Source organism: Heterodontus francisci, chromosome 17 (genome assembly GCF_036365525.1).
Source record: "Heterodontus francisci isolate sHetFra1 chromosome 17, sHetFra1.hap1, whole genome shotgun sequence".
NCBI lineage: Eukaryota > Metazoa > Chordata > Chondrichthyes > Heterodontiformes > Heterodontidae > Heterodontus > Heterodontus francisci.
In genome coordinates, this window is record NC_090387.1 from 22,454,110 (window position 1) to 22,598,288 (window position 144,179).

Sequence of the window (144,179 nt, forward strand, 5' to 3'; positions counted from 1 at the left end):
AAATCTTTAATAATATGCTGCGACCTGTGGAGTGATGGGACTGAATTGACGATACATTGCACCTGCCTCAGTCGTAACACGCATCCCTAATTATCCTTGAGAGGGGGGCAGTGGGCTACCTTTTTGAACCTCTGCAGTCCTTGGGTGTTGGTACAACGACAGTGCTATAACAGTGTTATGCAACAAGAGTAATGTATACTTGATAAAGATAGCTCCTCGCCTATGTAATATATTAGACTGGTTGTTTTTAATTTCTTTCTCTTAGGTTTAGCTAAAGATCTAACTAAAAAGTTTATATCAAATATATTTCCCATTGTAACCCTTGCAATATTTTATACTTTGTTTTTATAGCAATATCTGGGGAAGTGAGACTGTAACTTAAGTAGAGAATAACAGAATGAATCCAAGATACTAATCGTATCTAAGATTTTAGATGTTATGAACTGTGAGAGCACAGTGTATGATGTTGTTAGAAACCTAACATGAGATTACGATCTCAAATTCAATCTGGGGTGTATATTTTTTTGCTTGATGACAGATATTTCTGTGCCTAACACAAGGCATTCTTTGTTGCTGATAATATCCACACTAAAAGATTGTGATAAAATGACTGCAAATTTATTGAGAAATAAATTACAGTTGCTTTCTGGAAAATAGCAGGATCTGCGTATGTCATATTCCCTCTCTTTCGGAGCAACACAAAATTGGCTCTTCTGTGAAGGCTGCCTTTTAACTAGGCAATTCAATTTATGAATCAGGGAGGACTTTTCCTCCTTGTTTTTCCTGTATTATTTCTCTTTCTCCTTTTGCTGTCATCTTTTCTCTGTACTTCTTCCTGGAAGCTCTGACTTCTTGCTGAGGTACAGTTCCACAAACACTCTTCATTCTGCAATGAATTGCCTGACATTTTTCACCTGTGAGCCTTATCAGTGAGTGAAGCAAGGCGATTTGATCACAAGGTGCTCCTGGTGTATATGAGTATGTTACTCACATCCTTAAGTTGCTGACCCATCTAGACAGCCCAAGGAAGTCCTTAATGAAATTGTTAACTCTGTAATACAGTGCTATATCACTGGATGATACATGATTTATGTACAAAATGCTTTTTTGATTTTCATTGTAATTAGCAAATCACTGAAATATATTATTGATGATATTTAAAATTGCCAGAAATGCTGTGCAACTATTTATGTTGCACTGCCTTCAACCTACTGAGTCAGAGACAAACACAGTTGGGCAAACAGGCAATGTCAGTGACATGATACACAAAACTTTCTCTAAACAAATGATAGAAAACCTAAATTTTTAGATTTCCTAAACTGTACAGTATAATGGCCTGGAATTTATTCCATGGACACAATCCAGAAGTTAGACTGGAAAAGACGCCCATTCTGCCGATGCCAAGTTACAATCAAATTTCCTGCTGATCCCATTAAAAGACGCCCGATTATAAAAATGGGCATCAATCGGCGTAAACAATCAGGGCCCAAGGAAAGTGCAGAACTCAAACTATTGATTCCTTCCATGTATGAAAAATTAAAGTTTCAACTAATTTAAGCATCATTCATGCACATTAGGCATACATGTTCAGGAACCTGCAATTGGGGAAGTGTGTCAGTTTTTAATGTGGCATGCCATAAAAATATATCAAGAGAAACAAAAAATACAAAGCAGATCTCAGTGAGTTTTTAAAAAAATGCTCAAACAACTGTAATAAAACTTGAGGAAAATTAGTTTCCTGCTGTGCTTAAAAATCTAGTCGTAATTTTGAGAGAGCCTCTTGGCAAATGCAAATATAGAAAACTCCTATATGAGGCTCTTTAACTTGGGGACAGAGCCAGTTTTATGGACAGAAATGCATTCAAGTGGAGAGATCAAATGACAGCCATAACAATTGAGGAGATTTGGGCCCATTGTCGGTCTGAGCATAAATCACACCCAAACTTTTGTGATTTTTGATGCCACATAATTGGTTTGCGCCCAGATTGCATGTTTCTTTAGGGGCAAGTACAGAGGAAATTCAAGAAGAATAGTGAACCTATTCAATTTTGTTGCATACTTTTGACTTCTATACATATTACTGATACAAAGTAATATTAATGCCTGACTCTTGATCATTCTGTTCACAACCACAATATATGACAGCTCAAAACACACATTTCTATTTCACTTTGACATATTAAATGGCAGTCGTGTTTTGCAGAAGTGTTTGCAGTAAGTTTTTTTTGCACAGAGACATAGTGGAAATATATAATTATTTTACAATATTTCCTGCTTGGGAATGATGGTTTGAGGCAGCATACATGCAGAGGCAGTTTGGATTTGGGCAACAGGATGCTGTTTATATTCCTCATTTCCAGATCCAGAAGATGGGGATGAAAGTGGAGTCTCTGGTGATGCTGCAAGAAAAATGGAAATTTTCAAGTTACAGGGCTTTCTTAAACCTTGAAACCTACGAAACAGTTGACTACTTGCTCTAGTATAATTTAACTAAGAAAATTTCCTGCAAACTCAAAAAAGTGTTCCAGTATTGAAAACCTTTGATTCCCTGAGATGGTATCATTTGCCGCACACATAAACATATTAAAAATATCTGCCCCTAATTTTCAATAAAACTGGACTACAATAGCATTCAAAATATGCACTATTGCTACAGGAAAGAGCTTTAGGTACTTTAAAAAAATATGACTTTAAAAGCAGTTTTTTGTAAAGTGTAGTTTCAGCCAAACTCTGATTAGGAAACTTACAGATTTGAGCATGATGGATTGCTGAGGACATACCAGCTGGTATCACTGCATGGCCACCTAAAGAATTGTGAACTAAACCAGAATGTCCAGAATGCGGGTACTGTGTTACCTCGGTTGTGGATCCTGTGATGAGATGAAGATTGCATAGTGAAATTTTCATTACGGAAAGAAGCTAAGCTAGAATATAGACTTAGGTAACATAATGGGACACAATAAAAGTCACTATTAGGTGGTTGTTCCTAAGACATCAGTATGGTGACCACATTTGTTTTACTTTATTTTAAAATGACAAATTTAAGAAAAACAAATAATACGTCTATAGCCCTGAACGTAGACACAGTGCTTGAGCTTACCAGAGTGGACCAGTTTCAATAGATGATGGAAAACTTGTTAAAAGAGTGTGTGTAACTGAATCATACAGGTCAGAAATACCTTAGGTTGGATCTCCAGTCCATATTGAGTTAGTTTGATCACAGCTATGGTCGCTGAAGGAACGCAACAATTGGATTGAGTAGACCGGGGATGGGAAAGAGGAAAAATTGGGCAGGATTTATTGCTCCCTGGAAGCACCTGTTGGAAAGTGAGCGAGAGTGGATGTCAGGTGGATATTGGATCTAACTGGGCTGTAATATCCTCCATAGCTGATTAGCTTGCTGAAAATGTGTCGGCATCAATTTGGTGAGGTATCAGAAAGTGGCTAGTATCAAAGGAACTACACTGGTCAGTGAGGAGAGAAGAATTTGGAAAAAAAAAAGAGAAAAGAGAGGCGAAGGCAATAAACATAAGGAGAAGGATTCCAAAATCTGATATATACCCCAATAGTATCTCTGGGATCTGAAAGATATGGTCGCATAAACGACTTGGAATAACTTCAGCCACTGTTTAACACAACCGTTGCTCATATCTTTATTTATATCAAAATGAATCAGCTTATTGCAGGGAAAAATCAGATTTTAGAGGCAAGTTTCCAAGTTTGTGCTACAAGCAGTTGCTGGTCATATGCATCAGAAAACTATGACCAGCACTTCTGTCATATCCTGAAGCATGATCTCAGAAAATGCCTCAACAGCATGGCCGAGTAGATTGTATAATTTTAAATTTTTTCAGATGAATCCAAATTGGAATTACTTTCCAATAAACCTGGATTCAAACCAAGTAAATTTGTCTGCCTGAGCTTTCTCTTTGCCTTGAATTAGGAAGCTCTAAGCTCGGGACAAGAGTGACTATAGAATGTCTCTTCGAACAACATCTTTCTATATCTATCCAATAAGGAGGTAGGATAGTGGCTTAATGTCACTGCACTGATGTTATTCTTCTTATGTGCCTACATTGCTCAGCTCTTTACATCTACTACAAGTTCTTGGATTGATTAATGTAAGTATGGATTAACCAAATGGACATAATCTTCTTTACAATGCTTTACATGTACAAATAGATTGTTGGGTGATGAATTTGTGCTTGTCAAGTTTAAGGATGCCTGTGTTGAGAAGCGGAAGATTTGTTTTTACTTTCGTCGTGCAGACTTAGCACCATGCACAGACACATTAGGTGTGATGCAAAGAAACACATGTAGCAATCTGATGGATTGATTCGACCATCTGAACAGCTATAAATAAAAATATCTGAAAACAATTGCATTGAGATAATGTGATCAGCTGTGGAGGATAGTAAGTGGCCAACCAGGTGTCTGGAAAACTATAAAGCAAAATCTTTTCCCTAACCTTATAGATGTACAAACATCAGTTGTCATTTTAATTTCTAAATGTGCACGTCTTGTACATAAGTAAATCCATTTAGTTCCTAATGCTAGTGTTTTATTGACGACGTTGTGAATGGCAAATTCAAGAGGCCCAACATTGGCTTAAGGTAAGAAAATTTAAATCATAAAATAAATGTTACATGTATTTTTACCTAGAATTAGTAAATTAGTAAACTGAATCACTTACTTGAAAACTTGCATGCCCGAACATAATAATAAGTTAGACCAATAAAAAGTCTCAATTCTAAGCTGGCTCTCTTTTAAATACGTTCACAGTTTCAAACAATGAAAAAATAACATTACTTGATCTTCTCTGCAACTCTTGGGAGTTGAGACCAAGTGTCATCTTCAAGCAAAGTGGGGGATAATTGGACCAGAAAACACAGACACAATTCAGTCCCCATTTTAAAGTCATACATTCTGTCCTTATTTTGAAAGAAAGAGCAGGCATTTATATAGTAGCTTTGACATTCCCAGAATATTTCAAAGCACTCTACAGCAATGAGTTACATTTGTAGTGTAGTCACTATTGTTGTGTGGGCAAACATAATTGCCAATTTGCACACAGCACGATGCCACAAACAGGAATGAGATGAATGACCAGTTATTCTGTTTTCTGGCGGTTTTGTTTCAGGGATAAATGTTGGCTAGGACACCGGAACAACTCTTTTCAGAATAGTACCTTAGTATCTTTTACATCCACAAAAGGCAAATTTATAATGAAAACTGCCATTGTAAATTTGCCATAAACTTGGTAAACTGGCCCTACCTTAACACCTTGTCCAAAAGACAACTCTTTTAGTACTACAATAAAGCCTTATCTAGAATATGTGCTCTAAAATGGGGTTTGAACCCACAACCCATTACTTCAGAGGTAAAAGTACTACCACTGAGCCTAGGCTGGTACTTTAGATAACACTTTGATTTCATATGATTAAATAATAGTCAAATTACAAAACATGCAACTATATGGGAATCAAAGAAATAGTATTGGTTGGACCATATAGCCAGAAAGGCTAGGAGTTGCAAAACTGGGGTGTGGCAGCACCACCACTGATGAGAAGATGTAATTACAATGTGACAAGTTTACATAGGCAGTTTTCATTATAAATGTTGACATGCCATCTTCCTGATTGTATATTTTTAAAATTCATTCATGGAACTTAGGCATCACTGGCAAAGCCAGCATTCGTTGCTCATCCCTAATTTCCCTTGAGAAGCTGGTGGTGAGCTGACTTCTTGAACGCTGCAGTCTACATGGTGTAGCTACACCCACAGTGCTGTTAGGGAGGGAGTTCCCGGTTTTTGACCCAATGACAGAAAGTAAGGTTTTGTAGGCAGGGAGTGCATGCAGACATAAGATTGTTAATATATTACAGATATATACCTTTCAAATTAAAACAGAAGTTTTACTTTGTCTCCCAATTTGCCAAACCTTCACATTGTACAGCTATTGGATTCACTCAAACAAAAATACCAAAACTGTCATCGTTACTTGCGTTTGCAGTAAGTGTGTGCTGAGAATTCATGTTCTGGTGAATGCAGCAGATGTTGTTTATTTCACAATGTTAATAAGAAGTCTGACTTTAACCTTTATGATAGGAATCCTGCTTCAATATTCACTTGCTAAATAAGCAAGGCAACAAATGCTGTTACAAGCTAGAACTTAGCGAAGACTGGTAATTAGGAATCATTCCCAGCACTTTATATAACATAATTTTGATAGCACTATATAACACACACAAAAATAATTAGGTTTAGGCTACAAATCAATTTTTTTTTAAAAATACATATAACTTTGTCTGTTTAGATATTCAACTTGTATGAATAAGTGAAAGTAACCTCTATCATATAATTTAATTCAGAGGATCTTATTTTGTTCCTGAATTTCTGCTTTGCTTATTTTCATTTTGAGTTTTGGAACCGTACAATGCTGTATCTATGTGGAAGATATATACCACTTATTCACAGATTATCCTGTTGTATAGGAATTATTTTTCACTTTTGCTTTGATACTTTGCCCTATATAGTGTGACCAAAATAATTATATATGAAAGATCAGTTAATTGCACTGAGAAGTGTGTTAATATTAGGTGTGAAATTTGTTTAAAGGGACTTGAAATACATTTTACAACATTATCAGTGAAGTCATCTTTAAGATCTCACAAAGATCTCATAAAATCATATCCATTTTTAGAGAAATGTTCCAAGCTGTTCTGATTATAATTTTATTTCAATTATATCTAACAGATGGTGTTTGATCAAAATTCATCCTCATCTTGTACAGCAATCGGTGGCTATGATTTCCCCCAGAAATGTGGGTTACATTTAACAGAATCCAGTGTGATGGAATTTCTGGTTGCTAAGCTTGTTTTGTTTTAGATCCTAACTGAGAGGGAAACTAGAATTGAAACAGGAACCAGAACTGAAACAGAAATGGAAACCAAGTCTGGGGTTTTGTGTTAGAGGCAGGGCTTCCAGCATGGGGAAAGCCTGCCTCTGCCTTTTTGTGCCTCCCAGATCGATGCTCCAGTCTTTTTAAATTTAAATTTCATGAGCGGGGATCCCTGTCCCTTTAAAGGCAGGGATCCCACCGCGAAGAGCTGCTGGCCAATCAGAGGGCGGGCAGCTCAGCAGTATTGGCAGTGCCACCAGGAGCGGTGGCCACTGACGGTACTGCAGAGGCCTTGGACACAGGCCCAGCACTGGAATCCTGGACATCAGATAAGTGAGACCGAGTCACCAGGACCAGTCTGGAAGGCCCCGTTGAGGGGGTTTGGGGGTTGGTCATGCAGTCCAGGGGAAAGGGGGCTCCTGGAGGGTAAAGGGGCTCCTGGAGGGTAAATTGGTTCCTGATGGGGTTCCTCCATGGGCCACAGATCGCCCACGGAGGAGGGATACCCACCCCCAAACTTGCAGTGAGGGCATCTCATGTTGCAAAGCGTCCTCCCCGCACAGCAAGGCACCCCCCGCCACTGGTAAGATCCCAGTAGCTGCAGGAAGAGGCCCTTAATTGAACACTAATGGGCCACTTAAGGGCCTTAGTTGGCTACTGGGTGGAAAGGCAGTCATTGATCTATCCTGGCCCGGGTAAGATCGCTGGGCAAGAGGGAGGCGACTGGCCCTCTGCCCCCCCGACCCCCACCACGACTCTCTGTGCCCCCCACCACCTCAGGGGTGCCCATAAAATCCAGCCCCAAAATTGAAACAGAAGCTGGAAAAACAATTTGAGGTTTCGGGACTGACACTGGTTAGAACCAGATAAAAGAGACAGAGTCCTCCCCAGACTAGGCAGACGTGGCAAGCAGAAAAAGGTGAAGACTGAATCCAAGAACTGTTTCTGTCACTTAAAGTAGCCAACTAACCAAACCTGGCCATACAGTGCACAGTTTGTCACTGAAGGACTCGGATAAAGGGAAGACTGATAAATCTATGCCATTAAGACTGTCGTAAGCAGAGCTAAGGAGGTTCTGAAGAAATGCCCCTCGTGGTGAAGACCGCACTTGTGGAGTTCAGATGAAGAACAGCAGCTAAATCCTTGAAGAAAGGAGCTGAAAGTCTACCTGAGGAACTTCAGAATTGTGAAGAACTGTGTGACTGTAATTGTTGCCATATATGCTGGGTGGACTGCGCAGTGAGACTGATCTCTGTGGTACTTGACAGTTAAAGTATAATTTGTAATATATATTGACCATGATCTGTCTGTAGCTTCATGTTTAATTTATGTTAATTTTGGTTTGAGTGTTAAAGTAAAACTTATAAAAGTGAAATCTTGCCCATTTGGTTTGGTTTCCTAAATTGGAGTCAGTTGGTGGATTTGATACTTTTTGTTTGTTGGTGGTCTCCATGGGGATCATAACACTAGTAAATATCTATTTCAAGCCACCAGTAATCTTTAAAAATTGTAATTTTGAACTGTGTTTCTCTTAAAAGAATATTAGTGGAATTAAAATGATATATACATTTATTTGTCTGTGTAAGCACCTTTCCATTATAAAACCTTTGAAGACAGAGGAAGCTCTCATTCCATCAGTCCAGGTCAGATTTAAAGCTAGGTCTCAGAAGTGAAAAGTGTAATGTGTCAAGGCATCTGGACTCCATTAATCTCTTTGTAATATAATAGATAGTGATATGGCTAAAGCTCTTGTGCATGGACCCATTTCCTGTCCATAACTTCCTGTTGTCACAAATGTTGGTCATACTTTTTATATCAACATATAACATAAAAAAGGCCTATCCAATCAGTTATAATGGAAATTCCCTATGTAAACCCTTTAAACATGAGTCACAACCACTAGGTGGCACTGTAACCCCTCTAGCTAAAAGTGTGTAACTGAAAAGAAAACCTGTTTCGCACCTCCCAGGAGCATTTCCTGCAAAAGATTATCAATTCTTGCCATCCCAAAGAGTCTGGCAAACTGAATCTGCTCAATCATCTGCCACGTGATGCTCTGCAGCGATGGAAGAAGCAGTAGAATATCGCCGAATCGTCCACGTGAGTCATACTGCCGATCATTGATATAATCCTCCAGGTTGACCTGCACTTGGAATCGCATGTTTTTGATTTTTGCCGAATCACTTACACCTCTGCAATCTATAACAGAAAAGTCACAGTAAGTTAACGTTTCTGAATAAAACAGCATGTTAGAGGTATCTGCACCCTTTAATGGAAAAAAACAAAATGTGTTGATACAAACAAAATTAAATCAGATGAGATTCATAATCAAAGATCAGAAAAAGTCAATTGTCCCACTAGGTTCATCTTTCCACTACATTAATTCTCTTAGCCTAGAGTTCAGCTGCAGTATGAACCTAAACTTTATATCTCCATTACTGTGCCTGGCAGATGATTCTAGATTGATTGATGATTATGCATATTTTTGCATGAAGCAATTCATTTTGAATATCTGATTTAAATTTACTGGTGACAGTAAGGCATATTTTTGCGTTCAGACAGCAGGGTGTATTGCAGCTTGTAGAGTGAATAGATGAAAATTGGGTGGGGAGATTGAATGCCTGCAAGGGACCCAGCCTGGCTTTCCATCCATTAACTTAAATAAAGTAGAAAATCATGCTGACTTGCTACAGGTGTACAGTCCTCCCCCCTGCTTGCTGTGTGCAGGGGCTCCAGAATGTCCAATTGTCGGAACAGCTAAATTTGCCCCTGCATGATATTTCCAGTACAGAGCTTTGCACTGGAAATTTGGAACAAACAAAGATCCATTCCATTGAACTGAATGACTTGCTTAGCTGATGGGGCCCATGGATGACCTCAGGTGACTGCTTGTGAGGGCCTCCATCTACACAAGCTCTCGCAGTTTCATTGTTCACATTCTGAGTTTATCTCCATACTATCAGGGGCAGGTACCAAGCACAATCCAGAGGGTGAATAGTCAAAGGGTCAATTAATCTAACCCAATTTAGTGAATTCCTAAACATACGCAACATATGCAGGGAAATCCATGTTTAACCCTCTTGGGTTGGGAATGATTTTTGGTGCAGGGAGGTCTGAAAATGGGAAGTGGTGACAATCCAAAAATAATGAGCACAAGTACATGCATTTGTGCATAATCATCAATCCCATTAACATACAATATAATTTTCTAGAGTGCCCATTTAGTTCATTTTTAAAATGTTATACCATTAATTCTGTGCCTGTCCACATAACATGATTGCACTTCATATTACAGCTTGTTAAATATTGTAGATCATGAGGCAATAAATCAACAATCATTATATTGCTGGAACTTTTAGGAATAAAAATGACCATAGGCCTAATAAACCCTCTACTTTTCATAAATCAACCTTACCTACCAGCTTTCTCACCATGCCCTTCTGTCTGTTCTCTCTTCAGAAATAGTGAGCACAAGTAGATGCATTGTGCATGACCATCTTCAAATGTAAAGGACTCATTGTCACAGGATTGCTAGATACAAATTGTTTCTTGAGCCTTAGATTGTTTAATTGAAAGAAAATTCTGTCCGACTGGCCTTCTTACTCCTATTCCCCTCATTTTTCATTTGCTTCTCTGTGGAATCTGGAACTTTCACCATCAGTATTTTAAGTTTCAACCTTTCACGGGCATTGAGCTGTTTTGATATCTGAACAAACTGTACTCTAATCAACAAAGACACTCACCTGGATCAAAGAATACCACGGCTTTGAGGCAAGCAAATTCATTTTCATCTATCTGGAGGTCAAGTAATGGCTTCACCAGCTCATCCAGGATCCTGTTTGCAACACGCATAATCTCTAAATCTGGGCAGTGCCTGGGAATGATGAAATCATTTCCTGTTGAAAAAGAATGAATTTTGTCAGAGTTGTACCTCCAGTTCACAAAACTGATGCAGTTGAACATCTTCAAAAATCCATGAACATCATTAAAAACTCAAAATATAGGCTATATTAATATAAGGAAATATTCTAATTTAACATCAAACTTAATAATCTTTCCATTGTTCTGGAAATGTTAGGAAGTATTATTAATTACAAAGGGAAATGTAAGCGCAACAAGCAGGCAGTAATGCCAGGGTTTAAAATAGCATTGATAAACCATTGTGGCTTATGGTTACATATGTAAAGTAGTGATGACTTCAAGGTAATCCCTCTGGAATTTATATTCTTCCGTATAGAACAATATATTAAGCAAATGTACTTTTTAAAAATATAGGCTTATTGCCGACATATAAAATACTGTCTCCATTTTTCACAGCATATATCTCGAAAAGTCTAGATAAAACAGCATGTGGATTACATAGCTGCATTTTGTTTTATTTTGCACCATCAGGAGTGTTGTGTGTTTAAAATATTGTTTAGCATTGTGATGAGTCTATAATTAAAATTCTCAAGGAGAACATTAGTAACACCAGAATGTTTTTCTTTTTCTCTCTCACCAAACCCTTCTAGGCCTCTTTGCAGAATGTACCACAGCACCTTCATCTCTTCTCGAGTTTATTCAAGGACAATGATCATCAACAAGTCCTTGAAGTGCCTTATGTAGAAATAGATGAAAGACTTTGGCTCTGTGACATTGACTCTATGTTTACAGTTTGAAAACCAAGCATGCATTTTTGCATGTCCCATGCTCCTTCATTCCCACCAACTGAAATGTTGGCCCATTTCTGAAAGCCTTAAAATCCAGGGTTAGATCATCATGGACAAATGCACACAGACTCTTGGAATCTTGAACAATGTGTGGAGTGTCTCTGGCCAATCGTTAAGATACTCAGGGAAGACTTGTGAATTAGCAAGTTACAGTGCTTCTGCTTATATATAACCTTGAATTCAGGTGTAATGCAGATGGAAAGAGAAAACATTGTCAGCAAGCAAACAATCCACAGCTTAATTGCGTGAAAAGCTAAAATTTAAAATGTTTCAGGCCATCAGCTGAACCATCTTTAGCATTGAACTTTCAACTTATTGTGTTAGATAACAGCCGAAGGAAAAAATACACAGGGCATTAAAGCTCAGTGAGTAGAGGTATGCTTGTATGTTCAAGGAGGATCTCTGCTTTCCCTGATTAGAGTGCGATGTGAGTTTGTGCCCTATTTACACACTGTCCTCTCTCACTCTCTGAAAGTCGTGATTCTTTACAAATGGTCAAACAGTATAATTGTTCTACGAACTCATTCTTTCATGAATGGTCGATAGATAAAGCATCTCATCACAATGCCTGGAAACAACATTGGAATTAATGGTAAAATGAAAATCATGGAGTAAAAAATATACAAAGGCACTATCCAGGATAGTGACATGAGACTTCCAATTAAAAGGCCAACATTAATCATGTGTAATTAAAGTACAACAGATGCTAACTGCGATCCATCGCAACTTGCAAAAAAAAAGTCAATTCTGTTAGATTTTTTATTCTTTCATGGGATGAGGGCGTCGAAATGAGTATCATAAACCTAATGGGACACACATTGTCTGGGATATGTCTCCAGTTTTTGAGTGCTTGAATGAGGTCTAGCCATATCACAGATAAATTAATAAAGGTATATATGGGACAGCAGCCGGAAACTACAGTTGAATTAAATGATCATTTAACTTTTTTTTTTGAGATTTGCAGGTCATGAGGAGGATTTGCCCTAATTGGGTGGTCTTACATTGATAGCAAACAGCAAATCAAAACAATTTGAACACTGTTATGCCACTCACTACATTAAAGAAGACAGTTCTTACCCAGCAAGAGAATGTCTTTGTAAGGAATTGAACGTCTGGCCAGACCCAGCAGCAAGTGCTCCCCTGCATGAGCTCTAAGCAATGCAACCTATGGAGGGAGACAGACAGTGATAAGATCATAGGATTATGAATATGCCATTCAGCGCCATGAGCCTATTCTGACATCTGATTAGATTGTGGCTGAGCTGTACCTCAATTTATTCACCATTGCTTTATATCCTTTGATACCCTTACCTAATAAAAATATGTTAATCTCAGTTTTGACAAATTCAATTGATCCAGCATTCACAGTCTGTTGGGGAGGGAATTCATGATTTCCATTATCCTTTGCATGAAAAATTGCTTCCTGATTTCACGTTTAAATATCCTAGCTCTATTTTAAGATTGTGCCCCTTATTCTAGATTTCACCACCAGAAGAAATAATTTCCCTGTATCTACTCTATTAAATCATTTTGGAATAAATCATTAAATCTAAACAATTTTAAGATTATCCCTTAACCATCTAAACTCAAGAAAATACAAGCCAAGTTTATGCAACCTGTCTTCATATTTTAATCCTTTAAGCTCTGGTAGCATTTTGATGAATCTATGCTTTATCCCCTCCATGGTCAATATATCCCTCCTGAGGTGCAGTGTACAAAATTGAATGGGTTCTGATCAAGGCTCTGTAAAACCGAAGCATCACTTCGTCCCATTTGTATTCCAGCCGCCTTGTGCTAAATGCCAGCATTGCATTAGACTCCTTGATTACATTTTGTACTTGTGCACTAACTTTTATTGATTTATGTAACTGGACACCCAAACCTAGTTTCTCCAGCACAGTTTCCAGACTCGCGTCTGCCATTCAGAACATATTTTGATTTGTCTATCCAGGATCCAAAGTGGATTATCTCACATTAACTCCATCTGTCAGTTTTGCCTACTCGCTTAATTTCCCTATCTTCCTTTGTAACATCCTGCTGCCTTCTACACAACGTACATTGGGCTGGATTTTAAGACGCCTTCGATGTCGGGATCCATGGCAGGGGTGGGGGGGGATGGTGGTGGAGAGCCTGAAAATGGCTCCGGATGAGGCCTGCTATGGACCTCGACATTGGCAGGGCCTGGCCCGATCCTCCTGGCGGTGGCGAGGCTCTATGGCAGCCCCCCCCACCACTGGGCAACGGGGGAAGGTGATCGGGAATAGGTGGAAATGTGGAGTAATCAGTTCAGCCATGAACCTATTGAATGGCGGAGCAGTCTCGAGGCGTCGAGTGGCCTACTCCTGCTCCTAATTCGTATGTTTGTATGTTCGTACGTATGTTCGTATGTAACATATTCAAATCAATAAAGTTAATATATTTAAACACACTTACCTGAGATCTTGAGGGCCTGTCGCGATCTTTGGCGTGGTGGTCGGCGCTCCCGCGCCTTCAGATCTCCATCCAAGGAAACGAGGCGTGAGACTGGTGGGGAGGGGGAGAGGAGGTAATTTTATCAGTGCGGGGGGGGTGCGGGGTTGTGCAAACGGGGTCAAATAGGCATAATGAGTGTAGGGGATGGTGGGAAGAGCTGAAACATTAAACCTTGTGCGGTTTGAGGGGAAGAGCAGATGTAAAAAGCAAGTGTTTTATTGGGGAGGGGCAAATACTTATTGTAATTGGGGGGCAGCATAAGAAATCTATTTATTTACTTTTGGAAGGATCTTTTTTAAAAAAGTTAAATATGCCGGCAGGGTTGGCTGCTCTTTAAAAATGGTGCCAGTGCCTGCGCACAGGCAGCTGACGCCATTTCCAGCAACGGACAGCCCACCCGGGGTGGGGGAGGGCGCGGATCACCCCGGCTCTTTAAATGAGCCACCACGCTTAAGATCGCGGGGGCTCTCTGGTGTGCGGCCCGCCATTTTTGTGATTGCCACCAAGATCGACAGCGGGCTCATAAAATCCAGCCCAATGTCTCTAAATTGGTATCAACTGATGAAGTACTTGCTGCAACCCCACAGCATGCTATCAGAATGTCTAACAGCAATCATCTTTATTATGTTGAGTCAATGCACACATAATTTAAAATATTTCAAATGCATTGCTTAAAAGAACTCATACAAAATATCTTGTACTATCTGGCTCCTGGATAATCCTTTCTTACTTCAGGCCTGTGATGAATGGACTGTGATTGTCAAATATCAAAAATGAACAGGGAAATTATAGTGCAACAACATCAGCTCAACACACAACACAGAGTAATACAAAAATAACGTATCTGTGAATTTTTTACAAGAGCAATTTGCTTTCTGTTTCCTGTGCTTTTCACTGACCTGGTCATCCAGTAGCAATTCACAGAATGCCGGGATAGATTTTGCCCATTCTACCAACGCAAGCAGCTGCTGCTTCATGGATTCGCTGACATCATCGATGGTTGCTATCTTCTTCATTGCAATATCAGCATGATGCACAGGATTTAAAGCAGACATCTACCAATAGAGAACATTATTCAATTAAATGGAGTGATATACAGGCACTTGGGGAGTTGTGATAACCAGATTTGTTTCGTTTTGATTTGTCATGTATGAAAGTGGCATGACACAGTTTTATACCCCTAATATCCTTGGTGAGTTCATGATTTCAGCCTGGTTACTGAGGTGAAGTATCAAGAATAATAAGGCATTTCTCCACCATCAGGAGAGTTAACTAGGTCAGGTCATTGGCGAATTTTAAGTGGCAGGGGAGATTTTTATTTCAAGATTGAAATAGAACAAAATTAGAACTCAAGAATGCAGGCATTTAAATGGCACTGTCTGAATGGAATGATATTCAGAAATCCTTTGGGGGTGAAAAGAAAACATGTACAGTATTTCAGTTACTATAATGTTAAAACAATTGGTGCAATAATACATTTCAGCATGATTGGTGATTCTGAAGATCTAAAACAAATTGTAGCTGATGCCCCTTTAAGCAATTCAATTTGTTTAACACAGTGGGCTGAATTTTACTAGCCCTCCAACGTCTGGGTTGTGACGGGAGTGCTCGGAAAATTCTTCGGGAGAGGCCCACCACGACCCTTGCGCCGGGAAAGCCGCAACGCATTTTACTGGTGGTGGTGAGGCCTCGGCGCAGCCCCCCTGCCGCCAAGCGACAGAGTCTTCATTGTAATATGCAAATGCTATTACAATTAAAGGATAATTACCTACCTAGTAGCGATGGCTGTCCCACATTGATATTCTGGCCACTGGCCAGAACTCCCATGCCTTCAGAACTCCATTTGGAGTTCTTTTTGAGGCATGACACTGGTGGGAAGGGGAGAGGAGTGAAAATTTCTGGATGGAGGTGTGAAGGGGAGAAAACCGCTCCGATTGAGTGTGAGGATGGTGGGAAGGGATTGAGGGTCAAAGGTCCTCATTTAAAAAGTTGGTTTTCCGGGGTACAGGTTATGGGATGCGGAGGGGGATGGCGGTAGTGGTTTGAAATAGGATTGAAAGTATGACTACAATTTTATTTTCTATTTCAGGCGGCGGCACCTTTAAAAATTTAAATTAGCTGAAGGGCTTGAAGCCTTTTAAAAATGGCGCCGGTGCCTGCACAGTGGCACCGGATGCCATTGCCGGGGATGGAGTGGCTGCCCCCTCTACCTCATCGGGGTTGGTCGCTCCGCCCCCTCCATTTAAATGAGCCCCTGCGCAAAATATCGCGGGGGCTCAGCAATAGCGCATCAGCGCGGGAAGACCGGCGAAATCAGAGCGTGCCGCAGTGATTTGCGGCACGCTAATAAAATTCAGCCCAGTATCTCCTGAACAATTCCAGCAGGTGGCAACACAATAGTCACCAATAGTATGACCAATGTAGATATTAATAATCCTAAGTAATACATCTGCACTGGTCACTAGTCCAGTGACATTACCACTGCACAACCATCTCCTCTTGTTATTATTACTGGTGGTTTTTGTTTGCACTATTTTGTAGAGACAATTGTTATGAAACAGGTCAAAACAGAAATTTTATGAGACACATAAGCCTGGAAGATTAAAGCATACAGGGATAAGTGGAAAAATCTGTAACCAAGTTAATTGTCAACCAGTTATTTTACTAACTGAAATACATGACAAAGAGTCCTTAATAGCTGCAATCTTGTAAAGGATTTCTTTACTGCTGTCCTGTACTATGTGAGGGAGTGTGTGTACGGAGAGAGAGGGTGAGAAGTTGGGGAAGAACTGAGAGGTTCAGATAAACTAGGGCAGGGTAGGTAGGTAGAAACTGAAGAGGTGCCTCGATAACAATACTATGCTATGAACCAACTCAAGTTAATTATTATCATGTAGCTAATAAATTCCTGCTATTTGAACAAAAAGAAACACGGAGCTAATCAGAGAGAATACAGGAGAGTATCACTGTGTTATTATCAAAATACAGCCAGTTACTTGTGGCATTACGATATGACAAAGGTGATGTCTGTCATTTGGAAGTACCAGTATGTCCTATTTGCTAAATGAGGTGGTGTTGGAGGAGGTCAATTGTATTTATATGCTAAAATAAATGGAGAAAAGCTTTGCAGTTGTAAATGTTTTTTAGCTACAATATTTAGTATAAGTAGTTTATGTAAATATATTTAGCATAATTTTAGTACAATATTGTATTTAATTAACTGTAGGAAGCTGTTAATATTTTTAAGATTAATACTGTTAAGCATTGTTTGATTGCCCATGAACCTGCTACAAGCATCCAAAAGCAACCTCATAAACTAGTCACAAGCCATTATTTGCGAACGATGGCTCTGCCCCAGCAACAAATTAAAAACAAAAAGGTTTTTCAATCAGCATTTCATTCTTAATCCTGGTGAGCTGCAGTATGAAGCTTGTGTTACGTATATCATAATTAAATCCCAACTGACATGAAGAATGAAAGAACCGACTTTGGGCGAAATTTGCCTATCCAGGACTACATGCAATGTCCTCGTAACTTTTCATTTAATATTTGTATTCAATGCTCTTTGTTAAATTACTTTTGCACTTTGTATTTTCATCGAATCCTGAATATGTATTTTACTCACTTTATAATAAGAGGTCCATATTTAGCATTCTACTATTTCTGAAGAGTGTAGCATGAGGTAACGCGCAATGAGGATGAAAAGATAACTGAAAGTAGAAGAATTTCTAATGCTGGATGTCATTAGATTCTGCAAGGGCTAGTTGCTGGAAAATTAGAGATTACAAATCACAGGGGATTAGCCATATTTATGGAATGGCTGATCGAGGCCAAAGAGAAATTGCCCAAAATTGTAACAGAATTTATTGAAATGATGTTGGCATTGCCCAGATAAGAACATTGCAATTTCTAAAACTAACTTCTGCATCAGTGACACTCCTCATCCCATGACATGATTTACTCCATGCCTTTCACCATTATGACTATTGTACCTTCCATCATCCTGTCACACCATAGAAGAACTATCACCATCTTCAGCAATCCATTGAGACAGACTGTTGGTGACTAAATAACTCCATGGCTGCAGCAACCTTTACAGCATTGTAACCACTTGTAAATACAACCCATCAGCTAGATATATCATAAAAATAACAGTTGCGTGAGACTGAGTTAGAAAGTTGTGACATAATTTTAAGATTCAGAAGAAAAAGAAAGACTTGCATTTATATAGCGTCTTTCATGACTTCAGGATGCCCCAGTGATTTACAGCCAAGGAAGCACTTGTAAAGTGTAGTCACTGTTGTAGTATAGGAAACACAATAGTCAAATTGCACACCGCAATGTCCCACAAGCAGTAATATGATAATGACCCAATGATTTATTTCTTAGCAATGTTGACTGTGGGATAAGTATTGGTAAGGACACCAGGGATAATTCACATGTTCGTTTTTGTGAAATAGTGCCATGGGATCCTGAGAGAGCACTTACAGCCTTGGTTTAATGTTTCATCTGAAAAACAGCACCTCCAACAGTGCATCACTCCCTCAGTCCTGCACTGGAGTGTCAGCTTTGATATTTGTGCTCAAGTCTCTGGAGTGGGATTTGAATCCACAACCTTCTGACTTAGAGGTAAAATAATTTTCACAAACTGTTAGGCATCAATTGGCACAATTTTTGAAACCATGTGACCTAATTAAATTTGTCAAATACACTCAGCCAACTGTTTTTCCAGACATTATGTTATTGAAGATAATTACTGAATTACATTTTTCAAGGATAAATGAGTTGCATGATTTCATTAAACAGCATTGAGCATCACTATGTTCATTTGTTTTGGTAAAGTTACCTGCCTAGCCATTGCTTCTGCTTGTACCAGTGTAGCAATAGAAAGAAAGCCAACATCTTCATAGCTGGTTCTGCGAATGCTGATTCTGTCCCTTTCATTCTGTACAGCTTTGCAAAATATAAAATTAAATGTTAAATCCAATGCTGAAAATTTGAATTATACATCTCTTCCTGAAACCTTATATTTTCAGTAAGTTAGGAATTTATATAACACCTTCATGATCTCAGGAAGTCCCACCCCAAGGAAGTGCTTTTGAATTGTAGTCACTGTTGCAATGTAGAAATCACGGCAACCAATTCACATACAAGATCCCACAAATAGTAATGACCAGATGGTCTGTTCTTTGTAGTGTTGGTTGAGGGATAAATATGAGCCATGACACTAGGAGAACTCCCCTGCGCTTCTTTGAATAATGCCACAACCTCAGTTTAAAATCTCATCCAAAAGGCATTGGCTCGATGAATGCAGCATTCCCTCAGTATTGCACTGAAGTGTCAGCCTGAATTATGTGCTTAAATTTCTAGAGTGGTATTTGAAGGCATAAAGTTTAAGAATATTGGCTCTGGTTCACTGGATAGGACTCTTGCCTTTGTGTCATAAGGTTGTGGCTTCAAGCCCAACTGCAGATACTTAAACACAGAATCCAGGCCAACACTTCCGTTATAGTACAGAGGGAGTGCTGCACTGTTGAAAGTGCTGACTTTCAGATGAGGCAGTAAACCAAGGCCCCATCTGCCCTCACACCTGGCACTATTTTGAAGAACAGCAGGGGAGTTATCCCCAGTGTCTAGCCAATATTTATCCCTCAACATACATCATTAAAACAGATTATCTGGTCATTATCACATTGCTGTTTGTGAGGCCTTGCTGTGTGCAATTTAGCTGCTTTGTTTCCTTTATTATAGCAGTGACTACACTTCAAAAGTACTTCATTTGCTGTAAAGCTCTTTGGAATGTTCTTTGGATCATGAAGGTTGTTTATATAATTGCATGTACACCTGCCTCTGAGTTAGAAAGAAGCAAGAAGTAATACTGGCATTTATGTAGCACTTTTCACTGAGTCAAGGCTGTCACCTAGTTTCACTATATGCCAGTTGTACTTTTCCAAAGATAATGGGGGGAAAATCACAAGTTCGCAAGACACTCCTGGAGGACTAAACTTCCTACTATGAATGCAATTTTTATATTTAGCCCTTCAGTATTCTGGGCAGTACTATGCTATATGATTTTACCAGCAGATGGCAATCTGCTGTTACATTTTGTTTGATATAGTTATTACCAGCTCCCATTGCCAGAAAGAACAGACTTTGTCTTGCAATTAATATGAATCATAGTAAATATTATGTGTGCTTGATTTATTTATAGTATCTTCTATGTTTTTACTGGTTTAAATGAAATGAATTTCAATGTTATAACACGACTTGTACAAATTTGACAATAGTGATGCATCTTACAATAGAGGAAGGCTTTCTGTGTGTACTAACTGTATTAAAATCATAAACTTATTCTTTAGAAGCATCTAACAGTCACAGGAAATCTTTCATTTTTGGTATTTTTGATGGGGCCATACTGCAATTGTATGGCTCTCAGTAAATGCAAAAACTCCAGACTTGCAGAACATGTATTCATTATTTTAGCACAATAACTACTTATAACCTTCTATCTTTTTGTTCCAAGTCCAGGCATTCACAAAGATTATTTTCTCTGTGACTGTTCTAGAATTGTTTAGTATGTCAGGCTCTAAGTTGTGTACATATGATGACTTTCATTTTATTTAAATTTACCTATGCTAGGCAAGTAGAAAGAAGATGTACAAAACAGGTTGGAGTAGAAATTGGATCTTGTTGCACCCAGTTTATGGGTGCAAAATGGGTGCAATGACGCCCTATCTCCTGGACAACTGTCCTGACACCCCTCCCACCATCCAAGAATGGCAGCAAATCATTCAACCTTAAATTGGTTATGGAGTTTTTCAGGCATCTGGGATGGCCGCCTGCAACAGGTGTTAGGTCCCTTGCAGGTACTAATGAAGAGCCGAGTGCCTATTTTTGGGAAATTGGCCTGCATTGAGTTATCAAAGATGGAACACAAATATAAGAAGGGAATGAATGAGTGAAAGAGAAAAAGCTGGTGAGTGGCAAGCTTCTGTTAAATGCAATAGGTTCAGAATAACAAAGCTGGTTGACAGCTAGTGCTATGGAATCTGTCCATTTACTGTGGGATAGATTCCACAGCAGTGTTGCGTTTTGTGAATCACATGGACACCATTTGTGAATGTAAATGATGGGTTCTTTTACAGAAGATACAAACTATAGCAATACTAGGGAAGGTGATTTTTCATATCTGTTCCCGTGGCTGCTTCCAGCAAGTGCTAAGGGATCACATGCATCTGTGCATCACATCCTGTCTGGTGATGGACAGGCATTTCAGATATGCCCCTTAAAGCAATACACCAACACGCACAGCTAGAAACAGAAAAACTATTTTGAAAGTTGTTATTCCATCTTTGTTTTCTGCCTGCCGATTTAAAAAATTGTATCACTGACATTTTTTTTTAGATTAGATTAGAGATACAGCACTGAAACAGGCCCTTTGGCCCACCGAGTCTGTGCCGAACATCAACCACCCATTTATACTAATCCTACACTAATCCCATATTCCTACCAAACATCCCCACCTGTCCCTATATTTCCCTACCACCTACCTATACTAGTGACAATTTATAATGGCCAATTCACCTATCAACCTGCAAGTCTTTTGGCTTGTGGGAGGAAACCAGAGCACCCGGAGAAAACCCACGCAGACACAGGGAGAACTTGCAAACTCCACACAGACAGTACCCAGAATCGAACCCAGGTCCCTGGAGCTGTGAGGCTGCGGTGCTAACCACTGCGCCACTGTGCCGCCCCCATGTGTGGCTGGCCTGAACCAAGGCTGGAAAAATTGGTGCTATCTATGCAATGATACTACAATCTCTGAAGGTGCAGGTGAGCATGTCCAGAAGATGTCACTGGGTTGAAATCTTATGATGGTCAGGCCTATCGGTAGTGGTAGTGCTTTATTATAAAAGGATATTGAATCCCGCAATCTACTTGTCAGGGCTTTACAAAGTCAAACAAAAAGTCTTGTGAACATTTAATATTGGTAGTTTTAAAGGCCAACCTTCTGCTTATATCTGTCTCCAGAAAGGGACTGGCATTTTGAACTGTTTTGAAGCAGAAAGACGATGACTTCAATGGAAATAAAAATTGGGAGAAATGCAAAATGGGCTGTCAACTTGCTATCACTGGTTTGATGCAATCGTGTAAAATCAAGATCTACCCCAATGAGTTGCCAGTAGATTGGTTAGTAAGGTAGTAAGAGATGCAAATCTTCTGATGGCCTAGTGGCTAAATGTGCCTCTCAACGTAGCACTAAGCTACACAGACTAAAAAATTGAAGTTCAATACCCTGTGCTGAGCTATTCGATCCCTCCTTGGGAAGGAACACTAGAATTGCCCTCAGCATCTTTGGCCCGGAGAAGAGAAAATCAGCCAGGTTCTCTGCTCTTGATTGTTATTCAGTGATTTGTCCTGGACAGTTTGGACATCAGATAAGAGTAAAGATTTAGTTGGAAATAAAAATAGAAAATGTTGTTTCCTGTTTTTATTTCAGATTTCCAGCATCCACAGTGTTTTGTTGATGTAAAGATTTAGTTGGGTTGGCTGGAATGTCCTCCATGTTTGTCTAGGCCTACAAATGAAGACTGACCACTTGGGTAAGGTAGCAGAAATCTACTGTCCCATTGGAACTTTACCCCAGCTCTCCAGGAGATCAGGGGGAAGAGTAGTAAGTGATTCTAAAACCATTATATTATTTGCTGACCAGCTAAACTTCTTATGTATTTACATAAAGTTTATTTTTTTTAATCTTTCTCCTTTGTGCCTGCAAATGGCTTCATAACAGTGCAGTGTTTGCCTCATTTTAAATTGTGAGATTGCTGCAATGATGGAGTGAGGAGAATTACATTCTATAGGTTAACACTTGGGAATACATTTTCATCTTGCCTAAAGTTCATATTGGGAATTTGAAGATGCATTTCCCACAATCTTCAATGTGCAAAGCTCCATTCCTGGAGTGCAGAGTTTTCCCCATGATTTGCATTATGGAATATGGCTTGATGCCAATATATCAGCTGTTTGGCAACTATATCGAGTTTGTGCAACTATAATTCAATGATATAGATCTAACAATATCCAAAAGATCATGATAAAATATTTAAATATATTTTACGGACAGAATGGTATTTGGCTAATATAATCTAATTTAATCACTTTTTTGTAACAGGTCTTCCTTTACTATGTTTTCTTATTCTGTTTTATAGAATCATAGAATGGTTCAGCACAGAAGAAGACTATTTGTGCTGTCGTGTTTGTGCCAGCTCTCTGCAACTGCACCTTAGCTAGCCCCACTTGCTGTATAAAAAAGATTTTCCTCATGTTGCCTTTGCTTCTTTGCCAGTCACCTTCAATCTGGTTCTCAACCCTTCTGCCAATGGGAAAAGTTTCTTCCTATCTACTCTGCCCAGACCCCTCATGATTTTGAACACCTCTATCAAATCTTCTCTCAACCTTCTCTTCTCTAAAGAGAATAACCCCAGCTTCTCCAACCTACCCACATAGCTGAATTTCCTCATCCTTGGAACCATTCCTTTGAATCTTTTCTGCACCCTCTCTAATGCCTTCACATTCTTCTGAAAATATGGTGCCCAAAATTGGGCACAGTACTCCATTTGAGGTCTAGCCAGTGTTTTATAAAGGTTCGTCATAACTTCCTTGCTTTTGTACTCCATGCCTCTGTTTATAAAGCTCAGGGTTCCATATATCTTATGAACTTCTTTCTCAACCCGCCTTGCCACCTTTAACGATTTGTGCCAATATACCCTCAGGTCTCTCTGCTCCTGCACCCCTTTAAGAATTGTATTCTTTATTTTATATTGCCTCTCCATGTTCTTCCTACCAAAATGTATCACTTCATACTTCTCTACATTAAATTTCATCGGCCACATGTCCGTCCATTTCACCAGCATGTCTATGTCTTCTTGAAGTCTATTACTATCCTTCTCACAGTTCACAATACTTCCAAGTTTTGTGTCATCTACACCCAAGTCAAGGTCATTAATATAGATCAAAAAAAGCAGTGGTCCTAACACCAACCCCTAGGGATCCTCACCATATACCTTACTCCAGTCCAAAAAACAACCATTCACCACTACTCTCTGTTTCCTTTCACTCAACCAATTTTTTATCAACGCTGTCACTGTCCGTTTTATTCCATGGGCTTTAACTTTGCTGATAAGCCTGTTATGTGGCACTTTATCAAATGCCTTTTGGAAGTCCATGTACACCACGTCAACTGCATCACCCTCATCAAACCTCTGTTATCTCATTAGAAAACTCGGTCAAGTTAGTTAAACATGATGTATTTACCTTTAACAAATCCATGCTTGCTTTCCTTAATTAGTCCACATTTGTCCAAGTGAATGCTAATTTTGTGCCTGATTATTATTTCTAAAATATTTCCCACCACCAAGGTTAAACTAACTGATCTGTAGTTACTAGGTTTCTCCTTACACTCTTTTTTGAACAAGGGTGTAACATTTGCAATTCTCCAATCCTCTGGCACCACCCCTGTATCTAAGGAGGATTGGAAAATTATGGTCAGTGCCTCTGCAATTTCACCCTTACTTCCCTAGGTTTCCTCAGATGCATCTCATCAGGTCCTGGTGACTCATCAACTTTAAGTACAACCAGCCTTTCTAATTTCTCCTCTTTATCAATGTTTAGCTCATCCAATGTTTCAACTACCTCATCTTTCACTATGATTTTGGCAGCCTCTTCCTCCTTGGTAATGACAGAAGAAAAGTAGTCATTTAGTACTTCAGCTATACCCCTGCCTCCTTGCGTAAATCACCTTTTTTGTCCCTAATCGGTTCCACTCCTCCTTTTACTACCTTTTTACTATTCATATGCCTCTTTGCTTCTCTTATTTCTTTTTTGACTTCCCCTCTGAACTTTCTACATTTCGTCTGGTTCTCACTTGTATGGTCAACCTGACAACTAACGCGTGCACCCTTTTTGTGTTTCATCTTACTCTCTGTCTCTTTTGTCATCCAGGGAACCGTGGCTTCATGTGTCCTACCTTTCCCCCTCATGGCTGGTTTTGGTTGTATATTTTCCTCTAAATGGGTTTCACTGGCAGCCTTAATCCCAACTCTAGAAACCAGCATCAGTCACTCACAGGATTGATCAGAATATTCATGATCCAATCTGTTCCATTAATTTGGACTGACATCATCGTCATTCTCTAATTAACTATGTTCCTCAGCACAGACGATGGTGGCCTGACTTTTAAAACCCTGCCATCACTGTGTCAGACCTCTGTCCAAAGGCCCATATCAAGCTACGATTAGATATAATCCATCCAAATTCTCATTTGTATGTCCAGGTGAGAATTAAATGGCAGCCGTGTCACTAGCACTGTGCAATGCTCTGAGCACATAAGATGAAACTGACTAAATGATCAGCCTCAATAGAGGAACCGCCTGCCAATAGGTGGTTGGATGTTACTGTGTGTAGTTTGTGGTACTGAGGTGTTTAGATGGTGACCAGTCACAAAAGCTTGCTGGGAAAAGCTGATAGAATCATAGAATTTTACAGCATAGAAGGAAGCCATTCAGCCCATTGTGTCTGATCTTTAATAGATCAGTCCAATTTAGTGTCACATCCCAGCTCTTCCTCTATAGCCCTGCAAATCAACTTTGGAGCATTTACAAGTCATTATGGGCAATACAAATACACTGACATGAAAAATTTCCCAATGTAGACAGGATAAAAATATAGCAAGTGTAAGTTAAATTTCTACAAGGCTGCATGTGCGTTTCTGAAAGTGAGAGAGACTGAGAGAAGATGACTTTGAATTTATCCAATTTTCCTGTACTTAGCAAAATACCAGATGTATATGCTACAGTTCTTCTCAGTGCAGAATTAATTCATTAAACACTTTGAGCAAATCAGTGTTGTGCAGAACAACCAGATTTATAGATGAGTACAGGCGTGTTACCACATTTTTGTAACACCAAGCTTTGACAACAAGACACATGAGCAACGAAGTGGTAGCTAAGCTATAATGGTCAAGTTTGGAGTTCCCAGAAATATTTTACTGTGTCTTTTCAATAAAAGATTAACAGTGACACCTGTAATGTATGTAAGAATTGACCAGATGTGAGATTTACGTGGCAGGGTGCAGACTTAATGGAACCTTCTCATTAAAAACAATATTAGACAAAAATTAATTGTCATGACATTAATCCTTTATGAATGACAGTGGTGGTAATAATCTATCTGTAGTGTATGGTGTCCAATCCTACATACCAGAGCAGAAAAGTATCAACTTTACATAGACCTAACTGGTGAATGCAACAGAACAGAGGAATATCCTTACCTTCCTTTCTCATCCCAGCTCTGAAGCACTTCTTGAGTCTGCAGTACCTGCACTGATTCCTTTTGTCTTTGTCAACCACACACTGCCTGCTGAACCTTTGGACAAGAAAGATATTTTATTTGTCGAAATGACCATTTTCCAAACGTAGCAGACATTTTGAAATATCATCTCAGACTGCTAATGTGCTATACACACTATGAGAAATAAGGATTAAAATCCACAATATAATTTCTTGCAGGAAAGACCTACAGCCATCTCCACTTATGAATGAGTGCATGAGAACATCACTGGGGAATCTCAGGCCCATGATAGGCTGTATTTTAGAATAATTCTGAAAAAATGTATTACGATAAGAACAGCAAGTTGGGACTGTGTGATGCAGCAGTTTGAATGATCCACTGGGAGACTCTGCTTGTAACTGCCTTGAGGGGCTGAATGGCCTACTGTTCCTATGGACTTTTCCTCATATAAGTATCATGAAGGTCACATGGCACAAGTTGTTCATGTTCCTTTTCAAAATGATAGCAACATCATAAACATCACCATCGAGTATCCACACCTAGCCTCTTCTGGGTTCAACTGATTCATTGGATGATGTAAACATCAGCACGGAAGATGAGCATTGCTCTGATTTTTTTGTGATCATGTTGAGATAAGAAAATAAAACAAAAAGACACATAGGCTGGAATTTTACCCTCCCCCCAACCTCCCGCAGGAGCAGGCTGGTGGCGGGGGATTGTAAAATTGAATGGGAGGCGGGGCCGTTCTTCCCACCCCTGCTGCTATTTTACGAGGGGCGGTGGCGGCGAGAAACGGCCCGCCTGCCCCAGGCCAATCAAGGTCCTTAAGTGACTAATTAACTGCCACTTAAGGGCCTCATCTTGCCACCACTGGTTTTTTACCAGCAGTGGGAGAGCAGCTCAGCCCCTTCAGGAGGCCGCCAAATGAAACCTAGCAGCTTCCTTGTGGGCTGTGGGGTGGGGGGGGGGGCCCTCCTGATCAGGCACCCTGTGTTCCATGGAGGGGCCCCCCCATGACCCAACCGCCCCCACTGCACAACACTCCCCCACCCCCCACTTCCCAACCTACCCCCCTTGCCTCGCTGGGGCCCGGCTGATTGTCCCCGGAGAGGCCCCAGAGACTTACCTTTTTCCCAGGCCGACGTCCACGATCCTGCTCTGGGTTGGCTGCAGTCTCAGCAGTGGCCACCTCTCCCGGTGACGCTGCTGGGATTGAAAACTGCCAGCCCGTTGATTGGTTGGCAGTTCCATTAGGCGGGACTTTCTGCCTCAGAGGGGCGGAATTCCAGCACCAAGTCTTTAAGGGCTGGGGAGCATATTATCCTGGCGTGATTCCCCAGGCCCAGTGGAGGTGTGCTCGCCCTTGACTTTTTGGGTGGTGAGTGGGGCCTCCCACCCAATATAAAGTTCCAGCATGCTCACTGAAGAGCAAAAATAAAGAGGGTAAACACAAAAGGATTTTGAACAAACAAACCTATATTTATATCATGCTGTTCATAACCTGAGAACATCCCAAAGTGCTTCATAGTCAATGAAGCACTTTTGAAGTGTAGTTGCTGTTGTAATGTAGGAAAAATGGTAGCCATTTTGTGCACTGCAAGCTCCCACAGATAACAATGAAATAAAGGACCAGATAATCTGTTTTCGGTGGTGTTGCTTGAGAGATAAATGTTGTCCAGGCCACCAGGAGAACTGCTTTGTTTTACTTTGAACAGTGCAATATTACTTGTTCTTTTGATATGTGAACTATTGTAAGACTCACAGTACTACAAGTAACAGCCAAAGAAAACATGTTTCTTTATTGTACCTTAACTGGAACATATATATATATACAAGCAGTTACTGCACGAACCACATCTAAACACATCTCACTCTGTCAAGCTACACCCACAACTCCCTGGTCATCACTTCCTCTGGTGATCTTCACTTAATGCTTCTTAAGGTGGTCTGCTCCTAAGGTCGTCCCCACAACAAATAGTGCCATGGGATCTTTTACACCCAAATGAGGGGCAGATGTAAACGACCAGACAGCTTTCCTCTGTGCGGTATCTTTAATGCATGATTACCCAGTTCAAACTCTGTTGGCAACATTTTAAAAATAACATGGACAATTGATAGATTGATGGAAATGGAAAGAAAAGCAGGAGCGATGTAAACTGGGTCACTACGCACTATCATCCATTTTTCCCACAGTCAAAATCGACCCTAGGAGTGTAATAAGAAATTCAGGTGCATACCTCCCACACGTTTTCATCAACTTAAATTTAAATATACCCCATTAAACATTCCAAATTATTAAAATTGGTCCCACACCAGATGCAATGCTTATTCATCATTTCCTCAACTGTAAGGCTATTCATCCATTTGAAACAAGCATAGCAGTGAGTTGATGGCCTGGCCTGCACAAGTTGGTTTCTTAAAGGTGAGTATCATTTTCTATTATTGGTTGCAAATTTATACACACTTTTCTTGCCTTACTAAATTGCTATAGCTGCATTTTTGTTGATGCACTACATTTTGTTGCTATTTTCATTTTGTATCGCAAGGATTTGATTCCCAATTCTATCTCTTTCAACAGTCTTCCTTCCAGCTGCTAATTCACTTGCTGCAACCAGATTGGACAGGATAGGAATTCCTTTTTTGAGTTCTTATTGCACTCCTAAATTTGGAGGAGCAAAGTCATTTTTGAGGGGGCACTGGGTGCCTTCCCTTCCCCAGAACTAATACTCCTAACCTGGATGAGCACAAAATTATTTAAAAGAAAACTTATGTAGCAGGTGCAACAGGAATAATTTTGGTAAGTTCTGTGCCTGGCATGGAGCCTCTAGATGAGAATGCAGGTCGCAGAATCATTCCTATCGTAATAGTGATACAGCCCCATCTCCACCTTACACTTCAGGGTGCATACTTGGGGCCTCCTCACAAAATTACAACACTTTCACCTGTTACATTCGAACATACAAACAGGGAAAAACCCTCTAGTCCATCCAGCCTTTCCCACACAATTACGATACATTGTATTCAATCATAATCTGTAAACTCATAACCCAGCATATCCCCCACTCTACCATTACCATCAAGGCAAAGAATCAACCCTGGCTCAATGAAAAGTGCAGGAGGGCATGCCAGGAGAAGCACCAGGCATACCTCAAAATGAGGTGTCAGCCTGGTGAAGCTACAGTCCAGGAATACTTGCATGCTAAACTGCGTAAGCAGCAGGCAATAGACAGAGCTAAGTGATCCCACGACCAGCGGATCAGATGAAAGCTCTGCAGCCCTGCCACATCCAGTTGTGAATGCTGGTGGACAATTAAACAACTAACTGGAGGCGGAGAAATAGCCCCATCCTCAATGATGGAGGAGCCCAGCACATCAGCGCAAAAGAAAAGGCTGAAGCATTTGCAACCATCTTCAGCCAGAAGTGTCGAGTGGATGATCCAACTCGGTCTCCTCCTGAGGTCCCCAGCATCACAAATACCAGTTTTCAGCCAATCCGATTCACTCCGCGTGATATCAAGAAACAGCTGAAGGCACTGGATACTGCAAAGGAGAAGGGCTCTGACAACATTCCAACAATAGTACTGAAGACTTGTGCTCCAGAACTAGCCGCATCTCTAGCCAAGCTGTTCCAGTGCAGCTACAACAACACTGGCATCTATCCGGCAATGTAGAAAATTGCCCAGGTATGTCCTGTTCACAAAATCAGGACAAATTCAATCTGGCCAATTACTGTCCCATCAGTCTACTCTTGGTCATCAGCAAAGTGATGGAAGGGATCGTCGACAGTGCTATCAAGCGCCACTTAAACAGCAACAACCTGCTCACTGATGCTCAGTTTGGGTTCCATTGGGGCCACTCAGCTCCTGACCTCATTACAACCTTGGCCCAAACATGGTCAAAAGAGCTGAACACAAGAGGGGAGGTGAGAGTGATTACCCTTGACATCAAGGCAGCATTTGACCGAGTGTTGGATCAAGGAGCCCTAGTAAAATTGAAGTCAATGGAAATCTGGGGAAAACTTTCCACACGATGGAGTCATACCTAACACAAAGGATGATAGTTGTGGTTGTTGGAGGTCAATCTTCTCAGCCCCAGGACATCAATGCAGGAGTTCTCAGGGTAGTGTCCTAGACACAACCATTTTCAGTTGCTTCATCAATGACCTTCCCTCCATTAAAAAGTCATAAGTGGGGCTGCTCGCTGATGATTGTACAATGTTCAGTACCATTCACAACTCCTTAGATACTGTAGCAGTCCATGTAGTAATGCAGCATGAGCTGGACAACATTCAGGCTTGGGCTGATAAGTGGCAAAAAACATTCGCACCACACAAGTACCAGACAATGACGATCTCCAACAAGAGAGAATCTACTATCTCCCCTTGAAATTCAATGGCATTACCATCACTTAATTGCCCACTATCAACATCCTGGGGTTTACCATTGACCAGAAACTGAACTGGAGCAGCCACATAAATACTGTGGCTGCAAGAGCAGGTCAGAGGCTGGGTGCTCTGTGGCAAGTAACTCACCTCCTGACTTCCCAAAGCCTGTCCACCATTTACAAGGCACAAGTCAAGAGTGTGATGGAGTACTCTCCACTTGCCTGGATGAGTGCACCTCCAACAACACTCAAGAAGCTTAACACCATCCAGGACAAAGCAGCCCACATGATCGGCACCCTATCCATCACTTTAAACATTCACTCCCTCCATCACTGATGCACAATGACAGCAGTATGTACCATATACAGGATGCACTGCAATAACTCACCACGCCTCCTTCGATAGCACCTTCCAAACCCACGACCTCATCCACCTAGAAAGCAAGGGCAGCAGATGCATGGGAATACCACCACCTGCAAGTTCCCATCCAAGCCACACACCATCCTGACTTGGAAATATATCATCATTCCTTCACTGTTGCTGGGACAAATCCTGGAACTCCCTCCTTAACAGCACTATGGGTGTACCTGCACCAGCTGCGGTTCAAGAAGGCAGCTCACCACCACCTTCTCAAGGAAAATTAGGGATGGGCAACAAATGCTGGCCTTGCCAGCAATGCCCACAACCCATGAAACGAATAAAAAAAAAATTTGTATCACAATATATAAGTCCCCACCCCACCTGAAACGATGTGATCTTCCGGGAGAAGTGAAAAAGCAGGTAAAAACGCAGGCCAATTTAGGGGGAAAAAATATGGAAATTTCCTCTTCGGCCCATCTAAGTGGTCTGTTGTGGCATGATTTTTTATATTGAGTTTTTGGAAATTGTCTTGAAGTTTAAAACAGGTTGTCGCCACACATGCATTTTATGGCATGATGATGTCACCATGCTAATTATATCATTGCATAGGCTTTTGTTTGTGAGTCTAGTTGAGTCTTTGCAGGATGCAGATTTTACCAGGCAACAAAAACCTGTTTCTATATAGAAAGGATATTCCTTAAACATTTATCAAACACTTTTATAATTTTATAACCTGAATATATCTCTGTACAGGAATAATTATTAATGATGCTGTTACGACCAGTTGAGAAATGTGTCTAGGGATCTTTTGTTGTCTTTACCTGGTCTTATTCTAAAGGGTTTTATTTTTAAACACACTGTGTTTTGAACTCCCCCCTTTTGTGAATCCCTGTTCACAACTTTCCAATTATAAGGCAAAGAAACCAACACACCAGGTTTTCTCAGGTTTAAAGGAGAAAGATGAAATTTATTAAACATTAAGCTTAAACTCTAATATGGTTCATGCCTACAGATATACGATGTACCCACACTACCATGAACACACAATATACACATGCAGATAGGGGACAGAAAAGAGAAGAGGAAAATATACTAGAGAGGGGTTTGAGGCAATATCAGAAGAGTCTCTTGTTTACTGTGTTTCGAGCTCACTTGATGGTAGGTAGTCTTGCTGTTTGTTGGGGTCCAATGTTCTTCTTAAACCTTGTTCATGTAGGAGACTTTTCTCTCTTTGAGGTCCAGGTGTTTTCACAAGATTCAGTTCCGCGGGAAAGAGATGGAGACAGGAGAGGAGGTAATTCTTGCTTCAGTTCCAGGAGCACACAGCTTTCTGAGTTCAAATTCTGTTTTACCAATTTAAAACTCTCTTAGTTGGCCAACAGGAGGTCATGTGACCAACTGGTTTGACCAGGTCTCTTCTGTGTATTGGGGCAGGAATTGGTTCCTTTGTTTCAAAACTGTCTGGTACTATGCAAATGTCTTTCCAGTCAAGAGCTTGCAATATTAAGTTTTAATGTGTTCATGTGGCAAAATAATGTGTGCCTCAGTCTTGGCAGGTGGGGGATTTGCCTGATAGATGCCTTTAACTGATAATCCTGGTATGTAGCAATGGTAACTTCATTTGTATGAATCACAGCACTTTTATCATTACATGATCAGATTATGAAGTTATTGAAGTGCTAAGGGCTGAAATAGGTTAGAATGGAGCTCAGTCAGCTTGATTAAACAATGGTGGTTCCTAACATCCCTGTTCACATTAGCAGTCATGACAGGGGGCCATTGGGAACATCCAATTCTTTTGAAGTGATCAGAACATACACTTGTAATGAATCAACATAAAGAGTAGAGCATAGCTCCCCAATGGCTTATTGTGTTAATCTATGGCCCAGTGTGGTGCTAAGCCAAAGATACCAGTAAGCTCCAGCTTCAATTCCTAGTTTGTGCTGAGTTAGCTGATCTCAACTGGAGTAGTGCCAGCGATGCCAGAATTGGTCGCAACACTACTGGGCCAAGGAGAGAAAGGTTACCCCAGATTCCTGTCCCTGAACATTACCCAATGACTCCTATAGGAAAGTGCATGTATGGATATTTGGGGAGGACATAATCAGGCTTGTGATGCCTCCAGTGATCGAAAAGCCTCCCGACACTGAATGTACAGGTTCAGACATGAAGAATGTTCACATGGAAATGATATCAGAGAGGCAGCACAACCCAGCATGTTAAAACCATCAAGAAAGAAAAGAAAGCTAGGAAAATAAAAAAGCAGGACAAATATTAAGACTTATAGGTTAATGTGTCAGCTTGCCTCATTCGTAGACCTCTCTCCTCTACATCAGAAGATTGTGGGTTAGAGTCCCATTCAAGGACTGCAGCACATAAATTAGGCAGTACTAAGAAAGTACTGTATTGTTGAAGTTGCCATTTTTCAGATAAGATATTAAACCAAGTCCCCTGTTCAGGTAAAGATCCCATGGCAAAGATCAGGATGTTCTCCAAATGTTCTCACCAAAATTTGAACCACAATCAACACAGCCTGAAATAAATTAGCATGTCAGCTTTCTCACTCTTGTTTTGGGATCATATTGCTTGTAACTGGCTGTCAAATTTGTCTACAAAACAGCAGTGACTACACTTCAAAAATAAATGCTGTGAAGGGCTTTGGGATGCCCAGAGGTTGTGAAAGGCACTATTGAAATCAATGTTAAAATGGCTCCAATTCTGAATGATGTATGAATGATGCATGAATGACCTTCTGGTACAATCGATTCTTGAACCCATTCAAATGTTTGTCTTTTGGTCGTATACTTCAATATTTGTAATTTCCCCAGCTTCAAAACCATAGATCGTTCTCTGGCAAGTTATTGGATAGAGACATAAGTATATGGTTGATTAGGAACTGATAAACTGAAATGAGAGAAGCAAGCCTGAGCTGAAAGGCTCCTTTCAACTGTTTGCAATCTCATTTATATATATTATTTGGCTAACATTCTGAGAGTTATAATCCATAAAACCGTGCCTTGTTAAAACATCTACAATGAGTCCATTTGAACTCAACATCCTGGGAACTGATAACAGAGATGGAATAGACCAGCATGAAGTTCAAAGCTGATGCTTTCCTTTTCCTATTGTTCTATTTTCACTAACTCACTCATTCCCCCATTCATAGGCAATCCAGTACAATACCATAATGCACATTATTACCTCTGCATAAAGGCTTTTGAATTCTGGATTATTAATCTAGGCCTCTCGATTATTCGTCCAATAATATCCATAATATAACCACTGCACTACTGTATCTGTGAAAAAGCAGTCAAACATACCTCTCAGATGGTAAGAACTGGCCTCCATAGTTGGTGTAAAGGATAAGGTTGCTGAAGGTGCATTGAGTCGCTGATTTGTGCTCAAATGGAGAAGATTGCTAATGAAATGAGTGGATTTGGCACTTAGCTAAATGTCTCATCTACGAGATCCTGCCGTATGGTTCTTGTTGCCTGCAGTGGTAATCCAGGAAATGTGAGTTCAAATCCCACCATGGCAATTTCTGAATTTGAGTTTAAAAATATGTGGAAATTAAAAACTAGCATTAGTAAAAGTGACCATGAAGCAGTCAGATAGTTCTTAAAACCCAGCTGCTTCACTCATGCCTTTTAGGGAAGATAACCTGCTGTTCTTACCCAATCTGACCTATATATGAATCCAGTCCCCCAACAATGTGCTTGATCCTTAACTGTCCTCTGAAGTGGCTTAGCAAGCCTCTCAGTTATATCAAGCCACTATAAAGAATTCAGGGCAACAAGGGATGTGCAATAAATGCCAGCCTTGCTAATGATGCCCAGATCCTGAGAATGTTTTTTTTTAAAGTTGATGTATACAGGTACAGTTATGTAGGAGCAAAAAGGGTGGATTCACGGTTGAGGAGTTGTTCAAAATGGTCTTTCGAGCGTTTACGGATGGCATTGCCATCTTTAAGGAGACACCATCCTGTGAACGAAGGGGATTTTGTCCATTTGACTGTGGTGTATAGATGACCCTGGAAGCTTCAGAAAGGGTTTGCACATCATGGTGATCAGCATACTGTTGGATCTCTCAGGTTTTCTCTTCCCACCATATGTCCTTTATCTTCTGGATTTGTCTTTGGGTGTCAGCCTTGAGCTTTTGGTATGCTGCCTTCTTGAGTTGCGACCTTGGATTGTTCTGTCAGGCAATAAAGGCTGCTCGTTTTTGTTCCAGGAGATCACTCATTTGAGCATCATTTCCGTCAAACTAGTGTTTGTGACGGTGAAGTCCAAACCTAATGGCCTGGGCATAACTGTTTAGTGTAGCTGACTTTATTTGATCCGACTGATCAGAAATTGAGTTGGATGTGTAAACATTTTCCAGATTGGTCTTGAGCTGCACCTGGAATTCCTCTCATTGATCAGGCGTTTTTAGGACTGAGACATTGAGACACATTGATCATCTTCCTCCTGGACCTTTGGGCCTTGCGATGTCTTGGTGCTAAGTGGATGTTCATCACCAATCGAATAAGTCAGTGATGTGTCCAGCAGGCCTCGGTCCCCAGCAGTGATCCAGACATCTCTCATATCTTTGACCCAGCCAATGATACATTCCAGGAAGTTCCAATGCTTTGATCTAGGATGCCTCCATGTGGTTTTATATTTGTCCTGGTGGAAGAGGGTGTTTGTTATAATGAGGCCATGCTGAGCACACTTTGCCATTTGCACTGGCTTTTCCCATCCCATTTTTTCCAATGGTTCCGCTCCAGACTTTGGAGTCATAGCCAACCCTGGCACTAAAGTTCCCCAGAAGGATGATTTTTTTTTCTTTTGGGTTTGATGTGAGGACTTCATTAAGGTTGAAGTCGAACTTTTCCTTAACATTGTCATCAGAGTCAAAGGTTGAGGCATAAGTGCCGATGACGGTGACATATTGGTTATGGCTGAGCTGTAAGTGAAGTGTCATGAATCTTTCCTTTATGCAGCTGGGGAGGTCTGGCAGTGCATTCAAGATCCTATTCCAGATGGCAAAGCCAGCTTCGTGGACGCAAGGGTCACTGTCATCCTTTCATTTCCACTAGAATGTGCATCCTCTGGCTTGTTCCTTCAGCTGCCCCTCCCCAGGTAGGGCAGTGATGTCAATTTGGAGTCTTGATTGCTCATGTGATATGATTGCAGTTCTTCTTTCCAGCAGTCGCTCTTGAGTGTTCTAACATTCCAAGTTGCAAAATGTAGAGTTTTCTTTCTTTGACTTAAAAATTGGTGATCCCGCTGGGTGTGGTTCTCCAGCCAGGAGAAGGTGGGAGAGCCTATTTTTAGGGCACTTTTTCCAGCCTCCTCCCCATTGTGTGAACAAAGGGTATCTCGGAGAGGACTGTTCAGTGACAGATGCTGCTGCCCATGGACACCTCTGTCCCAACACATGTACCCAAAGACCTTCATGCATCTGCCGCCTGTGTGCAGATTCTTGCCTAGGGGCTCCCAGGCTCACAGCCCCGTCCCTGTACCAACCCTCCATCACCACAGGATTTGGCAGGATTTTAACCCTTCCCTTCCCCCCACCCCTGCACTAAAAGGACAAGAAAGGGCCAGGCGAGGAGTTAAAATTTGAAATTCAGAATCTCACCTCCAAACAACCCTGTGCCCGGCCACCATAACATTAATTGTGGCGATTCAGACCCTGGATGAGGCTCCCGCCTTAAGCAGGTGGGGGGCCTACTTAACATGCAGAGGCCACAGCCGGATTACATTTTCAAAGTGATTCCTGACAACGCAGTGACCCACTGATGTCATCAGACTGTGCTAAGTTGCACACGTGCAAATGGGCTCCTTATCTCTGCGCATGCACGGCGTTCCACCTTGCCAGGACTGGTTGGCGCATGCGCGGGGAATGTCATCGCGTAACGCGTACATCATCATGTAACGTGCCTGGTCGGCCTCTGCGCATGCGCTTTACTCGTACTGCAACGCCATTGGGTATTCATGCATGCGTCAACCTTCAGCGCGAGTTTCTGAAAGTGGAAGGAGGAGAGGTTTTGTTGCAGTCATAGTCATTGTATTTTCTGGCATTTTATTGGAAAGAGGAGCGTTTTCTTGTGATTTCATTGGAAAGAGGAGCGTTTTCTTGTGATTTCATTGGAAAGAGGAGCGTTTTCTTGCAGCCATAGTCGTTTTGGAGATTTCAGTTATCTTCATTTTTATTGGAAAGAGGAGATTGCTTGAAGTTAAGTTGATCTGCTGTTCTTTGCTCTGAGTTGCATCCCATTTCCAGGCCAGTGCACTGCATTAAAATCCCTTTCCATTGTCTGGGGCTGTGTGCAGGCAGTACATGTACTCCAGTCCAGCACATTGCACTAAAATCCCTTTCTTTATTTCTTTTTCATGTAAAACATGCCCTCAAGTGGTTAGCACCGCAGCCTCACAGCTCCAGCGACCCGGGTTCAATTCTGGGTACTGCCTGTGTGGAGTTTGCAACTTCTCCCTGTGTCTGCGTGGGTTTTCTCCGGATGCTCCGGTTTCCTCCCACAGCCAAAAGACTTGCAGGTTGATAGGTAAATTGGCCATTATAAATTGCCCCTAGTATAGGTAGGTGGTAGGGAAATATAGGGACAGGTGGGGATGTGGTAGGAATATGGGATTAGTGTAGGATTAGTATAAATGGGTGGTTGATGGTCGGCACAGACTCGGTGGGCCAAAGGGCCTGTTTCAGTGCTGTATCTCTAACTAACTAACTAACTTAAGGACGGCATTCAGGCAACAGAGGCAGTGCAGGACAAGACACAAGGATGTGCTGAGCAACCGGTTCATGCTGCAGAACTTGTTACGATGTGGAAAGGAACCTTGCATTTAAGGATGATGTGGACATTGGGATGCATCATCTGCAGCCCAGATTCTGGTGACTTTGCCTTCCTCACATGGACAATGCAGTAGTGGAATAGAGAGCCTAACGTTCATTCTCCGCAAGGGTCTCCAGGAACAATCTCTTCAGTTCTGCATAGCAGAGTCTCGGCCTGTCTGTTTCACAGGAATGCTGGTGACACAAAACTCATGTATCCATGCACAGCAGTGCCTGGAATGCCTCATGTACTTAATAAGATTGTTTAATAGTTAAACACGGAATTGTTGAGGTTACTTTGTTGATATTGTACCCTACTTTGCAACTGTACTTTAGATATTTCAACTTAAAATCAGAACTGCCTGAAGCGGTGTATGCAAAAGGCAGGGACCAGACACCTGGAATACCTGACGTACAGTTGCGAAGTAGGGGAGCGAGCGGCTGGATGGGGTGCTCAGAACCTGGAGGGAGCGACTGGATGGGGAGCTCTGAACCTGGAGGGAGCGGCCGGATGGGGAGCTCTGGACCTGGAGGGAGCGGCTGGATGGGGGGGCTCTGGACTTGGAGGGAGCGGCTGGATGGGGGGGCTCTGGACCTGGAGGGAGCGGCTGGATGGGGAGCTCTGGACCTGGAGGGAGCGGCTGGATGGGGGGGCTCTGAACCTGGAGGGAGCAGCTGGATGGGGGGCTCTGGACCTGGAGGGAGCAGCTGGATGGGGGGCTCTGGACCTGGAGGGAGCAGCTGGAAGGGGGCTCTGGACCTGGAGGGAGCAGCTGGATGGGGGGCTCTGGACCCGGAGGGAGCAGCTGGAAGGGGGGCTCTGGACCTGGAGGGAGCGGCTGGATGGGGAGCTCTGGACCTGGAGGGAGCGGCTGGATGGGGTGCTCTGAACCTGGAGGGAGCAGCTGGATGGGGGGCTCTGGACCTGGAGGGAGCAGCTGGATAGGGGGCTCTGGACCTGGAGGGAGCGGCTGGATGGGGAGCTCTGGAACTGGAGGGAGCGGCTGGGGGTGGTGCTCAGAACCTGAAGGGAGCGGCTGGATGGGGGGCTCTGGACCTGGAGGGAGCGGCTGGATGGGGGGCTCTGGACCTGAAGGGAGCGGCTGGATGGGGGGCTCTGGACCTGGAGGGAGCGGCTGGATGGGGGGCTCTGGACCTGGAGGGAGCGGGTGGATGGGGGGCTCTCGACCTGGAAGGAGCGGCTGGATGGAGGGCTCTGGACCTGGAGGGAGCGGGTGGATGGAGGGCTCTCGACCTGGAAGGAGCGGCTGGATGGAGGGCTCTGGACCTGGAGGGAGTGGCTGGATGGGGGGCTCTGGACCTGGAGGGAGTGGCTGGATGGGGGGCTCTGGACCTGGAGGGAGCGGGTGGATGGAGGGCTCTCGACCTGGAAGGAGCGGCTGGATGGAGGGCTCTGGACCTGGAGGGAGTGGCTGGATGGGGGGCTCTGGACCTGGAGGGAGTGGCTGGAGGAGGGCTCTGGACCTGGAGGGAGCGGCTGGATGGGGGGCTCTGGACCTGGAGGGAGTGGCTGGATGGGGGGCTCTGGACCTGGAGGGAGCGGCTGGATGGGGAGGGCTCTGGACCTGGAGGGAGCGGCTGGATGGGGGGGGGGCTCTGGACCTGGAGGGAGTGGCTGGATGGGGGGCTCTGGACCTGGAGGGAGCTGCTGGATGAGGGGCTCTGAACCTGGAGAGAGCGGCTGGATGGGGGACTCAGAACCTGGAGGGAGCGGCTGGATGGGGGGCTCTGGACCTGGAGGGAGCGGCTGGATGGGGGGCTCTCGACCTGGAGGGAGCGGGTGGATGGGGGGCTCTGAACCTGGAGGGAGTGGCTTGCTGGGAAGCTCTGAACCTGGAGGGAGCGGCTGGATGGGGGGCTCTGGACCTGGAGGGAGCGACTGGATGGGGGGCTCTGGACCTGGAGGGAGTGGCTGGATGGGGGGCTCTGAACCTGGAGGGAGCAGATTGCTGGGAAGCTCGGAACCTGGAGGGAGCGGCTGGATGGGGGGCTCTGGACCTGGAGGGAGCCGTTGGATGGGGGGCTCTGAATCTGAAGGGAGCGGCTGGATGGGGGGCTCTGAACCTGGAGGGAGCGGCTGGATGGGGGGCTCTGAACCTGGAGGGAGCGGCTGGATGGGGGGCTCTGGACCTGGAGGGAGCGGCTTGCTGGGGAGCTCGGAACCTGGAGGGAGCGGCTGGATGGGGGGCTCGGGACCTGGAGGGAACGGCTGGATAGGGGGCTCTGGACCTGGAGGGAGCGGCTGGATGGGGGGCTGTGGACCTGGAGGGAGCGGCTAGATGGTGGGGGCTGGAAGTGAGAGGCTGGAGAGCGGTGCAGGGGCTGGAAGCGGAGAGCGAACGGCTGGAGATAGCGTGGGGGGGTGGGGAGCGGGGGGCGAGTGGCCGAAGTCCACGGTGGCGGTGGGTGTGGGGAGCGGCTGGAGAGCGGTACGTCTTGCCGTGATAGGACTAACTGGTGCATGCGCAAGAAAACGCTCTCCTCCTCCCTCATGGTTCTTAGGCATATCAATGAAAATGAAAGGGACCAAATGAAATACTGAATGTACTTTGTGGGAAAAATTCCTTAAGCATGATATTTTTCAAGTGATCTATTTTGAAAATAGTGCAAAAGTTAGTTCAGTGCCTTAACCATCTGCAAACATCATTTTGCCATACAGAAAATGTCAAGGACAAGAAAAGGCGATTAAGCCAATTAGGTGATCCCTCCAGAATTCTAACTTACCTAAACTAGTATTCCTCCAGTCGTCCAATTCACCCCATTCCAGCATCTATCCAATACTCCAACTCACCCATTCCTGCATCTATCCAGTACTCCAAGTCACCCATTCCAGCATCTATCCAATACTCCAACTCACCCATTCCTGCATCTATCCAGTACACCAAGTCACCCATTCCAGCATCTATCCAACACTCCAAGTCACCCATTCCAGCATCTATCCAATACTCCAACTCACCCATTCCAGCATCTATCCAATACTCCAACTCATCCGTTCCAGCATCTATCCAATACTCCAAGTCACCCATTCCAGCATCTATCCAATACTCCAACTCACCCATTCCTGCATCTATCCAGTACTCCAAGTCACCCATTCCAGCATCTATCCAATACTCCAACTCACCCATTCCTGCATCTATCCAATACTCCAAGTCACCCATTCCAGCATCTATCCAATACTTCAACTAATCCAGTCTAGCATCCATCCAATACTCCAACTCACCCATTCCAGCATCTATCCAATACTCCAACTCACCCATTCCAGCATCTATCCAATACTCCAACTCACCCATTCCAGCATCTATCCAATACTCCAACTCATCCGTTCCAGCATCTATCCAATACTCCAAGTCACCCATTCCAGCATCTATCCAATACTCCAACTCACCCATTCCAGCATCTATCCAATACTCCAACTCACCCATTCCAGCATCTATCCAATACTCCAACTCATCCGTTCCAGCATCTATCCAATACTCCAACTCACCCATTCCTGCATCTATCCAGTACTCCAACTCACCCATTCCTGCATCTATCCAATACTCCAACTCACCCATTCCAGCATCTATCCAATACTCCAACTCATCCGTTCCAGCATCTATCCAATACTCCAAGTCACCCATTCCAGCATCTATCCAATACTCCAACTCACCCATTCCAGCATCTATCCAATACTCCAACTCACCCATTCCAGCATCTATCCAATACTCCAACTCATCCGTTCCCGCATCTATCCAATACTCCAACTCACCCATTCCTGCATCTATCCAATACTCCAACTCACCCATTCCTGCATCTATCCAGTACTCCAAGTCACCCATTCCAGCATCTATCCAATACTCCAACTCACCCATTCCAGCATCAATGCAATACTCCAACTCATCCATTCCAGCATCTATCCAATACTCCAACTCATCCGTTCCAGCATCTATCCAATACTCCAAGTCACCCATTCCAGCATCTATCCAATACTCCAACTCACCCATTCCTGCATCTATCCAATACTCCAACTCATCCGTTCCAGCATCTATCCAATACTCCAAGTCACCCATTCCAGCATCTATCCAATACTCCAAGTCACCCATTCCAGCATCTATCCAGTACTCCAAGTCACCCATTCCAGCATCTATCCAATACTCCAACTCACCCATTCCTGCATCTATCCAATACTCCAAGTCACCCATTCCAGCATCTATCCAATACTCCAAGTCACCCATTCCAGCATCTATCCAATACTTCAACTAATCCAGTCTAGCATCTATCCAATACTCCAAGTCACCCATTCCAGCATCTATCCAATACTCCAAGTCACCCATTCCTGCATCTATCCAATACTCCAACTCACCCATTCCTGCATCTATCCAATACTCCAACTCACCCATTCCTGCATCTATCCAATACTCCAAGTCACCCATTCCAGCATCTATCCAATACTCCAAGTCACCCATTCCAGCATCTATCCAATACTTCAACTAATCCAGTCTAGCATCTATCCAATACTCCAAGTCACCCATTCCAGCATCTATCCAATACTCCAAGTCACCCATTCCTGCATCTATCCAATACTCCAACTCACCCATTCCTGCATCTATCCAGTACTCCAAGTCACCCATTCCAGCATCTATCCAATACTCCAAGTCACCCATTCCAGCATCTATCCAATACTCCAACTCAACCAGTCCAGCATCTATCCAATACTCCGTCACCCATTCCTGCATCTATCCAATACTCCAAGTCACCCATTCCAGCATCTATCCAATACTCCAAGTCACCCATTCCAGCATCTATCCAATACTCCAAGTCACCCATTCCAGCATCTATCCAATACTCCAAGTCACCCAGTCCAGCATCAATCCAATACTCCGTCACCCATTCCTGCATCTATCCAATACTCCAAGTCACCCATTCCAGCATCTATCCAATACTCCAAGTCACCCATTCCAGCATCTATCCAATACTCCAAGTCACCCATTCCTGCATCTATCCAATACTCCAAGTCACCCATTCCTGCATCTATCCAATACTCCAACTCACCCATTCCAGCATCTATCCAATACTCTAAGTCACCCATTCCAGCATCTATCTAATACTTCAACTAATCCAGTCCAGCATCTATCCAATACTCCAACTTACCCATTCCAGCCTCTATCCAATACTCCAAGTCACTCATTCCTGCATCTATCCAATACTCCAAGTCACCCATTCCAGCATCTATCCAATACTCCAACTCACCCATTCCTGCATCTATCCAATACTCCAACTCACCCATTCCTGCATCTATCCAATACTCCAACTCACCCATTCCAGCATCTATCCAATACTCCAAGTCACTCATTCCAGCATCTATCCAATACTCCAACTCACCCATTCCTGCATCTATCCAATACTCCAAGTCACCCATTCCAGCATCTATCCAATACTCCAACTCACCCATTCCTGCATCTTTCCAATACTCCAAGTCACCCATTCCAGCATCTATCCAATACTCCAACTCACCCATTCCTGCATCTTTCCAATACTCCAAGTCACCCATTCCAGCCTCTATCCAATACTCCAACTCACCCATTCCTGCATCTATCCAGTACTCCAAGTCACCCATTCCAGCCTCTATCCAATACTCCAACTCACCCATTCCTGCATCTATCCAGTACTCCAAGTCACCCATTCCAACATCTATCCAATACTCCAACTCACCCATTCCAGCATCTATCCAATACTCCAACTCACCCATTCCAGCATCTATCCAATACTCCAACTCACCCATTCCAGCATCTATCCAATACTCCAATTGACCCATTCCTGCATCTATCCAATACTCCAACTCACCCATTCCTGCATCTATCCAATACTCCAACTCACCCATTCCAGCATCTATCCAATACTCCAACTCACCCATTCCAGCATCTATCCAATACTCCAATTGACCCATTCCTGCATCTATCCAATACTCCAACTCACCCATTCCAGCATCTATCCAATACTCCAACTCACCCATTCCTGCATCTATCCAATACTCCAACTCACCCATTCCTGCATCTATCCAATACTCCAACTCACCCATTCCTGCATCTATCCAATACTCCAATTGACCCATTCCTGCATCTATCCAATACTCCAACTCACCCATTCCTGCATCTATCCAATACTCCAACTCACCCATTCCTGCATCTATCCAATACTCCAACTCACCCATTCCTGCATCTATCCAATACTCCAACTCACCCATTCCTGCATCTATCCAATACACCAACTCACCCATTCCAGCATCTATCCAATACTCCAACTCACCCATTCCTGCATCTATCCAATACTCCAACTCACCCATTCCAGCATCTATCCAATAGTCCAAGTCACTCATTCCAGCATCTATCCAATACTCCAACTCACCCATTCCTGCATCTATCCAATACTCCAAGTCACCCATTCCAGCATCTATCCAATACTCCAACTCACCCATTCCTGCATCTTTCCAATACTCCAAGTCACCCATTCCAGCATCTATCCAATACTCCAACTCACCCATTCCTGCATCTTTCCAATACTCCAAGTCACCCATTCCAGCCTCTATCCAATACTCCAACTCACCCATTCCTGCATCTATCCAGTACTCCAAGTCACCCATTCCAGCCTCTATCCAATACTCCAACTCACCCATTCCTGCATCTATCCAGTACTCCAAGTCACCCATTCCAACATCTATCCAATACTCCAACTCACCTATTCCAGCATCTATCCAATACTCCAACTCACCCATTCCAGCATCTATCCAATACTCCAACTCACCCATTCCAGCATCTATCCAATACTCCAATTGACCCATTCCTGCATCTATCCAATACTCCAACTCACCCATTCCTGCATCTATCCAATACTCCAACTCACCCATTCCAGCATCTATCCAATACTCCAACTCACCCATTCCAGCATCTATCCAATACTCCAATTGACCCATTCCTGCATCTATCCAATACTCCAACTCACCCATTCCAGCATCTATCCAATACTCCAACTCACCCATTCCTGCATCTATCCAATACTCCAACTCACCCATTCCTGCATCTATCCAATACTCCAACTCACCCATTCCTGCATCTATCCAATACTCCAATTGACCCATTCCTGCATCTATCCAATACTCCAACTCACCCATTCCAGCATCTATCCAATACTCCAACTCACCCATTCCAGCATCTATCCAATACTCCAACTCACCCATTCCTGCATCTATCCAATACTCCAACTCACCCATTCCAGCATCTATCCAATACTCCAACTCACCCATTCCAGCATCTATCCAATACTCCAACTCACCCATTCCAGCATCTATCAACTACCCGGGGACGACAGTGGGATAGTGGTAATGTCACTGAAATAGTAATCTAGAGGCCCAGGCTAATGCCCTGGTGGCACAGATTCAAATCCCACCACAGCAGCTGGTAGAAAATAAATTCAATTAATAAATAAAATTCTATAATGATGCCATGAAACTATCATCGATTGTCATAAAAACCCATCTGTTTCACTGATGTCCCCTCATGGAAGGAAATCTGTTGTCCTTACCTGGTTTGGCCTACATGTGACTCCAGACCCACAGCAATGTGGTTGACTCTTCATCATCCTCTGAAATAGCCTAGCAAGCCATTTAGTTGCCAAGGGCGATTAGGGATGGGCAATAAATACTGGCATTGCCAGTGATGCCCACGTCCCATGAAAGAATAATAATAAAACTCCAACTCTCCCTTTCCAGAATCCAGTAGCATTTAGAATTCCTCTACTATCATTCCATGCACTATCTTACTGGTAAACTGCTTCAAATATTTAGCAACCTTTTGAGTGAGGCCTTTTTATTCTCAGATCTGACTTAATTTAATTTAAATTTATATCTTCTGGCCTTATTGATGTTGAGGTAGTATTCTGGGTTAATTTACACTAAAGTACTATCTGGATTTATCTTATCCATGCAACTTAATCCTTTATATACAGTAATAAGCTTCTGCTCAGTCTTAGCTCTGAACTATCCACCTTAATCATGGCTGAAACCACTCAAAGCCTAATGTGAAGCCTACCTGCATGTGTAGACATGATTTTTCCGAACACTTCTCCTGAAGAAACCTTTGCATCCATCACAGCTGGAAGCACCGTAGTGTTTCCCTGTTGCACGATCACCACAGATTGAGCACATGGCGGTCACAACATTGTTCATCAACACATTAATATTACTAGCTTCTGATGGAATGGTCTCTATGAAACAAAACATCAATGCAATAGAAACATTAGATTTTCAACACTAAAACATTTTTTGCACAGTTTGGAGGCCTGCCCCATGTCAGAGACCTTCTCCAATAATGGGGAGCTCTCACCAGACTACCATTTCTCTACAAGATTAGTCTAGAGTAGCATCACAACATTTCCTCACAATTAAGCCCACGTGTTTACGGCCAGAAAACAAGACATGTTACAGCTAGATCTGAATGTTCTGTATCAATCCAGTAAAGTTGGCACAGACACTGAATTTTCTTAGTGTGTGCCAGGACAAGGAACCTCGCACACTGCCAGCACATGTGTTAATTGTGAGAATAAGGTCTCACAATTGATTTTTTGACTTTAGACAAAGTCTCACTCACACAAAGCTGCTTATCCATATAAAATGGCTGTATCTATTTGAAAGTAAAGAAGAAAACAGAACCTTGCACAACCACAGGATGTCCCCAACACTTTACAGCCAATTAAGTACTTTTAAAGTATAGTTACTGTTGTAATGTAGGAATCGCAGCAGCCAATTTGTGCACAGTAAGATCCCACAAATAGCAATGAAATAATGGCCAGGTAATCTGTTTAGTGATGTTGGGTGAGGAATAAATATTGGCAGGACAATGAGAAAAACTCCCTAACTCTTCTCCAAAATACTGTCATGGGATGTTTTTTTTACATTCATCTGAAAGGGCAGGTGGGCTTTGGTCTAACATCTGATCTGAAAGATGACACTTCTGACAGTGTAGAATATTGGACATGTTGCACACTTGTGAAGCCTCTATTCAGGTACTGAGAGCTGCACCGTTAACCTTGCTCATACATTCTCTCATGAATAGCCCCATCAATTCAGTTAATCACTTAATCACTTCACACATTGTTTTTATTATATTTTTACAACTCTTTTCCCTTATATTTATTTTCATACAATAATACATCTCTCCTAATTTCTCATTTCACAGTCCTATTTCTACTCTTCATTAATATATTTTATCATTCTTCCAATTTCAGAAACTCTTTAATAAGAGGAATCTGGTGGTGAGAAGAGTGTTCTATCAACATTATACCAGTCTTATTTGCCCCGGGACACATGCCAAAAATGGTTATTGGGTCTGTTACGACCAGGTGAGCAATGTGTCCAGGGGTCTTTGGCTGTCTTCACCTGGTCTTATTGTAACAGGGTTTAATTTTAAACACATTGTTTAAAGCTCCCCTTTTTGTGAATCCGTGTTCACAGTTTCCAATTAGAAGGCAAAGAACTGAGCACAAACAGGCTTTCATTGGTTTAAAGCAGAAAGAAGAAATTTATTAAAACCTTAAACTCAAACTATAATACGGTGCACGCCTACAGATATACGACAGGCTCACGCTAGCATGCATGTGCAATATAAAAATGCAAAACAAGGACAGAAAAGAGCAGAAGAAAAGATAAGGAAAACAGTTTGAGGCAATATCTTGAGACTGTTTCTCGAGCTCGCTGAAGTCCTTGATTTGAAGTTATAGTCTTGCATTTTGTTGGGGCCCAGTAATCTTCTTAAAACTTTGTTCATGTGGCAAACCTTTCTCCCTTTGAGTTTCTCATGTCTTCAATGGTTTCAGTTCCCTGAGAGATGAACAGGCAGAGGAGATGTTCTTAGTTCCAGGAGAGCACATGGCATTCTCTCTGGCAATTCCTTTATTTGGGAGTTCAAATTCAAAAAGCTCCCAGAGTGCTCAGCAGGTTAGTTATATGACTACCTCCTTATATGGAACAGTCTCTTCAACATCCTTGGTTGCAGATTCAAATTTCTCTGTCACAGCCAGACAGCCATGTGACCAAAACTGCTCCTACCACTGTATTGGAGGAACAGGGATTGGCTCTCTTTGGAACGGGAGGCTCCAGGAGGCTTTCCAGACGCTCTCCCACCTCCGCTCCCCCCCTTTTACGTAGGGTAGTGGGGGGTGGGCTGAAAAATGGCCCGCCCACCCCAGGCCAATCAAGGCCCTTAAGTGGCCACTTAACAGCCACTTAAGGGCCTTTGCCCGCCTCCACACGCGGATTATACGCATAGCAAGCGGGCGTCCTGGAGCCGGGAAAAACCACCAGTGAAAAGCAGGCGGCTTTTGATCGTCTCAGGGGATGGGGGGTGGCCTTGCTTATCGGGCATAGGGTTCCCGATGGAGGGCTACCCCCACTACCCCAACCAGCCCCAAGAACCAACATGCCCCCCTCTGCCTCTCTGCACTAACGCTCTCTTTCACCACACCATTAACATACCGTTTGCCTTTGCTCCATGACCTTCTGAACAGTTATTCTCTGTGACCTCGTCCTATCAACACCTTCTCTTTGGTTATCTCTTGCCCCACCCCCGCTTTACTTGCTTAAAACCTATTACATTTCTAATATTTGCCAGCTCTGATGAAGGGTCACTGACCTGAAACATTAACTCTGCTTCTTTCTCCACAGATGCTGCCAGACCTGCTTAGTATTTGCAGCATTTCTTGTTTTTTTATTGGAACAATTGAAGCCTGGTGTCCCGTAAAATGCGGGTCAGATCCCCAGATGAGGCTGAAGCGGGTTCGCCACCAACTTTTCAGTCGGTGGCTGACTCCTGTCCGCCCAACGTGAAATCTTGGCCCAAGTTAAAAATCAGTGGAAACACAGAAAAATCAAATTTGGCACACTGTAGTTCTGGTTAATGCACACTGCAGCTTTCCTTGTTGGGCACAGGGAGCATTTAATTTCTCCCTACACCAATAGGCAGCCTTGATAAGGAGATGTTGGGATAAGGTTAATGGTGCGCACAAGTTCCTTTTGTTACACATTGTGAAGACAAACCGAAGTCTATTGCTCACTTAGTCCAGCACCTGTTCCCTCAAATTTGTTTTGCTCATTAAATCTGACTTTAACTCCAAATTTTCTGACTAAAAATATTTTGTTTTGTTTTATTTTTGATTTGAAGAGCGCACATTTGTTTGCAGCTGATTTCAATTGGGTTTTCTGACCGATATTCTGAAAAATAATCCTGAAATCAGAAGTCCAATGCACTTGTAGTTATTTTTTAACACAACTGGAAGTAGATGAGAAATTAATTTACGACTCTGCATCAATGTACTAGAATCAATCTACTACAGAGGGTTCATTGCACATTCCTTTAAAATTATGGCTTTAATTAGTTTAAAAACTTCAAGCTAATATGGAAACGATCATCTCAACACAGAAATAAGTATGCATTTGGAAAAATCCAGTTTTCATAGAGTACGTGCATATTCTATGAATGGTGTTGAAATAGCTAAGAATTACATAGAATGCACAGGACAGGAACTGACTAGCTAAGCTGTCACGGAACTGTATTTTTTCTCCTCTGTTTGAAACAGTGTGCCTTTAAGACTTTGTTAAAAAACAGTGTACCTTTAGGACAGAGAGAGAAGATCTATATTTCTGAGAACAGTGTGCCACAGCTGCATTTGTTACCTAGGCAACAGCAGGAGAGTGAAGAGGTCACATGGTATAATGTTTCAATTTAATTGTGTGTAAAAACCAGCTAAAACCACTTTAGAAAGACACCAGCAAAGTGTGCTTACTGAAGGAAAGGAGCTGTATATTTCTCTCAACAGAAATTCTACAATGAGCTGTTGGCCATGTTAATTGCCTAAGGAGGAAAAAACTCTTTAAAGAGACCATTTGTATTGCCGGAGGTAGCAAAATTAATTTTCTTTGCTTTACTACAAGAAGTCTTTGCTTCAAGGTTGAATCTCTCTAGACTGATTGTGTTTTCTGGAATTCGCAATAAAGTTTCGACTAACAGACTGTCGGTTTTAAAACTCGAGCGGACCTATTACTATACTCCTTGTTTAAAGAACTGTGTGATGCCTGCTGCAGCCAAAGTGTATGAATTCCTATCTATTGAAGGAATGTTTCATCAAATCCATGTGGAGACTTTGAATGACATTTCATTATTTTTACACTAGGAAACCTCACCCATCAGGAACATAACCCACAAAGACTATCAATCCAGTTATTTATTTATACTTAGAAACAGCTAATTTTTAAAACACATTTTTTAAAAGAAACCAGTTAACCGTGATTTTTGAGTGTATGTGTGTGAATGGGGAGATAGGCTAAAATAAGAAGCCATAAGGTCTTTCGACATAGATTTAGCTTAATAACATTTAAGATTTAGTTTTAATAGTTAATTTGTTGTTGCATAAAGATACCTGGTTTGGTCTGTTTAATTCTGGGCATTACTAGAGTATTTAATTTGACTGTTTTCCAGTTGGATGAGAAAACTTTAGAGTCATAGAGTCATACAGCATAGAAACAGGCCCTTCGGCCCACCGCGTCCATGTCGACCATAATGCCGATCTATCCTAATCCCACCTGCCTGCATTAATTCCATATCCCTCTCTGCCTTGCTCATTCAAGTACCTGTCCAGATGCCTCTTAAATGTTGCTACTGTTCCTGCCTCCACCACCTCCTCTGGCAGCACATTCCAGATACCCACTATTCTTTGTGTGAAAAATTTCCTCCTTTGATCCCCTTTAAACCTCCTTCCTCTCACCTTAAATCTATGCCGTCTAGTTTTAGTCACCCCTACCATGGGAAACAGACTCTGGCTATCTACCCTATCTATGCCTCTCATAATTTTATATAGCTCTATCATGTCACCTCTCAGCCTCCTTCACTCCAGGGAAAACAGACCCAGCCTATCCAATCTCTCTTTATAACTCAAGCCCTCCAAACCAGGCAACATCCTTGTGAATCTTTTCTGCACTCTCTCTAGCTTAATCACATCTTTCCTGTAGTGCAGCGACCAGAACTGCACACAGTACTCCAAATGCGGCCTAACCAACATCATGTGCAACTGTAACATGATGTCCCAACTCTTGTACTCAATGCCTCAGCCAATGAAGGCAAGCATGCCACACGCCTTCTTCACCACCCTGTCTACCTGTATTGCCACTTTCGGGGATCTATGTACTTGCACCCAAGGTCTCTCTGCTCAACAACACTCCGCAGGGCCCTGCCATTCACTGTATATGTCCTGCCCTGGTTTAACTTCCCAAAATGCATCACTTTGCACTTGTCTGCGTTAAATTCCATTTGCCAATCCCTTTCCCACTTTCCCAGTTTATCTATATCCTGTTGTAACCTTAGACAACCTTCTTCACTGTCCACTATACCACCAATTTTGGTGCAATCTGCAAACTTACTAATCATGCCCCCTACATTCACATCCAAGTCATTAATATATATGACAAACAACAGAGGGCCCAGCACCGATCCCTGCACACCACTGATCACTGGCCTCCAGTCTGAAAAACAACCCTCCACTACCACCCTCTGCCTCCTATCACCAAGCCAATTTTGTATCCAATTTGCTAGCTCACCCTGGATCCCATATGTTCGAACCTTCTGGACCAGCCTACCATGCGGGACCCTGTGAAAGGCCTTGCTAAAGTCCATGTAGACAACGTCCATCACCCTGCCCTCGTCAATCCTCTTGGTCACCTCCTCAAAAAACTCAATCAAATTCGTGAGACATGATTTCCCATGCACAAAGCCATGCTGACTATCCCTAATCAGACCATGCCTTTCCAAATGCATATAAATCCTGTCTCTCAGAATCCCTTCCAATAACTTTCCCACCACTGATGTAAGGCTCATCAGCCTGTAGTTCCCTGGCTTATCTCTGCTGCCCTTCTTAAATAAAGGCACAACGTTAGCTATCCTCCAGTCTTCCGGTACCTCACCCATGGCTAACGATGATACAAAAATCTCTGCCAGGGCCCCAGCAATCTCCTCCCTTGCTTCCCATAGAATTCTAGGACACACCTGGTCAGGCCTTGGGGATTTATCCACCTTAATGCACTTCAAAACCTCCAACACCTCCTCCTTTGTAATGTTGATATGCTCCAGGATATCGCTATTCCCTCCCTTGAACTCACTAGCTTCCATGACCTTCTCCACGGTAAATACAGATGAGAAGTATTCATTTAAGACCTCGCCTATTTCCCGTGGCTCCACACATAGATTACCACACTGATCCTTAAGGGGACCTACTCTCTCCCTAGTTATCCTTTTACTCTTAATATACTTAAAGAATCTTTTAGGATTCTCCTTTATCGTATCTGCCAGGGAAATCTCATGGCACCTTTTCGCCCTCCTAACTTCCTTCTTAAGTGTACTCCTACACTCCCTATACTCCTTGAGGGACTCGCTTGATCCCAGCTGCCTATACCTGACATATGCCTCCTTCTTTGTCCTGATCAGACCCTCAATATGCTTCGTCAACCAAGGTTCCCTAAACTTTCCAGCCTTGCCCTTCCATCCAGCAGGAACATGTCGACCCTGAACTCTTCCTATCTCACTTTTAAAGCCTCCCACTTGCCAGATGTCCCTTTACCTGTAAACAGCCTCTCGCATTCAACTTTTGAGAGTTCCTGGCTGATGCTATCGTTATTAGCCTTCCCCAAATTTAGGACTTCAACCTGAGGACCAGTCCTATCCTTTTCCATAACTATCTTGAAGCTAATAGAGTTATGGTCACTGGTCCCAAAGTGGTCCCCCACTGACACATCAACCACCCGCCCAGCCTCATTTCCTAAGAGGAGGTCAAGTGTAGCCCCTTCTCTAGTAGGGCCATCCACATACTGCTTCAGAAAACTAACCTAGACACATTTAACAAATTCTTCCCCATTTGATCCCTTAATAATATGCTGTGACCTGTGGAGAGATGGGATTGAATTGACAGTGCATTGCCCCCACCTTGGTCATAACAAACCCAATAGGACTATGCCCTGCAATAGGTCTGTATATGTTTATGCTCCACATCCAGCCTCCTCCCGCCCCTCTTCTATCCCTTTAACCCTATCAGCATAACCCTTCAATGAAGTTGAAGGAGACCTAGGAGTCTCAGTAGATTTGATGTTAAATATGTCCAACCAATGCAGAGCAACAATCAACAAAGCTAATAGGATGAATTAAATGGACAAGACAATAGGATACAAGTCAGAGGAGGCAATAATCAAACTGTACACACTGTGGCCAGATGCCACATTGAATACTGGTTGCCAATAAACGAGAGAGCCAGTCTCCAAGTTATAAGGATAGATTGGGGCATTTTAGCTTGGAAAAAAGGCATTTGTGGGGGATCTTATAGAGATAGATAAGATTTGTTAAAATATTGAAAGAGTTAACCAGGAGTATTGCTTTAAATTAGATTGTATGAGTAGAACTCGGGTACAAAGATTCAAACTAATAAAAGGTAATTTTAGGACTATCATCAGAAAATTCTTCACACAAAGATTGATTGATAGGTGGAATAAACTTGAAAATAGAGTAGTGCAGGCAAAAAGCCTGGAATCATTTAAGAAACAATGTGATGTTATAATGGCCAGATCTCTCTGAACTGATGCATTGAGATGGGCTGAATGGCCTTCCTCATCTCTAATTATCTTGTGATCTTGTAATCGGCTAAATGCTTTGCATTGTTGTTTTTGCCCTTTTCCTTTCTTTCAATAACATTCGCTTTGCATCCTCTCCCTGCTGAGAAGCTGGGCTGCCAATGAGCTTCCAGGGCTCACTTAATGTCATTCTTGGGGCAATGATAAGGAATTTGAGAGAGTGGGCTGGGGTGACACTCTCTTTGCCAATTCTCCCTTCTCACTGTTGGGCAATTCCTGACCTCTCCAGCAAAGCACACAATGACGTGGGTGAGATTGAGAATGCTAGGTGCAAACCTGGACCTCAGCCATCCATGACATGGCGAAGTTCAGCACCACTGCATCCTGGCAGCCTCAAGGTGCCTATATATGCGTGTTGGTATGAAAATATATTTCATTAAATGCTGGTAAACACTGTTATTCTGCTATTGCGGAAGAATATAATATTACAGAGGCTCCATCAGTTTGGATTGTGCGTTTTTGATACTTATTGTGCATATTCAAATAATGGGCTGAATTTTCTGGAGATGGCAGAAACCCTGCTGCTGGGGCCAAAAGTGTGAGGCAACCTGCTTCAGCGGGTGGTGGGACCCGTGGCGGCATATTGCCAGTGGCTGCCAATTAAGAGGCCGCCGTCGGGGCTGCTTTCCAATTAAGGATGGTGACCCACCCTCAAGAGCTGCTGACCCAATCAGAGGGCCGGAAGCTCAGCAGCCTCAGCAGCACCACCACTAGTGGTGGCAATTGCTGAGGCTGCAAATGCAGGGAGAGGGCGCCTCAATGGCTGAACAGTCTTGGAGCAAGGTAAGTTGGGTTGGGGATAGCTGGATCCTGGCAGCTAGAACAAGGTAATTGAGGATATGAGAGGGAGCCATGAAGCACCAGCAGCGTCACTGCTACAAGGGCGGCATTGGCCCCAGGGAGTCCCTCCATGGGCCATGGAATGCCCATAATGGAGGACTCCCCTGCCCCCACAGAGCCTGCTGGGAGGCTGCCAGGTTCCACGGACCCTCCCAAATGACTGCAGTGGTGGGAAGTGGCCCTTAATTGACCACCTTAAGTGGCTCAATTGACCTCCCAGTGGGTGTCCAAGCTGCCAACTTTCCCGCCGCTGACAAAATAGCATGGCGGCTGGAAGATGTCAGGCACCCCCTCCACACCTTCCCGTGCCATTTTGCCAGCCCTTCCCGCCTCTCAGCCTGTCCGCAAAGGGCCCAAAAAATTCTGGCCAATGATTTTATAGAAAAACATAAATCTTTGCGGCTGTGTTAAGAAGTTAAACCTGTAATTTAATAGGCTTGGCTCTAAAAAAAGTGCAGGAAAATGACACTTCTCTGCATAACACATATCAAATTAGTGTTTTATTGATAACACATGGCTCTAAATAATGGCAGATGACACTTCAATGTCAGCTACATCTTCATACTTAATCAGCACTGCCAAAAGTGGTCTGTTTATGCAGGGAACAAAACAGGGAACAAAATATTATTTCATGGTACAAAGTGTGGAAAAACACAGAACATTTTCCAAACTACAGAAAACTTTTACAAACATTGCAAAATCGGAGGCAAAACAGCTTAATTTAAGAACCAATCAAAATTATGACCTTTTTGTTTGGCTTTTTATGACTGCATTATATTGATAGTATCGGGTCTAGCATCCTGCAGAGCCTCCTGACCTCAGCATCCAATTTCTCAATATGTACTCTTGGTTTTGCAAATATAAATCAGATACCACAGTGTAGAAATTGCTGTTCACGTGACATTTGGGCTTTGGCTCAGTTAATGCAGAAGGTTATGGGTTCGAGTCCTATTCCATACCAATAACATAGCAAACTGGGCTCACTTTTCAGTGTCGCATTGTTGGAGGTACCATCAATCTGATCAGACATTGTCTACCTGTTCCCGTGTTTCAGGTGAATATTAAAGATCTTGTGACACTATTTGAAGAATAGAGATATTCTGCCCAAAATTTCGTTCTTCAATCTAAAACAGATTAACTAGTCTTTCATTTAAAAAAAAGAATGTACTTTTATACAAACTCCTTTCACATCCTCAGGACAGTCAAAGCACTTCATAGTCAATTATGTATTTTTCTGGTCTAATAACCATTGCAATGTAGGTAAACATGACTGCCAATTTTCACACATCAATGAGATAATGATGAGATAATCTGTTTCAGTGGGGTTGATTGTGGGATATGTGTTGGCCAGGGCATCTCTCGTACCCTTTTCTTTGTCAACTTTCATCTGGGAGGTCAGATGGAAGCTCAATTTAACATCTCATCCAAAAGACAGGATCTCTGACAGTGTAACACTTACTCAAGGCTTTACTGAAGTATCAACCTAGATCATGGCTGAATTTTTCAAGGCCTTTGGCGACAGGATGGGAGGTGGGAAGGCTGGAAATATGACAGGGGGAAGGCGTCAGGAGAGAAGCCAGTGGCAGGAACCTCAGCAGCATGGCCACCCACCAGGCAGACAATGAGCCACGTAAGTAGCCAATTAAGGGCCACCCTAACCCCGCCAGCATTTTGCCTGTGTTGGGAGGGCCAACCGCTGCTTGGGGAAACCACCAGGTAGACCCTGGCAGCCTTCCAATGGGTTCCCAAAAGGGGGGGCCCTCCTTAATGGCTGCTCCATGGTTCACAGAGGGGCCACCAGTGGCAATGGCTGCACCCACAGCTAAGGCACCACCACTGGAATATGACCCCACCTCCCGATTGCCAGGGCCTGCCTGCCTGGCCCGGCATGGTTGAAGACACTTACCTTCTCTTAAAGAGTGCTTGGCATTGAGGCGCCCTCTCCTTCATGCTGCAACCTCAGCAGTGGCCACCTATAATGGTGCTGCTACTGAGGCAGCTGAGCTGCTGGCCCTCTGATTGGGCCGGCAACACTGAGAGGCGGGCCGCTATCCTTATTGGATGGAGGTCCCGGAGACGACTTCTTAATTGACCGCCACAATTTAAATGTCACCCCCAGGTCCCGCCACCCACCAGCACGGGGTCGGCTTCTGCTTTTAGTCCTGGCAGCTAGACTTTTCGCCATCTGAAAAAATTCAGCCCCATGTGTTTGAGTCTTGAGTCAGAACCCAAAACCTTCTTATTCAAAAGCCATAGTTTTTTCTCGAGGCCTACAGTTTCAGATTTAAATCTATGGTTGTTTATTTCTAAACCAAACTAAGCTTACTGCTCTTTTCCACACTTTTTTAGTACTTACCAAAGAACTCAAATAAATTTTCTGTTTTTATTTCAGCAGATGATGAAAGCTTTGTTTGATCAATGTTAATGTACAATACTCCAAAGACACGTATGCTGCTCATTTTGCTCCACATAGGATCTCAAAGAGATTAAAAGGACAGTGTGCACAGTCACATAATGCCATGCATGAGTAGTCCATCTTAATCCTGATAAATATTTAATAGTTTACCAACAAATGTTATACACAGATCAGCAGTTCTGTACATTGCAAATAATATTAAGTGATTTTCTACCACAGTGCATATAATTGTTCAATGGTTCAATTCTATTAAGCAGGAAAAAAACAGATACCACTAAACAGAAACATGCATCTGACACCACAATGATTAGATTATCAAAATGCCTTTGCTTCTGCGGTTTAGATTGAGAGTGGATTTCAATTTAGAAAGTTGAACACTGAAATTAATCATTGGGGAACACTTTATATTTGGATCAGAATATCATAATTAATTGTTTTGCTTGGATGAGTAGTTCCAGATAATTGGAGTGGAGGTATGTATTTATTTGGACCCAAATGTCTCAGAACTGGCACCGTGAGCTTGGAGCAGAGAAAAATGACAATATAATTTTGACTTGTCACTGTATTTTCCATCTGAAGTGTTTTCTTACTATTGGAATAGTTCTTTAAAGCCATCTCAGCCTTCATGACAGAAGATGCAAATTATATAACAGAAATAGAGGGTAACCAAGGGGCTAATAAGTATGAGGAACTTAAAGTAATTAATATCAGCAGAGAAAAACTATGGAGAAACTTAAGGGTCAAAAGCTGACCTGATGGCCGACATCCTGGTGTTCTAAAAGAGGTAGCTGCAGAGATAGTGGATGCACTGGTTATGATTTTCCAAAATTCTCAAGATTGTAGAACGGTCCCAGTGGAATGTAGCAGTGGCATTCAAGAAAGGGAGACAGTAAGACTGCTGGACAGATGTGAATGATTTGTTGGTGGTAAGAATGTATCCATTCAAGGATGCGTCTTCAATGGAAATGTTCTCACAGGCAGCTCAAAGTGAGTTCCCGACCATGCTGTCCTGGCTTAGAAGGCCTCAGCTGAAACGTGCCTGGATCAGATGTTCCCTGTTGTTGACAGCATCCTGACGAGACCCTCAAGTCCTGCATCGGCCCTGGCCACTTCTGTGCACAGTCTAGGCACTTCTCTACTCTGCATCTTCCTCTTCCTCCTCCTTTTCCACCTCCTCTTCCATCTCCTACTCCTCCTCTTTCTCCAATGAGCTGCATTGTTGCAGGGTTTCACTGTCTTTGAAGGTCCTCTCTGGAGGGCCATGTTATGAAGATTGCAGCAGACCACCACGATGTGCAAGACCCTTGCAAGAGTGTACTGCACCACCTGACACGCCCAAGCTCTGGAGGCGCATCTTCAGAAGCCCAATAGCCTGCTCAATGGTGGTCCTTGTGAGCAGATGGCTATAGATGCAGCATCTCTGTGGTTCTGCCTCGGGGATTCGTAAAGGGGTGAATAGCCATCTCTTCAAGGGATAAACCTTGTCCCCTAGAACTCATCCATGGAGTTTAGGGATGGAATGAAGAGCTGCAGCACCCTAGACTGCCGGAGGATGAAGGCATAATGGCAGCTGCCAGGATAGTGAGCACACACATGCATGAAGCTCTTGTTGCTGCTAAGAAATCGCTTGTATGCTGAGGGAGTGGAAGCCCATTCCTGTTGATGAATATCATTGGCCACTCACTCAGGTGCACTTAACCTTTGATCTGCTGGTATGCTTGAGGCCTTCTGCGACCAGTGGGCACTGCAGGGGCTGGAGTGCATCATTGATGCCAAAAATGGAATTTTAATTTAAGTTTTGTTTAAAAAAAAAACTCAGGTGCACTTGATGGCCACAGGGATGCCCTGTACCTGTGGGAATCCAGCAGTGGAGGTGAATCCCACTCTGTTTTGTGCCTGTGAGGCCCCATCTGTTTGAAATTGTATGTACTGCTCAGCTCTTGCAAGTAGGGCATCAGTGACCTGCGAGATTCCATGGTGTGCAGCCGCTTTAGAGACACCAACAAGCTCTGCTGCTGATCCTTGGAAGGAGGCAGAGGTGAAAAAGTTCAAGGCCACAGTGACTTTGACAGTTACTGGCAGGGAATTGTGAGCAATGCTGCAAGGTGCGAGGTCTTCCGCTACAAGGGTACAAATCTCAGAGACCATCTGCCTGGATATGTGCAGACTCCTATAGCACTGGTTCTCCAACATGTTCAGGTAGCTTCATCTTCTGTGGTACACTCTATGCTGAGGGTATGGCCTCTGTTGCCTTCCTGCCCCTCATTGCTCTCCATTGCCCTCCTCTCGTTTGGGGCTCTGCCTCTGCTGTGGAGGATGTTGACCCTCATCGCCACTCGACCCAATACCTGAGAACCAAAATCCCATCACCAGCTGTTGCCTTACTTGCGCTCAGCTGCACTCACAATAATATCTGGAATCCTCATCCTCTCCTCTTATGTATCAGAGGGTCATGACCCCCTTCACTTCCCAAGGTCATACGGACCACTCTCCCTGAATCCTCTACAGACCTGATGCCACCTGTGAGCCAATGACAGAGTGCCCCTCTCAGCCATGCTCCCTTTTTATGAGCCCACCTAATTTCATGGTGTGACCATGACTGCCTTCCCGCTGTGTTGCAGCCTCCATGTACCTGGATAATCTCGAATCCAGCATGCAACAGCTCACACCAAATTCCAAACGGGCCTGTAATGAGCAGACAATGAGCTTGTTAATAAGATTAATTGGCCTCATTTCCAAATTGGGCATGTTTTCGGGGCCCACCTTCCCCCATCCTCAGGAAAATCGCTGGAGGCAAGAACAACAAAGTAAAACTGGCACGTCAGCTGGCAGCGCTAATTTTCATGTCCGCTCACCACTGTGCCTGCGCGTTAACTCTGTTTCTCGCTCCAGGAATTCTGCCAGACCTGCTGAGTATTTCCAGCATTTTCTGTTTTTATTATTATTATTAATGAAGGAAAATGTTGGCAGGAAAATTCCCAAAAGAATGTATAAATGGTGGACTATTCAGAGAAAAGGACAAAATTAGGAAAACAAATGCAGAAAAATGAACCAGAAATGTAAAAAAACGAATGACTGTGGATCAATAATCTCCACTTAAGAAGCCTACTTGAGAAGTTCAGCTCCCAAGGTTACTGTTACAACCATTTTGTATATGAGGTTGTATATAAGTTGTAATATAAGTTATGGTCAGGGAGATAAACGCCCCTGAAAACACATGTGTGTGGGGTGTGGTGGGGGGGGTGGCGGGGGGGGTGGAAACTGGATAATTGGATCATCCTTGTTTTCAAGCATGGGGGTCACAATACGCAATTACCCTGTGCCTGGTCTTGTTGAAGCAGGAAGCAAACAAACTTCATGCTGCCTCCTTATCTAAATGAATTCAGTGTGTAACCCAGCATGAAACACGCTGCTGACTGGCTGCATACTCAACAGAGGGCACAGCAGTGTGCATGGCTAGCACAATGTACAGCTAGTCAGAATCTCTTAAAGGTAGCCTTCTCCACTTTAAGGAGAACTGCAGTCACGCAACAGGAGCTGCTGCGGACTGTCTCTGGAAAGCTTGACTGGAAGGAAAAGCAGAGCCAATGGAGCAACAGGCAGGAGAGAGGGCTGCCAGATTTTCTGATGCAGCGTTGGAGGCATTAATAATGGATGCGGGAAGGAGGAAAGATGCCATGTTCCTGAGGGGGTTCAGGAGGCCCTTAAGACCCACCCAGAGAAGGAAATGGGAACAGGTGGCCTTAGAAGTCAATTGCCAGAGTATGACCCTAAGGGCCTGGCTGAAGTGCAGGAAAACATTCAAAGACTTCACACGGGTGATGAAAGTCAATGAATGCATCTTCACATGACATCTCCTACTGCTTAATGCACCACGCCCCCATTACTCGCTCATTAGCATTCGAGACTCATGCCTGGTATTCAGGTACTCCACCTCACCCTCACACACTTACCAATGCTGCCACACCCACCTCTCACTGTTTCCATGTACCTACAAATATTCAGCTATGATATCACCCAAACATATTGCAACACACTCACTGACATTCTTCCCTCTTGCAGAACAAGATAGTCTATAACCATAGGGAGCAGCAGAAACCACACCTGCTTCAACTGAGCCCTCTGAAGGAGACGGTGCTCCGCATCATGGGGCCAGATGTTACTGAGGCCATTACATTCAGGATGATGGTATGTTCTAGTGTTATGCCCCTACTCAAATCCCACTTCACCTTCATCCTGCTAGCTGAAGTGTAAGCTGCAGATGGTGTGACTATGGAACTATTGCTATCCAACCCACCCCACTTTCCTCACCCCAACACTCTTCCTTTACATTTCTACTTTCAGATACCCAAGAACTGCTGCCTGGCCAGCCACTGCAGCCTCAACATAAAGGGCGAGAGCTAAACCAGAGCTCTGATGAAGAAGCACCATCACTTGATCTGATAATCGCAACCACAAGCTCAGATACTGGCACTGCGCGAACTTTAGAAGTATAGAGGCGGGATCACCACATGGTGAGTCAGCAGGCGTGACTGGGCTACAGCTAGGCCAGGGGAAAGGATAGATCGTGGGCCAGTTTACCGAAGGGCAAGCTTGCAGATGAGTTCTGCTGCAGAGAACTTAGATGTGGTCTTCAATGGGATGGTGTTCTGGAGAATGCTGATGTGCATGCACACCAAGATGCTTGGTGCATTAGCAGGCCTGCAACAGAGCCTGTTGTCACTGTCAAGAAGCATGAAAGAGTCTGGCTGCAACTTGGCACAGGGCTCCGTCAGAGCTTGGAGCCCATTCTTTCACGCGTGGAACTGGTGGCAACTTTGTGATTGCATTTGTGAATCTAGCTGTGATGCAGCATCTGATGCCTGATGTCTCAGCTTCCTCTGCAGCATAGGTAGAAGCTACCCAGCCACTCAGAGCTGCAGTGGAAGCTCAGACTGAGGTCATGAGAGCCATGTGTACTGACGTGCAGGCTCAGACTGTTGCCATCATTGTTGCAGATACCTGTCCTCAAAGGGTCTTGCTGTGGCTCACAGCAGTCCAGCAATCAGTCCTCCAACAGATTGGTAGGATTGCTGAGGTGCTGCGCCAGTGGAGTGCAGTGACTTGATGGAGCATGAACTTGGATCCTCTCTCAGGACGACAGTATTCTCTGCCTCATTTTATGTGGCACTACCACTGTACTAAATGGCATAGATTCAGAACATATCTAGCAGCTCAAAACTGGGCATCCATGAGACACTGTGGGCCATCAGCAGCAGCAAAATTGTATTCAACCACAATCTGTAACCTCATGGCCCGGCATATTCCTCACTCTACCACTGCCGTCAAGCCAGAGGACCAACCCTGGTTCAATGAGGAGTGGAGGAGAGCATGCCAGGTGCAGCCAGTGCCCTTGCTGTTGCCACTCAGCCAGCCCTGACTGCTGCTGTTCATGCCGAGGTGATGCAGTCCGAAGATGGACCCACAATACCCAGAGTCATCCTCCAAGGCCATCTGCAGTCTACCCCAGTGAAAATCACAGCCTTCCACCAGCCATGCTACAGCCACTGGGATAGCACTCCACAGGAGCAAAGGCCCTTGTAAGACAGGCAGTAAGGCTGTGCACTAAGGTGGACTGTTCAGTTTTGTGTGTATTGGAAGTGGTTTTATTTCAGGAATTTGGTGAAGAGGATGCTGTGATGGTCCATAGCAGATATATTGAAAGCTGGGGAATTGTGGAGCAACTGCAATGTGGGAATGACATCTCAGGGGTACTGGAGTCTCAGCCTCCACTCACAGACATGTCATCCAGAGTGTAGGGGTCCAAATACCTCCTCCCCTCCTCCTCTGCCTCATTTTATGTGGCACTACCACTGTACTAAATGGCATAGATTCAGAACATATCTAGCAGCTCAAAACTGGGCATCCATGAGACACTGTGGGCCATCAGCAGCAGCAAAATTGTATTCAACCACAATCTGTAACCTCATGGCCCGGCATATTCCTCACTCTACCACTGCCGTCAAGCCAGAGGACCAACCCTGGTTCAATGAGGAATGGAGGAGAGCATGCCAGGTGCAGCACCAGGCATACCTAACAATGAGGTGCCAACTTGGTGAAGCTATAACACAGGCCTATGTGCATGCTAAGTGATAGACTGAGCTAAGAGATCCCACAACCAACGGATCATACAATAGGAACATAGGAAATAGGAGCAGGAGTAGGCTATTCAGCCCCACGAGTCTGCACTGTCATTCAACTGAATGATGGGTGATCTTCTACCTCAATGCCATTTTCCTGCACTATCCCCATATCCCTTGATATCTTTAATATCTAGAAACCTATTGATCTCTGTCTTGAATATACTCAATGACTGAGCCTCCACAACCCTCTGAGGTAGAGAATTCCAAAGATTCACCACAGTCCTAAATGGCCTATCTCTTATTCTGAGACTGTGTCCCCTGGTTCTGGACCTGCCCCCCTTTCCCCCCCCCCCCTCCCCGACGCCAGGGGAAACATCCTTCCTGCATCTACCCTGTCGAGCCCTGTAAGAATTTTGTATGTTTCAATGAGATTACCTCTCATTATTCTAAACTCTAGAAAATAAAGGCCCAGTCTCCTCAATCTCTCCTCTTACGATAATCCCGCCATCGCAGGGATCAGTCTGGTAAACCTTCGTTGCATTCCCTCTATGGCAAGTATATCCTTCCTCAGATAAGGATACCAAAACTTACACAATTCTCCAGGTGCAGTCTCACCAAGGCTCCATACAACTGCAGCAAGACCTCTTTACTCCTGTACTCAAATCCTCTTGCAATAAAGGTCAACATACCATTTGCCTTCCTAATTGCTTTTTGTCATGCATCTGCATGTTAGCTTTCAGTGACTTATGAATAAGGACACCCAGGTCCTTTTGGACATCAACATTTCCTAATCTCTCACTATTTAAGAAATACTCTGCATTTCTGTTTTTCCTACAAAGTGGATAACTTCACATTTTTCCACATTATATTCCATTGCCATGTTCTTGCCCACTCATTTAGTCCGTCTAAATCCTCTTGAAGCCTCTTTGTATCCTCTTCACAACTCACATTCTCAACTATTTTTGTGTCATCAGAAAACTTGGAAATATTACATTTGGTCCCCACATCCAAATGATTGACATAGATTGTGGACAACTGGGGCGTAAGCACTGATCCTGGTGGTACCTCACTAATCACTGCCTGCCAACCTGAGAATGACCTGCTCTGTAGTCCTGCCACACCCAGTCATGAATGGCAGTGGACAATTAAACAACTAATCAGAGGAGGAAAACATTCCCTTCCTCAGTGATGACAGAGCCTAGCATGTCAGTGCAAAAGACAAGGCTGAGGCATTTGCAACCATCTTCAGCCAGAAGTGCCGTGGATTATCCATCTTGGCCTCCTCCTGAGGTCCCCAGCGTCACAGATGCCAGTCTTCAGCCAATCCAATTCACTCCATGTGATATCAAGAAACAGCTGAAAGCACTGGATGCAGCAAAGGCAATGGACCCTGACAACATCCCAGCCATAGTACTGAAGACTTGTCTTCCAGAATTAGCAGCTCACCGAGCCAAACTGTTCCAGTACAGCTATAACACTGGCATCTACCTGACAATGTAGAAAATTGCCCAGGTATGTCCTGAACACAAAAAGCAGGACAAACCCAATCTAGCCAATTACTGCCCCATCAGTCTGCTCTCAATCATCAGAAAAGTGAATGGACGGGGTTGTTGACAGTGCTATCAAGTGGCACTTACTCATCAATAACCTGCTCAATCACTGATACTCAGTTTGGTTTCTACCAGGACCACTCAGCTTCAGAAGTCATTATAGCCTTGGTCCAAACATGAACAAAAGAGATGAATTCCTGAGGTGAGGTGAGAATGACTGCCCTTGACATCAAGACAGCATTTGACTGAGTGTGGCATCAAGGAGCACTAGCAAAATTGAAGTCAATGGGAATGCAGGGAATAAAACTCTCCATTGGTTGGAGTCATATCTTGCACAAAAAAAGATTGTTGTGATTTTTGGAGGTCAATCTCAGTCCCTGGATAGCTTCAGGAGTTCCTCAGGGTAGTGTCCTAGACCCAACCATCTTCAGCTGCTTCATCAATCACCTTCCCGCCACCAAAAGGCCAGAAGTGGGGGTGTTCACAGATGATTGCACAGTATTCAGTACCAGTTGCAGCTGCTCAGATACTGAAGCAGCCTGTGCCCGCATGAAGCAAGAACTGGACAACATTCAGGCATGTTGGGCCTTGCATCATTAAGAATTCCACCTGTCTTGCAAATCCATGTGTTCGATCTTACTGCTTCTCTCTGGTCACTGAGAAGATGACAAAGTTCCTGCTCTTTCTGTACTGGGACTCTTACCTCCCTGATGCAGTGATAGTGAACTGCAAGATGCTGCTAATGTTACCCGCCCCTGCGTGGAAGGATCCACTGGCATAGAAACTGAGGACAGCAGTGACCTACACAGCCACTGGCATCGCCATCTCATGCTGCTGTGAGGCTTCAGATCAGGTTGTAGGAGGTGGCACAGTTCAGTCACCATTTCCATGGTGAAGCGTAGAAGCCTCAGACACTGTTCTTGGCTGAGGTGGAGGTAGAAAAAGTGCTCCCAAAAGACCCTTGCTATTTGTGGAAGAGAGTTCTAAACTTTTTTTATGCCTTCATGGGATGTGGGTGTCATTGGCTAGTCCAGCGTTTATTGCCCATCCCTAATTGCCCTTGAGAAGGTGGTGGTGAGCTGCCTTCTTGAACCGCTGCAGTCCATGTGGGGTAGGTACACCCACAGTGCTGTGAGGAAGAGAGTTCCAAAATTTTGACCCAGTGACAGTGAATGAACAGTGATATCGTTCCAAGTCAGGATGTTGTGTGGCTTGGAGGGGAACTTGCAGGTGGTGATGTTCCCATGGAACTGCTGCCCTTGTCCTTCTAGCTGGTAGAGGTAATGGGTTTGGAAGGTGCTGTCGAAGGAGCCTTGGTGAGTTGCTGCAGTGCATCTTGTAGATGGTGGACAGGCATTGGGGAGTCAGAAGGTGAGTTACTTGCCGCAGAATTCCCAGCCTCTGACCTCTACCACCCACTTTGTGAAGAAATGTTTCCCAACTTCTCTCCTGAATGGCCTGGCTCTGATTTTAAGGTTATGTCCTCTTGTTGTAGACTCCCCCACTAGTGGAAAATGTTTATCTCTATCTGTTCCTTATGAAATCCTGAAAACCTCAACCAAATTAACCATTAACCCTCTATATTTCGTGGACTGCTAGTGCAGTTTATTTAATCTCTCCTCATAATTTTATCCATGGAGCCCTGTTAACCTCCTAGTGATATTCTGGAACTGAACTCCTTCCAAGCCTGTAAAAATTATCCTATACCTCCAGCAATCTCCCAATGCCACAGGCTTCAAAGTAAAGCATTTCTACTCGCATTAGCTGATACTGGCAACAGGTACACCTCATTTATTTCATTCTAAGTTACCCTTGAATTTGCAAAAGTTTAGCATGCAGGTACAGCAACTAATTAGGAAAGCTAATAGAATGTTATCATTTATTGCGAGGGGAATTGAATACAAAAGTAGGGAGGTTATGCTACAGTTATACAGGGCATTGGTGAGACCACATCTGGAGTACTGTGTACAGTATTTGTCTCCTTATTTAAGAAAGGATGCAAATGCATTGGAAGCAGTTCAGATAAGGTTTACTTGACTAATGCCTGGAATGGGCGGGTTGTCTTATGAGGAAAGGTTGGACAGGCTAGGCTGGTGTTTAGAAAAGAAAGAGGCAATTTGATTGAAATATATAAGATCCTGAGGGGTCTTGACAAGGTGGATGTGGAAAGGATGTTTCCTCTTGTAGGAGAATCTAGAACTAGGGGTCACTATTTAAAAATAAGGGGTCGCCCATTTAAGACAGAGATGAGAATTTTTTTCTCTCAGAGGGTCATATGTTTTTGGAACTCTCTTCCTCAAAAGGTGGTGGAAGCAGAGTCTTTAAATATTTTTAGATAGATCCTTGATAAGCAAGGAGGTGAAAGGTTATCGGGGTTAGGTGGAAATGTGTAGCCGAGGTTACAATCTGATCAGCCATGATCTTGCTGAATGGCGGAGCAGGCTCGAGGGTCAGTGTGGCCTACTCCTGCTCCTAATTCATATGTTTAAAATAACAAGTCAGAGGATCTGGCGGCTCTGTTGCCATTGTTGCTAATTTTTAATAAATGCTAATGATCTTGCAGCTGCATTGTTAAGTGCACACAAACAAGGACCCAGATTGCTTTGGAAACTGCAGCAGCCATTGTAGGTCAGAAATCCATCCAAAATGGGCTCTGCTCCTATATCTACCTACATAAATTGCTGGTTATACTCACTTTAAAGAAGAATCTTGCTAGAAACAGCAAGATCATTTGAGACTATTAAATCCAGCAGTCCTCTCATTTGGTTAATTTTCAAGTATGCTCTGCCTGGTTGAGTATACCAAGGGCCTGGAACTGTGTTAACCCCTCTGGCTGTATGCATTAGAAAATGATTGACTTGTAATGTAAATGTACATTGCAAATATTGTTATGACCTCAGTGAGACCATTAATATTACAGCAAGAGATATTAACTCCCCAGACCAATTTAAAGAAGTACAGAAAAGATTTCATGTTTTAAGACTTTTACTACAACAACTAAACAAAAAAATCAACATTAACTAAACAGTACTTTATGTCATGCAGGCCCCCATCTGCCAAGAATGAGGCACACATTATTTCGCCACAGCAACATTAAAACTTAAAATTGCAGTTGGAAAGAAAAGCGGGCCTCTCACAAGGAATTGCCAGGCCCCTCGCCGGAAAGATCTTTTTTGCATACTGGCAGACAGTGTTGGAACAAAGGAACCAGTCCCTGCTTCTCCAATACACAGAAGACCTGAACAGACCAGTTTAGTCACATGACTAACTGGCTGTTTGAATCTGTACTGGCCACAGAGTGTTTGAAACTCAGAAAGCTCTTTGCTCCTGGACTGAGACCATCTCTCTCCTGTCTGCTCCCATCTCTTTCTCAAGGAACTGAAGATCCATTCCAGACACATGAACCCCAAGAGAGAAATGTCCCCTACAGTGAAAAAGGTTTAAGAAGAATACTGGGCCCCAAGACTACTTACAATCAAGGACTACAGCGAGCTCAAAGAACAGTAAAAACCCCTCTTCAGAGATTGCCTCAAATTTTTTAAACTTTATTTTTCTTCTGCTCTTTTCTGTCCCTATTTGCATGTGCGTATCACGTATACATGCTAATGTGGGGCGTGGCATGTATCCATAAGCGGTTACTGTATTAGAGTTTAAGTTTAAGGTTTCATAAATGTCACTTTTCTTCTTTAAACGTAAGAAAGCCTGTTTATGCTCATTTCTTTGCCTTATAATTGGAAAGTGGTGAACAAGGATTCACCAAGGGGGAGCTCAAAACACCATGTGTTTAAAACAGAAGCCCTGTTACAATAAGACCAGGTGAAGCCAGTAAAAGACCCCTAGACACCTTTCTCACCTGGTTGTAACATTTATAAGTAGCTAATACACTAAATTATAGAGAAAGGTATTTCCCCTTAATTTATTAAAACACTTGAAAACCCCACACCACATTTGTTACATTACACTGTGTCCTCATTGAAGCAATGTCTTAGCAGTTAAAATTCCCAACACCTCCCAGTTGCAATGGGTAGAATCTCCCAGTCCTTCTCAAAGTCAATGTCCTGTTCAGCAGCTTCTTCCGAGAACCTTTGACCTGGACCTCCATGAATAAGGTGATCTCTGGTGACCCCATTGGTCTTTTTCCCTCTGCAACTCTCAGCTTTTGAATTGGGTTCAAGACTTCGCAACATTTTGCCATATCAGTGCTCTGAGAGCAGATGTTCTTTCTCTCCCTCTCTTCTGAGGCTGCCACTGCTGTTCTTTGTGTCTTCTGATCTTCCTTAAAGCCTGTCGAATTTATCCAGAATCAAAAGTCAATCATCATTTGCCTTTTCAATACGCTGAGCCCATAAGCCAGGCCACAGCAGAATCACCCAGGCCTTCCTTTGTTTCCAGATGTTAAAAATTTCAACTTGTGTTTGCACCTTCGGAGCCCCTGGCTCCCTGGTTACAATCTGAGAGTCTGGGAGTGTGAAACTTATTCTTCTTCAGGTGTTACAACCTTGGATTCTGCTTTTAAAATGGTCTTTGATCTGGGTTCTTTGTTTGCATGGTAACCCTGTCTTGTCTCTAAGTCGCGTTGGTTTGAGGTTACATGTCTCCTCTGAATCCGTCTTACACTACATTAAAAATCATCATTTTTAAAAACACCATCATACTACAAAGTCCAGCATCCAAAGCAAATTAACCTGAAATGGCAAATGTAGTGAGGCTCCTCACGTACTGTATTGAAAAACTGATCGGTATTGCATTTGAACTGCTATTTAGTGTACTTTAACAAATTTTATGAATAAAGTATATTTTTAGAGAACAAAGTGCTTTGCCTGGTTGAGCAAGACGTTGAGCTATCTAACCAGTGATCCTTAAAGGGACTGCTGGAGGGCGCTCAAAAATGGTCCACCTAGGATCATCTCTTCTCCCTTCCCCTCCCTCCTTACTCAACCTCCTGACTGACTCAGTGTAGAAACTGGCCAATTTCCCTCCCTTTCCATCCAGTGAACTGCAATGGGGCACCCATTTTGTGCCTACAACTCGCTGATTGAATATAAATGAGGCCTGAAGCCAAATTTCACTCAAGCCTCAGATAATCTCCCCTCTGATTTTTCTTTGTTGTGCGCAGCTTGTTTATTGCACTGTGCAGTACATTCCAGATTGCTGTGCGCCCACACACCCGTGCAGCTTAGCAGGAGCATTAGCGTCAAGCCAACATGGACCAACGTGCAGAAACATCACTCTGCTAATGACATGCCACTTTGAATTGCTTGGCATTTATGACCAAGCAAGTCTTGTTAATATGATTAGGATACGCTCATTGTATAAGGCTCCTTTGTATTTTCAATTTATGACAGTTTTTTTCTCAAATACAAAATAGTACTTTAAGAATCAATCTCAAAATTTTCCATAAATAGCCTATAGATCAGACCAGACTGGAGCAGAAAGTCATATAAAGAATTAAGCAATTCGATTGCTCAGATTTTATGGTGCACTTTACACAAGGGTTATGTTCTTTTATGATAATGGCAATCACTGGAGCCACAGTTATAGGGTTGAGATTTGGCAACAGTATACTGCACACTAGGAAATGAAAATGGATTTGAAGAGCCTATCAGATTTACTTGTTACAGTTAAAACGTGTGGTATACTAAAGTTCAGTTTAGAATAATATTTAGCACTGAGTGGCACAAAAATAAAATCCATTAAATTTAGGGGAAAGGGTGGTGCAGTGGTATTGTCTCCGGGCCAGTAATCCAGAGGCTCAGACTATTGCCCTGGGGACACGGGTTCAAGTCCCACCATAGCAGCTGGTGGAATTTAAATCCACTTAATTAACAAATTCAATAATTAATAAAAACCTGGAATTGAATGTTAGTCTCAGTAATGATGCCATGAAACTATCATTGATTGTTGTTAAAACCCATCTAGTTCACTCATGCCCTTAAGGGAAGGAAATCTGCTGTCCTTACTTGATCTGGCCTACATATGACTCCAGACCCAGAGCAATGTAGTTGACTCTTAACTGCCCTCTAAACTGGCCCAGCAAGCCACTCAGTTCAAGGGCAATTAGGGAGGGGCAACAATTGCTAGCCTGCCAGCAATGCCCACATCCGATGAAAGAATAAAAAACAAGCCTCGTGCAAATGTTTGTTAACAAATTTAAAATAAAACAAATCTTAACGATAATTTGTTTAGTGTCAGCAAATAATTTTTTAAATCAACCACAGCAATTAGATTTATACAGTACCATTAATGTATTAAAGTATCCCAAGGCACTTTACAGTATAAAACAAAATATGACTCCAGCCACATAAAAAGATATCAAAACAAAAGCTTGGTCAAATAGGTGGGTTTTAAGGAATTTCAAAGGAGGAAAGTGAGGTACAGAGACAGAAAGGTTCAGGGAGGGAATTCCAGAGCTTAGAACCCAGGCAGCAAAAGACATGGCTAGTAATGGTGGAGTGACTAAAATCAAGAGACATAGAGGCATAGAGGCATAGAGTTATACAGCACAGAGGCATAGAGTTATACAGCACAGAAACAGGCCCATCGGCCCACTGTGTCCGTGCCGGCCACCAAGCCTATCTATTCTAATCCCGTTCTCTAGCACTTGGCCCATAGCCCAGTAGGCTATGGCATTTTAAGTGCTCATCTAAATACTTTTTAAATGTTAGAGTCATAGCATCATACAGCAGAGAAACAGGTCCTTCGGCCCATCATGTCCATGCCAGCCATCAAGTACCAATCTATTCAAATCCCATTTTCCAGCATCTGCCCCATAGCCTTGTATGCTATGGCATTTCAAGTGCTCATCTAGATACTTCTTAAATGTTGTGAGGGTTCATACCTCTACCACCCCTTCAGGCAGTGTGTGTCAGATTCCAACCACCCTCTGGGTGAAAAAAGTTTTCCTCAAATCCCCTCTAAACCTCCTGCCCCTTACCTTAAATCTATGCCCCCTGGTTATTGACACCTCCACTAAGGGAAAAAGTTTCTTCCTATCTACCCTATCTATGCCCCTCATAACTTTGTCTACCTCTATCAGGTCTCCCCTCAGCCTTCTCTGTTCTAAGGAAAACAACTGTAGCCAATCCAGTCTCTCTTCATAGCTGAAATACTCCAGCCCAGGCAACATCCTGGCGAATCTCCTCTGCACCCTCTCCAGTGCAATCACATCATTCCTATAGTGTGGCGACCAGAACTGTACACAGTACTCCAGCTATGGCCTAACTAGCGTTTTATACAGCTCCATCATAACCTCCCTGCTCTTATATTCTATACCTCGGCTAATAAAGGCAAGTATCCCATATGCCTTCCTAACCACCTTATCTACCTGTGCTGCTGCTTTCAGTGATATATGGACCCTCTGTACTTCCTAGGGTCTTACCACCCATTGTATATTCCCTTGCCTTGTTAGTCCTCAAAAATGCATCACCTCACACTTCTCAGGATTAAATTCCATTTGCCACTGCTCTGCCCATCTTACCAGCCCATCGATATTGTCCTGTAATCTAAGGCTTCCCTCCTCACTATTTACGACACCACCAATTTTCATGTCATCTGTGAACTTACTGATCATACCTCCTATATTCACATCTAAATCATTAATGTACACTACAAACAGCAAGGGTTCCAGCATCGATCCCTGTGGTACACTGCTGGTCACAGGCTTCCAATCGCAAAAACAACCCTTAACCATCACCCTCTGCCTCCTGCCACTAAACCAATTTTGGATCCAATTTGCCAAATTGCCCTGGATCCCATTGACTCTTACCTTCTTGACCAATCTCCCATGCGGGACCTTATCAAAAGCCTTACTGAAGTCCATGTAGACTACATCAACTGCTTTACCCTCATCTACACATCTAGTCACCTCCTCGAAACATTCAATCAAGTTTGTGAAACATGATCTCCTCCTGACAAAGCCATGCTGACTATCCTTGATTAGTCCCTGCTTCTCCAAATGGAGATTAATCCTGTCCCTCAGAATTTTTTCCAATCGTTTCCCTACCACTGATGTTAAACTCACCGGCCTGTAATTACCTGGTTTATCCCTGCTACCCTTCTTGAATAATGGTACCACATTCGCTGTCCTCCAATTCTCTGGCACCTCTCCTGTGGCCAGAGAGGATATGAAAATTTGTGTCAGAGTTCCTGCTATCTCCTCCCTTGCCTCACGTAACAGCCTGGGATACATCTCATCTGGGCCTGGGTATTTATTCACTTTTAAGCCTGTTAAAACTGCTAATACCTCCTCCCTTTCAATGCTAATTTGTTTGAGTATATCACAATCCCCCTCCCTGATCTCTATACCTACATAGTCCTTCTCCATAGTGAACACAGACGAAAAGTAATCATTTAAAACATCACCTACGTCCTCCGGCTCCACACACAGATTGCCACTTTGGTCCCTAATGGACTGTACTCTTTCCCTGGATATTCTCTGGCCTTTAATATACATATAAAATGCCTTGGGATTTTGCTTTATCTTGCCCGCCAGTGTTTTTTCATGTGCCCTCTTCGTTCTTCTAATTACTTTTTTAAGTACCCCCCTACACTTTCTATACTCCTCTAGTGCCTCTGCTGTTTTCAGCCCCCTGAATCTGCCATAAGCCTCCTTTTTTTTCCTTATCCAATCCTCTATATCCCTTAACATCCAGGATTCCTTGGACTTGTTGGTCCTACCCTTCACCTTTACGGGAACATGTTGGGCCTGAACTCTCATTATTTCCGTTTTGAATGACTCCCACTGGTCTGCTGTAGTCTTTCCTACAAGTAGCTGCTCCCAGTCCAAACCAGAATTAGATGAGCGCAGATATCAGGGAGGGTAGTGGAGCTGGAAGAGATTACAGAGATAAGGAAGGGCAAGGCCATGCAAAACAAGGTTGAGAATTTTAAAATGGATGTGTTGCTTAACTGGGAGCCAATGCAGGTAGCGAGCATGGGGGTGATGGGTGAACAGGACCTGGTGCAAGTGGGCAGCAGAGTTTTGGAAGGCATCGAGTTTATGGAGGGTAGAATGTGGGAGGCTGGCCAGCAGTGTGTTGGAATAGTAGCAAAGACATCGATGAAGGTTTCAGCAGCAAATGAGCTGAGACGGGGAGGAGTTGGGCGATGATATGGTGGTGGAAATAGGCAGTTTTATAGGCACAGATATGTGGTCAGAGGTCAAATATAACACCGAGGTTGTGAACAGTCTGGTTCAGCCTCAGTTGCCAGGGAGACAGATGGAATCGGTGGCTTGGTAACGGAGTTTGTTATGGGGACCAAAGACAATGATTTTGTTTTGCCCAACATTTAGTTGGAGGAAATTTCTGCTCATCCAGTAGTGAATGTTGGACAAGCAGTCTGGCAATTTAGCAATAGTGGAGGGGTCTAGGTGAGGTATAGCCGGGTGTCATCAGTGTACATGAGGAAACTGACGTGTTTTCAAATGATACCGCCAAAGGGTAAATGAGAAATAAGAGGAGACCAAGGATAGATCTTTGGAGGTCACCCGAGATAACACTTGGGGAGTAGGAAGATAAGCCATTGCAAGTGATTCTCTGGCTATGGTTAGATAAGAATGGAAACTTATTTCTTTCTTAATGCAGTCCCATCCAGCTGGACAATGGTGGAGAGGTGTTGGAGGATGATGGTGTGGTCAACCGTATCAAAGGCTGCAACAGGTTGAGAAGGTCAAGGAGGGAAAGTTTACATTTGCTGCAGTCACGTAGGATGTAATTTGTGACTTGGATGAGAGCCGTTTCGTTACTGTGGCAGGGGATGAAACCTGATTGGAGGGATTCAAACATGGGGTTCTGGGAAAGATGAGCACTGATTTTGGAGGTGAATATACATTCACAGACTTTGAAGAGGAAAGAGAGGTTGGAGATGGGATGGTAGTTTGCAAGGACACTGGGGTCAAGGGTCATTTTTTGAGGAACGGTGTTATAATAGATTATAAAGGGAAAACACTTGAGTAGAAAATGTTCCTTTACAATCTTCCAGTTATTCATAGCCATGGTATGATGTTAGAGTATGACATGATACATTTAACAATCTGATTTCAACACAGGCACTATAGCTGAAACCTGGTTAAACTTTAACTACAAATCAAATAGTCTTCTAGTGACCCAGATACCATTAGCCTTTAAAGCGAGGCACATTCCTATAAATTTAATACTTTATTCAAAATGCTTAAATTTTTTAATGTTTCCATTGTTTTACACTGTAAAGCAAATGCAGAAATCAAACATGTTTTTGGTAAACATGTGTTTTAACACAATCTTTTTTTACTGTGTAGTTTTTCTGTTATCTCAAATTCAATAGACGGACAAAAGTGCAAAGCTTATGACAATTCGATGACAGCTAAAAGTTTATTAACGGTTTATATTAAGTACTTTTTTAATACACAAAATGAAAAGTTTTTCATATGCTCTATGTAAATTGAATTATGAATTTTAAATTTACTTATGGAGTTGCAAATTTAAATTCTCAGAGTTTCATAATTCAGTTTTAATTTTGTTGCTGTCTTTCCATTTGGAATTTGGATTTGTGACCAATAGGCAGCATGGTTTTCCTAATATTTTGTGATTTATTTTAAAGCAGAAGAATTATTAGAGCTAAGTTGTTGTTCTGGTTAAAACACAACCTTAAAAGCATCAGAACTCTCCCATTAGACAAACAAATTCACTTGCCCATCAAAACTCACCGTTATTTGGTGGCAGTACTCTCAGGCTGTCAAATTCAAGCATGGTATAGGATGAATCCAGTGATTCAGTGTAATTAGGCATGTTCATATCCATCATGGGTTCACAAAGCTTCATTATTATGAGCCGACAACAAAGTAATAGGCCAGCTGTTACAGCTCCAAATAATTACGGACGGAATGACAAGTGCTCCGCCTGTCTACTTCTCGCCAACCACAGAAGACTCCCCAAAAAAACCCCTACATGTTCAGGTTAAATATAAAAGTTCTGGAAGCCTAACCCTAGTTCTGTACCGGCACTCCCGATACCGTCTTTCTCATAATGTGATCATATGACACTGATAAGGCCTTGAATGTATCTAGATACCCAACATCCCTGTTTTCATGCAATCCGCTTATCTGTGCTACTGTGTACACAATATAAAAAGATATAATACCTTATTGGTTTTTGTGGAGCCACCCAAGCAATTTATCCCTAAACAACCACTAACATTATGGCATAAGGCAATTGAACATACATATTTACAAGTACAAGTACACTCATTTGAAATGTTGTGTCCTTTGATGTAATCAAATAATAACAGGGCAGGATATTCTGCACAGTGAATTTTAGGTCTTGAAGGAGCCATTTGAATGAGGTACAGATCAGAATGTAGGATAAGGTACATTCACCATGAGGAGCAAAGTAAATCAGACAGTACACCCCATTTGAGTGTGATGCTCTGTTGGTTCAAGTGCCAGTCATATGAAAAACTGCCAGTTCTGTCAGTCAGAAGATCCTTACCATTCAAAAAGATTCCACTCCTTCAATGTACGCTGGTTTGCAACCACAGGCAGCGCATCATACAGGTTTATGCTTAATATCCTGGCAGCAGTCACGGTTCCTTGATCTTGCACCAGCCTTCTGTATCACCCTTATTCCAGTCAGGCCATCAAGTTACAGGCTGACTACTGGGCAACAAGCGTCATCCTCTTCTAACATGGCTCATGATTCCCGCCAGGAACAGCTGTAGAGCTGGCCTACAATGAGAGCCATGTTACAATAAGATACATTATCAAACATAGAACTGGCATGTCCAAGCTACATTTCTGCTCTCTGGATCATTGCAGAGGAACTTTGCAGCACATCCCCGAGTGGGTATCCAGATTTATAGTCATCTGCTGAAATCTACACTGAGTGGTGATTTGGCAAAAGTGGACTGGAAACAGGTATTTGTAGATAAATCATTGTCAGAGCAGTGGGAGGCACACATGGAGGAGATAAAGAGATTTTAGAACAAATATGTTCCCACAAGAAAAAGGATATGACTCCCAAATCTAGACTTCCCTGGAAATCAAAGAGCATATGGGGTAGGCTAAGGCATAAAAGGAAAACTTCTGTCAGATACCAAGTGCACAATATTACAGAAAGCCAAGAGGAGTGTAGAAAGTGTAGGCTAAAATTAAAAAGCAAATTAGGAAAGCAACGAGGAGGGCATGAAAAAATATTGGCAAGTAAAGTCAAGGAAAAAACAAAGATTTGTTATAAATACATAATGAGCAAGAGGATAATGTGCATAATGAGCAAGAGGGCCTATTGGAGATCAAAATGTAATCCTATAGATGGAGGTGGAAGACATCGGCATGGTTTTCAATGAATACTTTGCATTGACCTTCACACATTGGTAAAGGAGGAGGAGTGTTTATGTATTTATACGGCTGGTCCAGTTCCATTTCTGGTCAATGGTAACCCCCAGAATGTTGATGGCAATGCAGTTGAATGTCAAGGGGAGATGGTTAGATTCTTTCTTGTTAGCAATAATCGTTGCCTGGCACTTGTGTCGTGCGAATATTACCTGCCACTTATCAGCCCAAAACTGAATGTTGTCCAGGTATTGCTTCATGCAGGCACGGACTGCTTCAGTATCTGAGGAGTTGCAAATAGTAATGAACACTGTGCAATCAGTGACCTTATTTGCAGGAAGCTTATTGATGAAGCAGCTGAAGATGGTTGGGCCTAGAACACTGCCCTGAGGAACTCCCGCAACAATGTCTTGGGGCTGAGGTGATTGGCCTCCAACAACCACAATCATCTTCCGTTGTACTAGGTATGACTACAGCAATTGGAGAGTTTTCCCCCTGATTCCCACTGACTTCAATTTTACTAGGGCTCCTTGATGCCACACTTGGTCAAATGCTGCCTTGATGTCAATAGCAGTCACTCTCACCTCACCTCTGGAATTCACCACTTTTGTCCATGTTTAGACAAAGGCTATAATGAGGTCTGGAGCTGAGTGGTCCTGACAGAACCCGAACTGAGCATCGGTGAGCAGGTTATTGGTGAATTGTTGTTGAATTTCAACCCCAATGCATTAGAGAAAGAAACTGTGTAATGAATCATAATTTCAACATTGTGAGGATGCAGGGGAGAGGAATAGGATGGTGGATTGCGAGCTCAGGAGAAACAAGAGAGGAAAGTTCAGAGAAAGCGGTTTGATAAAATGAAGACAAGAAAGGTTAGATTGAACTAGATAGATTTTAGAGACTGCACATGAGAGATAATAATGATCATAAACTTCTTTTTGCATCCTGAATAGTGAAGACGTTAAGCCCTGAAGCTTCAGAATTCTTTAGAGTGCGATCCTGTTCTTACACTGGAATCGCAGCTCATGGTGCCTTCTAGCGCTGACTCCATGAAAGTTTGTCTGAGGGGCGCTCAATTAAAGAGCATCTCATTAGCATGAGACAAAAAGGTACAAGCGCTACTATGGCCATATCTCTGGTCAATGCCTAAGGAAACTCCAGTTTTGCTAATCCATTATAGGTGTGGGTGGAAATGGCATTGTCTAGGCCCCCTCCAACCCTTGCAATGTTTCTTTTGAACTCCTGAAGAAGGGGGCTGATCTGCTTGTTTCTTTCAAAATAAATGGCACTCTTTGGGTTCGTAAGGAGGCTGATTACCTGGCCTGGGCCCAACTGGTGGGCTGCACATATGCCTTTGTGGAGGTCTCACTTAAGATACTGATCACCACTATAATGCCAGAATCCAAGTGAAGTTCAGGAGAGAGAACCTTTGGTTTAGGGAGTCCATATCACTAGCTCTGCCGCCTGCTTTGCTTATATTTGCTTTGTAATGGGCAGGTGGAGACTCTGTCCCTTACAAATACTCTAGGAAACAGTGGTAACCTGGAACAGCTGATTTTCCTAGCTGCTCCATCATTTTCCATTGAAGCTACAGCAGGAGATAAGTGGAACCTTCACAAAATTTCAGGCTAGACTGTTTACCAGACAGGCAATATTTAAATACAATATTCCTTATCTGTGCCTTATTTGCCGAGCAAACATTTGTACTCTTTTTGTTTTACACTTGGTGACAAATTTTGTTATAAAATTGAATAGTATAGTACAATTTGTAAAGTAAATAAAAGCTTTTTAAGCTGATTATTTATTTGTGCAGCCATGCCTTCTTTATTTATTTCGAGATACAGCACTGAAACAGGCCCTTCAGCCCACTGAGTCTGTGCCGACCAACAACCACCCATTTTATACTAATCCTACGTTAATCCCGTATTCCCTACCACATCCCCACCATTCTCCTACCTACACTAGGGGCAATTTACAATGGCCAATTTACTTATCAACCTGCAAGTCTTTGGCTGTGGGAGGAAACCAGAGAACCTGGCGGAAACCCACACGGTCACAGGGAGAACTTGCAAACTTGCAGCAGCTTTTTCGGGAGCAGAGAGTGCGGGCGAGTGAGCAGCTGGGAAGGTCAGTTTGAAAGTAAACTTAATTTCCTTTTGTTTTCAGCGGAGGCCAGGGGGCTGCTGGGTAAGTAAAACACTATATATTTGGGCGGTTTAAAATAACTTTCCTTTCATTGCAGCAGCTTTTTCGGGAGCAGAGAGTGCGGGCGAGTGAGCAGCTGGGAAGGTCAGTTTGAAAGTAAACTTAATTTGCTTTTGTTTTCGGCGGAGACCAGGGGGCTGCTGGGTAAGTAAAACACTATATATTTGGGCGGTTTCTGAATTTGAGACACCACACTTGTAGTGTCTCCCACCCGCCCTCCTACTCTAACCAAAAAAAAGGACTCGGTGGGGTGTATATAAGGTAAGGCTTTTTCAATCTCTCTGGTTTTATCGTGATTGGTAAAAACTTTTCGTTCCTTTTTCATTTAACTAAGTTAAGCTTAAGATTAAAAATGGCAGGAGATCTCAGACCCGTGTCATGCTCCTCTTGCTCAATGTGGGAGCTCAGGGACACGGCTGATGTCCCTGACTCCTTCACGTGCAGGAAGTGTGTCCAACTGCAGCTCTTGTTAGACCGCATGATGGCTCTCGAGCTGCGGATGGACTCACTTTGGAGCATGCGCGATGCTGAGGAGGTCGTGGATAGCACGTTTAGTGAATTGGTCACACCGAAGATTAGGATTGCTGAGGGAGAAAGGGAATGGGTGATCAAAAGGCAGAGAAAGAGCAGGAAGGCAGCGCAGGAGTCCCCTGCGGTCATCTCCCTCCAAAACAAGTATACCATTTTGGATACTGTTGAGGGAGATGGCTCACCAGGGGAAGGCAGCAGTAGCCAGGTTCATGGCACCGTGGCTGGCTCTCCTGTTCAGAAGGGTGGGAAAAAGAGTGGAAGGGCTATAGTCATAGAGGATTCGATTGTAAGGGGAGTAGATAGGCGGTTCTGTGGTCGAAAACGAGGCTCCCGAATGGTATGTTGCCTCCCAGGTGCACGGGTCAGGGATGTCTCAGATCGGCTGCAGAACATTCTAAAGGGGGAGGGTGAACAGCCAGTTGTCGTTGTGCACATAGGCACCAATGATATAGGTAAAAAACGGGATGAGGTCCTACAAGCAGAGTTTAGGGAGTTAGGAGCCAAGTTAAAAAGTAGGACCTCAGAGGTAGTAATCTCAGGATTGCTACCAGTGCCACGTGATAGTCAGAGTAAAAATGAAAGAATAGTCAGGATGAATGCGTGGCTTGAGAGATGGTGCAGGAAGGAGGGGTTCAGATTTTTGGGACATTGGGACCTGTTCTGGGGGAGGTGGGACTATTACAAATTGAACGGTCTACACCTGGGCCGGACTGGAACCAATGTCCTTGGGGGTGCTTTTGCTAACGCTGTTGGGGAGGGTTTAAACTAATGTGGCAGGGGGATGGGAACCAATTGAGGAGGTCAGTTGACAGTAAGGAGGTAGTAACAAAAGCCTGTAAGGAACTAGATAATGAAGTCAGTGTGACTAAGGGGAAGAGCAGGCAGGGAGCAGATGATGAATGTAAAGGGACTGGTGGTCTGAGGTGCATTTGTTTTAATGCAAGAAGTGTACTTAGGGTTTGGATTAGTACCTGGGAGTATGATGTTATTGCTATTACTGAGACTTGGTTGAGGGAAGGGCATGATTGGCAACTAAATATCCCAGGATATCGATGCTTCAGGCGGGATAGAGAGGGAGGTAAAAGGGGTGGAGGAGTTGCATTACTGGTCAAAGAGGATATCACAGCTGTGCTGAAGAAGGGCACTATGGAGGACTCGAGCAGTGAGGCAATATGGACAGAACTCAGAAATAGGAAGGGTGCGGTAACAATGTTGGGGCTGTACTACAGGCCTCCCAACAGCGAGCGTGAGATAGAGGTACAAATATGTAAACAGATTATGGAAAGATGTAGGAGCAACAGGGTGGTGGTGATAGGAGGTTTTCATTTTCCCAACATTGACTGGGATTCACTTAGTGTTAGGGGTCTAGATGGAGCAGAATTTGTAAGGAGCATCCAGGAGGGTTTTCTAGAGCAGTATGTAAATAGTCCAACTCGGGAAGGGGCCATACTGGACCTGGTGTTGGGGAATGAGCCCGGCCAGGTGTTTGAAGTTTCAGTAGGGGACTACTTTGGGAATAGTGATCACAATTCCGTAAGCTTTAAAATACTCATGGACAAAGACGAGAGTGGTCCTAAAGGAAGAGTGCTAAATTGGGGGAAGGCCAACTATACCAAAATTCGGCAGGAGCTGGGGAATGTAGATTGGGAGCAGCTGTTTGAAGGTAATTCCACATGTGATATGTGGGAGGCTTTTAAAGAGAGGTTGATTAGCGTGCAGGAGAGTCATGTTCCTGTGAAAATGAGGGATAGAAATGGCAAGATTAGGGAACCGTGGATGACAGGTGAAATTGTGAGACTAGCTAAGAGGGAAAAGGAAGCATACATAAGGTCTAGGCGGCTGATGAAAGACGAAGCTTTGAAAGAATATCGGGAATGTAGGACCAATCTGAAACGAGGAATTAAGAGGGCTAAAAGGGGTCATGAAATATCTATAGCAAACAGGGTTAAAGAAAGTCCCAAAGCCTTTTATTCATATATAAGGAGAAAGAGGGTAACTAGAGAAAGGATTGGCCCACTAAAGGACAAAGGAGGAATGTTATGCTTGGAGTCAGAGAAAATGGGTGAGATTCTAAACGAGTACTTTGCATTCACCGAGGAGAGGGACATGACAGATGTTGAGGTTAGGAACAGATGTTTGATTACTCTAGGTCAAGTCGGCATAAGGAGGGAGGAAGTGTTGGGTATTCTAAAGGGCATTAAGGTGGACAAGTCCCCAGGTCCGGATGGGATCTATCCCAGGTTACTGAGGGAAGTGAGAGAGGAAATAGCTGGGGCCTTAACAGATATCTTTGCAGCATCCTTAAACATGGGTGAGGTCCCGGAGGACTGGAGAATTGCTAATGTTGTCCCCTTGTTTAAGAAGGGTTAGCAGGGATAATCCAGGTAATTATAGACCGGTGAGCCTAACGTCAGTGGTAGGGAAGCTGCTGGAGAAGATACTGAGGGATAGGATCTATTCCCATTTGGAAGAAAATGGGCTTATCAGTGATAGGCAACATGGTTTTGTGCAGGGAAGGTCATGTCTTAACAACTTAATAGAATTCTTTGAGGAAGTGACAAAGTTGATTGATGAGGGAAGGGCTGTCGATGTCATATACATGGACTTCAGTAAGGCGTTTGATAAGGTTCCCCATGGCAGGCTGATGGAGAAAGTGAAGGCGCATGGGGTCCAAGGTGTACTAGCTAGATGGATAAAGAACTGGCTGGGCAACAGGAGACAGAGAGTAGCAGTAGAAGGGAGTTTCTCAAAATGGAGACGTGTGACCAGTGGTGTTCCACAGGGATCCGTGCTGGGACCACTGTTGTTTGTGATATACATTAATGATTTGGAGGAAAGTATAGGTGGACTGATTAGCAAGTTTGCAGACGACACTAAGATTGGTGGAGTAGCAGATAGTGAAGGGGACTGTCAGAGAATACAGCAGAATATAGATAGATTGGAGAGTTGGGCAGAGAAATGGCAGATGGAGTTCAATCAGGGCATATGCGAGGTGATGCATTTTGGAAGATCCAATTCAAGAGTGAACTATACAGTAAATGGAAAAGTCCTGGGGAAAATTGATGTCCAGAGAGATTTGGGTGTTCAGGTCCACTGTTCCCTGAAGGTGGCAACGCAGGTAAATAGAGTGGTCAAGAAGGCATACGGCATGCTTTCCTTCATCGGACGGGGTATTGAGTACAAGAGTTGGCAGGTCATGTTACAGTTGTATAGGACTTTGGTTCGGCCACATTTGGAATACTGCGTGCAGTTCTGGTCGCCACATTACCAAAAGGATGTGGATGCTTTGGAGAGGGTGCAGAGGAGGTTCACCAGGATGTTGCCTTGTATGGAGGGTGCTAGCTATGAAGAGAGGTTGAGTAGATTGGGATTATTTTCATTAGAAAGACGGAGGTTAAGGGGGGGACCTGATTGAGGTGTACAAAATCATGAGAGGTATAGACAGGGTGGATAGCAAGAGGCTTTTTCCCAGAGTGGGGGATTCAATTACTAGAGGACACGAGTTCAAAGTGAAAGGGGAAAAGTTTAGGGGGGATATGCGTGGAAAGTTCTTTTCGCAGAGGGTGGTGGGTGCCTGGAACGCGTTGCCAGCGGAGGTGGTAGATGCGGGCACGATGGCGTCTTTTAAGATGTATCTAGACAGATACATGAATGGGCAGGAAGAAAAGAGATACAGACCCTTAGAAAATAGGCGACATGTTTAGATAGAGGATCTGGATCGGCGCAGGCTTGGAGGGCCGAAGGGCCTGTTCCTGTGCTGTAATTTTCTTTGTTTGTTCTCCTCACGGGCAGTACCCAGAACTGAACCCAGGTTGCTGGAGCTGTGAGGCTGCAGTGTTAACCACTGCGCCACTGTGCCACAGAAACATGGACATCCCATTATTATCTTACCTGCGGTTTCTATTAGCTATCATATTGGCAGGCTTGGAAGGTAGGAGCCATATACTGCGTCAATGATAAGGAGTAGGAATGTGCAATGAGATTGTGTACAGTATTATTCTTCAAATATATAGGCATTGGACATTCTTCAAATCCAGTTCATCTCAAAGGACTTTGGGAGAAAGTTAAATAACCTCCATTTTTGCTTCACAATAACCCAGGGATGCTGGCACGTTACAACGACTGGTTCTAGCCCAAGAGTTAATTACAAACAATGATCTCTGGAGGAAGAAACTATTAGCGAGTACAAATCTCAAATCATTAAGCCTACATCTTCTGTTTTGTATAGCTTGTTGTCTTAGAGAATTCTGTAAAGTTCTTTTTCAGTGTTAAAGCTGAGGATCTCAAGTTTAAAACCACTTTTTCCATGACTCATTGCTTTGAGTTAAGAGATCAAGGTGGTGAATTTAGTTAGTACCAGTCTGCCAATCCCTGATCGACCCCTGGACCAAAAGGTGTGGGTTCAAGGCAGACTCAATATTGGACCTTGGGCCTCATTTTAAATTTTGGGTCTCAAGTACATCCTGGAAGGGAGAGGAGGAGATCAGGAGGGGCCAGGCAATGGTCTTCGGGACTGCTGTGGAACCAGGGGGAATTGGACAGAGCACTCCTGTGTTTTAAAGCAACATCAATTTCGGAACAGCTTCCAGTGGTTCCTTTAACCATCGCTGGTTAGGTTGCATATACATTTGGTTATCCTAAAGGCAGACGTCGGCTATGTTCAGGGCAGCCTAATTTCTGGAAGGGGGCCTCCTACTTGCATATGAAAAGGATCTAACTCCTGTTTCAGGCATCAGCCATATACACCTATACTTTAGTCTTTACCATTATTGCAGACAGCGCGCTTCTGGTGCTTGTTGCACGCGCAAATGTCATCCGTCCATATTGGATGCTTAGGCAACCATTTTATGCCTATAAAATGGGTGTGGAGTCAACACATTTCTAAGCCCATGACTCTTCTCTGCAATGTCTTCAGTACCTGATTGTCTGCTTTGTGTCACAATGATCAAAACTGAGCACAGTACCAAAGTCACTGTTACAATTTCAGGTTTGCAATTGATGTTCTCTTTGGTTCATTGCACTTTTCATTCCTTTAAGCTGACCCCATATCCCTTAGGATTAGAAGATTACCTTTACTGCCCAATATCTAATAGTACACAGCATGACCAGGGGACTGATAAATACTCTCGTAAGGCAAGCCCAATAATAATAAATTAGAAGGTTAATTCATTTTACATAGAATATGCATCTGGCTGTGCTATTAGTCCTTGAGCAGATACTGATACTGGGTAATCAAGAAGAGTTCTATTTCCCAACATTAATACCCCTCATCTTGATAAGCCCAAAGAGAAAGCAATTACTTGTTAGGATAAATTTTAACCTTTGGGTGGCCGGTCACTCCAGGGACTGGTCATTTTCCAGATCCTTCTGGTGAGAGGCATGGTCCTTATGGAGGGCTGGGCCTCTTCAACATTCCACCAGTGAACTGCACACCCGAATGAGCATCTTGCTGCAGTTTGCTAGTTCTGTAACTGGTAGAATATTGAGTGGCCTGTCATAGGGCTGCAGTTTGCATAGATTAATGAAGCTCCTTTCTGCTTCAGGCAGTCGCGTGGGCCACCCAGTGGAAGGCCCCAAGAAAATTGATGGCAGAACAGTAAAGGGGCAGTATGTCAACCCCCTTTATTTTAACTCCAGTACCTCCCTAATTTACGGCAGTTAAAATCTCCCCTGAAAAGTTAACAATTGAGTCTGGTAATACCCCAAGATCTTATCCAGCCTTTATCTCTGCTACTTTTTGACCCATTCACCCCAATCTTTCTTCCACTGTCCAACTTCATTTACTTATTAACATTGGATTCAACTGCAACTGTTCTGCCCATTCTCTGAGTTTGATAACTTTTCCATTTGCTAATTGGACCCACTGAGCTACATGACTGAAGAAATCAGCAATGTTATTAAAGATTTTGAGTTTGGTTTCAGCTTTGCTCAGTGAATGTGGTTGACTTTTAAATGCCCTCTGAAATGGCCTAGCAAGCCACTCAGTTTAAGGGCAATTAGGGATGGGCAATAAATGCTGGCATTGCCAGCGACGCCCACATCCCACGAACAAATGAGAAGATGAAATCCCATTCTCACACTCCCAACCTCTAGCTATAAACTGCACATAATACCAATGAGATTAATGTGGGGCATTATAATAGTCACTTGAACGGCACATGCTAATTATTGTCATTTGTGTAATACATTTTAGAAAAGGATTTTTTTCCCAGCATGACCTCACCAATTGATATCAGTTCAAAGCGTATCAGGGCAAAAACAAACTCTACTGAAGTTCCAGCTATCTTATCACAAGCTCAATTTCAGTGCACACTATTGCCTTTACACAAGAACTTAGTAGAAGTTTTACAGTGACGATATGATGCACATCAACTTGAAGATAAACTTTAAATCACAATGTTACCTTGAGATCCTGATGAGGAAAGCAAACTGGTAGTGAATATCTTAAAATGTGTTTAATGTAGGTGTTTTATCACTACTGGGATTAGACTTCAAATAGATGTGAAAATAATGTGTACTTATAGAAAATTTTCTTGTGTGTATCCAGCATTTAAAAAGGCTAATGGATTTTAATGTGACAGAGTTCAAGTTTAAGCTTTCTGTCTGAACCTGTTTTCAGTTTGTTATGAAACCCCAGTGATTTTCTTTCCTGGCTTTCTAAATTTTACCATCTAAATCCAAACTGTCAATTTTAAGTGCCAGTTTGCAAATGAAAATGACAGCAATTACTTACTCATAGAATCATTTCAGAAGTTTATAAATAATCTATATTATAGACATGAGTAAGTAACTGGGCTTTCACTAAAGTTCTGCCGATCAACTGGAATAAAAGTCCGAAGAAATTTCTGGCGAATATTTTGACTTTGACTCGTGCTTTGGGCAATTATATCATCACCACAAAGCACTCCAGTTTCCATGACACTATACGACTAGGGCTCAGTTATGGACTGCCACTAGCCTCTTCAGCCTCTCCAGACAAAGCTGAAAAGCAATACCACTGCTCCAACAGCTCCTTCTTATGGAAGTTGTGCCCATTCTTTAAGGTTGCATTCAAGTGCCCAGTTCAGACCTTCCTCCTCATGCAAGGATTGATTAAATTTATACAAAAGCAAAACACTGCGGATGCTGGAAAACTGAAATAAAAACTGAAAATTCTGGAAATACTCAGCAGGTTAGGAACCATCTGTGGTGAGATGGCGCTCTTGTCAGAGTGGCTGAAAAAAAGTTCTGATGGGAGGTCATTGACCTGAAACTCTGTTTCTCTCTCCACAGTTGCTGCCAGACCTGCTGAGTATTTCCAGCATTTTCTGTTGATTGGATTTATTCCTGTCACAAAAATGAATGTTGTCCGACCTGTTATTTTCTTCATTAAAGGGTCTACTTTCTGATCAATAAACCTGAGCTTCCTCAATATTTCTCCCTCCAGTTGTCATTTTTTTTAAAATCTGCTCTGCTATGGTATTGTTACTGATGGGGCTTATACTTCTTGCTTTTGATTTGTTCAGGTTTTTAACTTTTACTGATATTCAATGATTGGGAGACTTATTGTACCAATGCAGGTAAGAAACTACAGATTAGAATATGTGTGCACTCTTAGCACAGCAGTAATTGAATGCATTTAATGCTGACTCCCCCTCCTGCTCTCCTCACTGACTCTAGGATCACCTGAGTGTCACAACCTCCGTCCAAGGCAGACATAATTTGAGCTGTGCCCGAGTATTTGATCGGCATGCCTCTGCTGCATGCCCATGGATTATGCCAAATCCTGGGCACTAGTCAATTTAGGTCCCTATGATTCAAATCACTGTATTGTTTCATTTATTAAAGCAGCTACCCAGGATTTGAACAGCTTTTAATAACTAGTGGCATTTATCTTTAATATTTGATGTTTAGATGTTTGTCATTGTGATACCATAACGATAGTATGTATTGAGAAAGACCATTTCCTCTGGTTGGTAGTTGGTAATGAGGGTAAGGTAAGTTGTTAATGTGGGTAGAGTAATGTGCTTATAATTTCTGAAAGTGAGTCTATGAATCTTGAAATAATTTCACCAGGACATGGAGAGCCAATGGAGATGGAACAGCAGGAAGTGATAAGAATGTGGAACACTGGGAATGGTGAGGACATGAGCTGCAGCATTTTGGGTGAATTGGAATTTATAGATGGTTGAATTCTGGCTAGCAGGGAAGAGTATTCAAAAAGGCAAGCCTGGAGGTGATGAAACCATGGACCAGGATTGGGGAAAAGATTGGGATGGAGATGAGCAGTGCTGCAAAGCTAAAAGAAAGTCGTCTTGGTAACAGATGTAGTGAAGAAAGCTCAGCTCAGTGGTGAAGCAGCACACTGAGGGGGCATATGGAAGGTAAATGGAATCAAGGCCAGAGGTAACCTTGATAAGAGCTAAAGAGGATGGTTTCAATATTATCAATATGAGACAAGGATATATTGGCTTATCCAGGTCTTAATTTTGAGTGTAGCAACAATTTTAGATTCTTCCGTCACCTTCACCTCTGGGCTAACTTCTATGACCAGGAGTCTTCCCTCTGACCAGCAGACCCATTCACCCACCTCCAGCATTCTCCCTCCACCTGGACCCCTCCCTCTGGCTGATTACCCACTCTTGATCTTTTCATTGAAAACTGTCGGTGAGACATCAGCCTTCTGAATTTCTCTGTCCCCCTCACTCACTCTAATCTGTCTCCCTCTGAGCTTGTTGCACTCTGTTCTCTCAGACCTAACCCCGACATTGTTATCAAACCTGCAGACAAGGGTGGTGCTGTTGTTGTCTGGCGTACTGACCTCTACCTTACAGAGGCTCAGCATCAACTCTCAGACACTTATTCTTACCTCCCCCGGACCATGATCCCACCACCGAACATTAAGCTACTGTCCACAGGACTGTCACTGACCTCAGCTCCTCTGGAGATCTTCCCTCTACAGCTTCCAACTTCATAGTGCCACAACCCCAGACAGCCCGCTTCTACCTCCTTCCTAAAATCCACAAACAGGATTGTCCTGGCAGACCCACTGTTTCAGCCTGTTCCTGCCCCACTGAACTTATTTCTTCCTATCTTGATTCTATCTTTTCTCCTCTGGTCCAGTCTCTTCCCACCTAGATCTGTAACTCTTCTGACGCCCTACTTCATTTTGACAATTTCCAGTTTCCTGGCCCTAACCGCCTCCTCTTCACTATGGACGTCCAATCTCTCTACACCTCCATCCCCCACCAGGACGGTTTGAGGGCTCTCCGCTTCTTCCTTGAACAGAGGCCCAACCAGACCCCACCCACCACCACCCTCCTTGCTTGGCTTAACTTGTTCTCACATTGAACAACTTCTCGTTCAGCTTCGCTCACTTCCTTCAAGTAAAAGGGGTTGCTATGGGTACCTGCATGGGTCCAAGTTATACTTGTCTTTTTGTGGGATACGTCGAACATTCCTTGTTCCAGCCCTACTCAGGCTTCCTCCCCCAACTCTTGACTGTATCGGTGCCGTTTCCTGCTCCTGCCCCGAACTGGAAAACTTTATCAACTTTGCTTCCAATTTCCACACTTCTCTCACCTTTACATGATTTATCTCTGACACTTCCCTTCCCTTCCTCGACTTCTCTGTCTCTATCTTTGGGGATAGGCTGTCTACTAATATTCATTATAAGCCCACAGACTCCCACAACTACCTCGATTACACTTCTTCACACCCTACCTCCTGTAAGGACTCCATTCCATTCTCCCAGTTTCTCCGTCTCCGTCGCATCTGCTCTGATGATGCTACCTTCCATGACTGTGCTTCTGATATGTCTTCCTTTTTCCTCAACCGAGGATTCCCCCCCACTGTGATTGACAGGGCCCTCAACCATGTCCGGCCCATTTCCCAAACCACTACCCTCACTCCTTCCCCCTCCCTCCCAGAACCGTGAGAGGGTTCCCCTTGTCCTCACTTTCCACCCCACCAGCCTCCACATCCAAAGGATCATCCTCCACCATTTCCACCACCTCCAGCATGATGTCACTACCAAACTCATCTTTCCCTTCCCTCCAATGTCAGCATTACAAAGGGATTGTTCCCTCTGCAACATCCTAGTCCACTCCTCCATTACCCCCAACACCTCATCCCCTTCCCACGGCACCTTCCAATGCAATTGCAGGAGGTGTAATGGCTGCACTTATACCTCTCCTCTCCTCACTATCCAAGGCCCCAAACACTCCTTTTTAGGTGAAGCAGTGATTTACTTGTACAGCTTTCAATTTAGTATACTGAATTCTCTGCTCACAATGTAGTCCCCTCTACATTGGGGAGACCAAACGCAGATTGGGTGACCGCTTTGCGGAACACCTCCGCTGTGTTCGAAAACATGACCCCGAGCTTCCGGTTGCCAGCCATTTCAACATTCCCCCCTGCTCTCATGCTCACATCTCTGTCCTGGGATTGCTGCAGTGTTTCAGTGAACATCAACGCAAGCTCGAGGAACAGCATCTCATTTACCGATTAGGCACACTACAGCCTGCCGGACTGAACATTGAGTTCAATAATTTCAGAGCATGACAGCAGCCCCCCACCACCCCCCCACCCCCACCACCCCCCACCCCTCTTTTTATTTTCACTTTTTTTTTGTTATTTAATTTTTAAAAAATTTTATTTCAGTTTGTTTCATCATTCAATTTTCTTAACATGTGCCTGCTCAGTGTTTTTTTCATGTTTGTGCTTTGGGCCAGGGCTGTTCATTTTTCTGTCCATTAACACCCTCTCTGCACTAACGCTTTGTATTTCAACACACCATTAACCAACTGCATACCGTTTGCCTTTGCTCCATGACCTTCTGGTCAGTTATTCTCTGTGACCCTGTCCTATCAACACCTTTACTTTTGTTATCTCTTGCCCCACTCCCACTTTATTTGCTTAAAACCTATTACATTTCTAACCTTTGTCAGTTCTGATGAAGTGTCACTGACCTGAAATGTTAACTCTGCTTCTCTCTCCACAGGTGCTGCCAGACCTGCTGAGTATTTCCAGCATTTCTTGTTTTTATTTAGATTAATGGAGTTGACACAGTGGTAGAGCTGGGTGTCATCAACATACTCACTTTATACTTCTGGGTGATAGAACCAAGAGTTAGCATATAAACGATAAAGAGGAGGCAACAATAATTGAGACCTTGGGTATAGTGAACATGCAGGCAGAGGAGGAGAAGCTGTGAGAAGAAATGCAGGGGCAAAGTTTCCTCTTCCTACACTTGGATTTAAAGGATAACCTAAGCACAGCAAAGGAAAATCAGACAGAGAAGGTTCTGTGCCTGTCATTGAGTCTGTCTTAGTTCAATCTCTTCTGTGTGCCCAGGCGATCTTTTTACACTCAACTACCAGAAGAGTAAATTCTGCCCCTTAATATCTTCATATAAAAAATAATATAAGCAAACTGATAGGGTGAGGGCAGAGGAGAGGCATTGCTGGAGATTGATATACCTGGCACTGATGAATAATAGGCTAATCTCAGGGGACTTGCTCATAGAAAAAGAATTATTGACTAAGTACAGCAACAGTCTTTGTTTATGACAGTGATGCATGAAACCATCCTGAGTGTAAGGAGAAAATTCCAAGATTTGTCTTTTTTATTTTTGTACTTCAACCATTGGATTAAGTCAATAGTTTTGATTCTTCAGCTTTTGGCACTCGTTACTTGAATTTGGTCCACGGTGACAAGTGAATTGATAATCCTTCACTTTTACACAGCATTCCAACAAATATGTCACAATCTCAGGACATACCATATGTGGCATATTTGATTCAAATTTCCATGCTCCATTCTGTTCAAAGTAAAGCCCGCTATAGTAGGCCGACTTCTGTGTTGTTTTGATTGATTCCAGGATGTTTTATTGGACTGGCATGTGGCCTGTGTGTGAGGCTGCTCTCAATGATCACCTCCTTTTCTTGTAAAAACTGCCTTTATTTGTATCCAAGTGTGACTTGGACTCCATCCCTGGAAATGTACAAAAACTGAGAGAACATACAATAAATTACATGACCCATACCAGTGCAAACACAGTGTTATTTTTACAGTGCATTAAATTAGTGCATTGAATACATTGTATTCGTAGTCCTATGGGCTCATTTGAGAACAATTCAAATATTCCATTGTTTTGTCCAAAGGTAGCTGAGTATTTGTCCCTTTATTGAAAATTGCCAATATAAATACATGACTGGTTCCTTGTGAGTGTCATGACCCAAGAAAATCATAACCTTGGACTCTGCTCAGCTTCTAATTGCAATGTCAACCTCAGCGAGATCTCTATCTGATAGCCATAATTTCTTACACAATCAGGTTGTTAGATTGTGATTTTGTACAGGTAGATGCTCCTGATCAAATGTGGAAGTGGGCTAAGGCTATATAGAATCATAGAAAGTTTCAGGCACAGAAAGAGGCCACTTGGCCCATCATGTCTGTGCCGGCCAATAAACAATCCACCTATTCTAATCACACTTTCCAGCATTTGGTCCGTAACCCTGCAGGTTAAGGCACTTGAAGTGCATATCCAGACTCCTTTTAAATGAGTTGAGGGTTTCTGCCTCAACTATCCTTTCAGGTGGTGAGATCCAGATCCCCACCATCCTCTGGGTGACAATGTTTTTCCTCAGTTCCCCTCTAATTTTTCGACCAATCACTTTAAATTTATCCCCCTCATCATTGACCTCTCTGCTAAGGTGAATAGACCTTTCACCTCCACTCTATCCAGGCCTCTTAAAATTCTGTACATTTCAATCAGATCTCCCCTCAGCCTTCTCTGTTCCAAGAAGAACAACCTCAGCCTGTCCAATCTTTCCTCATAGCTGCATTTTTCCAGTCCCGGCAACATCCTCGTAAATCTCCTCTGTACCCTCTCTAGTGCAATTACATCCTTTATGTAATGAGGTGAACAGAACTGCAAACAGTACTCAAGTTGTGACCTAACCAATGAGTTATACAGTTCCAGCATAACCCCCTGCCCTTATATTCTATACCTTGGCTAATAAAGTAAAGGATTCCATATGCCTTCTTAATCCCCTTATCAACCTGTCCTGCTACCTTCAGGGATCTGTGGACATTCACTCCAAGGTCCCTCATTTCCTCTGCACTTCTCAGTATTTTCCCATTAATCGTGTATTCCTTTGCCTTGTTTGACCTCCCCAAATGCTCACACTTCTCCAGGTTGAATTCCATTTGCTACTTTTCTGCCTATTTGACCAGACCATCAATATCTTCCTGCAGCCTACAGCTATCCTCCTCGCTACCTCCCACACAGCCAATCTTTGTGTCGTCTGCAAACTTCTTGATCATGCCCCCTACATTCACGTCCAAATCGTTAATATATACCACAAAAAGCAGGGGACCCAGTACTGAGCCCTGAGGAATGCCACTGGAAACAGCCTTCCGGCTGCTAAAACACCTGTCAACAATTACCCTTTGTTTCCTGCCACTGAGCCAATTTTGTATCCACCTTGCTGCATTTCCCTGGATCCCATGGGATTTTATTTTTTTAACCAGTCTGCCATGTGGGACCTTGTCAAAAGCCTTGCTAAAACCGATGTAGACCACATCAACTGCACAACCCTCATCTATCTTTCTTGTTACTTCTTCAAAAAATTCGATCAAGTTGGTCAAACAAGTGACAGTTTATCCTATCTCTCAGAATAGATTCCAATAATTTGCCCACGACTGAGGTTAAGACTGACTGGCCTGTAATTATTTGGTCTATCCTTTGCTCCCTTTTTAAACAGGTACAACGTTAGCAGTTCTCCAATCCTCCGGCACCACACCTGTATCGAGTGAGGACTGGAAAATGATGGTCAGACCTTCTGCTATTTCCTCTCTTACTTTTTTTAACAGCCTAGAATACATTTCATCTGGCCCTGGTGATTTATCAACTTTCAAGGATGCTAATCCCATTAATATTTCCTCTCTCCCTATGTTTATCACATCCAATATTTCACACTTCTCCTCCTTAACTACAATATCTGCATTGTCCCCCTCTTTTATGACGACAGATGCAAAGTATTCATTAAGAGCCATACCAACATCTTCCGCCCCTACACATAGTTTACCTTTTCGGTCTTTTATGAGCCCTACTCTCTCCTTAGTTATACTCTTACTCGTAATGTATAGATAAAACATCTTTGGGTTCACCTTGATTTTACTTGCCAATATTCTTTCATGCCCTCTCTTTACTTTCCTAATTTCCTTTCTGATTTCACCCCTCCACCTTCCATACTCCTTTCGCCTTTCTGTAGTATTGAGTTCTCAATGTCAGGCATAAGCTTTCCTTTTCTGCCTTATCTTACCCTGTAGGCTCCTTGACATCCATGGGGCTCTAGATTTGGCCATCTCACCCTTTTTCTTTGTGGAAACATGTTTACTCTGAACCACTTGAATCTCCCCTTTGAATGCCTCCCACTGTCCTAACACTGATTTACCATCAAGTACCTGTTTCCAGTCCACTTTAACTAAATCACTCTTCAGTTTAGTAAAATTGTCCCTGCCCCAATTGAGAACTCTAACTCCTGTTCTATCTCTGTCCTTTTCCATAATTATGGTAAAACTGACTGAATTATGATCACCACCACAAATTGCTCTCCCACTGCCACACCTTCCAACTGCCCATCTTCATTTCCTAAAACTAAGTCTAAAACTGCACCCTCTCTTGTTGGACTTGCTACATACTGGGCAAAGAAGTTCTCCTGAATGCACCTCAAGATTCTTCTCCCTCAGTTCCTTTCACATTAAAACTATCCCAGTTAATAATGGGGTAGTTAAAATCCCTTAGTATTACTGCCCTATCATTCTTGCACTTCTCAGAGATTTGCCTACATATCTGCTCTTCTATCTCCCTCTGATTGTTTGGGGGTCTCTAGTACACTCCCAGAAGTGTGATTGCCCCTTTTTTGTTCCTTAGCTCAATCCATATGGCCTCATTTGATGAACCTTCCAACATATCATCCCTCCTCACAGCTGTAATAGTTTCCTTGACCAAAATTGCCACTCCCACTCCTTTACTATCCCGCCCCCTATCACGTCTGAAAACCCTGTAACCAGGAACATTGAACTGCTAGACCTGTCCCTCCTTAAGCCATATTTATGTAATAGCTATGATATCATACTGCCACTTGTCTATCTGTGCCCTCAGCTCATCTGCATTATTTGCTATACTCCTTGCGTTGAAATAGATACCCTTGAGCACTGCCAAACTCTTTTTTATTTTCGAACCTTTGTTTCCTCTGTCTTCCAGACTCATCCATTAATTTTCTGCCTTTGATTTTAATTTCTGATTTTGTCGCAGCTGAGTCTACCCTCAGGTCCCCATCCCCCTGCCAAACTAGTTTAAACCCTCCCCAACAGCACTAGCAAAACGTCCTGCAAGGAACTCAGTCTCAGCTCTGTTCAGGTGCAACCTGTCCAGCCTGTACAGGTCCCATCCTCCTCAGAGTCAGTCCCAATGTCCCAGGAATCTAAACCCCTCCATCCTGCACCATCGTTCCAGCCACGCATTTATCTGTCTTACCCTTCTATTTCTATATTCACTCGCGCGTGGCAGTAATTCTGAGATTACTACTTTTGAGGTTCTGCTTGCTAATTTCTTACCAGCTCCCTAAATTCTGACTGCAGGACCACATCCCTCTTTCTACCTATGTCGTTGGTTCCGATGTGGACCACGACTGCTGGCTATTCACCCTCCCACTTCAGGATGCTCTGCAGCTGCTCAGTGACATCCTTGACCCTGGCACCTGGGAGGCAACACACCATCCTGGATTTATGTCTGTAGCCATATATGGAACATGTCAGAGTAACTCATCTTGGACTGAATCTGCAGTGCCTCAGCATATCGCTAGGTCAATGGTCGGTTCACATTGTGTGAAACAGGTTCTTTGAAAGCAGGATTGAATCCAGTCAAATTAGAAATCATCAGACAGTATAGCAACAGTATTTCATCAGTACAATTGCATGAATGGAATGCCGGTTTTTATCTCAAAGAGGTTGGAATATCAAGGAATGGAAATTACATTATGGTGACATAAAGCTCTGGTAAGACCCCTTAGAGGGCTGTGTTCAGTTCTGGGCATCACACCTTGGAAAGGATATAATGGCCTTGGAAAGGGTGCAGCACAGATTTACCAGGATGATACTGCAGCGAACAGAGTTGCATTATGAGGACAGTTTGTATAGACTAGGCTTGGATTCCCTTGAGTAAAGAAGACTAAGGGCTGATCTAATTGAGATGTTTTAGATGAATGAAGGGATTGATTAGATAGAGAAAAACTATTTCCTCTGCTGGGGGAGTCCAGAACAAGGGGGCATCACCTCAAAATTAGAGCGAGGCCATTCAGGGGTGATGTCAGGAAGCACTTCTTTACACAAAGGCTCGTGGAAATCTGGAACTCACCCCACAAAAGCTGTTGAGGTTGGGGGTCAATTGAAAATTTCAAAACTGTGGATTAATAGATTTTTGTTAAGCAAAGGTATTAAGGGTTATGGAACCAAGGCAGGTAGATGGAGTTAAGATACAAACCAGCCATGATCTAATTGAATGGTCGGAACAGGCTGGAGGGGCTGAATGGCCTACTCCTGTTTTTATGCTCCTATTATCCAATAATAGATCCTCTTAAATGGGAACCGTGATCATGAATATAAACACAAAATGCTGGAAATATGCATCTGTGGAGAGAGAAAAAGAGAGTTAATGGCCAGAATTTTAACATTTAGGACCGATTGCAGTGGCAGAGGCTGGCAGCGGTTTGGGAACTCAAAAGTTGCTGGTACCTTGCTGTTGCTTTTTAACTCAGCAATGGTATTAACATCCCACTTTCAGGTTTCTCAACTGATTGGAGTGGGTGGGCATGATGACCTGCACTGACAGTTAAGACTCTCTATGTAAAGGCACTCCAACAGGAGACAGAATTGATCGATTAGAGAACTGTTATGACAGATAGCAAGTACAATGTTGGAGGCTCAAAGTAGGAAGGCTGCCCCTCAGTTCGCGGAGGCATCCCTGGAGGTCATCCTGTGGGATGTAAGAGCCCACAATCTTCCCAGCAGATGGGAGGAAGAGGCCAGTCTCTGAAGCCAAGCAGGTGTTGCTCAAAGTGGCTCAGGAGATCAGCAGCAGGAGTGTGGTACCTTGCAGATGCACACAGTGTTGAAAGAGGTTCAATGATCTCATCAGGGAAAGAAAGTCAAGCGGCATCCCACATTAAAGTGGCAACGGCCACATTCTGAATTCCCCAGCATTCTCCTGCACAGCACACCTCAGACCAACACACATTACAGTTCCACTCATTCCTCTCTCTCTAGGTGTACCCTTGTATCCCCATCTGAACAGCAATCACTGACACTCACCTTCATCTTTTTGCCATTTTACATCCATTCCTCACAGTCACACTCCACAAATGTTGTCTTTCCATCCTCTTAAAACATTTCTCACACTCATAACTCTCTGATTTCTCTCCTTGCCGGAGAAGGGAGCACGGAACTCCAGAGACAGACAAAGAATCGTGGTGGCCCTTCAGTGAGAGAAGGAGACTATGGAGATTAGTAGAGTGGCAGAGTGCCTGACCATTGGAGATGGAGAGATGGGATCACCCAGATACCGTGATACACAACATTCACTCATGTTAAATTGATGTCAGTAGTAACTGACATATGATTATCTTCACAATGATGACTTTGAACCCTTTCCCCTTGTCAGTTCTAATTCATGTCTTGCATCTCCCATTGGTCCTTCAAGAGTGATGCAAGAGCTGGTGCAGGGAGACAGGGGACCAATGTGTTCTCAGAGTAGGACATGCACTCTGAGGAAGCACGGGCGCAAGAATCATGCGCACCTTCCACCAGCTCAGATACACACATTTGTAGTCTTCCAAAGCAGGTTGATACTTTGTCACATGGTGAGCCACACATCACAAGTTAGTTGCAGCAGGTGTTGGAGACAGGTACAGCAGTGAAGAGTCCCCTCAGATGCTGAGCCTCGGGTGTTATCACAAGAAGATTATTCTGGTGCAGTAGCAGAAAATGTATGAGGTTCCATCAGCATTTCTAGAGGCGCTGAGCACAATGGGAGAGTGATTGGAGGAGTCCATCTCTAGCATGAATGCCATAATATCTCAGGTCTTTGCACTGATGTCCACCTCCATGGAAAGAGTGGCCACCTGCAGAGAATGTCAGACGCAGCAGGCAACCGAGTGCATGGTTGCCTTGACCAATAGCCTGCACATTCAGTCTGCCAATTTAAATAAGGTGGATGAAAGCCTCACCCTGGCCATTCAGCACCTCACAGAAGTGCAGCAAAGTGCTCTCCAGCTCTTGGCTAGTAGGAAAGTGTAAGTGGGACATTATCCCATCCACTTTTGTCCAGCACCATGGTTCTTTTTGTCATTTAATCTCTCCTGCCTTCCACCCTATTAAAGCCTGCCCCTTTCATTCTTTCCTCCCCTCCGCCTGACTTTCCATGGCAGGAATTTAGCGGTGAGGCAGTGGCCCACCCACTGGCTAGAAAGCTAGGGTGCGAGCCTGCCTCCGCCGGGCCTGGAAGCCACGTTGCTATTTTGCATAGTTCAGGCCCTTAATTGGCTTCAGTAGGGGCTTATGCCCCTCTGAGGCAGGCAATCCTGCCTCCAAGAGCTGCTGGCCAATCAGGGGGCCGGCAGCTCTTCAGTCCCAGCAGCTCCACTGGGAGTGGTGGCCACTGGGAGTGGTGGCCACTGGTGGGATTGCACCTAGCAAGAAGATGACCATGGACCCTGGCCTCCAAAAAAGGTAAGTGGGGGTCAGGCCTCACTGGGGACAATCAGCTGAGCCCCAGCGAGCGGGTGGGTGTCGGAGTGTGGGGTGGGGGGTGTTGTTTTAGCGGGGCCAGCCAATGCTGCTGGGGGGGCCCTCTGTGGGACACAGGGTGCCTGATCAGGATGCAACCCCCACCTCCCCTCCCCCAGCCTGCAAGGAAACTGTCATGTATTCCTGGGCAGCCTCTTCAGGTGCTGAAATGCCATCAGCCACTGGTAAAATACCAGTTAATATCAATTAATTGGCCCACGGCACCACCCACCCAATTATACAACCCTCCCCAGCCTCCCCCTGCCCCGGCACCTCCTAGCCCGCTCCTGGGCGGGGTCATTAAATTCTGGCCCCTGTCTCTGTACTTGCTTAAAAGCTGTTACATCTGTAACATTTTTCAATTCTAATGAAAGGTCATTGACTGGAAACTCTTGCTCTCACCACAGATGCTGCCTGGCCTGTGGAGTATTTCTAGCATTTCCTGTTCATATTTCAGATTTCCAGCATCTGGAGTTTCTCTCTTTTCTATTCATGCTCATAAATGTTTGGCAAATCCAAAGCAATCTAATTCAAATTGGATTTACTTGCATCATTGCATCATTTGTAGGTGACATCACAAAGATTAAGAAGTATTCTGAACTTTCTCACAACCTTTACCTCACCAACCAGCACCCCACCCATCCAGAAATAAAAGCATTTCAGCCTGGGAATAGAATGAAACTCTTTCTGATAGTGCCTGAATATAAATAGATCATTTGTTCTTAGGATATCGGTGACTTCCTTTATAGCAGTTTCTTGCACAACTGAATAGCTTGCTAGGCCTCTTCAGAGGGGATTAATAGACAGTCACAAGTTGACTAGAGTCCTATGTAGGGTCAATCACTGGTTCTTTACAATAATGCAGCAGTTTTAAAAGTAATTTCTTTCTGCTGCCAGCCCACAAATTACTAAATTTATTGAATTCAACATCACAACTTGCCATGGTGAGATTTGAACTCCCGAGGAATGACATAGTGTTTCAGGTCAGGGAGGCAGTGGGTGGGGCATCCTCTCTGCCAATCTGATGATGTCATGGCAAGACCCAATTGATTTTGCTGCTTAAGTGGTGAGCTGGCACTGCTAATTGTGACACTTATAAGCAGCTTGCCATTTGGAAGGGTGGGAAATATGGAGATCTTGCCACTTCTTGCACCCCTTATAAAGGGGAGTTGTAGCTTTCAATAGTAGTATGTGGAGAGTGCATGGTGAAGCAGCAGGCACAATGTTGATGGCCATGTCACACTGATTTTCTGGTCCTGGAGCTGCTTACTGAAGAATGCAGGGCCACCTTGATTTCCCTCAGATGTCAGCCAAATAAATTATCATGTGTGGGGAGAGGATGCTGAAGTGGTTCGTGCTAGTCGCTGCAATCCCACTAATCACAGTGTCATTCACAGTCTTTCCTTGGCCACGTAGTGGAAGGAGTATCAGGCTGTTCAACAGTCTGAGGAATACTCCTTCTGTGGCCATTGCCATCTTCATATTAGCTGATAGGGTGGATAGTCATATATAGCAGGAAGGTGTACAGACTCCTACAACCCATATGATAAAGTTGGGATCACCCACACCCACCAGATAAAAGCACTCCACTAGATGGAAATCTGGCCTTCATTTGTCGGAACTGTCTATAGTGGAGTTAAATCCTCCACCTTCTGACTCAGGTGGTGCTGTTAAATCCAAACATTCCTTTCATCTGTGGTAATTACATCCACTCGCCAGGATTATTTATTTAGTTAATTATAGGATGGGAAAACTCTAAAATCAGATCATGATCAGATTACACCATCCACGTATATATGCAGAAGGTTGAACAAGTCCCTATTTTAGAAAAAGAGTATTATCTAGATCTTTAGTCATGCTTGTAAAATTAAAAGTATTGAAAAGTACTACTGTTACAGTCAGGTGGGAAATGGTGTGGGTGGCCTCCAATTTTCGTCTCTCAACTGTCTGCAGGTAGTGTTTTCAAAAAGTGTTTTAGTCCCTGAGTGTTTAAGTGTCAACTAACAAACAACATGTTTACTTGTAGGTTTAAAAAGGAAAATTACTATTTATTAAAACAAGACCCAAAAACGTTTGCAACCTCACCCACTCACGCATTCACACAAATGCACGCACACAAGAAAAGATAGAGAATAGAGGATAGCATGCAATTAGAGTTCAAATGTTGTAAAGAGAGTTCACTTTGAAACCTTCTTGGTTTTCCATGAGGAATTTTTAACAGCGTTGCAGGCTTGAATTTTCCTTGTCTTGGAATTGATGAAATGTTGCAGACTCCTTTGGTTAAAACTCAGTCTGAAATTGGTGGTGGAAGTACTGGTTCAATTTCTCAGATGGGATGTTTTCAAGGTCACCTTGCAATCTATCCGCCTCAGTAGTTTAAAATTGGTACTGGCAGATCTCCTTGCTTAGCTGGAATGACTTTCTGTTTCACTCTCTCTGAGAAATCTCTTTTTTAAGAAAAATGTTTACCAGGCTGGGTTTCGGTCAGGTGACTCAAGACACTCTCCCCTGGGGTGTTCATATAATGTTCCAGGATTTGAGGCCATTATTACATAATGGCATATGAATGTGGTCCATTTTGATAATTAGGTGTTATTTCACACCCATTATCTTGGCCTTGACTTCAGAGTATGTCTGCAAACGCCTTTGCTAGCCCAATTTCTGTTGATAGGAGTTGTTAGCATGGAATGGGCTCTTTTACATGTCAATGTGCCCTCTCAAGGTGATTCCAGATGTTAGTAATGGTCCTGGCTTCAAAAGACAAACATGTTGATTGGCAATACAGTAGAGGATCATCTGACGTCTCCTTCCATGTTGCTGTGTAGCAAAGTGTCCATTTTTGTGTAGCTTAGTTCAACATGTCAAGAAAACATGCTATGCCAAATGAGGAATTTTAATTCATTGGTGGGAAACATATGTTAAACATAAAAAATGAAAAGCTGGAATATTACAGACAACTTTTACAAAGACTTGGCAACAGCTAAAATTGGCCACCACCATTTGCATTTAAACACCTTGCACATTCCAAGGCATCAAAGTGGAGACACATGTCTGATTAGCCTGTACCCAAAACAATGGCTTGCTCTATTGATTGAACTACCTGTGATTGCTTTCATTAGCAAGACAGTAAAAGCCATCCTGGGACATTAACATTGAAAGGGTGAACCTCTCCAAGCGTAAACATTGACATCCTGAGGCCTGAGAAACTGAACCTCCTAAACTTGAATCTCGTTAGAAGGTACCAGGGAATACACTGAGGCAGTCATGTAACCATCTGTCCATCTCTGTGAAAGCTGGGAGTTTCCCTTGGACAAGGCAGATAAGCCAGGGACTCAAACTGTGTGGAAGCCAGAAGGTCTCTCTCTCTCTCTCTTTCTAGAAGGCCTGGTAGGGCATGCGAAGCCTAGCTGCCAGTTGCTAGATCCAAGACAAAGACACCGAGAAGGAAGCCCTCTGCTCAACTGCCTCCAAGGACAGCAAGCAACGCAGAACTTCAGGACCATGAATTCACCCAGAAGACCACTAAAGCTATCAGACACCACAGACTGTGAATAATTTTTTATTTGTTCTGGACTGTACTCCAACCCAAAATCTTGAGTTTAAAATCAAGAAAACCTGTCCAATTGGTTCTTTTGCGATCACAACAAAGGAAAAAGGTAAAAAGCTCACTGAAGTGGTAAGCACATCCATTATTTAAAAAGGAATAAACCCTGTTGTGGTCAAACAGGAGGAAGGACAAGAGGGGAGCCTTGTGACCCCCCTCCTCGCCTGGCCATAACAAACAGTTTACTTTTATTTCATAATTCCTCCAGTTGATTTCATATTTCATCACTGTTTCCTCCATGAGAGTGACAATACCTTTTAATATTTCTTGTAGAAAGATGTAAATGTCTATCTTTTGATGATTAAAATGTGGTTTCAGTCTTTTCAGCATAAGGAAAGAATAAAGTAACTATTGATATCAATGGTAAAAGCCAAGGCTGTGAGAGACATTTCAGTGAAAGACATTGATAGATAGTATAATGTCTGAGCTCTGCCCAATTAAATCCTTTTAATAATATTTAGAGTAATTTATATAAGTCATAACATAATCCATCAAGAAAATAGAAATTTGATGGGCAAACATTTCTTGTACTTGATAGAACAGATGGCAAAGAAAGCTACCAAATACTGCTGGTGTTTTGAAATATGCATCATGTGATTCGGCGGACAAGGGGACTGCTGGGTAAGTAAACCTATATATTCAGGCAGTTTAAAATAACTTACCTTTTGTTGCAGCAGCTTTTTCTGAAGCAGCGATAGTGCGAGCGAGGTGTCAGCTGGGAAGGTGAGTTTCAGTTTAAAATAACTTACTTTTGTGTTTCGGCGGACAAGGGGACTGCTGGGTAAATAAACCTATATATTCGGGCAGTTTAAAATAACTTACCTTTTGTTGCAGCAGCTTTTTCTGAAGCAGCGATAGTGCGAGCGAGGTGTCAGCTGGGAAGGTGAGTTTCAGTTTAAAATAACTTACCTTTTGTTTCGGCGGACAAGGGGACTGCTGGGTAAGTAAACCTATATATTCGGGCAGTGGCTAAACCCGAAACACTACACGTGTAGTGTCTCCCACCCATCCTCCTCCTCTAACCAAAAAAAAAAGGACTCTTGTGTGGAGGGTTTGGTAAGGTAAGGTTTTCCTTTTTTTTTAAATCTCTGTTGTCAATTTAGAGCAGAGGGGATGGAAGCTAGGACAGTTGCATGCTCCTCTTGCAGGATGTGGGAGGTGAGGGTCACCACTTGTGTCCCTGCTGACTTCACCTGTGAGAAGTGCACCCAACTCCAGCTCTTCGCAGACCGCGTTAGGGAACTGGAGCTGGAACTGGATGAACTTCGGATCATTCAGGATACTGAGAGGGTGATAGCGAGCAGTTATAGGGAAGTAGTGACACCTAAGTTACAGGATAAAGGTAGCTGGGTGACCATCAGGGGAGGGAAAGGGAATAGGCGCACAGTGCAGGGATCCCCTGTGGCCGTTCCCCTCAATAATACGTATACCGTTTTGGATACGGTTGGGGGGGGACGACCTACCAGAGGAAAGCCACAGTGGCCAGGTCTCTGGCACTGAGCCTGGCTCAGTGGCTCAGAAGGGAAGGGGGGAGAATAGGAGAGCGATAGTGATAGGAGATTCAATGGTTAGAGGAACAGACAGGAGATTCTGTGGTCGCGAACGAGACTCCCGGATGGTATGTTGCCTCCCGGGTGCCAGGGTCAGGGATGTCTCAGATCGAGTCCACAGGATTCTTAAGGGGGAGGGGGAGCAGCCAGAGGTCATGGTACATATCGGTACCAATGACATAGCTAGGAAAAGGGATAAGGACCTGAAAAGCGAATATAGGGAGTTAGGTTGGAAGCTGAAAGGCAGGACGAGCAAAGTAGTAATCTCAGGATTGATACCGGTGCCACGTGCTAGTGAGGCTAGAAACAGGGAGTGAGTGCAGCTGAACACGTGGCTACGGAACTGGTGTAGGAGGGAGGGATTCAGATATGTGGATCATTGGGATACCTTCTGGGGAAGGTGGGACCTGTACAAGAAGGACGGGTTGCATCTGAACTGGAGGGGCACCAATATCCTGGCCGGACGTTTGCTAGAGCTCTTCGGGAGGGTTTAAACTAGTTTGGCAGGGGGATGGGAACCGGAGCCACGGATCAGTGGATGGGGTAGCTGTTAAACAGGCAGATACCGAGTGCAGAGAGTCTGTGAGGAAGGTTAGACAGTTGACAAAGCAAAGTATGCAGCCAGTATGATGGGTTGAAGTGTGTCTATTTTAACGCAAGAAGTGTCAGGAATAAGGGTGATGAACTTAGAGCATGGATCAGTACTTGGAGCTACGATGTTGTGGCCATTACGGAGACGTGGATATCACAGGGGCAGGAATGGATGTTGGATGTTCCAGGGTTTAGATGTTTCAAAAGGAATAGGGAGGGAGGTAAAAGAGGTGGGGGAGTGGCATTGTTAATCAGGGATAGTATCACAGCTGCAGAAAGGGAGGTCGTCGAGAAGGTTTTGTCTACTGAGTCATTATGGGTGGAAGTCAGAAACAGGAAAGGAGCAGTCACTTTGTTGGGAGTTTTCGATAGACCCCCCAATAGCAACAGAGACATGGAGGAACAGATTGGGAGGCAGATTTTGGAAAGATGCAGAAGTAACAGGGTTGTTGTCATGGGTGACTTCAACTTCCCTAATATTGATTGGAACCTCCTTAGTGCAAATAGTTTGGATGGAGCAGTTTTTGTCAGGTGTGTCCAGGAAGGTTTCCTGACTCAATATGTAGATAGGCCGACTAGAGGGGAGACTATGTTGGACTTGGTGCTTGGCAACGAACCAGGCCAGGTGGCAGATATCTCGGTGGGAGAGCATTTCGGTGATAGTGATCACAACTCCCTGACCTTTACTATAGTCATGGAGAGGGACAGGAGCAGACGGGATGGCAAAATATTTAATTGGGGGAGGGGGAATTACAATGCTATTAGGCAGGAAATGGGGAGCATAAACTGGGAACAGATGTTCTCAGGGAAATGCACAACAGAAATGTGAAGGTTGTTTAGGGAGCACTTGCTGCGACTGCTGGATAGGTTTGTCCCGATGAGGCAGGGAAGGGATGGTAGGGTGAAGGAACCTTGGATGACAAGAGATGTGGAACAGCTAGTCAAGAGGAAGAAGGAAGCTTACTTAAGGTTGAGGAAGCAAGGATCAGACAGGACTCTAGAGGGTTACAAGGTAGCCAGGAAGGAACTGAAGAATGGACTTAGGAGAGCTAGAAGGGGACATGAAAAAGTCTTGGCGGGTAGGATTAAGGAAAATCCCAAGGCGTTCTACACTTATGTGAGGAACAAGAGGATGGCCAGAGTGAGGGTAGGGCCGATCAGGGTTGTGGACGGAACTTGTGCCTGGAGTCGGAGGAGGTAGGGGAGGTCCTAAATGAATACTTTGCTTCAGTATTCACTAGTGAGAGGGACCTGGTCGTTTGTGAGGACAGCGTGGAACAGGCTGATATGCTCGAACAGGTTGAGGTTAAGAGGGAGGATGTGCTGGAAATTTTGAATGATATGAGGACAGATAAGTCCTCGGGGCCAGACGGGATATACCCAAGGATATTACGGGAAGCGAGGGAAGAAATTGCTGCGCCTTTGGCGATGATCTTTGTGTCTTCACTGTCCACTGGAGTAGTACCAGATGATTGGAGGGTGGCAAATGTTGTTCCCTTGTTCAAGAAAGGGAATAGGGATAACCCTGGGAATTATAGACCAGTCAGTCTTACGTCGATAGTGGGCAAATTGTAGGAGAGAATTCTGAGAGACAGGATTTATGATTATTTGGAAAAGCATGGTTTGATTAGAGACAGTCAGCATGGCTTTGTGAGGGGCAGGTCATGCCTCACAAGCCTTATTGAATTCTTTGAAGATGTGACAAAACACATTGATGAAGGAAGAGCAGTGGATGTGGTGTATATGGATTTTAGCAAGGCATTTGATAAGGTTCCCCATGGTAGGCTCATTCTGAAAGTAAGGAGGCATGGGATTCAGGGAAAGTTGGCTGTCTGGATACAAAATTGGCTGACCCATAGAAGTCAGAGGGTGGTAGTAGATGGAAAGTATTCAGCATGGAGCTCGGTGGCCAATGGTGTTCCACAAGGATCTGTTCTGGGACCTCTGCTCTTTGTGATTTTTATAAATGACTTGGATGAGTAAGTGGAAGGCTGGGTTAGCAAGTTTGCCGATGACACGAAGGTTGCTGGAGTTGTGGATAGTGTGGAAGGCTTTTGTAGGTTGCAACAGGACATTGACAGGATGCAGAGCTGGACTGAGAAGTGGCAGATGGAGTTCAACCTGGAAAAGTGTGAAGTGATTCATTTTGGAAGGTCGAATTTGAATGCGGAATACAGGCTTAAAGACAGGATTCTTGGTAATGTGGAGGAACAGAGGGATCTTGGGGTCCATGACCATAGATCGCTCAAAGTTGCCACCCAAGTTGATAGGGTTGTTAAGAAGGCGTATGGTGTGTTGGCTTTCATTAACAGGGGGATTGAGTTTAAGAGCCGCGAGGTTATGCTGCATCTCTATAAGGTCCTGGTTCGACCACACTTGGAATATTGTGTTCAGTTCTGGTTGCCTCATTATAGGAAGGATGTGGAAGCTTTAGAGAGGGTGCAGAGGAGATTTACCAGGATGCCGCCTGGACTGGAGGGCATGTCCTATGAAGAAAGATTGAGGGAGCTAGGGCTTTTCTCATTGGAGCGAAGAAGGATGAGAGGTGACTTGATAGAGGGGTACAAGATGATGAGAGGCATAGATAGAGTGGATAGCCAGAGACTTTTTCCCAGGGTGGAAAGGGCTATCACCAGGGGGCATAGTTTTAAGGTGATTGGAGGAAGGTTTCGGGGAGATGTCAGAGGTAGGTTCTTTACACAGAGAGTGGTGGGTGCGTGGAATGCGCTGCCAGCGGTGGTAGTAGAAGCAGATACATTAGGGGCATTTAAGCGATTCTTGGATAGGTACATGGATGATAGTAGAATGAAGGGTAGGTAGTTAGTTTGATCTTAGAGTAGGTTAAAGTTTTGGCACAACATCGTGGGCCGAAGGGCCTGTACTGTGCTGTACTGTTCTATGTTCTAATGGTTCATCAAGAATAAACCAATGAGATAAAATTCACAATATTTGACCGCATGTTGCTGACTAATTGACCATACAGATAGAGCGAGAGTAAATAGAATACCTTCAAGGTTTAAATACGTGGTTCAGCTTGTGCAGTTAGCTGCATAGAAGGACTTGACTTGCATTTTATATGATGCCTTATCACAGTTCTCAGAAACCCCACACAGTACTTCACATAAGATTAGTTACCTTGAACTGCAATGACTGTTGTTTTCTTGGCTAACAAAACCATTATTTTTCATGCAGGAAAGCCTCACCTATGGGAATTAATTGAATGATGAGTGATTTTGCTTTTGGTTGAGGGAGGACTGCTACCAAACATTAGGAGAACTCCCTGCTCTTCTTCAAATAGTGTCACGGATGTTTAATATCCACAATCCACCTGAACCAGGTAGACCCTTGACTTAAAATATCTCAATCCCAGACAGCGCCTCTGACAATACAGCACACCCTCAATACCACGTTGAAGTCCCAGGCGGGATTATCTGCTGAAGCCTTGAAATGTGACTTCATCCCAAGACCTTCTACCTATGCTAATATGAGACTTGCTTATTGACATACATACCAAGGAGTTAGGGGTAGCCAGTCTGTATAAAATTCATAGCAGTCTAAAATGGATTAGCTATAAATTAAGGAGGTAGATTTTCCCAATCTTGCACCTATATGTAATGGATTTCCTGGGAGCAGTGATTACCAGAAAATCAGGCAGACTTCCTCAAGGTATGCACTCTTCCCCACCTGATTTTCCTACATTCATTGCACCCAGGTGATCTCATACACCCAGGCACAAGACCAAGAAAATCTGAGAGAAGGTGAGGCCAGTGTTAAATTACTGCTGTAACCTTGTAATAAATCTCAGAAAAACAATGCCATAATATGTTTGGAGAAAAGGTTAACAAGAACAGTGTTGCTGGCATTGATTTTCAGTATCAGATAAAGGTGAGTCACCCACACAGATAAGACAAGATTTGAAATGTTTATTTTTGCTTACACTGTAATTTTACAAGCAATTAAATTGGTTACTTATTAAGTATAACCCAGCACTACTTCAGATGGAGAAAAAAAATGAGTATTTGGAAGCATCACTACTGATATTAATGTAGGTATCCAAAACATCTGCACTCATGGAAGGCAGAAGTTAGATAAAGTGCGCAGTTAACTAATTTTACCAGAGTTTTTAATGTTAATGATTATGTCTACTCAATTAAATGGCTAATGTAACAGCCTCATTGAATATTTGATTTCTATCAATATGCTAGTAAAAATGGCCACAATGGGGTCCATTGATAATGTGTCTGTAGGTGATACTGAGAGAGTAACATTATGTGGCTCATTGACCACAGTTGGGTTCACATAACTTTACATGACAATGTCAGGAAAACACGATATGCCAAATGAGAAATATTAATTCATCAGTTGGAAACTTACATTAGACTTTTAATTGAAAAAATCCTGCAGTTAACTTTTAAAAAACAGGTACCAAGTTGGCCAACATAATTTGCATCTGAAATACCAGGAGATCGAATTGGGGAGAAAAGTCTAACAAGAAGCCTCGCCACGACAATGCTTTGGCTAACTGAATAGATTATCCAGATCACCCTCGTTAGCGGGACATTCAAAGCTATCTTGGGGCATTCATAAGTGGAAATGTCCCTCCAGGGGGTAAACACTGAAAACACCACCTGAGAGAGGTTTTGGGTTTTAGACTTTGGACCTCATTAAAAACAAAGGGGATTGAGAGAAACATGTGACTGTCTGTTCATTTCTGGAAAAACTGAGAGTTTTGTTATACAGAGAAGAGAAAAGCAGTAACTGAGTGTACAGCAGCAGAGAAAACTGTGTACCTCCCTTTCTTTCTCCCTCTCGCTCCAGAAAACATCAAGTTTGAAAACTGTCTGCAACTGTGGACCCTTCAAGCCTACAGACTGCTACAGCCAGAGACCAGGGGAAGAGAGCCATCTAGCAGTCTGCCTTCAAGAAAACCCTGAGCAAAGCAGGCCAGCCACAAAGTGCACTTTGACCAACCATGGACTTCAAGAATACAACTTCATCCGGAAGACCACCGAAACATCCAACCCGACGGTCAGCGTATTTAATTTTTATTTATTCTGGACTCTAATCCAACCAAGAAACCTATTTTCCACTTTGTAATCTATTTGTGTGTATGTGATCCTCATGTGAATGTGTGCGTGAATGTGTAGCATATTTTTATTATTTTTAAATCGGGTTTAGATTGATAAGTATAATAAACTTACCCCTTTTTTGTTTAAACTCACGAAAACCTGTCTGATTAGTTCTTTCATGATCACATTAAAGGACAAAGGTAAAACACTCACTGAGGTGGTAAGCACAACCACTTTTAAAAGGCATAAACCCTGTTGTGGTCAAATAAAAGGGAGAGCAAGAGGAGCGACTGTGACCCCCCTCCTCACTTGGCCATAACTGACAACCATGCTGTACTGATCTAATGGAATCATGTGTTACATTCAATTGAGTTCAGTTTAGCTCCCCTGCTACTTACGTGGTGCTGAACCCATATCAGTTTTTTATTTTTTATTTTATTTATTTATTTATTTAGAGATAGAGCACTGAAATAGGCCCTTCGGCCCACCGAGTCTGTGCCGACCATCAACCACCCATTTATACTAATCCTACATTAATCCCATATTTTCACCCCACATCTATAGTTCCCCCCTTTCATACCATCATACTGAAATATAAGAATTGGACTGGCAAAAAAAATGTTTACCCTGCCCTGAATACTAAACATTGTCGACACAAAAGTAAAGCATGTTTTCAGACAATTAAATGGAAAACAAGACTGGCAGATAATTATGAGAGATTTCAAATACCATGGAGTGTCATGGTGGAGCATTAAATCCCACACTACGCATCTGATAGCTAACGGGAATGAAGACTCTCAACTGAAATGCTAAATGACTAGCAGCAGTGCTGAATCTCAGCTCAAGGCGTGCAGAGCAGCACCAAAAGTCAGCAGCACAACGTATACATTGAAAAACATTTGTGATGCATCACTATTTCTGTGACAGGGATCTTCAGAAACACCCAACACCCCCACAGAGTACACCTACAAGCTGTTCTTTCCCAAGCAACCAACAAAACTGTGCTGTTCCTTCCATATAAAAGCAGAACTACATTTAGTACACCCTTAACCACTGATCTGTGAATCTATGATTACCACTCTACACTGAACAGTGAAATACCATCACCTCTCACTGAGTTACAGAACTCATCCAGTACCTCACTCTTCTCAACGAGTATAAAACCCAGACTTATGCACCCCCTCTCCCATATCCATACAACCATTCAGTCCTTTTCTGTTTTCTTAATCCCAAGGGGTTAATGCCCACCCATTCTTAGCCTGTATCCCCTTTTCCAGTTGATCTAGCCAGAGACTAGATATTGTCTTGACCTCCATGGAAGCACAGACTACAGCTCTGGTGGCAATGGAAGAGTGAATAGAGAGCAATCTGCATAGCAACTTCCAGACCATGATAGTCGTGATGTATGCTGTAACCTCGCTGGGATGTCAGAATCTAATAAATGTGATTAGGCCAGCCATCTGCTAATCAGTGGAGATGAGAGCCCAGTGAATGGTGACAACTGGATTTTCAAAAGATGAATGCATTGTCGCATCCTCCATCATTCCTATCCTGGTCTTGAGACTCCAGCATCAAGTCAAACCAACCCCTCCCCCATCTCATCTCATTCACAACCTCCTATACCATGCTTCTGCATGAGATAGAGACCATCCCCAGCCTCTAACGTTCACTCTATTCCTAACAAGATCTAAAATATGCTAACACTGTAGCACATTATCTGTTGCACCACATACTCCTCTTTCCTTTTTCAAGCAACATGTGAAGTCATTTTTCAAGGGCTGGCAGTAAGGAATCAAAAGCACATAATGTAAATTTCCAATAAATGCTGGCAGTGCAACATCCATCACCAAGAGTGACTTGGTAGCACCACTATTGACTGAGCTGGCTGAGTCCTGGAGGACATATCTGCCAGACTGTGCCTGCACCTCCTGGTGAGGGAACCAACAAGAGGCCAACAAGAGAGAAAAACCTACTTGACCTTATCCTCACCAATCTACCTTTTGCAGATGCATTTGTCCAAGACAGTATTGGTAGGAGTGACCACCGAACAATCCTTATGAAAATTAAGTCCCGTCTTCACACTGAGGATACCCTCCAGCATGTTGTGTGGCGCAACCACAGTGCCAAAATGGATAGATTCAGAACAGATCTGGCAGCTCAAAATTGAGCATCCATGAGGCGCTGTGGATCATCATCAGCAGCAGAATTGTATTCAAACACAATCTGTAACCTCATAGCCTGGCATATCTCCAACTCTATCATTACCATCAAGCCAGAGGAGCAATCTTGGTTCAATGAGGAGTGTAGCATACCAGGAACAGCACCAGGCATACCTAAAAATGAGGTGTCAACCCAGTGAAGTTACAACATAGGACTACTTGCATGCCAAAACTCAGAAGCAGCATGAAATGGACAGAGCTAAGCGATCCCACAACCAACGGATCAGATCAAGGCTCTGAAGTTCTGCCACTTTCCATCGTGAATAGTGGTGGACAATTAAACAGCTAACAGGATGAGGAGGTTCCACAAATATCCCCTTCCTCAACAATGGGGGAGTCCAGCACATCAGTGCAAAAGACAAGGTTGAAGCATTTGCATCCATCTTCAGCGAGAAGTGCCTAGTGGATGATCCATCTTGGCCTCCTCCTGAGGTCCCCAGCAATACAGATGCCAGTCTTCAGCCAATCCAATTCACTCCACGTGATATCAAGAAACAGCTGAAGGCACTAGATGCTGCAAAGGCTATGGGTCCTGACAACATCCCAACTGAAGACTTTTGCTGCAGAACTAGCTGCACCCCTAGTCAAGCTGCTCCAGTATAACTACAACACTGGAGTCTACCTGACAATGCGGAAAGTTGCCAAGATATGCCCTATGCACAAAAAGCAGGACAAATCCAATCCGACCAATTACCGTCTCATCAGTCTACTCTCAGTCAACAGCAAAGTGATGAAAGGTGTCATCAACAATGCTATCAAGCGCCACTTAAACAGCAATAACCTCCGCACCGATGCTCAGTTTGGGTTATGCCAGGGCCATTCAGCTCCTGACCTCATTACAGCCGTGGTCCAAACATGGACAAGAGAGCTGAAGTCAAGAGGGGAGGTGAGATTGATTGCCCTGAATATCAAGGCAGCATTTGACCAAGTGTGGCATCAGGGAGCCCTAGCCAAGATGAAGTCAACGGAATCAAGGGGAAAACTCTCCATTAGGTGGAGTCATACCTAGCATAAAGGAAGATGGTTGTGGTTATTGGAGGTGAATCATCTCAGCCCTAGGACATCGCTGCAGGACTTCCTCAGGGTAGTGTTCTAGGCCCAACCATCTTCTGCTGCTTCAGCAATGACCTTTCTTCCATCATAAGGTCAGAAGTGGGGTTCTTCACTGATGATTGTATGGTGTTCAGTACCATTCGCAACTCCTCTGATACTTAAACAGTCCATGTCCATATGCAGCAAGACTGGACAACATTCAGGCTCGGGTTGATAAGTGGCAAGTAACATTTGCGCCACACAAGTGCCAGGCAATGACAAACTCAAACAAGAGAGAATCTAACCATCTCTCTTTGACATTCAACAGTATTACTATCACAGAATACCCACTATCAACATCCTGGGGGTTACCATTGACCAGAAACTGAACTGGTGAAGCCACATAAATGCTGTGGGAATTTTGCATTGAGTAACTCACCTCCTGACTCCGCAAAGCCTGTCTGCTAAAAAGCACAAGTCAGGAGTGTGACGGAATACTCTCCACTTGCCTGGATGCGGCTCCAACAATACTCAGGACGATTAATACCATCCAGGACAAAGCAGCCTGCTTGACTGTCATCTTATCCACCAGCTCAAGCATTCACTCCCTCCACCACTGATGCACAGTGGCAGCAGTGTGTGCCATCTACAAGGTGCACTGCAGCAACTCACCATGCCCGCTTCAACAACACCTTCCAAACCCACAACCTCTACCACCTAAAAGGACAAGGGCAGCAAATGCATGGGAACACCACCACCTGCAAGTTCCCCTCCAAGCCACACACCATCCTGACTTGGAAATGTATCGCCGTTCCTTCACTGTCGCTGGATCAAAATCCTGGAACTCCTTTCCTCACAGCACTGTGAATGTACCCACACCAGGTGAACTGGTTCAGCAGTTCAAGAAGGCAGCTCACCACCACCTTTTCAAGGGCAATTAGAGATGGGCAACAACAACACTCACATCCCATGAAAGAATAAAAAAAGGTTTGTCACTGCCAACATGTGCATGGAAAACTGCTCGCATTGTCCATGAATATGCACACAGGTCTGAAAATCCCACTTTGGAATTAAAACAGAATTTAACTTCAGTCACCGTAAATCAACGGCTCCAGCTCACAAGACCAATGTCTCCAGAAAACTATTTATAGTTATAACACAATGGAATAAAGGCGGGCTTGGGTCTGCAAATGAAATCCGACCCGAGCCCGACAGAACCACATCCGACCCCAAGCCCGACCCAGCCCGAGTCCTTCCATTTTTTCCCGCGCCCGACCCGACTCGACCATCAGTTAACCTACCTTCCATTTTTCACTTTGCTATTTATCTGCACAAGCTAAAAATAACTGTAACAAAACCACCTTTCAAAAAGTAAGTCAACACTGGAGCCACTTAACTGAGGTTGTGATAGAGCGTGTTCGACCCGGCCCGACCCGAGACCGAATGCCAGTCCCTGAAGTGCGACCCGACCCGACCCAAACCCGACACATGTCGTCGGGTCCCGTCGGTATCGGGTCAGGTAGCCGGCCTTTACAATGGAATCCAATATTGGGTGCATAATAGCGCTCAAGACTATATTCTGTAATTCCATATGTATCCAACAGATGGAGCCCAGTCCTGGAGATAATGTTGTTCCTCATTTAGTGAATCCCTCAGTGGATTGTGGTTGGTTCTGCAAGTTAGAAAATGTTTAGCTGGAGGAAAGAAATATTCAGGAAGGTTGCCAGCTCTGATTGTGTGTATTCCTGGAGGTTTCATCAAATAGCTTCCTGTCTCCAATCAGTCAAACAGCCTTTTTTGCCATCACCAGTACTTTTGTAAATAATAAGCAAAAATATTCAAATAAAATGAAGAAAACACAATTCTTTTTATTGCCCGTATTGATTTTGTTTCAGCTTTGATTGCACGAGTTCCCAGGACGTTAGCTGTTAATTCTTGGAGATTCCAGGGCAATTTTGGGAGGGTTGGCAATCCTGAGGTCAGTCAGTTTTCTACATTACAAAAGTGACTACACTTCAACAGTACTCCTTTACCTGTAAAGCACTTTGGGACATCTAGTGGTCATGAAAAGCACTATATAGATGCAAATCTTTCTTTTCAATGATGATCTTGTAACTGGAATGATTTCTCTTCAATTTTCTTCATATGGGATTCCACGTAAACAACAATTTCTATAAAAATGTGAGCACCATCCATTGCATTAGTGACAAATATATGAAAAATTGCCTCATTTTTCTTGTGTATAAATGCTTCAACAGAACAAATGGGCATACAGTAGTGGTTGGTGCAGCAATTTAACCTGCAGTGCTTTCCACTCTGCCACTCGGTTTCATTCCAGCACAGATTGATGGGTTGAAGGTTCCTAGCTTCAGTTAGGTGTGGATCTGCAACACAAAACAACCTCTAATTTGTTAGTAACTTTCATTCCTTGCTGTTCTTTACAAGTTCTTCTTCACCTCATCTGTAGTCCCGGGACTCCCAAATATAATATTCACTGAGTCAGCAACACAAGAGAACAGAAATATCTTACTGCATCAGGGAATGCTATATTCATTAATTTTAAAGGATAGAAAATCACAGCATGAGGCAGGCACTGCTCCCCACTGAGGCCACTGGATAGTGTATCACCCCTAAGAGGCCTTGTTTGCTACTGCATTGTTTTCAGTATTTAACGCATTTGAATGTTCATGCTCTGCGCATTTTCAGATACTGGGATAGGCTGTAAGTGTAATTAAAAGAAAATTCTTTTTAATGCATGCTCATTTGTCAGGCCAAGTAATGATGGTGCTGGAACAACATTAGTCCATTTAGTGCTGGGATGATATCACTACCCCAACTCATTTAAAAAAAAACCTGGAAAATGTTGAGGAGAAGGAAGGCTTTCATTGCATTTATCAGTGGTGAATTAATTGTGAGTCAAAAATAGATTCACAGAATGGTTACAGTGTAGGAGGAGACCATTCGGCCCATTGTGTAAATGCCGACTTCCTACAAGAGCAACTTGGCTAGTCCCACTCCCGTGCTCTTTCCCCGTAGCCCTGCAAACTTTTTCTGTTCAGGTGCTTATCCAATTCTCTTTTGAAAGCCACAGTTTAGCTTCTCCAAACTATCTGCATAATTGAAGTTGCCTCATCCCTGGAACCCTTCTCATATAATATATCAAGATTATCATAGTAATCACAATCATTGATGTGTAAGCACAAGTGATAGGCTTCACTCTCTATCTGGCTGTCTTTAAGCTATCAATGCTATGATTCATCATCTTGCGTGATTTTATCTGATTATACCACGGTTCTGCTGACACTGCCCAAGAAATACACTCACTATATTGATATTATTAAAATAAATTACTGCGACTAACAGTGCAAGTATTTTAGGGTGTGTATCCACTTCTTCTTCTCACAAATTTAATATCCTTTTTTTGGTTTCATTCACCCTTGTATTATTCCATGTGAAATTCCTCACGTTTTCTTCTGGGGGACAAAGTTTTACCACAACATGGGAAATTGGCTTTCCCAATTTCCTCCAACAATACTGGTTTATACTTCTGAAGTAGCTCACACATACATAACCAGTACATTTAATGTCTGCCAGTGCCAAACAAGCTGTAGAGAACATGATTCTGGGGCAACTTTGTCTCAACAACGTAGTCAGAAAGCTTATTTTATGGACAGGGTTCTGCCTGAACTAGTAGATGAAGTTCTCAACCAAACAAAGATTCACAGTGGTTAATACAATAAAGGTCAGGAAACACTTGTCGGGTGGTGGTAGGGAGGAGGGAGCAAGTTGCTGCCAAGGTCTTTAAGCCCCTGGATCACTGATGAAGTCAGCAAAAAGTCTTACACAGGAGCACAATGGTAAGCCAAAATTAGTAAGTAAATGCAGCACTGAATAGAAGTTTGTGAGGCAATCTGCAGCAAGCTGCTTGTAATGTAAGTATTCTGTTGCATCATGAAATGGGCCTTACCAGATGTGACAATTGAAATGAATGTGAAAGTGACCTACAAAGAGTGCAGCCCTCCACATTTTGGGATAACTCAACTGGGCTGCTATTTGTGAGGAAAGCACAGACTAAGAAAGGAAGGCAACTGTCAAGAAATGAGGCAGACAAGAAAAATATACCTCCATTGATATTCACTGTGTTTGAAATGGAAAGTTTACTGCATCCTGTGGTAAATAGCATTAGTTGACATTGATAACAAGCTCCTAATTGGCAAAGCTCTTAATACAAAGGGCAGAACACTCATAATCGTGTTAAAGCAGACAGTAGGTACTACCAATATGATTCTCTCTCAGTTTTCAGCTCTTTGTCCACCAATCTCCTTGGGTATTAATGGGTAAAATATATGCCCTTGTTAGGAAAGTGCCGCACAAGATAATAAACAGGTAAAATGCTGCAAAAATTCCCCCGCAAATGAGATAAATGTCTTATACACCATATTATAAATACTTCACCATTGTAAAAGTTTAGTCATTGTAATTATAAATTAATAAACCATAAATGTGTCAGCGTCAATTCTAGGAAATGAATATTTATATGTAACTTATAAATAAGTAGGATATGTTAATCATAACCAAGCAACAAGGTGTAAATTTATTCCAAAAAAATGTTTTCTTCATGAAAGAAATTAACTGTGATATATACCAGTAGATGCCACCCGTCTTGTAAAGACCATGGCTAAGAATTTTTAGTAGTAATGTCAGTGAAACTGTCAGCGTTTGCCATCATTACTCCTCTGAAACTGATAGCAACTTCCGGAATGCGCAATTAAGCACGGACATCCAGAAGCTGCTAGCAGTGATTCTACACTTTCCCATAAGTTGTGCTGTTGAAGTTCACCCAGACTACAATCAATTGAAAATCACTGAACTGAGTAGTTGAGGCAAGCAGCATAAATACAGTAAAGGGGAAGCTCAATAAACAAATGAGGGAGAAAAGAATAGAGGATATGCTGATAGCATTAGATGAAGAGGAGTGGGAGGAGGCTCATATGAAATGGCATGGTCTTGTTAGGCCAAATAGCTTGTTTCTGTGCTGTACAATATATGTAATTCTATGTAATCACTCCAGTGTCTACCAGCATCTTCCCTTCCAGGCTAATGCTCTTGCTCGATTCCACTCTTAGCTAACTCAACATAAGCACTACATTGCTACCAACAGCTTCTCCTACTCCGTTTGCATGCCCACCTCTGGTGTAATTCAGGCAACTATCTTTAGTCCCCTCTTCATTATCTACACGTTATTCTTGGCAACATTATCTGGAAACATAAGATCATCTTCCAAATGTATAGTGATGACACCCAGTTCCACTTTGATACCCCTTTCATTAACTCAAATGTTGGTATCACACACTCTCAAATTGTCTTTTTGATATCAAGACCTGAATGAGCCACAACTTCCTGCAGCTAAATGTCAGAAAAACTGAAGTCATCTTGTTAGGCTGTCATCAACACTGCAAACTCCCTGGTCTTGAGTCCAGTAACCTTGTTGGCTACCATCCAGGAATAGGCACACCAACCCTGTCATTGTTTTTGCTTGCAAAAATAGTCAATGTCTGCCTGCACACTTGATGTAGCGATGTGGCGTATTCGGATAGATGTCCATTTGCCAGGGGTAATCTTGACTCTTTCTCTTCCCTCTCTCTCACTCTCTCTCCCTCTCTGTGACCATCCCTCTCCCCTCTCTCTCCCCTCTATGCGTCTATCTATCTCCCCTCTCTGTCTATCTCTCTGTGTCCATCTCTCTGCGCCCTCTTTGTGACCATCTCTCTCCCCTCTGTGTCCATCTCTCTCCCCTCTGTCAATCTCTCTCCCCCATTTCTCTCCCCCCTCTCTGTGCCTATCTCTCTCCCCTCTGTCTATCTCTCTCCCCCATTTCTCTCTCCTCTCTGTGTCCATCTCTCTCCACCCTCTTTGTGTCCATCTCTCTCCCTTCTCTCTCTCCCCTCTCTGTGGCCCTCCCTCTCTCCACTTCTCTCTCTCCCCTCTCTGTGTCTATCTCTCTATCTCTCCCCTCTGTTTCACACTCTTTCCCCCTCTCTCCCTTTTCCCCCCTCTCTCTCCCCCTCTGTGTCCCTCGCTCTCCCCCTCTCTCTCTGCTCTCTCTCTCACCTCTCTGTGGCCCTCTCTCTTTCCCCTTCTCTCTCGCTCTCTCTCCTCTGTGTTTATCTCTCTCCTCTCTCTCTCTCACTCATCTTTTTTCACTATCTCTCCCCTTTCTCTCTCCCCCTTTCTCCTATGTATCTTTCTCTCCCCCTCTGCTCCCCGGGCCAGTGCTGATTTAAAGGGCTGCTTGATTCTCAACGTGCTCCCTCAGCGCTGCACCACACAGCTAGAGGACTGTTTGCTGGTCCGCTTCCTGCACTTCCCTCAGCCTCTCTCTCCCTCTCCCCACAGCAGCCATTTCCGTTAACTCCCGGAACCATGTGAAAAAGGCAGGAGCGACTGATCCCAGCGCGCATGCGCTGAGAACCACTGATGAACGCTCACCTTGCCCGGGCAGCCCGCTGTCAGTCACAGACACTGAGCAATCACAGACCAGTGTCCACCCTCCTTCAGATGCAGGCCCCACCTACCCCCTTCACCTGACATACACTTTAATAGGACAGCCGTCAATCAAAGCCGAGCCTTGGGTAGCCCGCTCTCATTTAGAGAGAATTGGCGGTAAAGGTCTCCAAAGGAAACTGACCCGAGCCCGAATGCCAGACCTGGAAGTCCGACCCGAACCTGACACCTGTCGTCGGGTCCCGTTGGGGTCGGGTCAGGTAACAGGCCTTTACCAATGTACTGATGTAAAGGCCTGATACCCGATAGGTCCCGACGACATGTGTCGGGTTTGGGACGGGTCGGAGTTCCGGGTGCGGCATTTGGGCTTGGGTCGGGTTTCTTTTGCAAACCTTTAATTGGAGGGCCAGATGGAAACTTTCGGGCCATATGTTGTATTACCCAGTTTAAAATAAATTAGTTGTTAGGTTATTTTAAAACACAAATTTAAAGGCTTGGAGCAAGACATTTAAATTTACCATGGACCTCAAAATTTTTACCACGGACACTGGTCCGTGTATGGACACATTGCTGACCCTTGCTACCAACTCAAGCTAAGTCATCCCACTCAAATTTGAGTTCAGCATTTTCCTCCACATCAGTTTTGCTACTAAGTACATTTTCACTTCTGCAACATTTGCCTACTTCCATGCTATGTCTCTCATTCTCTCACCAAAACTGTAGTCTGCACTTTTATGATCTTAAAGCCTGCCATGATGAAGTAATAACATTTGAAAAAAATAGGCAAATAATAACACAAGACAATTTTCAAGACAAAAATACGCTTAAAGTAATCTAGCTGAATAAATTCACAATCTCGGGATGTCCCAAAGTCTCTTACAGCCAATGAGGAACATTTGACACAAAAGCAAACACTGTGGATGCTGGAAATCTGAAAAAAAAATACTCAGCAGGTCTGGCAGCATCTATGGAGAGAGAGACAGAGTTAATGTTTCAGGTCTGTGACCTTTCATCAGAACTTTTGAGGTGTAGTCACTGTCATGATGTAGGTAATGCAACAACCAATTTACACGTAGCAAGTTCCCATAAACAACAATGTGATTTTGACCAGGTAGCCTGCTTTTAGTGGGATCTTTTGCGTCTACCTGAGAATGTAGACAGGGCCTCCGTTTAACATCACATCCAAAATACGACACCTCCGACAGTGCATTATTTCTTCAGTACTGTGCTGGAGTGTCAGTTGGATTCTATGGTCAAGTCTCTGAATCCACAACCTTCTGACTCAGAAGCAAGAGTGCTACCCACCAAGTAACAAAGCAAGCATGTCTAAAATCAGAGTATAAACCATGAAATCTTAGCCCAGAATATTTTCATCCCTGTGATAAGTAAGCTCATTCATGGAAACATCAAACATACAAGTTTGCCAAATACTATGAAAAATAGCTAGATTTGTGACAGTTCATCAGTTACAGCCTAAATGCAAAAGTGGTTCTTCATCTTCTGTGTTAAAATCAAAAAGGTTGAGTGTTCATGGCAGATTAACCAGAGCTGGCAGAAAAATAAAGAATCGTTGCAGTATTGTATCCACAAAGACCTCTACATTCATCATACTGTGTGGAGTTACTCAGTTAGTGATACTCTAAATTACCTCTCAGGCTAATAGTTGGCATTAGCTGAAGATATGACAGGCTGATCTTAGTAAGAGGCCATATAGTACAAAAAGGGGAGAAGAACATTAATTTTTAAATGACACATTACTTATTCCTGTCTCATTTGGTTGCATTATCTGAGGCTGTCTTTGTTATTCATAAACCGCAGGTATTGAAAGCAATTTTTATTTCAGCGTGTGGGATCCAGGTAATAGTGGCCATTTAGTTCAGCTGATATTATTTCTTTTTAAGGCTGTTACAGTTTGGGTTTCTTTCCCAACACTCTTTATTTGTGCTCATCAGTAAAGGTCACTTCCACTTCTCAGGAACCAAAACTTAATACTAAGCAGTGACTGACTTATAACATGCCTCAGGACTAACAATCTACCCTTTTACCACTGGGTTATACCATAACTAGTATGAGATGCTCACTGTGCATGCCTGATCTCTTCAATAGATAGGAAAATGAGCATAAAAGCAGCTGGGCACTGAATTATTTATTATGAGAAAAATTATACTCAAGAGTTAAGTCAGGAGATCGAATAAAAATACAGTGCTTAACTCTCTCAGCCATTTGGAAAATATGATTGGTCGAAATGGACTGAAGATTCAAGAGCTGCCATACAGACATATCTGATCTAGGTAACTTCTCATATCACAGAATCACAGAATCACAGAATAATGCAGAGCAGAAGAGGCCCTTCGGCCCATCAGGTCTGCACCGATGCATTAACGACACCTGACCTGTCTACCTAATCCCATTTGCCAGCATTTGGCCCATAGCCTTGAATGTTATGATGTGCCAAGTGCTCATCCAGGTACTTTTTAAAGTATGTGAGGCAACCCGCCTCTACCACCCTCCCAGGCAGGGCATTCCAGACTGTCACCACCCTCAGGGTAAAAAAGTTCTTCCTCAAATCCCCCTTAAACCTCCTGCCCCTCACCTTAAACCTGTGTCCCCTAGTAACTGACCCTTCAACTAAGGGGAACAGCAGCTCCCTATCCACCATGTCCATGCCCCTCATAATCTTGTACACCTCGATCAGGTCATCCCTCAGTCTTCTCTGCTCCAGTGAAAACAACCCAAGCCTATCCAACCTCTCTTCATAGCTTAAATGTTCCATCCCAGGCAACATCCTGGTGAATCGCCTCTGCACCCCTTCCAGTGCAATCACATCCTTCCTATAATGTGGCGACCAGAATTGCACACAGTACTCCAGCTGTGGCCTTACCAAAGTTCTATACAACTCCAACATGACCTCCCTGCTTTTGTAATCTATGCCTCGATTGATAAAGGCAAGTGTCCCATATGCCTTTTTCACCACCCTATTAACCTGCCCTTCTGCCTTCAGAGATCTATGGATAAACACGCCAAGGTCACTTTGTTCCTCGGAACATCCCAGTGTCAGGCCATTCATTGAATACTTCCATGTCACATTACTCCTTCCAAAGTGTATCACCTCACACTTTTCAGGGTTAAATTCCATCTGCCACTTTTCTGCCCATTTGACCATCCCGTCTATATCTTCCTGTAACCCAAGACACTCAACCTCACTGTTAACCACTCGGCCAATCTTTGTGTCATCCGCGAACTTACTGATCCTACCCCCCACATAGTCATCTATGTCATTTATATAAATGACAAACAATAGGGGACCCAGCACAGATCCCTGTGGTACGCCACTGGACACTGGCTTCCAGTCACTAAAACAGCCGTCTGTCATCACGCTCTGTCTCCTACAGCTAAAGCCAATTTTGAATCCACCTTATCAAGTTACCCTGTATCCCATGTGCATTTGCTTTCTTGATAAGTCTCCCATGTGGGACCTTGTCAAAGGCTTTGCTGAAATCCATGTAAACTACATCAACTGCAGTACCCTCATCTACGCACCTGGTCACATGCTCAAAAATTCAACCAAATTTGTTAGGCATGACCTCCCTCTGACAAGGCCATGCTGACTATTCCTAATCAAATTTTGCCTCTCCAAGTGGAGATAGATTCTCTGCTTCAGAATTTTCTCCAATAGTTTTCCTACCACTGACGTGAGACTCACTGGTCTATAGTTCCCTGGCTTATCTCTACAACCTTTTTTAAATAGTGGGACCACATTAGCTGTTCTCCAGTCCGCTGGCACCTCCCCCTTGGCCAGACAGGAATTAAAAATTTGGGTCAGAGCCCCTGCAATCTCCACCCTCGCCTCCCACAGCATCCTGGGACACAAATCATCCAGACCTGGAGATTTGTCCACTTTTAAGCCTGCCAAAACCTCCAATACCTTGTCACTCCCTATGACAATTTGCTCAAGAATCTCACAGTCTCTCTCTCTGAGTTCCATATCTACTTCCTCATACCCTTGGGTGAAGACAGATGTGATGTATTCATTCAACACCCTATCAATGTCCTCTGGCTCCACCCACAGATTTCCCCCTTGGTTCTCAATGGGTCCTACTCTTTCCATGGTTATCCTCTTCCAATTGATATACTTATAGAATATCTTGGGATATCTCAGAAGAGTCCTTACCTCTCTGAGCAAGTTTCCTTGAAGAAGCCTCTGAGCCTTTTTCAACAGGCACAGAAATAAGTTTTTGATTCGTACCATCTTCCAAGAATTTACAACATAAATTGGCAACATTAGATTCTGTCTCATTATCAGATAAATCATTGTTTTTTTTTGATTGCTCAGCCATTAGCAATGACAGTTGTTTCTGAAAGTAGGCATTCTTTCATACCTGTTTAACGCCATATTAGGGGCTATGGTAGGAGGAAAAATTCAAGAAATTGATCGTGCATCAACAGATTAGCTGAGTAGGCAGATGGGCCAAGAAAGTAATGCTGAATTAGTATAACACATTGGTTATACCACAGTTGGAGTATTGTGTATGGTCCCAGACACCTTGGCGGCGAGCTTCAAAGATGGCGGCGCGCTCACGGGATTTACTCCACGGACTGCTGCGGTATTAAACGTGGTGGCTCATTTACGTGTCTGGGCCAGACCGCTCCCCCAATGACATGGAAGGGGGCGGGCGCTCCATCTCTGGCAACCGTGTCTGGCACCATTGTGCCGGCATCGCTGCCCTCTCCCACCCCCACCAATGACCTTACAATTTATCACATGCCCTCCCCCGCCAAAAAAACTTACCTTGTGATCCCGATCTCCTCCCGCCAAAGTTCATAAACTATGAACTTTACCCCTTCTCACCACCCCCTAGACCAATCAAAAACATTTCACCCCACTCCCCCCACCCTGAAAACTTACCTGCTCCCCCCTCCCAACCAGTGTTCCGCCTCGGATCTCCAAACGGAGATTCAAAGGCATGAGAGTGCCTGCTGCTGACACCAATATGACATTGGGACCGATGGCAGGAACAGGTACCTATTTAATACCTTGCTTTACATACATTTAAATTTTAAAATTTTAATGCCGCCACTGAGCGGCGGGAGGGGGCCGCCACAAGGCCTCGCCACAACTGGCAATATGGGGCCAGGCCTTCCCAACGTCGAGGTTCATGGCAGGCCTCCCCCAGAGGCATTTGCTCCCCTGCCCCCCCCCCACCGCGACCTCCAACATAAAAACAGTGTGCAGATTGCAAGCTGAGTGTGAAGATTCGAGTTTGGTGAGTGGGGATTTTAAGTGTTATCTTTATCAAAGTCTGGTCTGCAGTTAGCATTTAACTGGGATTTACCCTCTAGTTGAAGCAGGGTTAAGAAAGTAAAGTAGGGTTAAGAAAGTAAAGTAAGTTTCTGACAGCCTTAGGTAGGGGTTAACAGGTACTACTGCAGAGTAGCTGATTAGTTAAGTAGCTGGTCAGTCTAATCTGGTTGGTACAGTTTCAGCTTCAAAAGGTATAAATACAGAGGTCTGGGTGCAGTGTGAAAACGGTGTGCAGATTGCAAGCTGAGTGTGGAGATTTGAGTTTGGTGATTGGCAAGTTCGGTGAAGAGGAAAGACGTGCTCCATTATTTGGTACTTGCTTCAGTGCAGTGGAAGGAGCTGTTTGGTGAGTACCTGGTCAGCTATTCTACTTATAATAAATAGTCTGTAAAGTTAAGGTATGGCAAGGCAGCTCTACCGAGTGGAATGTACAGCCTGCGGCATGTGCGAGGTCATGGATGCATCATGTGTCCTAGACAAACACATCTGCAGGAAGTGTTACCAGCTGCAGAACCTTGAGCTCCAGGTTTCGGAATTCGAGCGGTGGCTGGAGTCACTGTTGTGCATCCGCGAGGCAAAGGACTATGTGAATAGCACATTTAGGGAGGTGGTCACACTGCAGTTTAGGAGCTGGCAGGCAGATAGGGAATGGATGACTGTCAGGCAGTCTAAGAGAACCAGGCAGGCAATGCAGGAGTCCCCTGATATGATCTCACTCGCTAATCAGTTTTCCATTTTGGATACTGCTGAGGGCGATGGTTCCTCAGAGGAGTGCAGTCAGAGCCAAGTTTGTGGCACCACTGGTGGCTCAGCTGCACAGGAGGGTAGGAAAAAGAATGGAAGAGCAGTATCTCACTATTTAAGAAGGGCGGGAGGAAGAAAACAAGGAATTACAGACTTGTTAGTCTTACATCAGTCATAGAGAGATGCAGCACTGAAGCAGGCCCTTCGGCCCACTGAGTCTGTGCTGACCAACAACCACCCATTTATACTAATCCTACATTAATCCCATATTGCCTACCACATCCCCACCATTCTCCTACCACCTACCTACACGAGGGGCAATTTACAATGGCCAATTTACCTATTAACCTGCAAGTCTTTGGCTGTGGGAGGAAACCGGAACACCTGGCAGAAACCCATGCGGTCACAGGGAGAACTTGCAAACTCTGCACAGGCAGTACCCAGAACCGAACGCAGGTCACTGGAACTATGAGGCCATGGTGTTAATCATTGCGCTACTGTGCTGCCCATTGGGAAAATGCGAGAATCTATTCTAAAGGATGTGATAAATGGACACTTGGATAATAATCATCTGATACGGCATAGCCAACATGGATTTATTAATGGGAAATCATGCTTGATGAACCTGTTAGATGGAGTTTTTTGAGGATGTTACTAACAGAATTGATAAAGGAGAGTCGGCGGACGTAGTATACTTGGATTTTCAAAAGGCGTTGATAAAATCCCCCACAGGAGGTTGGTCAGCAAAATTAAAGCACATGGAAGGTGTCATCAACAGTGCCATCAAGTGGCCCTTGCTTAGCAATAACCTGCTCAGTGATGCTCAGTTTGGGTTCCGCCAGGGCCACTCAGCTCCTGACCTCATTACGGCCTTGGTTCAAGCATGGACAAAAGAGCTGAACTCAAGAGGTGAAGTGAGAGTGACTGCCCTTGACATCAAGGCAGCATTTGACCGAGTATGGCATCAAGGAGCCCCAGCAATCTGGAGTCAATGGGAATCAGAAGGAAAACTCTCCGCTGGTTGGAGTTATCCCTAGCGCAAAGGAAGATGGTTGTGGTTGTTGCAGGTCTATCATCTTAGTTCCAGGGCATCACTGCAGGAGTTCCTCAGGGTACTGTCCTAGGCCCAACCAGTTTCAGCTGCTTCATCAATGACCTTCCTTCAATCAGAAGATCAGAAGTGGGGATGTTCCCTGATTACGCAATGGTCAGCTCCATTTGTGACTCCTAAGACACAGTCCGTGCAGAAATGCAACAAGACCTGGACTATCCAGGCTTGGGCTGATAAGTGGCAAGTAACATTTGCGCTACACAAGTGCAAGGCAATGACTATCTCCAACAAGAGAGAATCTAACCATCTCTCCTTGACATTCAATGGCATTACAATCGCTGAATCCCCCACTATCAACATCTTGGGGGTTATCATTGACCAGAAACTGAACTAGAGTAGCCATATAAATACTGTGGCTCCAAGAGCTGGTCAGAGGTTAGGAATCCTGTGACGAGTAACTCACCTCCTGACTCCCGAAAGCCTGTCCACCATCTACAAGGCATAAGTCAGGAGTGTGATGGAATACTCTCCACTTGCCTGGATGGGTGCAGCTCCAACGATACTCAAGAAACCCGACACCATCCAGGACAAAGCAGCCCACTTGATTGGCATCCCATCCACAAACATTCACTCCCTCCACCACTGACGCACAGTGGCAGCAGTGTGTACCATCTACACGATGCACTGCAGCAACGCACCAAGACTCCTTAGACAACACCTTCCAAACCCGCAACCTCTACCACCTAGACGGACAAGGGCAGCAAATGCATGGGAACACCACCACCTGAAAGTTCCCCTCCAAGCCACACACCATCCTGACTTGGAACTATATCGCCGTTCCTTCACTGTTGCTGGGTCAAATTCCTGGAAGTCCCTTCCTAACAGCACTGTGGGTGTACAACCTCACATGGACTGGTGGTTCAAGAAGGCAGCTCACCACCAACTTCTCAAGGGAAATTAGGGATGGGCAATAAATGCTGGTCTAGCCAGCTATGCCCACATCCCATGAATGGATAAACAAAAAGACTCTGAATTTTGCAATTTAATGAGGCCTTCACCGACCTGTGGTGAGAGCCTCACCCACCTCCTGAAGTCACCTCCTGAAAACTTTGCGTTAAAATACCGTCCAGAGGTCCGGGCTTTGCCTCGATTTTAACCTGCAGGCCCCATTCTCATTGGGTCGAATGAGTTAAAATTGACTTAAGTTTTGTAAGTGGGGAACACATAAGTTCCTTGTTGCTAAAAGGACAGCCATCTACATAGTCTGCAAATGTTGGTAATCCCGAGGAGCAACCAACATTGCAAAAATACTTTTTAAAAAACTTACTGTTTTATGCATGTCCCCAGAGTTGTGGAAGTACAAATGAGTTTTGTTTCACTCATTAGTAACTTCACAACGAATCCGAGATCGCACCATACAGTTTATTTCTTATTTCCCAACATTAAGTTCTCATTGAAAATTATGATTTTATTTACCTTTAGAAAATATTCAACTTATATGAATATTTGAGGAATATTGGTGCAATGTTATTTCTATTAACTTCCATGAGACAGATGATAACTCACTTGCAATTTTTATCACTTGTGAGTTGCATGATGATTTGCTAAAGGCAGCATGCTTACTTCCAGACCACAGACTGGGCATACACCCAGTCCAAATGGCACAGTCTCAAAACAGATGTTCAACATTTTGGATAGTATAAAGGAAGTACAGGGTCCCTTAAATATGAACTCCCCACCGCCCCCCCCCCCCCACCCACCTGGAGTGTGATGGGTGTCAGTAGCCTAATTTGAAAAGAGCTTTTGTGAAAGTTGTTTATCATGCATTTGCCTTTCAGAAACTTTGCTAGGGGTCAGTATGCAGTTTGTACCTATTCCATTGCTCTAACTTTGAATGTGCCAGCCTAAGGTTCCCATAGACATCCCAATATATTTGTTACCTGGGGAAAAGGAGGATGAGTGAAGGAGAGATGTCCAGCAGGTCAGCTTACAGCACACTTTTCACATCAGGAGCTACTGTCCAAGCTGGTGGGCTGAAGTGCATTTGTTTCAATGCGAGAAGTATAACAGGTAAGGTAGATGAACTTAGAGCTTGGATTAATAATTGGAACTATGATGTTGTTGCTTTTACAGAGACTTGATTGAGGGAAGGACAGGATTGGCAGCGAAATGTTCCAGGATTTAGAAGCTTCAGGCGGGATAGAGGGGGATGTAAAAGGGGTGGGGGAGTTGCATTACTTGTTAAGGAGATTATCACAGCTGTACTGCGGGAGGACACCTTGGAGGGGTCGTGCAGCAAGGCAATATGGGTGGAGCTCAGGAATAGGAAGGGTGCAGTCACGATGTTGCGGGTTTTCTACAGGCCTCCCAACAGCCAGCGGGAGGTAGAGGAGCAGATATGTAGACAGATCTTGGAAAGATGTAAAGGTAACAGGGTTGTAGTGGTGGGTGATTTTAACTTCCCCTATATTGACTGGGACTCACTTAGTGCTAGGGGCTTGGATGGGGCAGAATTTGTAAGGAGCATCCAGGAGGGCTTCTTGAAACAATATGTAGATAGTCCAACTAGGGATGGGGTCGTACTGGACCTGGTATTGGGGAATGAGCCCAGCCAGGTGGTCGAAGTTTCAGTGGGGGAGCATTTCGGGAACAGTGACCATAATTCCATAAGTTTTAAGGTACTTGTGGATAAGGATAAGAGTAGTCCTCGGGTGAAGGTGCTAAATTGGGGGAAGGCTAATTATAACAATATTAGGCAGGAACTGAAGAATTTAGATTGGGGGCGGCTGTTTGAGGGTAAATCAACATCTGACATGTGGGAGTCTTTCAAACGTCAGTTGATTAGAATCCAGGACCAGCATGTTCCAGTGAGGAAGAAGGATAAGTTTGGCAAGTTTCGGGAACCTTGGATAATGTGGGATATTGTGAGCCTAGTCAAAAAGAAAAAGGAAGCATTCGTAAGGGCTGGAAGGCTAGGAACAGACAAATCTCTTGAGGAATATAAAGGCAGTAGGAAGAAACTTAAGCAAGGAGTCAGGAGGGCTAAAAGGGGTCATGAAAAGTCATTGGTAAACAGGATTAAGGAAAATCCCAAGGCTTTTTATACATATATAAAGAGCAAGAGGGTAACTAGGGAAAGGGCTAGCCCACTCAAGGGCAGAGAAGGGAATCTATGTGTGGAGCCAGAGGAAATGGGCGAGGTACTACATGAGTACTTTGCATCAGTATTCACCAAACAGAAGGACTTGGTGGATGATGAGCCTAGGGAAGGGAGTGTAGATAGTCTCAGTCATCTCATTATCAAAAAGGAGGAGGTGTTAGGTGTCTTGCAAAGTATTAAGGTAGATAAGTCCCCAGGGCCTGATGGGATCTACCCCAGAATACTGAGGGAGGCAAGGGAAGAAATTGCTGGGGCCTTGACAGAAACCTTTGCATCCTCATTGGCTGCAGGTGAGGTCCCAGAGGACTGGAGAATAGCCAATGTTGTTCCTTTGTTTAAGAAGGGTAGTAAAGATAATCCAGGAAATTATAAGCCGGTGAGCCTTATGTCAGTGGTCGGGAAATTATTAGAGAGGATTCTTCGGGACAGGATTTACTCCCATTTGGAAAGAAACGAACTTATTAGCGAGAGGCAGCATGGTTTTGTGAAGGGGAGGTCATGTTTCACTAAATTGATTGAGTTTTTTGAGGAAGTGACAAAGATGATTGATGAAGGAAGGGCAGTGGATGTTATCTATATGGACTTCAGTAAAGCCTTTGACAAGGTCCCTCATGGCAGACTGGTACAAAAGGTGAAGTCACACGGGATCAGAGGTGAGCTGGCAAGATGGAGACAGAACTGGCTCGGTCATAGAAGGCAGAGGGTAGCAGTGGAAGGGTGCTTTTCTGAATGGAGGGATGTGACTAGTGGTGTTCCGCAGGGATCAGTGCTTGGACCTTTGCTCTTTGTAGTATATATAAATGATTTGGAGGAAAATGTAGCTGGTCTGATTAGTAAGTTTGCGGATGACACAAAGGTTGGTGGAGTTGCGGATAGTGATGAGGATTGTAAGAGGTTACAGCAGGATATAGATCGGTTGGAGACTTGGGCGGAGAAATGGCAGATGGAGTTTAATCCAGACAAATGTGAGGTAATGCATTTTGGAAGGTCTAATTCAGGTGGGAAGTATACAGTAAATGACAGAACCCTTAGGAGTATTGACAGGCAGCGAGATTTGGGCGTACAGGTCCACAGGCCACTGAAAGTGGCAACGCAGGTGGATAAGGTAGTCAAGAAGGCATACGGCATGCTTGCCTTCATCGGTTGGGGCATAGAGTATAAAAATTGGCAAGTCATGCTGCAGCTGTACAGAAATTTAGTTCGGCCACACTTAGAATATTGCGTGCAATTCTGGTCCCAACACTACCAGAAGGACGTGGAGGCTTTGGAGAGGGTACAGAAGAGGTTTACCAGGATGTTGCCTGGTCTGGAGGGCATTAGCTATGAGGAGAGGTTGGATAAACTCAGATTGTTTTCACTGGAACGACGGAGGTGGAGGGGCGACATGATAGAGGTTTACAAAGTTATGAGCGGCATGGACAGAGTGGATAGTCAGAAGCTTTTTCCCAGGGTGGTAGAGTCAGTTACTAGGGGACATAGGTTTAAGGTGAGAGGGGCAAAGTTTAGAGGGGATGTGCGAGGCAAGTTCTTTACACAGAGGGTGGTGAGTGCCTGGAACTTGCTGCCGGGGGAGGTGGTGGAAGCAGGTACGATAGCGACGTTTAAGAGGCATCTTGACAAATCCATGAATAAGATGGGAATAGAGGGATATGGTCCCCAGAAGTGCAGAAGGTTTTAGTTTAGGCAGGCATCAAGATCGGCGCAGGCTTGGAGGGCCGAATGGCCTGTTCCTGTGCTGTACTGTTCTTTGTTCTTTGTTCTAAGGTTACTGTAGCTCAATGCGTCAGAGGAACAGTGGCTCAGAACGTTGCTCTTCAGCAGAGAGGCTGCGACAGAATAATGGAGTATGTCTAAAGCAGGCCTGAAACCACACTCAGTCCAGGTATGGCAACGCCAATGTGTCAGGACTCTTTTGGACATCCAAGGGAGATATCACCGTAACTGCCAATCTGACACCCAAACGCACATACACTAGGTGATATACATCGCAAAAAGCAACCAAGTGATCTCAGTGTTTGAGGGCAATCAACAGTGTCTTGGCATTAGTTTGGACTTCTTTACATGCCAGGATTTCCTTGAGTCCAGAGGGTCATAGATGCAACACACCAGACACCTATCCACAACTTTTGTGCTTACACGAACTGGGCATAGAAACCTGCAAGTAAATGCCCACAACAGTTGCAATGCTTTCATCCTCGGACAACCCTGGTATATGCATTGTTCAAGTCACAAAGAAAATTACCCAGTTTACTGTTAGAAGGTCAAGGATACCTTTCACAGCCATGGCTAAAGATAACTGTCCGACACTCAGGCAATCAGTGCTACAGCGAGGCACATGCAGCTACTGGAATGATAATCAAATCTATCACAGCAAGCCCAAAACCTTCTGTAATGATGCTCCAGATCTCCCACTACAACCTCTATCCCTGCTGTTTCTCCAGGGTCCTCGCTGAGCTACCAATGAGATCCAGAGGACTCTGCGGAAATTCTGCCCATAGGGTGCAAAAGATTGTGCTGCACAAATCTGCCCTCCAGTTAAACATCCAGGTGGAGTACTTGCAGGAGGAACAGAATTCCCCACAGCCAGATAGAAAGCTCCCACATGAGCATGCAGATGTTCCCAAAAATAAAATATTCCAAATATTCTGCCCAAGGCCTCACATTGTATTAACAGTCAACTGCCCCATATAGTGGTCAACAGCAACCTGCTCAATATAGACTAATCCTATATCTGACTTACTTACCCACCTTTTTTTCTCTGACACATAACTTTCCAAGATAATAATAAGTACACTCTCTGGACAAATAATTGGAAAAGAAATATCCAATATTTATTTCCCACACATGCTTGTATGTGTGTGGTGTTTTAGGGAGCCCAATTTTGAAGCCCTTGTCCTCGTCAAAGACATAGAATGTTGAAGAGGTACATCGGATTTGGCAACAGAAATCAAAATGAGATGCCTGCATATGCTTTTAATAATTTGATCTTTTTTAAGTATCTGAGCCTGCATAGCATCAAGCTGAGCTTGCTTGGCAACAGTCATGGATCTCTGTGGCACTGAGAAATTGGGTGGCTCTGCCTGTGCTACAGTGCAACCAGTTGTTGCATCAGGGGTGGATCCGCTGTCAAGAGTTGGCCACTGTTGTGATATCTCTTTAACAATGTAAATACTCCACACAGCATCACAGGAAGTGATGTCATTCAGCATGTGATCAGTTGGTTGGAGTTGAGCAAGTTTTTCTGGAAACGATTTATCAATTTTTTAAATAAAACTTGCTCGATATTTGAGATAAAGATCAGATTTATATGGTCTTCGCTAAATACCTGGATTGATTTTTCTGGGAACTGACTGTAGAAATCAGCTACAGTTCAGCGAATCAACAATAAAACCATGAAGTGACTTATTTCAGAGCAAAGTTAGGAAAATGTGTGGTAAGAATGGGATAATCTTTAATACTGCACCAAGTTTGCACTAGTTTTGATTTGATTTAATTTAAGAACTGCAATACATATCTTAAATGTAATACAGTCTAAAAGGGTTAAATATATTTTTAAGGAATTAGCCATTACAATATAGAATTATAACTCATGGTTTTAATGCAATAAAAGGCTTTAGTGAGATATTCTTTTATTTTTAAGCAAAAAGAAGAATCAAAAACTGAAATTGGGAACTCATAAATTGGAAAATTGGGTTCTGCAGCACGCTGTTGTCAGCACTATGGGAGTCCGCGGTCCCCAATATGGCATCCCATCCGCTTCCAGCAAATTCCATCATGGCCCACACAGCACAACATGCTTGGAAAGGTGCGAGCTTGGGTATGCCTTGCGTGTGCCAGAAGCATGCAGAATGGGAAGAAACGTGATGACACTCAGCATCTAACACTGATTTGGCACCTAACCTGCTATTTTGGAAGTCAAAGTTCCTGTTACCGTCACCTCTTAAACGCTCCCAGCTGTACTTGTGTCAGCTGTGTGCAGGGATCGGCAATGTGTCCATACTCCTGCAGCAATGATGGCAGCAGTCTGAGCCTGCATAGAATCAAGCTGAGCTTGCTTGGCAAAAATCATGGATCTCATGCTTTCACTGCGGCACTGAGAAATCGAGTGGCTGTGCTGCAATGAAAGCTGGGACATTGGTCACCAGCCATTGCGTCAGGGTGGATCAAGAGTTGGCCACTGTTGTGATATCGCTTTAACAATGTAAATATTCCACAAAGCATCACAGGAAGTGATGCCATTCAGCATGTAATCAATTGGTTGGAGTTGAGCAAGTAATCTAGTCACACGTATAAGACAGAGCTCACTTGCAAAAGTGGTACTGTAAAAATAAAGAACCCACAGTTAATGCCTACTCAATTTAAGATTGTTTGGTTCCTTATTGCTACATAAAAGCAACAACACAACAACTAGACAGCGACAACAAGATCTGTGTGAGGCCTGCTAATGCACCAAGCATCTTTGTGTGACTGACCATCAGCGTTCTCCTGTACGTTGCTCCATCAATATCCTCAACAGAGGCAGAACCCATCTGTAACTTGCTGTTTGGAGAGCTGGCATATGTGCTATCCTTTCCCTCTGGTTTGGCTGCAGCTCACTCGTGCCATTCAACATGCACTGATCTCACCTCTATACTTGCCTCTAAAGTATGCACAGTGCCCGTAACTGAATGGGTGATTGTGAGTGTCAGATAACATGGCAGTGCTTCTTCATCAGATGTGTGCTCTTGCTCATGCCCTTCGTGGTGAGGCTGCACTGGCTGGCCAGGCATCAGGTCTTGGGGATCTTAAAGCTAAATGTAGAAAGGGAAGGTTGGGATGAGGGAAGAGGGGAGGTTTAGGTGGAAAGCAAGAGGTCCATGCTCACACCATCTGCAGCTTGCACTTCATGCAAGATGAGGGTGAAGTGGGATTTGAGAAGGTGCATAAGGAAAGAACATACCATCATCCTGGGAATTCTCAGTGATGCCGGTTGTAATGGTCTCAGTCATTCCAAGCCCAGTAATTCACAGCACTTTCTCCTCCAAATGGGCTCAGGTAATGCAGGTGTGCCTTTGCCCTGTTGGTTCTCTGCTGCTGCTATATGCAACTTTGTCTTGCAAGAGAGAGGGAAGAATGTCAATGAAATGTGTTGCAAGGTGTCTGGGTGATGTACTTGACATAGCTGAAAGTATGTGGAAACTGTGAGATGTGGGTGTGAGGCTTACAGCAGTGGTAAGTATATGAGAGTGAGATGGAGCTAACTAACTTCGGGAGTTTCTTGAAGAGGTAACAGAGAGGGCTGATGAGGGCAATGCAGTTGATGTTGTGTACTTGAAATCCCAAAAGGCATATGATACAGTGCCACACAACACATTTGTGAGCAAAGTTATAGCTCGTGGAATAAATGGGACAGTAGCAACATGGATACGAAATTGGCTGAGTGACAGAAAATAAAAAAATAGTGGTTAATTGATGTTTTTCGGGCTGGAGTAAGGTTTGTAGTGGAGTTCTCCAGGGGTCAATATCGGGACCCTTGCTTTTCCTGATATATATTAATGACCTTAGTGTACAGGGCACAATTTCAAAGTTTGCGGATAATACAAAACTTGGAAGCATTGCAAACTGTGAGGAGGATAGTGTAGAACATCAAAAGGACATAGCCAGGTGGTGGAATGGGCAGACAGGTGGCAAATAGAGTTCAATGCGGAGAAATGTTAAGTGATACATTTTGGTAGGAAGAACATGGAGACACAATATAAAATAAAGGGTACAATTCTAAAGGGGGTGCAGGGGCTGAGGGACCTGGGTGTATATGTGCATAAGTCATTGAAGGTGGCAGGATAGGTTGAGAGAGCAGTTAATAAAGCATACAGTATCCTGGACTTTATTAACAGGGGAATAGAGTACAAGAGTAAGAAGGTTATGTTGAACTTGTATGAGACACTAGTTTGGCCTCAGCTGGAGTATTGCATCCAGTTCTGGGCACCACACTTTAGGAAGGATGTGAAGGCGTTAGAGTGTGTGCAGAAAAGATTTCCGAGAATGGTTCTGGGGATTAGGAGCTTCAGTTGTGAAAATAGATTGGAGAAGTTAGGACTGTTTTCCTTGGAGAAGAGAAGGCTAAGAGGTGATTTGATAGAGGTAGTCAAAATCATGAGGGGTCCGAACAGAGAAGATAGAGAGAATCTCTTCCCACTCATGAAAGGATCGAGAACGAGAGAGCACAGGTTTAAAGTAATTGGTAAAAGAAGCAAAAGTGACATGAGGAAAAACTTTTTCACGCAGCGAGTGGTTAAGATCTGAAATGCGCTGCCTGTGCATATGGTGGAGGCAGGTTCAATTGAAGCATTCAAAAGGGAATTAGACTGATATCTGAAAAGGAAAAATGTGCAAGATTATGGGGAGAAGGTGGGGGAATGGCATGGCTCTTTCGAAGAGCCGGTGCCGACATGATGGGCTGTAACAATGCTGTGATTCTGTGTATGTTAGGTATGAGTCCTGAATTCTAGAGATTACTGATGGGAGAGTGATGGGGATGTGGTGCATTGTGCAGTGTGTGAGGTTGGTGGTGCAGCAGATAAAAGGTGAGCGATGCCCTTGAACTCTCGTGTGAGGTCATTAAACTTTTTTTTGCAGCACTTCAACCAGGTCCTCGGGGCCGGACTCCTTGAATTGAGCGCGGTAGTGAACGATTCCCATTCCCTTTGTAGTGTCTCACCTGTGGACCTCTTAATCACCTGTGGAAACATGATCCCTCTCCTCCTTTCCACCTTCTCAAGTAAGGCCTCCAGCACTGCATCAGCTAACCTGGGAGCCCCCTCTCTAGTCAGTGGCCCCATTGGAACTCTCCTCTGAAACATGTTCCATTAGCTGCTACAGCCAGAATGCACCTCCCCTTTAAGAGGCGCAGGCTATGTTTACGAAGTGCTGAAACTTGTGCTGGCCTCGCACAGACCTGGGCCCCCTGCTGAATGTGCAGCCAGTTGGTAGGAATAAAGAAGGACGTAACATTCTGGTAATAATTAACCTAAAGAGTGTGTTTTTATCTATAATTTAGCATCGGGTTTGTTTAAACACATTCCTTTGCTTTGTCTCAAAATGATCCATAGCATGTTAGAATCCACAATAAGCACATTACCAAAATATTCCAATGTGTGATAGGTATTTTATCACATTTTTGTCAGTGGAAACAATCATTAGACTTTTCTACTCATGTGTTGTATGGTTAATTACCCTTAATGGGTTGATATTTGGATTCACAATTTGTTCCATTTCTTCCACAATCCAAACTCAACGCCAACATTTTACGATATAAATAATTTTAATTACTATGTTTTTAGATTATTTAATGTACCCTTAGTGCTTCATTAATCATCAAGGGTAGTCATCATCTTTAATTATCAGCCATTTGGCTCGCTATCTCCAGTATAAATAGGGTGGTTTTAACTGTTGCTGTGAGCCCAATTGAAGCCAGTTCCAAATTACAGAGGCCCCCTGGAATCAACAGCTTTGTCCTTGTCAAAGATATCATATGTTGGAGCGATACATTAGATTTGGCAACAAAAATCAAAATGAAGCGCCCGCATATGCTTTTAATAAGATGAGTAGTTTTTTAATTGTTTGAGTTTTTCTGGAAAACGATTTATTAATTTTTGTGCAAAACTTCCAACATACTTGAGATAAAGAACAGATTTGTATGGTCTTCTATAAATACCTGGATTGGGTTTTCTAGGAACTGACTACAGAAACCAGCTTTTGGTTGGTGAGTCAACAACAAAACCATGCTTACAAATTGATTTATTTGCAAACAAATGTTCGGAGAATATGAGGTAACAGTGGGATAATGTTTAACATTGCATCAAGTTTGCAATGGTTTTGATTTGTTAAATGTATTTATGCTTATCAATTTAATTTAAGTACTGCAATCTATATCTTAAGTGTAATATAGCCTAAAAGGATTAAATATATTTTTAAGAAATTGGGCCACTACAGTATAGAATTACAATTGATGATTTTACTGTGATAACATGCTTAAGTGAGATATTCTTTTATTTTTAAGCAAAAGCAAGAATGATAAATTGGAATTGGAAACCCACTGAGACATTTCATTTAGACTTTGATCTAGCCTGGTGATAAACTGGAAAGTCATCCTTCTACCCTATCTTACATACTCTAAACCACAAATCTTCCAAGAAAGCTGGATGCATATAGAGTCAACTAATTCAGTTGAACAGCACTGTGGGTGTACCTACACCCCATTACTGCAGCGGTTCAAGAAGGCAGCTCACCATCACCTTCTCAAGGGCAATTAGGGATGGATAATAAATGCTGGCCTATCCAGCGATGCCCACATCCCATGAATGAATAAAAAAAACTTGTTGTGATGTTTTATCTCATTGAAGACTTGGATATCATCAAGTTGACAATAAAGCCTAGGTACCAATTTAGAACGTGAGGAATGGGAATCTATGTTCAGTTTCTATTCGTTTGGTCTGCACTTGTGACGAGAGAGATAATGCCATATTTATTATTGGGGTAGTTAAGTGAAAAGGATAAGGCTGCTAGTTTCAGAACAACTCTAAAGTTGAAAAAAGTATGAGAGGATGAAGTAAATGAAGAACCAGTTGTTGACTTTTAATCCCCCGGGGGGAAAGACAGGAGGAGAATGGAGTTAAATTCTTAAAAATGGGACGGCTAATCCCAACTTGCCACAGCACACCTACTTCTTGATTAACTGGCCTAGGTTGAGGGTTGGATGAGTAACCCATTCTTGCAAGGTAGATCAGGAATTATAAATTTAAATAAAGCTGCGTGCCTCAGGTTTTAGCAGCAATGAAGATATAACGGCTGCAGGCTGGGCTTCCCAGGGCTCAGGTAACCCTGCAGTTTGTGGGGGCTGGGAGAGATCATGGGGAGATTGTGGAGGGAGATTGCAGGGGAGCTTGTTGGGGGTAACCCTGCAACTAAAGGGAGCTGAGAACTGCTGGATCCAGCAGGTAAATATTTTCCAGCACTTCCTGTGAGCCAGGAAAAGCAGGAGTACTACCCCTACTATCCCTTGAGCAAATCTTCCATGATCAGCCTCCATCCCCACGATCAATCAACTTCCATCATTAATCAATCTTCAATCCTGTGCAATCTGAACGTCAGTCACTCTGCAATCTGATGCCAACCCATAATCTCCCCCTGCTGTCTCCCCTTGTGATCTTCACCCACAATCTCTCCTTATGATCTTCCCAGCATGTTCTTCCCCCTGCACTCTCCCCTCACGATCTCTCCCATAATCTCCCGCACGATTTCCCCCCTGTGATGAGTCCCCACTGTGATCTGTCCCCACTCTGTGATCTCTGTGATCTCTGTAATCTGTGTTCAATTCCACTCATTTGGTCTGCACTTGTGATAAGTGAATATCTTTATTATCAGGAAAACTAGGTGAAAAGGACAAGACTCCTAGTGCAGGACTATTCTGGAGTTGAAAATGAAGAAGGGAAGAAGTAAATGGCAACCAGTAGTTGGGTGATACCATGGGGTAAATATTATCCCCGCCCCTAGTTGGGAGACACCATGGTGCAAATATTATCCCTGCCCCTAGGACAGCCGGGAGAAGGGCAGAGGATGGGGTTAAATTCTTTAAAATGGGGCCGCTGTCCCATCATGAACACGCTTACTTCCAGTGAATAGGAGTTGGACAAGAAATCCACTCACATGAGTATATCAGGAATTATTATTTATATGAGGCTGTGCGTCTCACATTTTAGCAGCCATATGGATTTAACGGCTGAGGGTCAGGTTTTCCTCAGGGCTCAGGAAACCTGGCAGCTAAATGGAGGTGAGTACGGCCAGACTGGGCAAGTTAAGTGATTTTCAGCACTGTTTGTGGACAAGGAGGAGCAGGAGGACTTCCCCACCACACCACCCAGCCCTCAAGCAAACCTGCCACGATCAGATTCTGTCCCCACAATCAACCAACTTCCACCCATGATCCAATTTTCAACTCCCCCACAATCTGAACTTCAGCCCTTCTGGAATCTGATCCCAAACGGTGATTCCCCCGCAACCTCCTCCCTGCAACCTCCACCTGAGATTCTGCCCACCTGCGATTTTTTCCACTGCCATCTACTGTGCCTGATCCCTACCCTCTGCCCCCGCACCCCCGAATTTCCCACAACTATCTACCCACCCTGCAATCTAACCCCTTGCCGCCTCTCAATCTGGGCGGTTACCCAGCCCGATATGGAGAAGGATAATTATCATGAGATCTGGTCATTTAATTTGAAGGATCTCCACATTTCCAGGTTTCCCCAATGCAGACAAATTACCTCCATTCACTGCTTGCCTCCTTATAAATCATAGAACAGAAACATAGAACATTTAATGCACAGAAGGAGGCCATTCAACCTGATGTGTCTGTACCGGCTGAAAAAGAGCTATCCAATCTAATCCTGCTTCCCAGCTTTTGCTCTGCAGCCCTGTAGGTTACAGCATTACAAGTGCATATCCAAGTACTTTTTCAATGTGTGAGGGTTTCTACCTCTACCACCCTTCCAGGCCATGAGTTCCAGCCCCCCACCACCTTCTCAGTGAAAAAAAATCTCCTCAACTCTCCTTTAATCCTCTGACAATTACTTTAAATCTACGCCTCCTGGTTATTGGGCTCCCTACTGAGGGAAATAGGTCCTTATCCATTCTATCTAGGTCCCTCATAATTTTGTACACTGCAATTAAATCTCCCCGCAGCCTCTGCTGTTCCAAAGAGAAAACCCCCAGCCTATCCCATCTTTTCTCACAGCTAAAATTCTCCATTCCTGGTGATCCCAAGAAATGGGTTAGGATTGGGGCTGATATGAAGAAGTGAACAGAGGTCACCTTCCCGAAGCTCCATCCTGAAGAGGAAAATTCCCCCTCCAAAATGTTTTCTACTGCAGTTCTGTGATTGATCAGGGGTTTCGCCATAACACAGCTATTACTATAGATCAGGCCAGCTGTTTTCTGGAGGCTGCAGGATTTCCTTTCTGTGTGATACATTACAAAATTGTAAATCAGTTTCTAAAGACCAGCTTTATTGATTTTGGCAAACTGAATACACGACAGAAGTTTTTGCCCAGGTATCAGTGAAATCACCACATTTCTATCAGGTGAAGGTAATGGTAAATAGCATTTAACTTATTTAATGCCAGTTTGAGTTTTCTGACCTTTTTATATATGACTGGAAGGTGTTTTGTGACATATGTAAAACAATCCCGTTATTGGCTTCTGGCCATACTTAATTACACTTCAACCCAATGGACCTGATATTCACTATCCTTAATAAAAAGGATATGTCATATGACTCAATTTTAACTCCAGGGCTGGTAACATGGTAAAGGAAACAGCTGGCCTGTCTGGGAGCAGAAGCAAGGAGGTTCAACCAATTTTAACGGCTGGGCCTTATTCAAATGGTGTTTGCTGGCTTATTGACCAAAACATTCAGGAGGTGGCTGCCTGATCAGGGGATGAAGGTGGAAATTGCAAGGCACAAGAGGCCCAAAGTTGCCCGGCGCTTTTAAAATTTATTTTTTGACCCTGGCTGCTGTTCCTGGAAGGTTTGGCTGTCGGAGAAGCCAACACTGCTTCCCCACTCAGGCATTGGGTTAAAATAGCAGTTTGGGCCCCAGCGACAACGTTAAAACCTGATCTGCACATTCAAAGAGGACTCTACTGACTTGGGAAGGATATCCTTGCTACCCGCAATTTAAAATTGCAGTTAGCCAGACCTGGGTGGAAAAGAGTAGGCAAATTCTCCTCTCCGTTTTAACTGTTCCCCTGCCTGATTTCCTCCTGGCGGGGGTATGCGGGAGTTGGGGGGGGGGAGGTGGTGTAGGGAAGGGGAGGCAGGGGGTAGGTGGTGCTGGGAGGAGTTAAAATTGACCCCCATGATATCAAGCGAGATCATTAATTATCTATTTTCCTTGTTCGCTACTGCTCAGGTCACCTCTACCTTTTGCAAAAAAAAAGCATAAAGTTCATGAAAATTGAAAGAAAAATCTGATTTTTACTTACCGTCTGCCTGGAAGTCACTCATGATGAACTGGTGCAGAATTCCAAATCAAAGTCAAATAGAAGAGCAATTGTTATGCTTCACATCAGATCGAGAAACCTAACAATGATGTGATTTCCAAATATCAACACAATAGTGAATAGCACAGAGGAGCTCTTAGTCCAAGAACATGGATGCAGTAGCCACCAGCAGATATAACACAGTGATGGAGGAGGAGAGACAGTCTCAGAGTGCAAAGATAAGAGATACAGCAGCCACTATATCAGGCAGAAAGTGTACCTCAAAAGCTGCAGGCTGTCAAAAAGCATATCTTCCTTCTATCAGCCTGAGTTGGATTGGAAAGCAGATTTTAAAGCAATATTCCAACCCACTATGCTGTAATGTTTTCTGTATGTTTGGGAAATGGAAGTATACTTTGGTGGGGGAGATAAGTGCCCGCCAAAAAGAAGGTTCCATTCTCTATGAATAACATTTCTCACCTTGTGAATAAGACTCTTTTCAGTTCTGCTTTTTTTTTAAAAAGACAATAAAATGAGTCTGTTTAATTTTAAAGTGGAAACCTGCAAGTTTTCAAGAGTTAGATTATCAATATTCCCAAACCTCCTATTTAGTATAAAGTCCTTCCATCTTCACATTAAGCTCCATATGGATTTAAAATCAGACTCATAACATATGGCAATACTTAACCATGAAAAACAATTCTTCACAATACAGTATACTTAACTTCCATGCTATTTACTTTTACAAGAAACGATTAACTATCATTTTAAAGTCGTCACAAGTATTTTTTCAGAGCAGAAGGAAAACATTTCTTGTGATATGATGATGTAGACATACATCATTTATTCCCTTCGGTTTAGGTGCTTATTATGTTTATTGCTTTCTAACAGGTCTGCAAAACAAATCCCAAGTGCGTGGCAAATGGAGTGCATCTCCTTTTGTATAATAATTCATCACATGTTACCATTCTAGTCATAATAAAGAGTATGTTCTCTGACTAACATTAGGCAACACCATGGATATATGCAACATAATATTACAATTGCCAGAAGGCAATTTAGAGCTAATTGGTTAGAAATATAAGTTACATCAATGTTCAATCATGTGTATTCCATTAACGAATTTGAGGTCATTCACAGGCCATAACATTGCCAGTAAACTCTGCTTCGAACCTGATTATAGCAGCTGGAAATTCAGATCCATAGTGTTGCTACAGCCAGTGATACAGAGCCAGTGTCTCTTCAAGTAGGGCACACAACACTTTCAGCTGCTTCCAGCATAACCCATGTGATGCCCCACACTGGGAAGAGTGCTTGACCTGGCATGCTGTGCATGCACCAGAAGCTTCCCAACTGGCCAGACTATGATGTCCAACAGCAGTCCGGGCTGATTAGATGTATGCATTCCCAACTTGGACTGCACAAGTCCACTGAGCACATTCGCTTGCCACTCATCGAAGAACATGCATTCAGCTGCAAGAGGGACACATCAATAGTGCTATTTAAAGGGCCATTATCCAACTTGCAGGTAAGATGATGTAGACTAACTTCTATAAGAACAGAAGAAATAGGAGCAGGTGTAGGCTATTTGGCCCTTCAAGCCTGCTCCACCATCTAATATGGACAGAGCTGATCTTCTACCTCAACTCCACTTTCCTGCCTGCTCTCCATGTTCCTTGATTCCCTGAGAGATCAAAAATCCATCAATATCAGTCTTAAATGTATTCAATAATGGAGCATCCACAACACTCTGGGGCAGACAATTCCAAAGATTCACAACCCTCTATGAAATTTCTTCTCATCTCAATCCTAAATGATCAACCCCTTATCCTGAGACTGTGCCCCAGTGTCATAGATTCCCCAGTTAGGGGAAACACCCTTTCAGTGTTTACCCTGTCAAGTCCCTTCAGAATCTTGTATGTTTCTCATTCTTCTAAACTCCAGACAGTGTAGGCCCAATTTACTCAGCCTGTTATCATAGGACAACCCTATCATTCCAGGGAACTAATCTAGTGAACCTTAACTGTATCACATTCAAGGCAAGTTTATCCTTTCCTAGATATGGAGACTAGAAGTGTGCACAATACTCCAAGTGTGGTCTCACTATTGCCCCGTACAATTATAGCAAGACATCCTTATTCGTGTACTCCAATCTACTTGTAATAAAGGGCAAAAAATATTCTGTTTTTTCATTCTTACATCCAAAGTGAATAAACTCACACTTAACCACATTGTACTCCATCCGCCACCTTGTTGCCCACTCACTTAACCTGTCATTTTCTTTGTCAGTCTCTTTGTGCCTTCCTCACAGCTTACATTCCGACCTAGCTTTGTATCATCAGCAAATTTGGATACATTATTGTTCTGGTATTGTAAAGTTTGTGGAAGTACTATAGACTTTTTGTAACTGCTGTGGTGAGTTGCTGGATTTGGCAGGGAGTTTTATTCCAGGAAGTCAGGGATGAAGGACAGAACTAGAGTCCAATCTTTATCTTTATAAGCTTTTATTTACAGAGATACATATTCCAAATATGCCCCTCCAAAACCCAAGCACCACAGTTTCAGTCTCTTCTTATTTATAGGAGCGCAAATGAATCCTCAGTTAATGCCCACCACATTTTACAATTAATAAGGAGTGTTAAACACGAAACTAAAAGCAAAATACTGCATATGCTGGAAATCTGAAATAAAAACAGAAAGTGCTAGAAATACTCAGCAGGTCTGGCAGCATCTGTGGAAAGAGAAACAGAATTAACATTTCAGATCTGTTACCTTTCATCAGAACTTTCAACTCCACCAAGAAAAGGTCAGAGGCTGAG

General features: G+C 43.5%; 1 protein-coding gene across 2 annotated transcripts; it reads right to left on the bottom strand.

Annotated features, from left to right (window-relative positions):
- Positions 1-643: 643 nt before the first annotated feature.
- LOC137378757 (hepatocyte nuclear factor 4-beta-like) lies at positions 644-76,476 on the bottom strand. 2 transcript variants are annotated; one of them, XM_068049139.1, is made up of 10 exons: positions 76,114-76,476; positions 46,090-46,264; positions 26,411-26,505; positions 18,929-19,035; positions 14,982-15,137; positions 12,688-12,775; positions 10,645-10,797; positions 8,864-9,100; positions 2,748-2,870; positions 644-2,399 (listed from the first exon to the last, which is right to left on the bottom strand). In XM_068049139.1, exons 2-10 carry the CDS (start codon positions 46,224-46,226, stop codon positions 2,260-2,262), a joined length of 1,236 nt encoding a protein of 411 aa, XP_067905240.1. In that variant the 5' UTR covers positions 46,227-46,264; positions 76,114-76,476; the 3' UTR covers positions 644-2,259. The 2 variants fall into 2 exon arrangements, with proteins under 2 accessions (XP_067905240.1, XP_067905239.1); XM_068049138.1 differs by lacking the exon at positions 76,114-76,476 and adding an exon at positions 75,333-75,667.
- Positions 76,477-144,179: the final 67,703 nt, after the last annotated feature.

Excerpts from the sequence above, each read along its gene's own strand:
- LOC137378757 (XM_068049138.1), bottom strand. The coding sequence starts at position 75,447 with ATGAAGCTTTGTGAACCCATGATGGATATGAACATGCCTAATTACACT. Across the intron at positions 12,776-14,981 it reads AATTGCTACTGGATGACCAG|GTTGCATTGCTTAGAGCTCA; the intron begins GTCAGTGAAAAG and ends CTCCCTCCATAG. Across the intron at positions 9,101-10,644 it reads CGTGGTATTCTTTGATCCAG|ATTGCAGAGGTGTAAGTGAT; the intron begins GTGAGTGTCTTT and ends TTTCTGTTATAG.